Source organism: Xenopus laevis, chromosome 6L (assembly GCF_017654675.1).
Source record: "Xenopus laevis strain J_2021 chromosome 6L, Xenopus_laevis_v10.1, whole genome shotgun sequence".
NCBI lineage: Eukaryota > Metazoa > Chordata > Amphibia > Anura > Pipidae > Xenopus > Xenopus laevis.
Window position 1 is genome coordinate 103,744,484 of NC_054381.1, and position 144,179 is coordinate 103,888,662.

The following is a 144,179-nucleotide window of genomic DNA, read 5'->3' on the forward strand; positions in this document are numbered from 1 at the left end:
TCACCGTTATTTCAGGAATCCATTAGTGCAGTGATCCCAACCTTGTTTATGCATGAGCTACATTTAATTTTGGACAGGCTGGGGAGCCACACAAGTAGCCTTACTACAAATATGTATCTCATTGATGTATATGGTTTACTCATAAGCATATCCATTTATTTAATACCACGCCACTTAATACTGCCACTAATACCACCACTTAGCAGATTTATCAAAGGTCGAAGTGAAAATTCAAATTTAAAATTTTTTTAATTTTGAGCTAATTTTTGTGTACTTTTTTTAAAATTTATCATGTACCGTTTCTTTAAAAATTTGACTTCGACCATTCGCCATCTAAAACCTGCCGAATTGTTGTTTTAGAATATGGGGGACCTCCTAGAACCTAACTGGAGTCAATTGGTGGACTTTAAAAAATCAAAGTTTTTTGGGGGGAAAAACGTTGAATTGTACAATTCGAATGCGGTATTACTTCGATTAGTACAATTCGAATCCGATCGAAAAAAGACCTATTTGGCTAAAAAAAAAACCTTCTGACTTAATTTTGGTTGGTCTATTTGAATATCGAAGTTTTTTAAATTATAAATCTGCCCCTTAATTTTTGTTATAGTGTATATTTATTTTATTTATGGCAATGCTATACCCACTTTTTTATTATTAGTATTATTCTGTAAAAATGTACAGCTCTCTAGATATTTAGATATCTAGTTAGCACTACAAGAAATCATTGGCCTTATTTTATAAACTTCCATCCCTTTCAGCAGCTGATTGTAATCTCGGCCCATTCAAATGTAACTGTTACAATTGATGCTATCAACTTCTTTACATAGAAGAAGGAGAGGAGAGAAAGGAAGTTATGCTAATGATATAATGTAAATCTTAATTATTGCTACAGAAAAAGGAATGCCCTTTCTAAAACCATATTTCAGCCATTTTCTCAGCGTAATATATTATATTTGAGTATTTACATTTTAGAACATTTTTACATTATAAACAGGTACAATTTCAACATTTTAAAGCTGCATGGAGGGCAACTTTAATGTAAGCAGTTCATTTACACTACAATGTTCAGCAGCTTTGCTATATACAACTCTGAACCTAAACAGAGGCTATTTCTTCTTTTGCATTCCAAAGTCAGATAAAGATATCTCGTTCCCAGTATTACAGAAAAGACAATTTAATCCCCAAATGAAGCAATCTAGCCCCTTGTGCTAAACATGTCTCCATTTAGTCATATGAAGAAGAAAAACAAGGCTCTTCCTTTGGTGGAAAATATATGGTTTCAAAAATAAATGACTTACTGAATGGTAATAGGAAAATAGAGATGTACTGAAACAGAAAATAAACATTAGCAAAAACAAACATTTTCTTTATCACAGCAGTATTTCCTTTCCCAGACATTCAGCTTGTCTGAATGCAGTACCATTGTTCTGATAGACTAGGCAGGAGAATCATCCCTTTCTAGCACTGTTTATGATTTGTCTTGGACTTCCTGAAAGCTAAATGAATATGTTTTTTATTTTCAACTGTGAGAAAATAAAATTGTTTCAAAACGTAAAATAAATGCACATAAGTAATTAAAGGGGCTGCATGGTCAATAATGATAATCCCCTTTGCCTTTGGGGAATGAATATAAACAGTTTTTTAAATTGCAAACTATTATTTTTTATGAGATGGTTTTGTGTTGCTCACATCGCAATCAATTCCCCCACATATCTGCTCATTTCAGCAGCGCTCAAAACCTTCAAAGCCCGTGGCCTTCTCCTTGGCTTGGCCCGTCTGCCTCTTCTGATAGTCCCGCCTGCCTACCCAGTGCTATATCTACTCAGTGAGGAAAGACCCCAAGGGTGGTGAGGCCCTTGGTGAAGTTGGGGATACCAGGACCTCGTGAATGGGGGTAGTCAGAACTGGGTAGATTCTGTAAAAGCACTTTCTAGGAAAGCGAGGCAGAAAGAACTAGTTAACAAGAGCAGCCTGTGCTCCAAATTGAATGGATTGCAAGGGGGTAGCTCTCCCCACAGGCAAAACTGGCCTGTAGTTTAGGGATCACTAAGCTGAATAGGGATTTATGTTTAGTGTACTTCCCTGATCCAATGTCATAGAGATACAGGTCATGGTCCTGAGCTGTTTCCACAGGAGTATTTGTGAATACATTATCCCTGTGGCTCTTTAAAGGGCATGTAAAGGCAAAAAAAGAAAATCCCATTTTTACTTTCTTTAATGAAAAAAAACCTATCTCCAAAATACTTTAATTAAAAAATGTGTACGGTTTTTATAAGAAACCTGACTGTATGCAGTGAAATTCTCCCTTCATTTACTGCTGTGGATAGGAATTGTCAGACGGTCCCTAACTGCTGAGCAGGCATACTTATGAACAGCAGGGGGAGCCCCCGCCTTACTTCCCAGCCATGCAGAACTCAAGCTGCTTTGTTTATGACAATCCCTAAGCAGCACAGACCACACTGAGCATGTGCACAGTCTTTGTCTTGCAAAGATGTTTAACAAAGTTACAAGATGGTGACCTCCTGTAGCCAACTTTGAAAGCATAAATTATTTGTTTGATTAGGCTTTTGGTGCAGTAAGTTCATGTTTATATTTAGTATACAAAATACAGCATTTCTAGCCTTATTCTACTTTAGACTTTACATGCCCTTTAAGAGAATAAAGCCTGTTACTATTTAGTCACACAGCATAAGTGAGTTATAGTGCACTCAATCTCCCCTTCACCCTTTAAAGTAGTGAAAGCCCATACTGGGGAGAGAGGGTCAAATGTAACCAGCACTCTGCCTGTTTCCTTGCCTGACAAGGTCTAGCCTAGCCTAGATGGGGTTATATTTTTCAGCTTGGTGTAAAACATAATATAAAAGAGGTCAAAATATGAAGATTTGAAATGCACAGAAATCCTCCTGCAACCGTTTACAGGGTAACTATGAGCTCATACTCCGTTTGCTATATGTGAACATCTCTTTAAACATTAATGGGCGAATGTAATAAAAGTTGCAAAGAGAAAAACAATTTGCACCAATAAGAATAAAAATTTGTATTTTGCAAGGTAATATTCTTCCTTATATTGTTATTGAATTGTTCATTTTAATTGCGCACTCTTAAGAATTACTTGAAAGTGTCATGGCTAGAGTATGACTTGATGTTGTTCCAATCCCCACACCCCAGTAAATACTCACAACTCAACATTTGGGTGAAAAGACCATAGCTTGATTTATTACATTACATTAACTTATGATAAGTTAACCACAAAAAACGTACCAACATTATTATAACACTGAATAGCATGTTGACATCTGCGTAAAACCATTAGCCACTGAAGGCTGCATATAACAACTAACAATAGCTTATAATGACTTAACAATACCCTTCTTAAACAAAACCCGTTCACCAGCCTAAGGCTAAGCCTCTGCCTCCTACTTCCTCACCTACTGTGCCTCCTTCCCCTAAGCCTAGCCCCAGGCATATCCAACACCAACCTCACCTTAACATTACTGCCCCCTTTTAGGGGAGCCCCACTCCCCAGTAGGGGAGCCCCACTATGCCAAAGCTACCACATACCATCTCCCAACTATCCCCACAGGGCGGGAGGGAGGGATCCTGTCTGTTCACCATGCAGTCATCAGGTAACAACAGTTTCCACACTTTTCCTAGCTATTTAAAGGCTAAGCCCTTCCCCCTTTTCTTGCTTTCTCACACTACAATTCCCATAATGCCACCTGTCACCCACCAGCTTTTACCTACTCATCCTCCAATAATGACCCATTTCTGCTCCACCTGTCCCTCGCTACATAGGGCTTCTTAATCTTTTGGCTAAAACATAACTTTTTCAGTAAGAAGTTCTATTACATTCACTGCACATTGATGCAAACTACCTGAGGAAGAGGTTGTCCCCAAAAGCTTCTGCCACATTTCTATTGTAATAAATGTCAGGAGCCGAAGTTTGGTGGTGTGCTTCATTTCCCTTCCCTAAAGAAATTGCTATAGGTAACTGCACTGGTGCAATTTATAACCTGTACTGAACTGGTTTCAGTATCTGTAGAAGTCAGAGCAAGTGGTGGATCATGTATACCAGATTTAGGGGGTTATTTATAAAAGTTCGAATTTATCTCAATATTTTCTGCTACAAACTCTGCTTACTTTGCGGGAAAAAATCAGATTTTCAAGATTTTTTCAGAATTTTCACCCAAAACTCCAAAAACTTTGGGGTATTGCACAAAACCCAGTGCATATAAAAAAAAATCATTGGGACTTCTCCCATTGGGGTATATTTATCAAAAAGTGAAGTTAATAGTGAAGTTCCGCCACTGGAGTGAAATTCCGCCACTTCCCATTCATTTCTATGGGGTTTTTAAAGGCATAATTATCAAAGGGTGAAATTTCACTTTCACCCATTGATAAATACGCCTTTCAAAATCCCATAGAAATGAATGGAGAGCTGCGGAATTTCACTCTAGTGGCGGAACTTCACTCTTTGATAAATGTACCCCAATTATATGCAACCTTGACAGGTCTGAGATGCTGGATTTTCAGATTCGGACTTTTCCATCCTCTGGGTTTAATAAATTCCAAAAAAAAAGTCTGAATATAAAAAAAATCAAGAATTTTCGTTATTTTTGCATTCGGGTTTAGTAAATAACCTGATTAGTGTGTGCTTCACATTTTGTTGGTTGTGCTGCTGACATTTGTGTTTGCTAATGAGTGCATAGCTTAAAGGGTACATTTCTGGAAAGTATCATTTTCCCAGGCTATGTGCCTGATATAGTGATGTCACCTACAGGATTCGCATATTATCTGTACTAATAACCATTATTATCTTTGCCCTTGTCCCTCATTTTTGTGTAACTCTTGTTTTTTTTCCTGTTTAATTGGTTGCCCCTTCCCTGTTCCCTGCTGCACTCAATAAACATATTAAACTTCATATGATGCCCTGCTCTGTAGAAAAAGTAGGGTATTGTAACTACATGGCAAAAAGAAAAACAGTTGTCCATCAAATTCAGAATTTACATGGCTGTTTCTTTACAATATTAACAACTAAAATAGTATGAAATATTCAATGTGATGATTTTGGCTGTAGTACTCTTGTATAAATTCAGCTAATACATCCTGTGAAACTAAGCAAACAGTTAAAAATATATTTATGTATATATGTATTATTTTTAGTGCTTGGCAAATGTGGACTAGTTAAATAAACCAAGTAATAGAACCATGTATGAGTTAAGCCATTACCCATGTACATTTGGCTTAATAAAACAAGCAGGTGCATGTCAGAGGCTTTGTAGCTTGTTCCCTTCTAAAGCAGGTTTCTAAAGATACATTTAGATTTAACTGGTGAGAAAATGTTTATCCTACTCACATGGACAAAAACCAATGAACACATGGTAGGCAGGGAAAAATTATGAAATCTCAATGCCTGTGTCATGGCAACTGAGCAAACAGTTCATGGGAAGAATGTGGATAATAGAAAATGGCAATATTTCTCAATGCATTTTCACACTTGACAGTTTTATCTCCACATCTGCTTGATGGCCAGTGTAAGAGAGGATTGTGTTCACACACAGTCCCCATCTTTCTCATTTGCTGTTTCTCAATTCTTTATCTTTCTCTGTTTACACTTCAAAGAAAACACTAATCACAAGCATCGGTTGAATCTTGGGAGAAAGCAGCAAGCAAGCAAATGTCAGTTAAATTCTCTTTTAATTTCATTTTGAAAAAAGTTGTCAGCTTAATCCATGATTTGGGAACATGAAATCATACTGCTGGGCCTGCTTTTAAACATGCATCATAACAACACCTTAGTAGCACAGATAAAAAATAACAATAAAATATTGCTTCAAAGTGATATTGCTCCCTGCCTTATACTTAGAATTGCCAGGTCTCTGCTCCATTTTGGATCATAGAAACTTGCATTTGTCCTATGAATACAGTGATTCCTGCATTTGGTAGTGCTGCATTTATGATGGACAGGTGATCTTGCACTTGTGTCTGGGATCAAACTAAACAACTCCTTGTATGTTTTCTCCATTTGTTTGATTTATGGACTATGCAATTGTGATGATCTTGCAGAATTATATCATTGAACAGGGTTAGGGACCCTTTACCTAGCACCCCTGTATTTGAAACACTCTGAAAGTAGCAACCTAGTCCCAAATCCAACAAACTCATCTCCAAAGCTGGGGTTGTACTGGATTTAGAAGCAGGTTTTCCCTTCCTACAAGCTTCCTCCTCCCTTATGACCTGGATATAAAACTCCTACTTCTTACTCCTACTCCTACCTAGTTTGTTAGAGCAATTGATAGAGAAATCTACTAAATGAACTCACATGTTTATTATGTCATATATTTAATTTTTAGTTGTCCTTTGCATCACATAGTTTAGGCCCACTTGTACCTTTTGGCATTTTGGCTTGGGCAAGGGGACATTTGCACAGATCTAGAGACAGATATGAACATCACAGAAGCCCATTCTGGGCAGCATAGTATAGTACAGGTAGGGCCTGACATCCCAAGAAGCTGAGAAGTAAGAAAGTAGGGCAGGGACAGCATAGGATAGTGCAGAGAGTATGTGGCAATACTGAAAATTAGGTGACATGCCAACACTTAAAAGCACAGTTAAAAAGCGAATTCAAAAAACAAAGTCAAATTTAAAGGAAAACCTTTAGAAAAAGTTAATTAATGTATAGTTAAAAACCTGCTCAAGAAGCAAAACCTTAGCAATTCTTTCATTTTCAAAATTCTTCCAAAGAGGTTTATAAATAGGAAAAAGGAAGACAACACAGCATAGTTCTCCTATAAAAGTAACTTCCAGGATTGCAATCTAAATTTTATATAGCATGAATGAAGCAGTGAAAGTCAGTTACAAAAAAATCTCCATGGTCCACACTGGTCAAGGGAGTTTGTTTTGAGGACAGACAGATAGATAAAAGTAGATAATGCAAAACACACTTTTTGATGGCAACAACACCTTCAATTTCATAAGTAACAAACATACCCCTACAGTCAAGAGCAGAAAAATCTGAATTCTCCTTAATCTGGATGTTCTGTACAAAGCAATCCCATTTTCTTGTTTATCTAAACAGAAAAAAGCCCCTTGTAGTCTATTATATCTTCTCTGTTATTAAATGGTCAATAATTAATTCAATACTCAGTCCAACTGCCTTCACCCTTATTTACCTTCAAGAAACACAAATTACCAAACCTAAGGGTCAATCTAATTGGACAAGAGGTTTTACTGAACTATACTCCACATGCTCCATTAACCATGTTTCTGTTCATGATGTTAAAAACCGCCCTTGCACTGTTCTACATTCCTCTTGGACCTTTGTCCATGACAATCATTCCCAGTAATTTGTTTCTCTAAAGCCCAACATTTAGACACATATTCAGCCCTTGCGACAACTGAGAATCTTGCTAATTTATCCACTACACTTAATGCCAATGTGCTGGCCACGGAATTGTATGCTAGTTATCTAGTTAAGGCAAACATGAAATAAAACCCATAGGGGCTGATTCACTAAGCTCGAGTGAAGGATTCGAATGAAAAATACTTCGAATTTCGAAGTATTTTTTGGGTACTTCGACCATCGAATTGGTTAAATTCGTTCGTATTCGAACGAAATCGAACGAATCGAACGAAAAATCGTTCGACTATTCGACCATTCGATAGTCGAAGTACTTCCCCTTTAAAAAAAACTTCGACCCCCTACTTCGGCAGCTAAAAGCTACCGAAGTCAATGTTAGCCTATGGGGAAGGTCCCCATAGGCTTGCCTGTGATTTTTTGATCGAAGGATTTTCCTTCGATCGTTGGATTAAAATCCTTCGAATCGTTCGATTCGAAGGATTTAATCGTTCGATCGAACTGAAAATCCTTCGATCGATCGATCGCAGGATTAGCGCTAAATCCTTCGACTTCGATATTCGAAGTCGAAGGATTTCAATCCGAGGGTCGAATTTCGAAGTATTTTTAACTTCGAAATTCGACCCTTAGTGAATCGGCCCCATAAACTTAATTTCCTTTTTCTAATAGAGGTTACGGAGCAATGCTTTCATCTGCATATCATTGAGCAGAAATAATAATTTATGAATCATGAATATATTTTCTCATATAAAGACTTGCTCCTTTAAAGTGTCACTCCTGTTTATCTTCAACCCTGTACTTATATAACTAGAGACCTTTGAGAAAAAAGCTAAGAAAAATTGGAGAACTGAGGTATATGCTTTTTTGATCTAAGGGAGTTAGTAAAAAAGGAACTGACTTAAGTTACATGGATATGAAATTATTATGAATAATCAATTAATTAATTTATGACATCATGGTTACATTAAGGGGCCCATTTATTAACAACATAATTTAGCATTTTTCCATTCAAAATCTCTAAAAATTCAGATTTATGAAGTATAAAAAGTATGAAAACCCCTAATACAAAACTTTGACAGGTAAAAGTTGTCAAGGTCTTATAGAAGTCAGTGGGAGCTGGTCCGATCCTATTGGACTGTTTTAAATCAATTTTGACTTCGAGAGGTTTTCATTTTTTTTTTGCTAGGAAATGTCCAAAAAAAACAACTTTTTCGATGTTTTCGAGGTTTGTAGTTTTCAGCGCATCGTTTAATGTGATTTTCCGTTTGTACTTTTATTATTCAGATTTTTTTTTATGTACAATTTTTCAGTTACAGATTTTTCCTTTTTTAAACAGTTAATGGAAAGAGAGAGGATAAGAAGAGAGGGGGTGGAAGGGGGGGAGAGGCCGAGTGCATGGGAGGATGAGTAAATAGTATCAAGTTAGTGTCCTTTTTTGGTTGGAATCAGCCTAGCTAATTGTTCTTTCATGGCATAGTTGTTGTGCATGTCTCAGTGATAATTGAGAGTACCAAAGATCCTTTCATAGAGCTGGATCCATTCAGTCTCGGCTTGTATCTCTTTTCTGGTTTGTAACATACTCTTTTTCCAGTTCCTGGCTAGGAGAGTTTTGCTTGCGAGGAGTACTTGAAAGAGGGTAATTCTGTGTTGTTTATCTATTTTTTGTGTAAGTAAGTCCAAAAGTGCTAAATTGGGGCCCAGTTGAATACAGTATTTAGGCTGGTAAGGGTCTTAATGACTTGGCATGTTTGTGACCAAAAATTTTTTGCAATGGGGCTTGACCACTATATGTGAATTAGGGAACCAGTGTCTCGTTGGCATCTCCATCATAGGTGGGATGCATTAAGGTATGCTGCATGAATCCTGTCTGGGGTCATAACCCACCTGTACATCAGTTTCTGGGGCTTCTGGGCATTAGAGTTTTTTGGTATTTCTTTAAATAGCTGTTTACATTCATCTCTGCTGATTTCGTAGGGATGATGGTCATCCCTGGATGTTCTTCTGCATTAGGAGGTTGTATGCTATATGCCTTTTCTTTTTGTTAGCAGATATCTTTGTTTAAGGTGCATTGGTTGGTAATAGTGTACATATGGCTAGAGATGGCTATTAGGCAGACTGTACTTTTCTTGCATATTGGAAAAGGTTTTCAGACCGTATCATATAGGTCCCCTATTTTGTGGATCCCCGCCCGGTCCATTGGCCTGTGGTTAAGTCCTCAATTGGTTCTTTGAGTATTGTCAGTGGGCCCACACTACTCGTGGTCTTGTAATAAGCTTGTTTGAATGCACTGATATCCAGACAGTCAGGGTAGTTTAAATGGTTAGAGGTAAAGCCTCCAAGATTGATTGGTTCCACTTGTTGGGGAACCATAAATCCATTATGATTAAATGGTATAACTGGGATTTAAATACCTACTGTTCCATATCCACCCATTGTTTTGTGCCTGGAGCTAGGTGCCAATCAGCCAATTGGTCTAGTATTGTGGCTTTAAAGTAGCTTTGCAGATTGGGGCACGCCAGGCCTACTTCTTTCTTGCTTGTAAACATTGTGTCTTTTGGGAGCCTAGGTTTCTTTGAGCCCCAGATGAAGTTAATCAGTAGTGAAAAATGAATTATATAGTGGTATTGGTAGGACCCTGAATGTGTACAGTATTTTTGGAAGTATCAGCATTTATGTGCCCAATCCAAGATAGGTGGCGCGCCATGATTGTAGATTGTAGTTCTTTTTGAGTATCCAGTAGTATTGATTCATAGTTATGTTGGTACAGTTGCTGAGGGTTTTCTGTTATTTGCACTACTAGGTATTGTATAATTCAGATTTTTAAATAAATCTTGTGACATTTGTAGTTTTAGAGTTTTTGAGTTTAGAAGTGGTTTCAAAAAACTCTAAAACAACTAAAATCCGACCTTTGATAAATAGGTCCCAGAGTCTGTTTTTAGTTGCCTATGTTCTAGAAAATTGCTTTATATACCTGGGACAAACGAGAAAGTTAATCTGCAAATTTATTCATGCCAAATACAAGATAATAAGGTTAATAGAAAAGTTAGGTTTAGTAGTAATTCTTTGATTAGGAAGAGTTCAGCTTATTATAGCAGACATATACAACAGGTTTTGCTAGAATTTTATGAGGTAAGTATTGAGAAATAATTAGTGATGGGCGAATTTATTCGCCAGGCGCGAATTCGCGGCGAATTTGCGCGATTCGCGCGATTCGCCGCCAGCGAATAAATTCGCGAAACTCCCGCGAAAATTCGCGGAAAAAATTCGCTGGCGTCAAAATTTTTTTTCCGAAAAACGGACGCCGGCGTCAAAAACGGGCGCCGGCGTCGGAAAAACGGGCGCCGGCGTCAAAAACGAGACGCCGGCGCCGTTTCGCGAATTTTTCGGCGAAGCGAAACGGCGCAAATTCGCCCATCACTAGAAATAATGTTAATCTGAGTATCAACAACATGTTTGTTATATTTTGCATAAAAATATGTTACTTTACCTTGTCAATGGTATGCATTTTTGCTTCAAAAGCCTACATCAATGCTACCAATTTTATGTGTAAGTTTAGGGGTTTAAGGATGTAAACCCTTTTAACATGTCTCGGGCATTTGTAAGCACTTAATATTTTGATGCTTTAACATCGTATTTTTTAAAACTAGGTTACAAGAAAAGAAAAAACAAACATGTTAATATACACTACAAAAGTTTATCAAACTAAAAGACTAATTAACAAAGAGCATTGATAAAATACTTTGTTACAAATGGCAGAATATAATTGTGGGATAGATAGGATATTATGCAAATATGAATTTTAGTAAAATATTTGGGATACTATAATTCACTTGTATATTTTAATTTTTCTTCCTAGCTTCATTTCAGATTCATAGGGCCTTAATAGCATTGATGTTGACTGGCCACGTTTCTTTTCTATCACTATTAATTGTTTTTCTACACAATATATGCATTAACTGAAATCATATTTACCAAGCAAACAATAGCAGGAAAAGACGCCATACAATAATTCACTTGCATTTCCAATACATGTATGCAATTCTAATACTAACAAACAGAATCCTGATTTGAAACTGCTCATTTGCTATGTATCACTGAAGCTGGATTGAGAGTGAATAAAAGCATCCCAACAGAGGTGTAAGAAACAATTACTGACAAAGTCAAATTATGCAAATGTAGCAATTTGTCTCTTCATATATGAAAGACCCTACAATTAATTACTACATTTAACTGCTAAGGCATTCGTTAAACTGTAGGGGGCAAGAATGCATTTTTAATGTGTAATATTTTGCCAAGGAAAACGTCTCTAGTTCATGCGGATAACTAGAAGCAACTTAACACAAAGCTAAATTGCATATCCATATACAAGGTTAAAGGCAATGTCTTATTATTTTCCTGCAATGTCAGTGTGATGTAACTTGTATCGGGGCATTTTACCTTTTAATTTTAGTAGGAGCATGCTGCTAAAGTGATATACAATTTATAGTTACAGTACCATTGTCTTTCTCTTATTTATAGTACAGGTATGGGACCTGTTATCCAGAATGTTCAGGACCTGGGGTTTTCCAGATAACAGATCTTTCTGTAAATTGGATCTTCATACCTAAAGTCTACTAGAAAATCATGCAAACATTAAATAAACCCAATAGGCTGGTTTTGCTTCCAATAAGGATTCATTATATCTTAGCTTGGATTAGCTACAATATACTGTTGTATTATTACAGAGGAAAAGGAAATAATTCACAAAGATTCGGATTTTACTGAACGTTACCTTTTTCGCCAGACTTGCCTTCACCAGCTCAGACCAGGCGAAGTGCATTGGAGTGCATAGGACTTCCTCAATCTTCTGTTACTTTTTTCAGAGTGATAGCCTGCAAAAGTCTTAAATTTTTTTTTGGGTAACCGGGTTCCCCTATACATTGCCAACCTGACTGTCCCTTCTTAGAGTTTCTAATGCTAATGGACTACTGCTGCACAAATATGGCAGCCCCCTCATAGAGGAACATGGGGGTAAGAAAGGTCATGTAAAAGCATCAGGCAAATACTTTTATGGCAAAATTATAAATAGCATTCAAAGACAATGTTATGATAGATAATACAAAAGGTTATTTTCTGATGTCAGTATCTCTTTAAGGTCTGGATGGCATTGCAGGTTAGGGGTTGCTGCTATCACAGCCTTGTGAGTGCAAGGTTGGAGCTTTGTTAGCTTTGTGGGGAATGTCCATTGTTGATTAAATTATCGTTGAAGCACATTTTTACAGCAAATAAGCATATTTGGAATGTGTTCAAATAACCAATCATGTGAGACCACTACAGTCACCAACTTAGTGTGGATCACCATTTATAAATCTGAAAAATGCAATACTTTAGGCGATGCTCATAAACATTACATAAATTTTATACACAGATATTGAGTAAATTCAGTGGCTTATTTATCAAGATCAATTGTAGCTCTTTGCTTTACACCTATGCTTTAGATGTAACCTATTATAAAGTGTTATTAGTTGTGTGTAATTTACTAGAACAGATTAATTACCGCAATAATGTATTATGTTACACTGTTCTAGACATACTGTAGTCTGCTAAAGTCAAAGGGACAAATTCAGGCAGTCAACGTTTAACTCATTTCATATTATTGGCAGATTTTCTGCAAACAAATACAGTTTTTAACAGAATTTTTCCCTAAAAATGCCTAATTTTACACTATATTATTCACTTGGCTACACACTCATTACACTCTTTGACTTTTCTTTAAAATATGCAAGATTATTCAATACCATATCTCAGAACCAATATAAATTTTGGGGCCGATTCACTAAGGGTCGAATATCGAGGGTTAATTAACCCTCGATATTCGACTTGGAATTAAAATCCTTCGACTTCGAATATCGAAGTCGAAGGATTTTAGCACAAATAGTGCGATCGAAAGATTATTCCTTCGATCGAACGATAAAATCCTTCGAATCGAACGATTCGAAAGATTTTAATCCAACGATCGAAGGAATATCCTTCGATCAAAAAAAGTTAGCCAAGCCTATGGGGACCTTCCCCATAGGCTAACATTGAGTTCGGTAGCTTTTAGATGGCGAACTAGGGGTTCGAAGTTTCTTAAAGAGACAGTACTTCGACTATCGAATGGTCGAATGGTCGAACGATTTTTGGTTCGAATCCTTCGATTCAAAGTCGTAGTTGTAGTCGAAGGTCGTAGTAGCCCATTCGATGGTCGAAGTAGCCCAAACAATACTTCGAAATTCAAAGTTTTTTTACTTCGAATCCTTCACTCGAAGTTAGTGAATCGGCCCCTTTATGTATAGCTGTTGCACAGCTACATTACATACAGTATACATATATATATATATATATATATATATATATATATATATATATATATATATATAGTGAATAAAGTACCCCCTCTTGTAGATTATAAGGATATTATAAGTTACAGAGGAGTTTCATGACCATATAAAAACACGATATTTTGCAACAGGGGGTACTTTATTTGTTATAATACACAAGTTTCAGTGAGTCTTGTGACAGAAATTACATCACTACTCACCGTTTATAACTGATGACATCAGTACTCACCGTTTATAAGGATATAATTTACAGGATATTCATGGCTTTTGTGTATTTTTTTATATATATATATATATATATATATATATATATATATATATATATATATATATATATATATATATATCGCATAAAATACAGTGAGGTACTATAGACAGAAGGAAAGAGGGGAAAATAATTAAATATGTAGGTATTACGTTTTAATATAAAAATGTTGCAGTTTTCTGAGCCACTAAATAAAAGGCAAAATGCATTTTCTAAAAATAAGCACACAGAGTGTGCAGGGACATTTTCTACACTGCTGGAAATTTCACTTACAATTGCTGTAAGTATAAATCCTCAGGAGTAGAAATTTCCTTCACACTGTGTCAATGAGCATTAAATTTGTTATATGCAATCCATCCGTATTTAGTCATACACATATTAAGTACTCTATGTTAAAGAGAAACAACTATTTTAGGTTTAAGTCTTTCCACAACATCTGATTTTTAAATAGAATGTCCTCATACTAGGAAGTTATTATATATTTATTCTGTAAAAATTCATATAGAATTATTATAAGTAGATTTTAATTGAAAAAAAATGAAAGACCATATATAATTTGGAGCACAAATAATTAAAACAAAAAATAATAAACATTTTTGAAAAGTTTCAAAAGGCAAAGTTTACAATTTGATTAAATAAATACTCCCTAAGCTGCTTTCTGTTCATGATAGGCTTGTTCATGGCAGTTTCGGTGGGGAACAGTAGACATATTTAATGTGTCTTTTCAATCAGTGCAAAGTGAGTTATTGTCACAAAGCAGATACAGAGGGAAAAAAGCCATGTGAAAAGAGAATCCAGCCTAATCTCTGTAATAAGGGCTTGTGAGGCTACTAACGTGGTCACCTGAATAATGCATGTCTATTGTGTTCGAATATCATAAATTGATGCATGAATACTCTCCAAATCATTTTCAGTTCATGAACATTTATATACAGAGCTCTTGAGCACTGCAAAGACAATTAGTCATATTTGTATGCCGGAATTAATTGAGAGTGAGATGCAGGAGGTAGAAAGAGAGAACAAAGAATGCTTTTTGTCAGTTCTTCCAACTGACAGGGATAATTAGATATATGAAATTGAAATTCCTCAGCAGGGGGTTTCTGTTGACAATGAATTTTCTTTTGATTCCATTCTGTTATTCTTTTATGCTGTCATCTGTGGCAATTTGTTATTCAGCTTGAAGCTTAAAAAAAGCAAAGCATTCTGCTTTTATGAGTAGATGATGTCAGTTTGTACACTGCTGGGAAATAGATATTAAATGTAAAAAAAAAAGTGCAGTTAAAGAGAAATTGCTAGTTTATAACATCAGTCACAATGCCTGGGAACAGAAGAGCCTACAGGACCAGTTTGGCTTAACTTTTCCTGAGTTGCTCATTTCTCAGCAAACTGAAACCTAATCCTGATTCATAATAAACTCCTCTCTCAAAACACAAATTCAGAAAACAAAAGGTAGGTGCTGTCAGTATGACAGAGGATAACTGGACAACATTAACAGAACAATGTATGGCTTTTACCAACAAAACTCTTATTTACTAAAGAAAAACACAGGTAAAAATATTTGCCCAAAATAAGCACTTAGAAGATTGCATTTTCTTGAAAAATAGTCATTTAAAAGTATTTATAGTTTCAAGACAAATTGTGCTTAAAATCTACATGTCCGAGAAAGTACGCGTGTTCTGTTTTCCTGCATCAGTTGCCAAAGTCAGAAACTAGAACAGAGCTTCATGAAATGTATACTTCTTGGTGTCATACTTGAAGATATTGAAAAAAAATGGATAAATTTGAGTTTTCAATTTGTTTTTTTTTTAGTTTAATTATTAGTAAATTAGCCAAATTCATGAACGGGAGTTTTGACGAGTTTGTTTCTGGTTAAATATGAGAAAAAAATGAGTTTTAGTAAATAAAAGCCTTTTAGTAATTAAATAAACCTTCTTCAGAACTCAAAGCATCACTAATCAAGAGTCAGTAGACCCAGCTAAGCCCATGGTGGTTCTATATATGTCATGCTTGTATATTACATACTGAAGTTTTCTACTGCATTATTGTCAACAAATCGTTTGGAGAATACATGAAGGTAAAAAATGTTACTGCTAGTGATGAGCGAATCTGTCCCATTTCACTTTGCTGAAAAACAGCAAGAAATTTACAAAACTCATTGAAGTCAAAATAATTTGGACACGTGACAATTTTGAGGCAAGTGACCATTTTTATACACTGGGCATCCGAACATTTTTGACATGCGTCAATTTTGAAGCATGGTAATATATTTTGTTGTGCACATTTTTCCACTGCGAATTTCCGTAGCAGTTTCGCGAAAACTTTTGCAGCCGAAGTGTGGAAATTCGCTGAAAATCCATGCCTGGTGAATAAATTCGCCAATCACGATTCACTACCAAAAACATTTTGAATGGTACTGAATAACCAATTAGAATGCATTATTTACTGTAGTTTAGCAGTCTCAAATCTCAATAAATAGTCATTCTTTTGCAATTAAATGTTACAAGTGTAAGGGAAGGTGTTTCTTCTTGGAGTAACAAAATGTTAAAAGTTTTACTCAGTCTAAGGAATACATAATAGAAGATTAAGGGCTGAGACAAGAGAGGAATGTTGTCTTCTCTTTCTTCCTTTGGCCCTTTGCATAGTCAGGTTCCTTGATATATTTTTCTTTAACTTCAATCATTATGTTATTATATAATCAACACACTGTTTACTAAAAAGCCAGATACTATTTGATGCTAAAAATGAAATAAAAGGATACAAAAAAGTAAAAAGGGGAAGTATTCAAGGCACTACGCAAAATTTTACAAGATTCAGTAGTAAAATGATATTTAAAAACTTGAATTCTAATGAAAAGTCATATTGATTTTGCAGCAGCTTTTAGACATTTGTAAATAGCGGAAATCTTACTAGTTCACAAAAAAATATATACAGTATAGCATAATATTGTTAACACTCTATTCAATTTACTCTTTGGTGTATTATTTAATTTTCTTAGTTATCACTACTTTCTTATTCTATGCAAATATCAATATTGCTGTGAATTAATTCACCACACTTCTTGGGCTCACAGTTTTCCACTGTGTGTGCTCTCCTCTGGTGGTGATACACTAAAAAGTGGATTGAATAGAGTGTTTATCAATACTGCACTATGTCTGTAAAACTGGTATCCAGCTCTGAAATATGCGAAGGCCATATTCCATAGTAGACATTTTAATCTAATAATAAAAATGTTTGGAAATTATTTTCTTTTTCTCTGTAATAAGAAAACAGTACCTTGTACTTGCTCCCAACTAAAATGTAATGAATCCATATTAATGACATAATAATCCTATTGAGTTTAATTAATGCTTAAATTATTTTCTAGTGGCAATTCAAATAACAGAATTAGGTTTGGAGATCCAAATTACAGAAAGATCCCTTATCTGGAAAACCCCAGGTCCTGATAATTCTGGTCTGGACTTTGATACCATTTTCAATACTACTTCAATATCTGTCCAAATTTCTATAAAATGTTAAGCTTTTTAAACAAGACATTTCAACATTAGTGATGAGTTTCACCAAAAATTTCCAAAGCTGTGGAAACATTTTTCCAAATGCACGTGAATCAGTGGATGCCTTTCTCGCATTTTTTTTCCTGTGCTCAAAAATATTTTTTTTCCTGTGCTCAAAAATATTTTTTTTCCTGTCGAAACAAAACACGTCAAAAATCTACCACCGATTTACAAACATTTTTGGCACTTGCGCAAACACAAATTTTGCTGTGAATCTGTATCACGTTAAAAATTTTTTGTTTGCATTTCATCCAACATCATCCCCATTATCCCATGGGTTAATGTAGTATATTTCTTCTGTTACTATGATCCAAATATTCTCCACAGAATTCATTAGTGTAGAATTTGTATTTCCTCTATTAAAAAGTGTCTACTTCTAGGAGGACATTTACTAAAACATGAATGAATCTCATATTTTTATGAAAACAAATCTAAACAAACTTCCTTCCACGCTTTTAACTAATTTATCAATAATTTATCAGGTTTGAGATGGTGTATTTTCGAATATGGATTTTTAGCAGCTTTAGGGTATGATAAATCTCTAAAAGAAATGTTTTTCCCCATGAAATATGAGTTTTTCCCCTAAAAACCTCTGCCAGAAAAATAGAAGTTTAATAAATGGTTTTATTAAACCAAGCTCGACCAAAGTCCACACGATTTTATCTTATTTATCAATAAAATAACTCAAAAAATTTAGGTCAGCAAATTTGAGTTTTTGCCCAAGTCACCTAGATCAGAAAATATTGAGGTTTAGTAGATAACCCTCTTAGTGTATTTTCTGGATTTTCCAAAATGTGTCAGTTTTGTCTATTTTGCTAGACCTGTTTACCAATGGCATATGAACATAAGAGCTCACTGAGAAAATTCCTGTATAGAAAGCTAATTTTCTAATAAAATCTACCCTTTGCTTACTCTGTGTCGCAATCAGAAAATCTCTATTGCGTTTTCTACAAGTTCAAATACATCTGAATAAAAAAATTTAGCATGTTCAAGATAGTTGTGTACATTGCTACATTGTGTTATTGAGTTATGTATAACCTATAGTTACTTTTCAAAGTAGTATTTTTGTGTACTCCTGCTGTTCTATGTATAACTTTTCTATATAGCACTACTTATATAAACAACCTAGTACTTTGTCCCGCCAGTGCATATCCAGATTTAAAGCATGTTCACAGTCAATTTGGTACTTTGAGAAAAGCTTAAGGCTAGGCCAAATATATACAATATATATATACAGTATATATATATATATACAGTATATATATATATATATATATATATATATATATATATATATATATATTTACATTCATATAAGTACTGGGTATTAAGAGACAGATACACAAAAGAAAGAATGGTCATGACTAGAGAGCTTGCAATCTGCAGTGTTATTACAGAGCATTTGTTTTTTTAGAAGGGGACAGCGACGCCCATTTCCAAAAAAACCTTTGATTTTTCAAAGTCCACCACTTGACATGAAATAGGTTATAGGAGGTCCCCCATAGGCTAAAACAGCAATTCGGCAGGATTCAGATTGCGAATGGTCGAAATCTAATTTTTTTCAAATTCAAATCAAATTTGGACTATTCCCTAGTCGAAGTACGTAAAAAATAGCTCGAAATTTGAATTTTTTTAAATCAAAAATTCACCTTGACCTTTGATAAATCTGCCCCCTAATGTCAAGGTTAAGTTTCCCCAAAATGGTTTGTTTTTGTTTAATTGTTACAAATGTAATTCATTATACTTGTCAGTAATGTCAAGGCAGAGAAAATCCTTTCTTGTCTTTGAACAGAAGCTATTTAAGATTTTTGATAATTAGCCTGGAAATATATATTGTGGCATAGAGGTAATATACTTTACTTTCAATAGCAAGTTGTGAAAAATCCATAATGCTTATGTTACCAGTTTATTATGATTCAGAAAAGCTACTGGTAGTGTCAGGTCTAGCCACAGGTGAGTGGATGGCAGGCCTATGTACTGTGTAACAAGGGTAATGTGTGAATGGAACATGATAATAGGCAGATGACATGTATATGAAGAAAGAGGATTTATTATTGAAAGCAGAGAACAATATGAGAAATAACTTAAAGGGTTACTGTCATGGGAAAACATGTTTTTTCAAAACAGTTAATAGTGCTACTCCAGCAGAATTCTGCACTGAAATCCATTTCTCAAAAGAGAAAACAGATTTTTTTATATTCAATTTTGAAATCCGACATGGGGCTAGACATATTGTCAATTTCCCAGCTGGTCATGTGACTTTAGGAGAGAAATGCTTTCTGGCAGGCTGCTGTTTTTCCTTCTCAATGTAACTGAATGTGTCTCAGTGGGACATGGGTTTTTACTATTGAGTGTTGTTCTTAGCTCTACCAGGCAGCTATTATCTTTTGTTAGGGAGCTGATATCTGGTTACCTTCCCATTGTTCTTTTGTTTGGCTGCTGGGGGGGAAAAGGGATATCACTCCAACTTGCAGTACAGCAGTAAAGAGTGATTGAAGTTTATCAGAGCACAAGTCACATGACTTGGGGCAGCTGGGAAATTGACAATATGTCTAGCCCCATGTCAGATTTCAAAATTGAATATAAAAAAAATCTGTTTGCTCTTTTGAGAAATGGATTTCAGTGCAGAATTTTACGATTTAAACGATTTATTTTGAAAAAATTTTTTTTCCCATGACAGTATCCCTTTAAGAAAAAACACTCATTGACTTTAATGTATAGTCACCAAGACAAAAAAGTCACCACAAGAAAAAAAACGGCATTGGCTGATGCATTTGGAGTAATTAAAAAAAGTTGCGTGCATTAAAAAGTAGCATGCGTCAAAAAAAAAAATTGTCGCCTAGTGACTTCAATGCGTTCTGTGAATTTTCTGCAGTGTTGCGAATTTCCTGCAGTTTCACAAATTTTTCAGCTAAGCGAAACAGGACGGGTTCTATCATCACTACAAATAATGTATGAATGAGTCTGTACTGTGCAAAGTTAGTAAATGGCCTCCACTGATTTTTCATACTCCATTAGCTCAACATTTCAAGACTATCTCTATCCATATGTGTTTTGCAGATGTGTCTTGCAATTTTATTATGCAGTTGTGCAACGTTTCGTGTCCCCGAAACGTTGAACAACTGCATAATAAAATTGCAAGGGCTTGCCCTGCTACGGCAACTCCTGTGTGCCAGTGAAATTCTTCTTACCCGTATTGTGAGGTGGCCGATTCCTCTATCGCTGGGCACCAGGATAAGAATCTTTGGGTTTGTGTGGTGTGCGGCTTCTCCAAAGCTCTTTTGCAGATGGTCACTGCTGAACTGTATTGTCATATAGTATAAAGCTGAATTCATTCAATAATTAGCTTGGACAAACAAGTGAAGCAAATAACTCTATAATTCATACCTACGGATTTAAAAGTGTTCTTACAGATGTATTGCATCTCAAAATGGCCGTTTGTTTGTGACTAGCATCCTGTGCTGAATTAACACCTTCTTCGAGTGAACTTTCAAAAGGTCTAACTAGTGACGTTTTGTTGGAAAAATGTCAAAAGAATGAAACAAGTACAAATCACTTTTGTTGTAAAGGAAACTCAGAACTGCCCAAAAGAACACGGGTTCAAATATATATATATATATATATATATATATATATATATATATATATATATATATATATATATATATATATATATATATATATATATATATAACAGTCATTTTGTTGGACTGGCACTCACCATTAATTAGTCATATCCCGGGTGCTTCTTCAGAAAAGAGCATATAGAGTAGTTAAGAGCACTCACGGGTATTGTGACAAAAAGCTTTTATTGGAGCATTACAATCTACCCCACATCACATATATATATATATATATATATATATATATATATGAAAAATGGATGAACTAGTGAAAACATTTTTTTTTTAGTTTTTCGGTACTTCTGGTCTACATCCCAAACATACCAGAATGGTATTTGTATGGATATTAATCTCTCTAGGCACTTGGGCCATTTTTCATAATATTTTGAGCACCTTACAATCACTTGACTATATAGATATATATAGTCTTGCAAGGTGCACTCTTAACCAACCACAACAACTGCCTGGGTGCTAGGTCAACACCATAAGTCCTTGGAGTGCAGTTATTTTTTGTAATGTATATACACACACACACACACATATATATATATATATATATTTTTTTTTATTTTTTTTATTTTGTATAGTAAAATGTCTTAATTGGTGTAAAAAAATATTTAGTTGGAAAAGTATAATTAGAATTTTAATTTCAATGAGGATTTTTCATTTAAATTGCTAGTTTTTATTTCTGAATCCTTGAAATCAATAATGTTTTGTTGGAAAAGTGGTTTTTAATTAGAATTCTAATTTCAATGAGGATTTTTCATTCAAATTGCTAGTTTTTATTTCTGAATCCTTAAAATGAATAATGTTTTGTCAAAGGCATTTTGTATTTCCTCCCAGCCACCTTACTTAACTGCAGTTATTTTTGTAAAGCTTTTAAAGTGAGACCCTTTAGCATATATCATTTTACTGGATTTGACAGAGGACAGACTGTGTGGTCAGTGTTTCCAATATCCCCCCTGCAAACCATTACATCATTCTACTCCGTAAGAGGATTTTCAGCAGGCTTGGCTTCGTTATTAAAATCGTAATTAATTTTTTCCTCTTCACAAAACCTGAAGACCTTCAAATGAAGGCCTTAGAGCCAGGGCACATTTCTTTTGAAAGTGGTTTTTCTAGGAGCCCTAATCTGCTCTCCAACTTTACAGTACACATGTTCCTCAGTAAATGTGATTAAAACGCCACACAAAAAAACCCTTGCAGAAAATGAATTCAGTTTCCAGAATAAAAAAAGTTTGATAAAGTTGTGCAATGCTTCGATGACAACGCATAATAGAAGTGCAAAGTTCTATCCCCTTTAAGGATAAATGAACGGCCAAAAAGGTCTGGTAGTTCCCAGAACAAAAACATCTGCTCCAGCTAATTCACTTTAGCTTTTGATTGTAAAATTCATTAGCCATATCAGGCAGCTGTAGCTTCAAACATGTTGCTGGAAAGAACATTTTTAACAGGCTGAAATGCCATTTAATCTCCTAGCAAAGGAACTGCATAAAAGTCATCTAATGAACTGTTATGCTATACAGTAGGTTCTTGATTTATGTTATAAAAATAGTAGACTATGTCTAAACTATAAGTGCCCATGTAATATTCCAAGATTCAAAAGTTTCCCTATGTTAGTAAAAAGTAAAATTTCTACATAAAATGGTCTGTGCTGTATTTCAGTTGCTTTGAGGAAACAATTGCCCTTTATACCCATGACAATATGAATACTTCCTCAGCACTTTCATGGAAGCATCATGATCATTACATGAATAGAAAGTGTGGCTTAATGCTCCCTGCAGATGGGAATGTTATTGATTAATTTTTTGCTCCAGCACTTTAATAAGAAGGCAAATAAATAAATGAAATGACTTTCCAGTCAATTCCTAGGAACGGCAACTCTTTCAAATATTGTTGTATTTAATTATGATTTAATAATGAGTCAGTTATGACACGGTTATAGCGACACAAGCCTATCACACTTTAAACCAATATATTGCCTTCACTGGTGCTCATTACCCTTTAATTCTATGTCATTTGAATGAAACACCTTAAACACCATGTACATTATTATTGCCTGTAGATGTTTTCACTATTAGAGTAATGGTGGCTATTTCACTATTATAATGAGCAGGGACAACAGGCCTCCTAGTAGATTCTGCACAACATTATACATTTAAACAAAATGATTATCAGGATATACCTGCATGAATTTATTCTAAGTGGTTTTGTGTGTGCAATGGGTTTAAAAGTTCAAACTTGTATGAAATACATAATGCATTTTGTTAGAGGGTTTCCATTTCACAGTACAGCAATAATCAGTGTTGTAAACAAAAGATTAAAGGAAAACTAAAAAAAGAATTAGACTGGTATAAAAATGATTGACTTTCAAAAAACTCAATTTCAGCACATTTTTGCTGTGAAAACTCGACTTTTTCTGATTATTAGCCAAAAACCCTGACTTTTCCAGATTATCGAGTGCAGATCATAATGTCAAGAAACAACTTCAGGAACATCTGCCATTGACTTCTATATGCCCTCGACAGGTTTGATATTTTCAGATTTGGATTTTTAGCAGCTCTGGGGTATTTTAAATCTCTAAAATTCAAAGTTTTATTTTTTCACCAAAAATTTTAGTTTTACCCCTGAAAGCCTTGACCAGAAAAAAATCAGGGTTTAATAAATGGGCCTCTAAAGGTGTCCATACTCAGGCTGATAAAAGCTTCTGACAGTCCAAGTCAAGTCAGCAGTTTATTGGCCAATGTGGTGCCCTCCAACGGGCTTCCCCGATCGATATCTGGCAGAAAGTCAGTCAGATGTCGATCAGGCAGGGCCCACGACCGCCCATATTGCCTGCATTATGATCCGATCATTGGGTCCTAGGGCCCACGATCGGATCAGCCGATATCAGCCACCTCAAGGTTGGAATATCGGGGAGAGATCCACTCATTTGGTCAAATCGCCAAATGAGGGGATCGCTACGTGTGTGGTTGCCTTTAGTCTAGCTGAAATCTATGATATATTGGAACTCATCTGCTTAGATGCCCTTAGTAGAGCTAACTAATCCTCAGATATAGCCACCTGTAGAGACTCCATTGTTGATTTTAGCCATTATTGTGTAGTTCTGGCTTTTATGCTTGGGCTTCATCCAACTCTCACCTCTTGCAGATTGCATCAGATTTTAAAAGGAGTTTTTAAAATAACGTATAATTGATATAATTATAAAATTATCATATTAAAAAAAGAACATCCATGTTGGTTACCAGTAACTGAAACGCTATAATTTTTGTTCATTTTAAATAATTTATAGAGTGGCCCTGATAATTTAGTTTAAGGTCCAAGATCAGTCGTGTCCATGAGCAAGTTAAATGTATTGGATTATTAAGCATGATATTTGCTCTATAGGTCATATCAATTATTTAATTAATAACTATACTGTAAGAGGGTTTATTTACTAAACCCTCTTACAGTACAGTACTGTAAGAGGGTTTAGTAAATAAACTAAACTTATCTGGTCGGGCTTTTTGGTGCAAAAACTCACATTTTTTATGGTAAAAATGCCAAGATCATGTATAAGTGAATGGGAGATGTCCCTATCCTAATTAAATTCGGGGGTTTTGGGCAAAAACCTGAAAAAAATAGCAATTCAGGAAAAAAGTCTGGAAAAACAGTACAATTCTTTTTTTTGCTCGAGTTTATAGGGTTGTTTCCTGATCTGATTTATTCGTTATTTTATTAATAAATAAGGCAAAATTGGAGATGGGAGTTTGGTCCAGCTTTTTTAATTTAAATTATCCGATAAATTTGGATTCTAGTAAATAAACCTCAAGTGGCCTATACCCTTAACTAAAACTTTTCACTCAATTTCTAAAAACACTTCTGAAAATCTCATTAAAATGAATAGAGCATGTGTGAGTTTTTCTGTGTTGAGCTCTAATTTCACACTTTGACAAATCTGCCCTCTAAATTTTTGTGAAAATTATGCCCCATAAACTTCAATGGGAGAAAAAAATGTTGTGCAAAAGTCAATTTTTTTTTTGGATGAAAACTCTGAATTTGATTCGAAATTTGCGGTTCTTTCCTATTTGATTGAATATTAGCATTCATGTTTTTTCATAAAAAACCTCCTATTTGAGTACATTTATTAGAGTTAAAAAAATATGCTTGTGGGAAGCAGCCAATGGTAGAGATGATGGCACTGGTTCATTCTTAAGTTGAATTTTATTTAAGCAATTATGACCAACACTTAACTTTGCATAATGGACTTGTAATTAGATATCTGATTGCATGAAAACAAATTCTCTTTTCCATATAGTATTGACTATGTAGTGACTTACTTTCCTGGTTCAAGTGACAACTGTAGCAAAATGATTTTAGAAATAAATCTATAGCATTGTTGTGACACAGTGATTAACTTTTCAAAGTGTATTTAAGAAAGATTTGCTGCACTTCATTTCCTAGTGTCAAAAATATTGATAAAATTTAAGCAAAAAGCATGTGAGAAATGAATAATTTCCCAAGCCAGAAGATGTACTTTTCAGTATTATGAAGGCTCCTCCTTAAACAGGAATTCCCACAAGCTGCACAAACATAGGCATTCTCTTCCTAAGATGCTTCGATAAACCATACTGTGCATGTTTGTGTATAACTCATATCAGAGAAAGAATTGAAAGTATCCAGATAAACAAATTCCACAATGCTAAAAGCTGTTGTGATAAGGTGAAAGCATGGTGGGATTTTAAAACAATAACATACACTGGTTGCATGTAGCTAAGTCCATGACTTTTGCAGTTTTAGGAATGGAAATTATTAACTCATATTAATATGCATTTTAATTAATATGACATTTTGAAATGAAGGTAGCTACAAGATAAAAAAAAAAAATTACAAATAATACAGGAAGTTCAACCTCTCATGCAATTAAGTTAGACTGTTAGGAATCAGGTCCAGTCCACAACCTGATTCTGACTCTTCCCCTTTTTTTTTTGGACAATCCCTTCCTAGGTTGCTGTTTTTGTTGTTAAGTGGGTCAGCAATGCATTTGCCTGGAGTTTCTTTGTGGGTTTTTTTCCAATTCCATGCCTAATTACACGATAACCTTCTGGTACTCACACTGAATTTTAGGATCACTCTTTGTGTATGACTTGGTCTGTTTCTAGTTTTGTTCTACTCTAGGGGGCACATTTACTTAGCTCGAGTGAAGGATTAGAAGGAAAAATACTTTGAATTTCGAAGTATTTTTTTGGCTACTTTGACCATCGAATTGGCTACTTCGAACTTCGACTACGACTTCGACTTCGAAACGAACGATTCGACTTAAAAATCGTTCACTATTTGACCATTTCATAGTCGAAGTATCGAACCTACCGAGCACCAATGTTCGCCTATGGGGAAGGTCCCCATAGGCTTTATAGGCAGTTTATGATCGAAGGAAAATCGTTCAAGGATTTGATTGATCAAATGATTTTTCCTTTGATCGTTCAATCAAACGAATTGCGGTAAATCCTTCGATATTCGAAGTCGAAGGATTTAACTTCGATGGTCGAATATCAAGGGTTAATTGACCCTCGATATTCGACCAATAGTAAATGTGCCCCTTACTGTCCCTTCAAGCTTGCTGATTTCTCCATCCTAAATTAGAAATTCATTTCTAATCTTTTGAATATAATTAAATTCTCCAAACCCATTCTTTGCCTAGATTAAGTCTGATATAGCAATGTGTTTGTCAAATTCATAACAATTTATTTGTTGCCACAGATTTGAAAATTGTCAACTAATAATGACCCACCAGAATTCATATTTTAAAAATTTGCCAAACTAAATGCAAAAGCCTTCAAAAGGTGGCAAAATCAGACTACAGGTATTCATTACAATGTACACGATTTAAATATATTACTTCCTTGTGCTATATACCATTCTAAACTTCTGAAAGAGAGTAATGGGCTGCGAGGTCAGTTTTTATTTCCCAGAGCTCTCTCCCTGGTTCTCCCACATTAAGACCTGGTGGCATCTAGAGAGGGTTCCACCTGAAGCCAAAGGTGGCTGCTATAGGCAGAAGAGTGAACCGTGACCAGAACCTTGGAGTTAGCTCTGGGTTTGGGAGCTTGTGGATTAATCTACCCCAGCTATCTCTATAGTTTTATTTGTAATTGTTTTGTGGAGAAAATAATAAGCAGCACATCAGCATGCTTTCTAACTACTATTTCTAAAATAATTTGGGCTACCTTTGCAGACAGCAGTTTTTTTTTTAAACAGAAGTCGTTTTATAAAAATAAATTAAAGTTTTTAAAAAATAAATTTTTAAGAAATGACCTAAAATGGAATTATGAATATTTAAAATGGCCAACTGGTTTTAAGTATTCTGGGGGATAACCATCATTCCAATCAGACAGCACTTGTTGCCAGTAAATTGATTAGGCGCTCAACAGACAAGCTCAAAAAAGCTGGTTTGCTTGAATCCAGTTATTCAGTTTTGTAAGGTAGTCTGGTCTGATTCACTGCAGCAAATCTTCAATAATCTTGCAGTTATTGTATGAGATGGTTATAATAAATAGTGGAAGTCTCTCATTGTGAGACAAAGATCTTAACAATTTGAGAGATTTAAGAGATTCCAGAATAAGGTAATGTATAGTTCTATTGAATGCAGTAATGTACAGTAAGCTTGGTCTTGTATGATTAGTATATAATGAACACTGGTTTAGTGGCAGGAAACCTGTTATTCAGAAAGCTCTGAATTATGGGATGGCCATCTCCCATAGAGTCCATTTTAAGCAAATCATCAAAATTTTTAAAAATGATAAAACAGTCATTTGTAGTTGATTCTAACTAAGGTCAGTTTATCATTTTAGGTAGCAATACAGTCCTATTGGGTTTATTTAACGTTTAAATGATTTTTAGCCTGCTTAAGGTATGGTGATCCAAAAGTACCTAAAGTACCTAAAGTATTTTAGGTAATAGATCCCATACCTGTATCAATTTCTTGAAAGACATTTTGCTCATCAAAGGTCACATGCCAAAATATAACTATCATCGATTGGTTGAATATACAAATCACTGTTATGGGAAAAATGTGTAAAATAGTTAATACTGTTTCTAATAATTTCATATTTTATGCCATGAAGCAATTGGTGTTACAATATTTAATGTTAAACTTTTGGACCATTTTGTAACCAGTGTATAGTGTGAACTTAAGACAAGTTAATATGATATTGCTATTTTTAAAAACCAAAAAATGTTTTATTATACCATTTTGTGAAATGTAAGAAGTATACATTACTCCAATGTTGTTGCTCAGTAATAGTAAGAGTTTAGTGATAAATAGTGATGGGCGAATTTGCGCCGTTTCGCTTCGCCGTAAAAATTCGTGAATTTCGGCGAAAAATCCACGAAACGACGCCAGCGCCCGTTTTTGACGCCGGCGTCCGTTTTCTCGGAAAAATTTTTTTGACGCCGGCGAATTTTTTCCCCGAATTTTCGCGGGCGTTTCTCGAATTTATTCGCTGGCGGCGAATTGCGCAAATTCGCTGCGAATTCGCGCCTGGCGAATAAATTCGCCCATCACTAGTGATAAAACAGTCAGCAATCAAGCAAAAAAGAGTAATTGGGGATGAGGCATTACTGTATATGCTGGCTGCAAGTAACCAAAACCTACAACCTTACAAAACCATACAAACAGGTGAAATTCAGTAGTTTGGCTCCTGCCAAGCTTCTAATTTATTTGAAAAACCCACTTGGTAAAAAAACAAGATCTGCAGCAAGCTGAGGTAATCGGATACAGAAAGCAAAAGCCGGGAATCAGCCACATATGGCACTAGCCTTAGGGCTGAGGGTTTTTTTTTAATTCAAACCCCTCCTATGAAGTCCAAAATTTGTTCTCACTCCCATCTACTGTGGGCCACCCTGGTGAGCTACAATTCGAACCTGATAATGTCTAAAACACATACTGTAGCTGCTTCAGGTACTTTAATAAAGGAACATAAATATTATTTGTATTTACCTAAGTTACGTCATGAATTCAACATTATTTTCAGTTCCACTTGGATTCTCTGCCTAATGGCACTTTACACAAGGGGCAAACTCAAAGATAGAATACTTTTGAACACTGCTACATGCATCTTTGCTATGCAGAACTTTTCTTTATTAGTGTGCTCAACTAACAGAGCCAGCATTGCACATGTGTGAGGTATTTCAAGCAAATAAAACTCCTGTATTTCTAGCAACGGGTTTAAAGAAAGTGAAGATTTTTTTTTCTTCTTTTGCATTTTATTTGACTCCTCCTGATTTATTTGTTTCACAAAAAAATCATAGAGCTTCTCTTTCGTTGTAACATGGATATTGCAGATACATGATAAAGGAATTCTTTCTCTGCTATTGTGGGTTGCTTAGATGCATACTTCTTAAAAGAGAATTTTATTCTAGCATAACATATTGTCGATTGCCACCAGCACAACACTTTTTTATGAGCATGGCTGGGTGAAAAAAAGAAGTGTCTTAAAAGCAATGTCTCACAGGGTTTATGTGCTGCAGCAACTGCAACAAAAAAATTCTGTTTTTCCAGTGCATAGCGCATGACACCAATAACCCTGAGGACATCTGTGCTAGCATCATTATATTTTCTTGACGCATAGAACAGGGTTACCTATATATGTATTAAAATATATTGGCAAATTATACATATATATGTTGGTCACAAATGCAGGCAAGCGCTACAACCAAAACAATCAATTCTAAACTGCCTAAACGAATCAGTCCACATTTGAAAGTGACCTTTTAAATTGAGTGTGAAATTGAGAGATGGAGCTCCCTTTTCTTTAGAATGTAGAGTACACTGTACACAGAGAAACCATCACATCCTTTTGTAAGTGGGTATGTTAATAATAGTGCTGTTCCTGCAGGTATTATGTGCTAACAAAACCATGTGTGTCTACTTCTGCAGAGGGTTACTGGAGGGAAAAGAATGCCTAGGCCATCTGGCATCCACCACATTGCATATATATTATCCAGATACTAATGCCTAACATACTTGTAAAGCTAAGTTGTCTCTCTTAGGGTTTGATTTTAATTTGACTAATATTCCTGTTAATAATAACATCTAATTAGAACATCCATTAAAAGTTAGTAACATTAATTTAACAGGGAAACATCTAATGGAGTTCTTGGAGCAGCATTGGCATTTTTCCATTAAATTAATGTTACAAACTTTTTTAAAGGATGTCTTAAATAGGAATCATTAGTGGTGGGAATATTAAACAAATTAAACTCAGGCCTTTATTAAGAGGTGGGAGTTTTTTCCTTTTTATTAATCTGAGAAAAGGTGTCTGTTGTTTTTCCAGGCTGTTTAAAATGTTCGGCAGGAAACAAATGTCACTTGAAAGTTTGCTGTGTCTGAATGTTTCTTATAGCACACAAATTGTCTTGTGTTTGAAGGTGTTTGAGTGCATGAGCCCTGAGGGAACTGGGTCTCCGTTACTATTTGTAACTGTTTAATGGACTGTTTATTTGCACAGCAACTCCTACATTTGCAAAAACATAAACTAATTACTTTTTTGTTTTTGCATTAGTCTAAGACAGATACATCTGATTTATTTCTAGTTCCTTACCTGTTTTGATCAATATTAAAACACACACAGGTGGTCATTAATGAAGACGAAGACAAGGTACAAAGTGGAAAAAAATGGCCAATCTTGCTGCAGGTCTTTGAGAGAGAGAGACATTTGCCCCCATGGTTATTGGGGGTCATTTATAAAGTTCGTGCAGTGCATATTTTATTTGCAAATGGTGGTATTGTCCATGTTTTTTAGTCAACACTGAGATTTTGCTCTGCTGTGCCCGGCTTTAGTTTTTTTGTGAATTTGCATTGAGCACAAATATTCGCAAATGGCTCGCATATGAGACAGGCGTTTGCATGAGTGCGATTGCTGTGAGAGGGTGCTGTGCACGAAAATAGACGCAAATGAAATTCACAATTTGCAAAACTTTTTTTGCAAATCTTTTCTCCGCCACGAAAGTCATGGAGTAACTGAAACGCTGAAATATTTGCAATTTGCAAAATTGCAAAAGAAAAATTTGCAAATTCTGTTTGCACATTAAATACACCAGTCTTATCCAGCTTTATAAATATAACCATGAGCTGGGCAAATATTTTCCCTGTGTTAACTATTCTGCACTGCGCAAATTTTATAAATAATGTTGTGTGTAGCACCATGGTCCTAGAGGAACATTGTTTAGTTTTACTGTGTACTGTACAAACGTATATGGATGAAATGACAATAAACTCACTCTTGACTTGACACTTCTTGACTTGACAATGACTTCAAAGTGCTGACAGTTGGGGGCATGAAGGGTCCCCCTCCTGTCCCCTAACTTGCACTTCAGTCAGATGCACAGGTTAAGGAGCGGTGGTGGACGCAGGACACAATGGAAATCCCTGTACTTACAGCCAGACCTGTGGCAAGCGGTAAATTAAATATTTGGTTTAATGATTTCTGAGACATTTTTTGGATTACAGCACATTTATAGTCACCAAAATCAAACTCTGTTTTTATGTGAACTTATAAAATTCCATTAAGCAGATTTACACTTCATACAAATGGAAATTTTGAATTACAGAATGCCAGTTATGCAATATGTTATTTTTCTATATTTTTAAACATTACAATATGAAGTATAAGGGGAATGTCAAACTATAACAGATATGTGAGAAGGGTAACCCTGTATTGTGTTCTTCATTTCATATCATTTGAGTGCACCAAATATCTTGCTCCTGTACTTTGAACCCATGTGCACAATTTGCATAAGAGTTATGCAATTTCCTATAAATTGGCTAAAATTTTTTGAAAGTTGTATAGTATTCCTCATATAGTGTAGAAATGTATAAAGTAGCCACAATAATACCATTTATTTTGGATTCACCCTATGGCATGTTGGCTTAAAATATGTTTGGTATTTTTTACTCATGACACTTTTTTTTACTCTTGACATATTTGCTATCATCTGAAGGGATAAAATGTTAATGTGTACTTGATAGGGATAAACTGCTACAATTTTACAATAAACAAAGTTATACACACAATAAGCATAAGGCATACAATAGATAAGGGGCACATTTACTTAGTAATTAGTAGCGATTCCAACTAAAAATCATTCAAATATTTGACCATTCGATAGTCGAAGTACTGTCTCTTTAAAAAAAACTTCGACCCCCTACTTCACCAGCTAAAACCTACCGAACCTCAATGTTAGCCTATGGGGAAGGTCCCCATAGGCTTTGTAAACTTTTTTTGGTCGAAGAAAAATCGTTTTCATTGATGGATTAAAATCCTTCGAATCGAACGATTTTTCGTTTGATCGAACGAATTGCGGTAAATCCTTCGACTTTGAAATTCGAAGTCAAAGGATTTAACCTCTGCAGTTGAATATCGAGGGTTAATTAACCATCGATATTCGACCCTTTGTAAATCTGCCCCTAAGTGTAGGGCAAGATCCCATATTTTTACTTACAACTCTAATTGCGTTACTATTTAAGATCTGCTTTTACTAAAACATAATATGTAGGAGCAAACAAGTTTCTCCTTAGAGCAGGGGTGTCCAAACTGTGGCCTGAGGGGCACATGCGGCCCAGGATGCATATGAATGCGGCCCAGCTTGAAACAATTGGTTCCCAAGGAAATAGAAGGAGGGGGGACTCTGCTCATTGCCCAGTTAGTAATAATAATATAATAATACGCTATTTAATATCTAGGTGTAACTGGCATTGTAGTTCTTTTCTGTGTATTTCCTTTACTTTTACAAATCAAACGTATTTGTGTATTTCATGTGTGGCCCGGCAAGCCAAAAGTTTGTACACCCATGCCTTAGAGAAAGTAGTTTTATTCAATAACAACTCAGAGGCGCAAGCAGCTCAAACATTTGTTCACCATTTTGTACAAAGAGAACTAAAGCTTAAAAAAAGAAGTAGGCTAGAAATGTGTTTTGGGGTACTGTACCAGCCTAAGGCAACCACAGCCTTTTAGCATTGAATGTGCCTCCAGAAATTACCCCAGTAGCATGCCATATTTTCTTCTCACTCACTGCACAAGTTTTGTGCTACTGTCAGTTACCAAGCTTAGGGGCCGACTTACATTATACTGCATATATATATATATATATATATATGTATGTATGATAACATTGTATAAAAGTCACAGTGCATGGCTGATTACTCAGTGTCATTGACAAGGCAAAGAAAATCCAAGATGGGGAGTTAATTTGACAGCTTTGAAGGCCAGACTCATTACTGTTATAGAAATACTTAACTTTAGGTCTGTGCAGGAAGTTCAATAATTATAATTATAATAATTATGCAAAATTAGTTTTCTTATGGTTTAGCTCTTGTTTAACCTCTAAACACAAGAACCAAGAACCAATCATTAGCAAACCCCATCTAATTGATGCATCTATATCCCATCTTAATATGACTAATCTGTTTACTTAAATGGTATATGTGCCTTTGTTTTATAAAAAAAAAAAGCATTAATACATAGCAAGCAGACATGTATTTTTAATTAATTCAGTTGTTAGTGGCAACCATTTGTTGTACAATAGCAATTACAAAAACAATTGCAAGTAAACAAGTGAATTGCCCCACAACTTACTAGCAATAGTCTGTGGTTCCATATTAGCCAGTATTGTGTAGTAGCCAGTATTCTTACTAAACATTTTCTTCATACACACATACACATTGATGCACACACACAAACACACACACAGATCATCATTTTGCAGAAACACACATGGCACAAAGGGTTTTGTAATCAATGAATTACTTTGGTAGTTGCAATTTAAAGGCTAAAATACCTGCTGTTGAATAATATAACATGACAGGACAGACATCATCTCAGCTGTACCTTAGAGCTCATGATCTAAGAAACATTATACTCAAGTGTGGCAGTGCTTTAGATAGCAGTCCTTAAAGACTTGCTACATATGTGTAGCAAAAAGCCAGACTGGAGTTTAGTAAATAACCCTCTTAAATTCATGTGACTTCAGGTCACATGATTGAGGGGATAGAAATGTATTTTTTACTTTTTTTGCCCTTTACAGATTTGGAGTTCATCCAAATCCTTCCTCAAAAATTCAGGGTTCTCCCAAATCTTGATAATATGCATTTGGTGCATCCGTAAGAACATGAAGGGGGGCTTGTTATTGTTGAATTTCATGTAATGGAACATACATATGGTTCTGCCAGGTTGGCTGCTAGAAGAAGTATGTGTTTTTGTTCTAAGCAAGGCAAACCGGTAGATGACTGTAGGTCATTACTCAGATCTTCATTTAAAAAGTCCTGAAACAGTAGGTTAGGTCTGTGCATCTGAGAATATTGTGTTGTGAATCATTGTAGTCATTCATTTCTCTAGAGAATTCATATGCAGGAGGCAAGTCTCTGTTAATTATGATTGATTTGCTGTGGTCTAATGTTAAGAGGTTATAACATCCCTTAACACAAAACCTTAATGACCTTTCCAAAGCGATACATACAAGGACAGTCATATATAGTTCCAAATGAAAGAAATGACTATATTTTTATTTTTTTCTATTGAATATTTATTGAAATTAATCTAGGAACAAGAAAACATTAGTATTTTTTAGTTGGCATTTGCACACTTTTGGTTGGTCTTACATGGTATTTAACACTTTTATACCATTTCTTGTTCAATATTTAGGTTTCAATAAAGTCCACTTGAAAAAGCTTGTCAAAGGTATGAAAGCATAGTCCAGCCTTATTGAGTACGGCACTGATTTCTAATTTAGAAATCGAAGTACTTACCAGCCATCCATTCCATATTTTATTGTATTTTCTTGCATCTTTTGTTAATATAAGTATGTTTTATGTAGTGTAATTCCTGGTTAACCATTCTGATCCAGTGTAAGGGATTCTGAAGGAGACGGAATTAGTCCAGGAAAGGAGCAGTCGTACAAACAGGTACTGAATTGTGATGGGAGAATCAATTTTACTAAAAAAAATTGTGAAATGAAGAAAATTTGAAAAACGCTTTGAAGTCAATGGACATTTTTACAATACATTGGAGTCCATTTGACATTTTTCATGTGAAAGTTGGCAGAAAATTGTCATCCCTTCACCATTACTGAACAAGAGGTGGCTGAGAGTCTCAGGACAGGAATAGGAACTGACAGAACTGAGGCAAGGTGAGACTGGAGTAGAAAGAAGAATAGGCAAAAAGGACAGGAGTATGAGGAAGGAAGAGCTAGGGACAAGCCACAGTGCTCACATATATATAAGCCAATGCTCAGGCCAAGAAATCAGGTGGAAGAAGGGTCTATATAGGGTGGAGTAAGCTCTAATTGCTGGCCCTATCTGGCCAATAAGGCTGCTAAGGTAATATTGGAACGTCAGGTGAATAAATGAGGTTGAGAATGATTAAGAGCCCAGTTGGAGATCAGTCAAGCAACCGGGAGAATCTTACATCCAGTCTGAGATTGTTGGAGCATTATTTAAAGATTAACTAATTGTAATATGTTTCTGATCATAGTATTATAACTTGCCAACTGCTATTTATGTGTGTTTTTCAAGTTACTGTTCTTTGAATATAGCTAAAAAGAATACTCTTTGTTTTTTTGGGACTGGTAATTCCGGTCGATAAGGGAAGGACAATATTAAAATAAAGAAGGTGGAGCTGTCTAATTGTCCTATTGAGCACTCAGGCTTCCTATTGTGGTGTAGTTGTCTCTCAGGGTTAGGGACGGTTTTGTGAGCTCTGCTCAGAATATAAATTTGTAGGGCCTTTAGGGCATATTCCAATTTTTAGAGGGTTTTGTGGATATAATCAAGTTAGGCAATATAAAAATATTGTCCATCCTAGATGTTATACATTTTGTACTATTTTTAAACAGGAAATCACACCACCTGGCTAAAGTGAGTCTTTTAAAATACAGTAATCATTCAAACTTACAGTTTCAGCTGCACTAAATCATTTGGATCCATCACTGCTTCCTATAGTCTGCTGCTTTTTTTTGTTAGCTAGTTGCACGTACAAAGATTTCTATAGGCAAAAGGATTGTATAAATTAACTAATAAATACAGAAGGGCTGTCACTTCAATTGCTTCTATTGAGGGCTGCTTTGGTCAATGGTAAAGTTGTGCTTCTACTGACCTTTGGATCACTTAGCACATGGTGGGCTGTCACTTATTCCCTATTTTGCAAACAAGCAGCCATCCGTAGAAACTGACTATCCTCCCATAAGTGATCCGAAGCCCAGCAGTAGCACAATTTTTTATAGGGTTAGCTTGTATGTGTAACCAGAGAGAGAAGCAAATGGAGTGACCACCAGAACAGTAGTGATGGGCGAATTTGGGGCGTTTTGCTTCGCTGAAAAATTTGTGAAACTGCGTTTTTGAGGCCGGTGTCCATTTTTTGGACGCTGGCAAAGATTTGCGGGAGAATTTTTGCGGGAATTCACTGCTAATTCGCGCCTGGCAAATAAATTCGCCCATCTCTACAGAACAGCATTATATGTATATTTAAAATATAATTTTTACTTTATGCTATTTATTGTATTTTTACAATGTGCATATTAGCACTGGTGCTACATAGCTGGCAAGGTAGAGGTCATGGGGGAGGTGGCCTGGGGTCACACTTGTGAGGTGGGCAGGGAAGGGAGCTGCTGCAGTGATGTAGCATGTATGATTAACTACACAAAAGATTGACAAGTGCTGAAAAATTTGCTCTGATTTGGTGTGTGTTTTATTCACACAAAAAAACTATTGGAATGAAGAAGGCTAAATGGGGATTTTGATGATAGTTCCCTTTTAATACAAACACTTCAAGATTGATGTTTTGATTTCTAATACGACCACTTTCACAAAATCCTTTCACATTTCACATTCAAGGAATGTAACTATTGTTCTTTTTAAGAAAAAAAACATTTCACCCTTGTGGAATTGAAAGAACTGTAAAACTCTAATTGGGGAATGGAATATGTTTCGCTAGCACAAAAAAACTGCGCAAAGACACCTGTAAATGCTAGCAGCCATGTTCGCATCCTTTTGGACTGATTACAGACCTCAACGACTTCATTGTAAAGTCCAAACCAAATGGCTTGTGCGGACATGCACAGTGTATGTAATAAAATTTCACAGTCGCAAATCGTTTTTCTGCAACAAAATATTTAACGAAACTACAGAGCAGGTGTTAATGCTAAACCTTTGCTTGGCAATAATGTAATATTCACCAGCGAATGATTTACATTGTGAGCAGTGCTAACATTTGCAAAGACCCCATTTTAAATAATACTTCCAACTTTTAATTACATTCCCCCTTAAAACTGGAAAACCCTCAACAGCCTCTTGAGAAGTCCCTTGGAAACCTTTAAAAACACTCTCAGGCATAAATATTTAATCTCATCAATTCCTTGGTATGTGAATATTTTAAGAATTAAAATGTATGTATTTCTCATATGTAATTAATGTTCTCTTGGGAGTACTATTTTCAATAGGGAGTAATTAAAAAAAATTACATAAACAAATATATGCTTATTTAATCTAACATACCTCAATATGGGGTCAATTTATTAAACCGCTAATTTTGTCAGTTCAGGCTTTTTGACACCAACATCCAAAAAAGTAGTGCGACAAAACTGCAATGATTCTGAATCCAAAAAAACTACAGCTAAAACCTGTAGAAATCACGTAGAAGTCAATGGCAATGGTTTTAGAGGTTTTCATGTGTTTTTGATGCTGGCTTTTGTGCAACAATATGTGAAAGTCATAGTTATAGAATAGTTATAGCGTGCCAAGTCAAAAAAAGTTGTGGTTTTTGAGACTTTTCTGCAACTTTTCTGTGACTTTTTCTGTTCATGTTTTTGTAGGATCTATTAATACATTTCATGAAATTCATGGTTTTAGAGAAAGTGAGTTTAGTCATGGTTTCAAAAACCATTAAAATGAGACTGTTAATAAATAGACCTCCACAGATAAAGTCTCGATAGTACACCTATGCATCAGCTTTTTAATAGGACAAAGCTTGTCTGAACATATACTGTACCAAAGAATATTAGTTATAGAGAAACTATGCTTGGTTTGGGAAGACTAGATCATTCTGTTGATTAATGTGCTGAGCTTCAGTGGATCATTGTAATTATTTATTCATTAATACCATGCACGTTGTGTGCTACATTATATCATTGTGTGTACTCACTGTGTTCTGTTACCTTACTCATTTTATTAGTCAGTTGTACTGGCTTTTTCCTGGTCCTCTCCTACTCAGTACTACCTGGGATAGCCCCTCCCACTCCATCAGAAGAACCCTCCCACATAATTTTCGAGTACACAAACAGCTCTCCAGCACTCGCACCCAGCAACTTTTTGGTTCTTCTCATTCCCTCTCGCTCCTTTGGAGCTGGATGTTTTAAAATTTTAATGGTGGAATAGTTTGGGCCTGCCCAAAAGGTGTCCCAGAAGTGGGTTTTTTCCTCCATGCGGACTGCAACTGGTGGGGGTTTGTTACCTAGTCTTTACCTCATTACGATGTTAAGCCATGGCTTTACTTGCTTCTGTAGCCTCATTGGCCTGCTCTAAGAGTCAGTGAATCAGTGGCTTGGCCATTAATCACAGCATATTGAATCAGGATTGTAACTGCCAAAAGGTAACCATGTATCCCAGAACGAGACTTAGAGCAATGCTCAACAGAAGGGAGTTTCTCAAGATAAGCAACTGCCACCATTATAGTGGAAACTAGACATGAATATTTACACTTGGAACCCCACTGACTAACCTCCCCAGTTACCCAATCAATGTGGAGGTGGTGTACCTGTAGCCAGGGTAACCCCAGAATTTACAGAGACGAAGAACCATCAAGAATGTAATAAGATAATTTTTCACAATGCATATTGTTTATACACATGGATAATGCCTTGGATTTTTGGGTTACCAGATATGACCCGAGTGGGCTCTTTCAATTGCTGAAATCCTCATAGGAGGTGTAAGGTTAGTAAGGGGAACATGATACCTTTCTGCGAAGGCAGCATCTACAAAATTCCCCCAGCCCCAGAATCCACCAAGGCCAAAACTTTAACTGAACCCCCAGCCCAGGACAAAACGACAGGTACTACGTTTTTTGAGGTGAATTGGGGAAAGGAAATCTCTCTACCCAAATGGAGTTCCCTTTTTCCAGGCCTCTTGAGACAATTTTTAAGGAAATGACCCTTATCCCCACAATATATGCATAGACCCAGGGATTGCCTTCGGCCCTTTCCACAAGGACAAGCGTGTAGCCCCCAATTGCATGGGCTCCCCCTGTGGACTAGGAAGTGAGGGAGTTGGTGACTTGTCATTATTACATATAATAGGGGAATCTGTACATTCCTCAGCCCATCTTTCTCTTTGCTTCCTATCAATTTGGATGGCTAACTTTATTAGGTCATCCAAAGTGGATGAAGGAGTGTAATTAACCAGGCTGTCTTTGACAGAACTAGAAAGCCCCACCCAGAATTGTCTACCAAGAGTTGTATCATTCCACCCCTTTTCAACTGAACAGGGGCGGAATTCTGTACAGTGCTCCTCAATGACTCTTTTCCCTTGACAGATTTTACGAATCACATGATCCAGGTCATCGTATAGCATGCCCATGGTAGCAAAAAATGCTTCTAGGGAGAGACGGGCAGGGTCAGAGGGGGGGGTATTCTTAGTGCCCAGACTTATGGGTCACCTTGTAGTAAGGTCATAATGAACCTTACTTCATCCTCACCAGTAGGGAAGTTGTGAGGGAAAAAACTGAGGCATAACTTACATGCCTGTTGAAAACCAAAAAATTTACTCCTATCACCACCAAACTTATCAGGGAAGGGGATTTTGTGGTCATGGGAAAAACCTCTATTACCCGGAGTAGATGACGGGGAAGATCCCTCAGGCATTGCAGCAAAGGATTGCTGAACTGGATCAAGCCTTTAAGAGAGAGATCGCAGACCTTGAATAGTATAGTCCTGTTTTCCCTCTTGTTCATTTGGTGCAGGAGGAGGGTCGAGTAAAGCAGCTCAGTGGTTTGCGGAATAGCAGGAGCTTCTTCCATTTTCTTTCGTCTCATGGGCCCGTTGTACTGTCACGTTCGGCACCTAAATCCAGAACCATCGCTAGGCTCCCTGGTCTCGGCTCTTGCTTCTGCCTTTAACAGCCGCCTTTCACCTCGGGAGGAGCCCTTGGCTAATTGGATGCCGCCAGGTCTTATTAAGAGAGGAGCTAAGCCAAAGGTTCTGGACTTGCAAAGGGGCACGATCGTTTACCAAGGATGCTGGAATGGAAGACAAGCAACTTGGAAGACAGGCCAGATAACACAGCATGGAACAGGCAGGCCAGGCCAGCACAAGCAGAGTTGAGAGTTGGAGAGTGTAGAATAATCAGGCAGGCAAGGATCAGATTAGAGAGTTCAGAATAGTCAGCAAACAGACAAGGGTCAGATTGGAGAGTTCAGAGTAGTCAGCAAGCAGGCAAGGGTCAATAACAGGGAAATCAAGCAGGATTCACATAGAATACACACCCAGGAACTAGCTAATAGAACCAAACAACGGGCAATGTGCTAAACGCTGAAATTCCTTTAAATATTGTTTGAATTTCGCATCAAGCACAATGACACCATCACACCGGCACATAAAACCAGGGACGTGCACGCTGCACACGCCATAGGAAACCCAGCATAGGAGGAACAAGGCAGCACGTGGAGGGCGCCCCACTGGAGATGCTGCCGGTGACCCCGCTGCACACTAGACCACTAGGGTGAGTCCTTACAGGTCTATCACATATAAAAGTACCATTAATAAGCCAATGGATAATACTCATTGGCTTACACCCAAATGAGGCAAATAACCTAATAGCCATATACCACTGAGGTGAGGATATGAGTGGTAAAATGTTAAGTGCAAAAAGTGATTTAAAATTAATTCAGCTTGGTATTATTTCTAGCTTGAGTTATTGGCCTGTATTTAAATTCTTTATAGCATATGCTGCCTTATGAAGCTGAAAGTTCTAGCCAAGGTTTCATAGGTCATTCAGAGCTCTGGCCTATAACTTCAATTCTGGTCCTAGCCTAAAGTATCAATGATGGTATTAATGATATTACACCATGAGAATGATAAAGACAAAGAAGGATAAAGCAAAAGGCAAGCCCTATTATATTTGTAAGGCAGGGCAATAATATCGTTTTCTTTTGGCAACCCTTTAGTACATTATTTTCCATCATTCTAAGGTGATAACTAAAAAAAATAATACATGTAAATATATGATTAGTTTTATGATTATTTACTGAATAGAAATACAAAAATGGATGCTACTTTTTAGCAAATTTTTGACCTCATACAGTAGTTTTATGGTTTTGCTCCGCAAGCATTTAATCTAAAATGAAAAGAAAATATCAGAATTGGCTTGGTTAAAAAATAATAATACGGCTGATGAAATCTTACATTGGTAATATATTTCAGATGTATTGCCTGCATTTGTCATAATTTAAAATGTCAGCCTTTTCTCCAGTATAACATAATGGTTTTGCAATCTTTATTAATCCAACTGCATTATTGTAATTTTGGATTTATAGAGTTAGAAAATGAAAATTGAATTCTAGTTAAGTATATGAGAAATAAGGAACATATTTACAGTTTTAGAGAAACTGTCACTTCAGTTATATCCTTATCCCTGTTACTATTTTGTCGAATGCAGTTTCCCACCTGTATGAACAATAATCTCAAAGTCTGATTTGTTTCTTTAGTTTTTAGGAAAAAAGCTTTACTTCTGATATTGTTTCCTGGATTCTTGACACTTTTCCTTAAAATGTTGTATGGTTATGTTATTTTGTGTAAATACCTTTTACAGCTGATATTTCTATCAATATTAAAAAACATTATTACCCCCATTTAATCCTTTTAGTGGCAGCTATGGTTCCTTTGATCCATATAATGTGATGTGCAGTGAAGTGTTTTTTCCATTCAAAAGCACAACAACTGAGAAACATAGATAAACATATATACTGATACCTGAGTATATGATACTAAGGGGCAGATTTATTAAAGGTCGCGGTGAATTTTCGAATGAAAAAAAAATCAAATTTTGAGCTATTTTTTTATGTGCTTTGGCTGGGGAAGTCCAAAATTCGATTTGAATTTGAAAAAAATGCAAAAAATTCGAATATCGAAATTTATCATGTACTGTCTTCGATCATTCACCATCTAAAACCTGCTGAATTGCTGTTTTAGCCTATGGGGGACCTCCTAAAACCTATTTGGAGTCAATTGGTGGGCTTTGAAAAATCTAAGGTTTTTTTGTGAAAAACGTTGAATTGAATTCGAGCAAATGCGATACTCCTTTGATTATGCTGGATATGGACCTATTTGATCGAAAACTGACCTATTCAACCAAAAAAACAACTTTGACTTAATTTCGTTTGGTCTTTTTGAATTCGAATTTCAATGTTTTTTTCAAATTAAAATTCGACCCTTGATAAATATGCCCTTAAGTGTCAGTATCATAGATTCTACCATCTATGACACTTCAATTTGCCATGCCTCTGTTCGGATCTTACTCTAAGGGGCATGTATTAATTTTTTTCCTTTATTGTGTTTTTTCAAAAAATAAAAATAATTTTTTGTTTTTGAAAAAATAAAATAGTGCAAATAAGAAGTATATGTTCCTTTAGGTTTAGAAACAGCTCAGGAGTTTTAATAGGTGGAGTACATAAGCAGTTGCTTGTTTCAGGTTCTTTTGAGCAAGCAGACAAAGAATCCACACCAATCAATTTTTTAAACTCCCATCAACTCGAAATTCGAATAAAAAAGACCAATCTATTAGGTTTTTCACCACAAGTCCACCAGATGACTCCAAATAGGTTTTAGGAGGTTCCCGATAGGCTAAAACAGCAATTCGGGAAGGTTTTAGATGGTGAATGGTTGAAGTCAAGGTTTTTAGTACATGATAAATTTCAATATTCGAATAGACAAATTTTTTTCAAATTCGAGTCAAATTTCGTACTACTTGATAGTCTAAGTACACTAAAAATAGCTCGCCATTCAAATTTAAAATTTCAAATTTTCCATTCGACCCTTGATATATCTGCCCCTTAGACTAAAACAATATTTACTATATTTATAGTCTACATTGCTGTTACCAGGCCCATATTCATCTCTCTCTGAGTAATCGGATGGCTCCTGCTTCCATCTTGCTCCTCATCTATTGCTCTCTCCTCTTCAGCTCCGCTCACTACTGTCCAGGGTTCTTTAATCCTGGTTTGTGACACCTGCTCCCACAGCTCACCTCCAAACTGATAAAATGCCAAGATAATCCTCCCAATTTGCCCACATCCTATTGAGCGATTTATTTGCATACAAAATCAGTTTTATAGCTCCTGTAGAACCAACTACAATTCCTAGGAAACCCTTTGATATGGAAATTTGGGTCAGGTGGGATTTGGAATGTGAGATCCATGGAAGACTAATTTTGCAGACAAGATGTATAACACAAAAATATGCACAAGGCCACAAACAAATTCATAACATAATGACATACCCAAAATGGCTATTTCTTACAGACTGAGGGCCATGGAAATTCCTTGGAATGCAGCATCTGCCATTGGGCCTCCAGTTATACAGCCCTGTTCTAAAAGTTCCCATTTGCAACAGTTGCAAATACTTTGTATGTCATCAAAGTAAACCATTAATATATTCTCTTTATAAGATACACTTTTAAGAATAGTTACAAAAAAAATCAATAGTAACAAGATTGTCTTGGGGAAAGATAGTTAAAAAAATATATAGAGTGGAGTATTGTGCAAAGTGGTTGTTCCTGATTAGAAAACAATGTATAGCTGAAGTATTTAACTGCTGGTGTAAATAATCTGTTACATTATTGTGCAATTAAACACAAAACAATTTGCATCTAAATCTGTTCAATAATGTAAAGATCAATTACATATACATTAAATCAGCATGATGTATGCTTTATGTCACAGTGTCCAAATATGAATTATGCCTTTATGTCATTACATAAAAGTATAATTGAGAAGCATAAATTAAGACTTCTATACATACTATGTAGTCTGGCAATAATTACTGTAATGGTGAGTGAATACATTGCATAGAATCATACCCTATGGTTTCAAAAAACCAAGTAAATCTATTCTGGAAATCAATGGTATAGTTGAAAAACATCATAGACAGTCAAGCAGAAAATATAAATATGTTTGCTAAATATATTGTAGCATACTCTAAAGGAATTATTTATTAAAATTCAAGAATGTATCTACAAAAAATAATATCACGTGGATTCAGTAGGGTCTTGTGTGTTGTGTGATGATGGTGTTGTACCATACAGATTTTTACTTTAGTACCCTGTATTGGGTTTAAATGCACATTTGCTTCATGAAATAAAGGTAGCCCTAGTGGTGTGCATTTCATAGCAAAGCATCGGCAAATAAAAGCCACTTTTGTGGTACAGTATATTTTTTTGTATCTTTATGTACTCCCTACATATTCACATACAACTTTTTGTTTCTCTTGTCTTAATCTAGCCATGAACAAAGTGGATTTCTACAAATTATATTTAAGTAAATATTGAAATGTAAATATTTTTTCTTCAAGCAAGTAAAAACAATTGAATCTATACTCAATGATGATAATATCCAAAGATCCTTTACTACAGTATGTCATACATGAATGCAACCTTTCTCAACCTAACATTTCTCATTTAGTGAGTTGGTGTGGTGGACACAGGCCAGACATAGCAGCGTTGGATGCTGGCCGCAACAACTCATTCATGCTGAGTGTCAGTAGTGGCTGCAAATTGTTGAGTCATGCTGGAATCAGCTTGTTATATAGTGCAGGTGAAATCTGTCAGTGACTCACAGCATCAGCATGTTTTTTGCCAGAAGAAAAACTGTAAGTTACAAACCGACATCTAAGTTGCTAAATATATATATACAACTATGAAACAGATTTATGAAACACGCACTGCAGTTTCGTGGACAGCAATGGTTTTCTTGTTCCTTCCAGATTATTTGAACATGGCCTTTCGTTTTGTTATTATAAAGTAATTATTTATTGGGTGATATCATCCCATTTTGCCAGCATAGAATAACATACTTCTGCTTTAGTGATGGACGAATTTATTCAGCAGGTGCAAATTCGCTGTGAATTCCCGCGATTCGCCGCTCGTGAATACAAATGTTTGAAACTGCCATGAAAATTCGCCGGTGTCCAAAATTCGCTAATTTTTAACGGGACAAATTCGCCCATCACTATTCTGCTTTATAAGTAAAGCCTAGCCATAATATAATAACCATTTTAAAATACATATTGACAATTTTAAGTTTTAATTACAGTTTATTAGAATATAACAATGTTGTAAATTTTAATTTTGTTATCTATATTTTTATTGCTGTTGCTTATTCTTTAGCTAACTGGTATTTTCAGTAAGACAATCATTACAACAGCTATTCAATTAAACAAGTGGCTTGTTTTCTCACTGTCAATACCATGTGCATTGTGCCATATAATGATTGGGTTATATCCTATTATCTATTATTTTAGACTACAAGATGCAGACACAAAGCCTGTAATATTACTTGTGCAGAATATTCCAAGTGCTATTTGTAAAGCAGGAGACCCCTTATATTTTTGTGAGAATGAGGCATGTTCACAGCTGTTGAGAGCACAGTCCTTGTGTGAAATGGGTTTAACACGCAGCTCTGTTAACAGTGGGGTGGCCATGTATGATTCAATCTGCATTCAGAAATAAAAGCTTTCAAAACCACACCAGCTATCACCTCTTTCAAACTCTAAGTACCCTTTTGACTGCTATTGCTTTCTTGAAAAATAACACATTTAGTCATTTGTCATAATTATAAGACTTGCAACGACATGGTATGCAGGACCGCCTTTTAATGCTGCCAAGACTGTTATAATACAATCAGCAGGGGATTGCTGCTGTGAGCAAATCACAACTGCGGTGCCAGTTAAATTCCAACCCAAAGGTCATACATGACCTTTGTAAGCAGTTCATCTCCAATGATTGATCTGTTAGCAACAAAACTAATAATTACACAGCTCTTCATTTCCACTTCGTCTTTGTAACATAACATTTCTCCCAGTGTGGAGGAACCAGGCTACATAGGAGTAAATTGTTGAACCATAAACCTTCTAAAACCCCACAGGTGCATCTCAAGTCTCCACTGCCTATTTTCTGTTCTCTGCAGGTAGTTCACAAAGAAGGCTAAACAATGACACATTAATTTCTATGTTTCATTTTTAATTCACCCCCTGTTAACAGAAGTAATGTATTTTTAATGATCTTTCTCTTCTACGGTGATGTTCTGTAGTGTGTATTTACGAGTCTGTGTTTTATGACTTAACTTCACTTAATCATTTCTTTTAATGAAAGGGAAACTTGTCATTTGATTCTTATGCTCCATAAAACTAGCTTTGAATAGGTATTGCAACCAAATCAATAACAACATTCCTTTCCTTTTAAAACATTTCTTTCATAAAATACAGTAGGTATAGAAATACATTTTAGAAAAGAAAATTGAACTGTTTGTATTTGATCTCACATAAAGGCTTGTTAACATTAATGGCAGGTGGTATTGATAATACTGTATTACATAACTATAATAACAGTGCCGCCACATTGCTGCATTACCAGTTAAACTGATAGATTTTATATATTCTTCCTATTAAGATGTGTTTTGAATTTGCATAAACAAAATCTAAAAAAGTCAGCTAAAAATGTCTATATGTGTGTCTAAATCTATTTACATTATTTTTCCAACTATTCATGCCTTTATCTATAGCAGTTTAAACTTTTTTCATATGCAGCCTTAATACAGCTGTAAGGAAAGTGCTGATATTTTCTGAGGTTATCAATTGCAGGAAAGAGGTTAAACACAGATAACAATCTGTCCATAAGACAAGGTTGTGCCACATGGTGGGACTGTTTGTGCTTCCTGAATGGAAGGCAACAGGGGCCTAAATTATTAGGTCTCCTCGCACCCATCAGCACTGCACTCTGCCTCTTGTCTAAATTTTGAGTCCTATAGCGCTGTAGAACTTGCACCCATGGAAATGATAAATTGCTCTTTTTATTTTTTAAAAAAGAGATAGCAAAGAAAGCCAAAACATGAGAACTGAGGCAATACAAAAAGGTTTGTTGATGATATAAAGAAAAGAAAAGTAGCAGAAGTATTGAAGAAAAATAAAATAGGTAATAAGAAAAATATATAAAGTATAAATGTGCAATGGGGTAATAGAAAGTAAATGGGATAGATTAGTTAAGGATAAGAAATGGGTAAAGGAAAGGAGTGAAAAGAGGGAGAATAAAGGGTTTATTTCGAATTTTAGGTCAAATTTTAGAACTTTGTGAGCTTTTTCAGAGAATGTTAAAATTTTGAATCAGTGTAGTCAGGGTGAAAAACTCAAATACTTGAATTGATCAAGCTTTCAGTAAAAAAAACCCTTAAATCTATCAAATTCATTGAGTGTTTGGGCGAAACCATTTGAAAAAAATTCAAACATCATGAAATGGTTCAAGGAACCTCAGCAATTTACGTGTACATGACCTCGACAGGTTTTATATGGTGTATTTTCGGATTCAAGCTATTTCCAGCTTTGGGGTATAAAACATCTAAAAAAACCCCAAAAAGAATAACAATCCCTACTAATATGGCAAAACAGTTTACCTATCCCTGTGCATATTTCATATTTGGATTTATCTGAAACTGAAGGTAAAAAAATAGTAGCACATTATATACACACTCAATATATCACAAATAACACATTAAATTGAATTCTTCATTCATTCAAACCCCTTAGGGTTTGTGTTTATAATGAACATATCAACTAACTCTAATGTTATAGCAGTTTTTGTTTCAAGTTTTCTTTAGAAATGTTGAAATGGAAGAACACCACATTACAATGTCAATAAATTGCAACTTGTATTTCATCTGCAGAGGTGGCCAGTACCATCCCATATCAATCTAACCAAAGTAAAAAGTTACCAGTACCAGTACTAGCCATGGATTTGTAGTGAATTTCCGCATTTCGCCTTTGCAAAAGGAAGGCAAAAATTTGCTGTGCCAAAAAAGTCACCACAAGAAAAAACACATATTGACTTTAATGCATTTAGAGCGAGAAAAATATTCAAGCGCGTAAAATATTGTTGTGCATAATTTTTTTTTTTTTATAATTAAGTGTCGTGCCACCATATTATCAGTATTTCTGAAGGCTTTCTTATGCTCTTGGAGTACCTTTCAAGGACAGGGTATCCTTCCTCCTCTGTGTCCTGCTCAGAGAGACCTTACTTAATTTCTCCCTACAATTAAATATCTTTTCACAGACAGCCTTCCTGTGGAAAGTGGGTTCTGATGGGTAAGATGAACTAATGGAATTGGGTGTCTGGGTTGTCTGTAACTTCTAGAGCACCTCAGGTTCCAGGATCTGACGACAAAAGAACAGAGAAAAAATTCTTATTAGCTAATAATTTATTAATAATAATTTAGCAACACCTTTCCTGCAATTTGCATCTCCTACTATGGAGAAATTACAGGCAGACCCACCTTTTCTGCAATTCCTTTGATCACTTGCTCACGCCTTGTTCAGTAAAATATGTACAAATACAATGTCCTAGACCATTCTGCAACAAAAGATACACCAATCAAGAAAATGGAGCTTGAATATCTAAGTCTAATGAACCAATATGGCAGACTTACAGTATTTAATATTAGTCTTTTAAGTAAGATCTTTTGCTTGCTCAGACAAACTAGGGGCCATTTACGTCACCAGACAGAAGTACAAGAAAACCTTAGTGTTTCTGCTCCTCTTGCCAATAAACAGTAACATATTAAAAGCTACACTAGACAAAAATATCCATCAGATAAGAGGGGCTTCAGCTTTTCTTTCATTACCTAATAGCATTTGTTTTTTAATGATTTCTGGGGGAGGGGAGAAAAGTAATAATTGGGTGAACAAATAATTCACATATTGACTTCTTGTATAGTTTACACTAAAGGGCATATTCAAAAATCTGTGTAATAAGCTCATCACTAGTGATGGGCGAATTTATTCGCCAGGCGCGAATTCGCGGCGAATTTGCGCGATTCGCCGCCAGCGAATAAATTCGCGAAACGCCCGCGAAAATTCGCGTCAAAAATTCGCCGGCGTCAACATTTTTGTTCCAAAAAAATGGAGGCCGGCGTCAAAAACAGACACCGGCATCAAAAACAGGCGCCGGCATCAAAAAAACGGGCGACGGCGTCAAAAACGAGACATCGCTGTTTCGCAAATTTCGCGCGAAATTCGCGAATTTTTAGCAAATTCGCCCATCACTACCCATCACTGTATAAAAGTCTGTGAAGTCAAAAAATGAAATGTTGGCCGTGAAGAGTAAAAATCTGTGCAAGTTTATGTGAAATTGAGTAAATTATTCAAATTATTCTTCAAATTTACTATCTATATCTTCTTATGGAAGCTTTTGTACACACCACTTTCCTTAAAGATGGCACATTATAAATATGTGATTCATTTTACACCACATCTTTATCACTTTCAAAAATCTTAAATAAGAAGTTCCCATGGTTCAACTATTTAAATAATTTTAATAATAATAATGTTTACTATTGCTTTTAACTTTCATGTAATATATGATCTATAGGTACTGGGTAAAAATCCACATTAACAGAAGTTCTGTTTGGTCAGCCACTTCTTAGTACATCTCACTTCTTATTAAGTTGCTCAGGGTACTATGGACATACTTTTACTACATACTCTCGAGTGACATTTTTGGTACAGAAACTGAAATTAGCAATACCTGAAAAGAATAGAGATCAGACTATAATATAAGATGGATTGCTTGCATTTTCCACCAATCACTGAACAACACATTGGCTAAAGCATTGATTGATGAAGTATTTAAGTCATCAATCACACATCACAAGTCTTTTTACAAATGACTGCTAAAAGGGTCTGGCATGTAGGTAGCACCAATGAAGCTTGGCTTAGCTGCAGAGTATAAGAAAGACCTCTGTCCAGCAATTTGTGTGCTTTTAAAATGCTCAATAACCATGTTTGCTGATCATTTTGCTAGCAAATGTTTCACTTAAAGTGTCAGTATTCTTTATGTGCAAGTGCATTTTAGTTGAAGTGCATATTGTTCTGGCTCTTTTATTTCCAAAAATTAGACTGGGATTCTGAATTTTCTGAAAGTACATAAAAACATGAATTGTTTAGAAATATTTATTATGCATGGACTGATTCAAGAAATAATGGCTGAAGCCCAACTCACCTTAGAGATCAGTAACTTTTTAAAATGCCAAATGAATATTATTAGTGATGGATGAATCTGACCCATTTTCGATTACTATCAAAGGGCAACTGTTGTATGTTTTTAGACATGTGAGCAGCAAAATTGCCATACTTCATTGAAAAATTTACAAAATCTTGTCGAAATTGGAATGCATTGGAATGGCTGGTTTTCCCCATGTTTTTTTATGTGCCAAATGCATTGGAGTCAATGGGTGTTTTTCCTCATGTCGAATGCATTGGAGTCACAGGACTTATGTTTTTCTTACACAAATTCATTGGAGTCATTTGGCATTTGTTGTTTGTCTAGCACCACATTTATTGGATTTTTTCCTCTCAAATTTTTCCAAGAAAAAAATGCTATTTCTTTTTCAGTGAAACAAAACACAAGGCGACATTTTGAGAATGTGTTTTGCTACTCACAAAATATAAATTTCTCTGTGAACCTATTTCAAGTGAAAAAATGCACTCATCCCTAGTGATGGGTGAATTTATACGGTTTGGCTTGGCCGAAAAATTTGCAAATTTCCTGCAAACTTTGCGCAGCGATTTTGACGAGAGCGACTTTTTGGAAGAGTGTCCAAAATTTCTTGACACTGGTGAATTTTCGCAAATTTATTTGCCACCGGCAAAACGAGGAAATTTGCTGCAAATTCGTGCCAGGCGAATTTATTTGCCCATCACTACTCATCCCTAATTAAGACATAGATTATACCACTTTCCCATGGACAGGGAGAAGCTTGAAATACAATCCTATGTTCTTTTACCGCATGCCAGGTTTGCACCTGACCCCAGTGGGGAGGTTAGGGAGTAGGCAATTCTTGGTATATGGAAAGGTCCTTAAAAAGGGACCTTTGGGGGGAGGAGGATGATGTTTTAAAAAGAAATATTTTTTTCAATTACTATATTGCAAAATTATTTAGGTTGAAGCAGTAGTGATGGGCGAATTTGCGACGTTTTTCGCGAAACGGTGAAAAATTAGCGAAACGGCGCCGGCATCTCATTTTTGAAGCCGGCGTCCGTTTTTTTCCGACTCCGGCAAATTTTTGCAGGCGAATTTTCGCAGGCGTTTCGCGAATTTATTCGCTGGCGGCGAATCGCGCAAATTCACTGCGAATTCGCGCATGGTGAATAAATTCGCCCATCACTATGAAGCAGCAATTCCTTTGTGTGATGGAACTTCACACTTCCCAAATATATTGGATCTGCAAAGTATTCTGTGCAATAATCTGCTATATCCTGTTTAACCTGCTCTAATTTCTTCTGCAAGCACTACCTATTTCACTGTGTGACTCTTGCATTTGATATTACATCCAGTGATAAGGTGCTTACAAAATAATTCATAGCAGGAAGAGTCAGGAAAAGAGTAACTGAGGGGAGACAAGAATTGGCCACTGTGGCAATTCCTCTAGTAATTCTATGCAAGGTACCAATACAGACAAAATAATAACAGTTAAGCCCAATATAATAGAAGGCTTCAGCTTTTCCATAATCATGCTTTTCAAATGTTGAAATAGCCAGCCACAGACAATAATGTTTTACCTCATTGCATCAACATCTATTAAATTGTATCTGCAAAATTAAGCACAAATGGAAGGGAAAGAAATGTTTCACAATTCAATTCAAACTAAAAACAGTAAGGGGTTTTACCCGCTACCTAATCTTAAAATATATGGATGGGGTTCCCCTGCAAGCGTAAAGACATTTAGACAAACGGAGGAGCCTGTAAAGCCAGTTTAGATTTAAATGTACCCCATTTTCCTTGACGACGAATGCTATATATTTTACAAGTATCCCTAAGAATCCATGCCCCAAGCAGGGAAGGGTTGCAGGTAACAGACCTGATGTCTTGTGCTAGATGTATATTAATTCCTATGTGAAATATAATCGACCATCAAGTTTAAACTCAGAGCCTGAGCTACAAAAGTGTCACTTTTCCCTCAAACAGAATTATTTGAAAGATAAACTGTAGCAACAGATATGTTTCATGCACTAAAAATACTTCTTTTCAAACAAAAGTTCCTTTCAGAGGACACATTTCTGAAAATACTGTATCTGTGTACGTTATAAAAATCTTAATGTTTTTTTTCCCCCCTTTTCCTCTAGGGCTGTTTTCATTTCTAAAAACAAATTGCTTAGCTTTTCTTGAATACTCAGGGTCACAGACATACAACTGATGTTCAAAAATAATGTTCTTGGTTCATGTGTATATGGCTGCTCGCTGTTCTTTGTAGAAAGATTTATATTTTTAGCCATGCAAAGTGAAATAACCGCATTGTGGAAAAGAAGTGAAATGTTTGCTTGTTCAAGCAGAGCACTTGTTCATCTCACAGCTGACCAAATTCATAAAAGTAAACATAGAATGTCTCCTCCAGCCCAGCAGTGACTGCATATTGCCCTCTGATAAATACTGCTATATTTTAGTGCAACTCATTGGATATTGACAGGCTATGAAAACTTGATGAAACAATGCTATAACTCACAGCAGTTGCAGGCTTAGCTTTGCCAAATGCTGAAAAAAGAAAAAGGGATTAAATTGTCAACTCTTATTTAACCCTGTTGAATTTCATTTTTCCTTATCATGATTCAGAAATCCTTAAAAGTAATTTTTCATATGTGAAGAACTATTAAGTAGCAGCACTTTTCTCCAGCTGAGCCTAAGCACATTCTTCCAAATGAATCACGCTTCCATGGACACCCACAGCAACTCTTTTATCTGAAAAATGCAAACACTTTTCAATATGAGATCATTGAGCCAGACATGAGCAGGGTGATCTTTGAAGCACATGGCAGAATTTATTCTGGAAGCTTTTTTCCCCCAACTTGTAAAATAAAATGAATAAAATAAAACATACATGAATGAAACAGGAAAGGTGTTTACAGGCCTTCTGCATTATTAAATACATTACCAGGTTCTAAATTCAAATAATCAGAAAGAATTAGAAGTTTTTTTTAAAATCCAGATTCTTGGTTAGCAACTTGGCAATGTACAGGCTAACAGGTTTGTTTATAAAAACAGTAAGGGGCCCATTTCTTAAAGGGATACTGTCATGGGAAAAAAATTTTTTTTCAAAATGAATCAATTAATAGTGCTTCTCCAGCAGAATTCTGCACTGAAATCCATTTCTCAAAAGAGCAATCAGATTTTTTTATATTCAATTTTGAAATCTGACATGGAGCTAGACATTTTGTCAATTTCCCAGCTGCCCCAAGGCATGTGACTTGTGCTCTGATAAACTTCAATCACTCTTTACTGCTGTACTGCAAGTTGGAGTGATATCACCCCCCTTCCTTTTCCCCCCCAGCAGCCAAACAAAAGAACAATGGGAAGGTAACCAGATAACAGTTCCCTAACGCAAGATAACAGCTGCCTGGTAGATCTAAGAACAACACTCAATAGTAAAAACCCATGTCCCACTGAGACACATTCAGTTACATTGAGAAGGAAAAACAGCAGCCTGCCAGAAAGCATTTCTCTCCTAAAGTGCAGGCACAAGTCCCATGACCAGGGGCAGCTGGGAAATTGACAAAATGTCTAGCCCTAAGTCAGATTTCAAAATGGAATATAAAAAAATCTGTTTGCTCTGTTGAGAAATGGATTTCAGTGCAGAATTTTGCTGGAGCATCACTATTAACTGATTCATTTTGAAATTTTTTTTCCCATGACAGTATCCCTTTAAACCTCATATTTTTCTGGTTTTTAGAAGGGAAACCTCACATTTTTCAAGGAAAAAAAGATTTATTATACCCCAAAGCTGCTAAAATACTCCATCTCAAACCTGTTGATGTCATGTAGAAGTCAATAGCAGATGTCCCTGAAGTTGTTTTTGGACATCATGATCTGTGCTGCATAATCTGATAAAGTCAAGGTTTTCGTCAGATAAAGTCAAGTTTTTGCAGTGACAATTCAATAATGTCAAGTTTTCGGAGTGTCAATTGAACTATTCAAATTGATGCTCAGTTTTGTCGCAACATTTTTTTGCTCCAACTTTTTTCAGAAGATGCTTCTGAGGAAGTGGCGAGTCGCCACGAAACGTGTCAAGTGTTGGGGGTAATGTTATACCCATGTCACATGTTTTGATTTTAATGGATTTCCAATAAAACCTTTCAAGTTTTAATTTGTCCGGCCACCGTGTGCTCCATACCATTGTTGTACAATTGCATGAAGCCTGTCTGGAGTCGGGGACGTGATATACGTTGATGCACCTGTGTTTGCTGGACCCACGGGTCAGGAGCGCGTGAGTGCTGGCGTTGTTATGTCTCTACTATTGAAGCCTGCCTTTAAATGGACTCCAGGGTTCTTTCATAAATACAGCACATTGAAGGGGACTCAAAACAAAGTTGTGGGTTATATTAATTATTCAAAAAAAATTGTAAATTATAAAAAAACAAAACAAAAAACTAACAGGAAATGTTGCCATCTAATAGGTGGCAAGGTATAAGTCAATGGGAGTTGTACTTTTTCAATTGAAAAAATCTTTCTTTGCTTCATGATTTTAGAAGTTTTCAGGGTTTTCTGCAATTTTATTTTTTATAAAAAAACACAAAAAAACACAACTAAAATCAGAATCTTGATAAATGGTCCCCTTAATATCTGTCAGTTACCAAAAAGATACAGATAAACCTCTAGGAGCAATTGTTTGCAAAGTGCCTTTTCAAAAGAATTCTCATGATCCCTCTCCATTTAAGTGGAGAGATGTGATAAATAATCATAGTTCAGATATCACAAATCTCATGTTTTTTCCTTCCCCATATGCAATACATGAGAATTCTCATCCTCCATACATTTATTTTGTTGAAATCTTTTAGTTGTGGCCTTAATGCATGACTTGAACATATGACTTGAACATATAACTACTTTTAAATTCATGATTAGTCTTGCTATTATAATTATTAAGTATTAATTAAGTAAAAAGTGTGATTTATTAAGTTTCAGGATTTTTTGAGATAACATGATATGAGTTTTTTTTAACGTCTAAAGAAAATTGAAACTAAAGAAAAATAAAAATCTCATACAAAGAAAAATACGCCTCTAAAACATTAACATTTAGCTTAAGCAATATCATAAAAATAAATAAAAATTTATAAAAGAAATGGGGATGGACAAACACTTCACATAGAGAATCATGAGTTTCCTGAAAATGCCAGTTTGATTAGGCCATCAGCCAAATTGTATTTTCAACAGTAAGATAAAATAAAACAAATTCAACTTTTTAAAACTTTATAGACCCACAACATTGGTAGGACTTTGCAAAAGCAGCCAATCCCCTCTAAATATTGGAAAAACACATGGAAATTAAGCCCCATATTTTCATTCACTACTGTCCTCTACAGCTAGTCAAATTTATATACTGTAGGTATTAACTGGCTACATTTTTGGTATGAGGTATTTCAACACTTTGTTTGTAGCACCCAAACCTGAGTTATGTTCTTATGTTCCTACTGTAACTGTTTTTCTCTACTTTGATAATGAGTAAAACTGGACAGATGCCAAAAGTGTCATTATTATAATAGAACTTTTTCTGTCTTAGAAAGCAGGCAATAATTATTAACTGAAATAAAGTATACAATTCTACAAAGCTGATACATCATTTAAATACTTTCTCATACTGTCATTGACATATTGTGATATTGGTATTTCAATTTACAAAATGAAAAGTCTCAAAAAATGATAAAGTTATAGTAGGGAAAGATGTATGTATGTATCCATAATTTTATGGTTATAGCACTACTTGGGTATGCAGTATACATATAGAGTGTACAAAAGTAAAAGTAACTAAATATGAAATAAAAAATATAAGCAATTACATAAAATACTAAATGGCGAGTGTTAAACGGTACTAGAGAAGGGAGGTTCCATCTCCAAAGAGCTAGTGGTCAAATGTGATATCTTATAGACACAAATGGGAGGGATGTAAGTACACTTTGCAGCATGTAGGCCATAAAGGCATCAAGAGCAGCTGTAGCAGCAAGCGTTTAAGAAAATAAATCATATAATTTATTTAAGTAAGTGTTACCCCCACTGGTGAAGGGTAGACTGTATGGGGCCCATTTATTAAACCTGAAATTTTCTGGTTGATGATAATTGTATCTATTTTAACAATCTATCATAAAAACAAACATTAATATGAAATAGATATTTATTGTAAATAGTCTTTTTTTCCCTTAAAGTTATGTGTATATATATTTATATATATATATATATATATATATATATATATATATATATATATATATATATATATATATATATATATATATATACAGGGGCGCTCCGCCAATGAGGCGAGTTGAGGCACTCGCCTCAGGCGGCAGCGCCCCCCTGGTTACCGCTCCTGGTAACTAAGAGCCGAATTTCCGGTTTTCAACCCGGAAATTCGGCTCTTCTAGTGCAGAGTGCACAATTGCGCGCTCTGCATTAGCGACGTGGACCCTCCCCTACCCAGTCCCAGTCAGGAAAAGTTGAGTACCATGGGGAAGGGGGGGGCGGCAAAACGAAGCCCGCCTCAGGCGGCGAAATGCGCAGGATCGGCCCTGTATATATATATATATATATATATATATATATATATATATATATATATATATAAAATCAGCAAAGAAACTGCACTGCAAGGACTTGTATAGTGGTCAAAACAGGTGAGAATAAAGTATCACCTGTTTTGACCACTATACAAGTCCTTGGAGTGTGGTTTGTTTGCAGATTGTATACTGATGGTTTGACCAGCACCCAGGCGCTTGCGAGTTGTTTTGTGTGCACCAGTCCGGTTGGACTTGCACCAGTATTATTAATAAGCATTCCTGTGAGTAAGCTCACAAGATCATAATTTAAAAATTCATCCTAATCGGAAACAGGCAAAAAGCTTTCTTTGCCTATATCTCAGGACTCCAACTTTCCTTTATAAAACTGAACCAAAAATAACGGCCAAATGGAAAAATTAAAAAAAAAAAACTGAATAGGCATATACATACCAAAATCTACCCTAGACAATTTATTTTATTTTCACACCTTTATAAATAAGCACTATAGGATATGTTGATAATTGTTAATTTGCTTTCGAAGCAATTCATATGACACATTACATTGCCTTCTCCAACTATTTCAAAAACTTCTGAAAAGTTGAAAAGGCCTGTTTAACAGAGAAACAACCAATAATGGTGGCAAAAGAGTTGTTACAATTAAAAAAAAACAAATAGCCCCCCACAGTTAATGTTATGTTTTTAATTGTAGCAACTATAAATAAAGAAGACATATGATTGCTGCATATCCTTGTCCATAGGCAAATGCAAGGGACAATTAACAGCATATTAGTTCCTTGTTCTTGTTGTCACAGGAGGATGATCACTGACCTCCTTGTTTCATCCTCATTAGAGTCTCAGGTTAACAGAAACATTGCTCTTTAATCATCACACTTCATCCCTTGTGTCTGCTTGGCAGCAGATGATGTGTTCCCTGAAAAGTCAGAGGTTGAACATTTTTTATCTATGAATCTTCAGTGTATTTGTATGATAATAGACAGCTACTTTTGGCTGAAACAATAAAAAGATGTTCACGAGTGCTATAGTACTTTGTGTAACTACCATGCAATTTGCTGTGGATAACCTCTGAAGACTGACAAGTCTCAAGCCTGCCAGTGAAAGTGTAAATTAGTCCCATTCATTTCCTGTCATTGGCATATGGCATGTCATTGTCCATGGTCACAGAGGCAGAAGTGATGCAATTTGTTGGCATGTACTATCACAGCACAAACAATCTGTCCCACTGAGTCCTTGGAAAACAACAGAGCCAAAAAGGGCAGTCAAAAACTTTACATCTTTATCTCAAGAACACACATATGCAATGACCTAAAACATTGTTATTTGTAAGGCATGGAAGATAAATTCTATTAAATTTATACGTTGTACCACAGGACCTTTATTTACGTAAAAAAAAGTATTAGAATATCATAAATTTCTCAATGTGTACAAAATAAAAAAAGTGTAATAGCAGAGTATGAATTCCTTTTACTAATAGAAGACAGTATAACATATTGGCAAAATAGTCACACAAACAAACAAAAGAATATGCTTTTAAAGAGCTCAAAAGAACAGACATATTGAGCTCAGGGCATATAATATAATTCTTTTGTTCTAGAACACCATATATTAGAATAAACTAAAAAAAAGTTAACTTTTTCTATGTTATAGAATGGCCAGTTGTAAGCAACTTCAGATTATACTTTCATTTTTATTTTGCAAGTCTTATATTTATTAGGCTTCCTACTCTGCTTCATTCCAGCCTGCAACTGCAAATGCTATGTGGTTGTCAGGGTTGCTGACGACACCAACCAAAGACTGATTCAGGGTTAGTTCACACGAGGAGATTTGGGGAGATTTCTCATCGCCTCGTCTTCTGATCGACAATCTCCCCGAACTGCCTCAGCGTGTTTTCCCATAGGCTATAATGAAAAGTCGCCTGCGCTAATGCACACGCAGCAATGGGTTTTCCATAGTCGCCTGAAGTTGCCTCCGTTGAGGAAAACGCATCACTGCGTGTGCATTAGCGCAGGCGACTTTTCATTATAGCCTATGGGAAAACACACTGAGGCATAAGAAAACTTATTTGTATAAAATATCTTTTGACGTAAACTAAAGAGTGATGGGCGAATCTGACCTGTTTCATGTCGCAGAAAATTAGAAAACGCAGAAAATTCGCTGAAATGCATTGAAGTCTATGGGTGACACTTTTTTTTTTGAAGCACAACAATTTTTACCCCATTGGAGTCTATGGGTATCATGTTTGTGGTGAAACTTGGAGAAAATTTTGCAGATTGTAGTGTGAAAACCGACACTTTCATGTTTTGTTGCTGAAATATACTCTATGGGGCCGATTCACTAACTTCGAGTGATGGATTCGAAGTAAAAAAACTTTGAATTTCGAAGGTTTTTTTGGGCTACTTCGACCATCGAATGGGCTACTTCGGCCTTCGACTACGACTAAGACTTCGAATCGAAGGATTCGAAGTAAAAATTGTTCGACTATTCGACCATTCGATAGTCGAAGTACTGTCTCTTTAAAAAAAACTTCGACCCCCTAGTTCGGCATATAAAAGCTACCGAAGTCAATGTTAGCCTATGGGGAAGGTCCCCATAGGCTTGGCTAACTTTTTTTGATTGCAGGATATTCCTTCGATCGTTGGATTTAAATCCTTCGAATCGTTCGATTCGAAGGATTTAATCGTTCGATCAAAAGAATTATCCTTTGATCGTTCGATCGAACTATCTGCGCTAAATCCTTCGACTTCGATATTTGAAGTCGAAGGATTTTAGTTCCTAGTCGAATATCGAGGGTTAATTAACCCTCGATATTCGACCCTTAGTGAATCGGCCCCTATGTGTCTGCACACAGGCCAACACCATGTCTGTCAGTATAAATACATAAAGAAACAGATAGGATCACATCATCTTTTCTCCACCTGCTGAGAAAATGTAGTAGAAGAAAAGCTAAGGTACAGCCCATGTGTTCTTAGCCCAGGCTTATGGGACACAGGACACTGGTGGAAAGTACCTGAATCTTGCCAAGGACTCTGCCAGTCACATCAGGCTCCAGCAGAAACATGCAGATGAATATTTTGTCCCATGTGCCATGAGCCTTAGACTTTTAGTTGCTGCAATAGTCTGGCAAAAAACTGCAAAAACAAATTCACTGGAATTTTTTTTATTCCCATTATCAGATTTAGAGACAGAGGGAAGAGATTGTACCAACATCTTTTAATTGCAATATCACACCATTGATGTAGAGGAGAAATGCTTTAAATTGCCCAAAAGGCACTATTTTTGAAAACTATTGTACATATTAAAGCTTAATTGGGGTTGTCAAATCCACGTGTTCAAACCTGCAAAGATATTTCCTAATAATGATACTAAAATAATGTTCTTCTCAATCAAGAAAACCAGGTGGAGAGACCAACATAAAGTCTTTGCCCTCCTCCAAAATGGATTTAACCAATTGATCACCAACAAATTCTAATTTACTGTATATTGCTGACAATATTTGTGATTCTATGTGATTTAGATTATAATCTGACATCCGACAGTTCTTTCCTGGCCCATCTGGCCCCCAAAAGGTCACATCTCCACCCCTGTAAAGTCACAACTTTGCCTCCAAAATGTCATGACTTCAAATCCTCTAATCTCAGCTGCCACTTAATGACTGTAAGGAAGGGATTAACACTATATCATCCATATACTGGATACAGCCCATAAACTGTACCTTAAGTCTACATATTTTTGTACAATTCTAAGCTGCCCTTCCACAGTAAGTTTATATCATGCAAATAATGCATTAGATAACAGATCCACAGTTACTGATTTCTGTTCAAACGAGAGTGTGATGATAGAAACCACAGCAAAATCAGTGGTCACCTCCTTGTCAGGCACATCATTTAGATTTATATGTACTGAATGCTCATCTAGAGGTCAATTTGTCATGCTGTGTAAAGCAGTGGAGAAAAACATCAACACTGATGTTGGCTACAGCAACCAATCAGATCTTTGCTTTTGTTTTCTAACTTGTAGGTGACTGTTGAAATTTAATTGCTTATTGGTTGCTATTAGCTACGTCAACAATTATGTTTTTTCCCAATGTTTTACACAGCATGATAAATAGACCCCCCCAGCGTTGCCTCCACTTAACATTACCATCCACAGCTATTTAACCACAAGGTACCTTTGGTAAGAGGCCATATGGATGGAAGTTGCAAGTATTTTAAAGGACTTTTGTGCACACCACAGAATTTTTGCCATGATAACACATAGGGGGTTATTTGCTAAAATCTGAATTTATCTCATTGTCCCAATTAAAAAAAGCTTGACCAAACTCCCATGCCCGATTTTGCCTTATTTATTAATAAATTAAATCAATTTAATTGGATTGGTAAAAAAATCGAGCAAAACCCAGAATCATCATTTTTTGGAGCTTTTCTACTGAAAAGCTCAAGTTTTTCAAGTTTTTGTTTGAAAACCCCTGAAAAAGTTGGACAGACCATGATAACTTAAATTTGGGATAGGTGCCTCTCCCATTGATTTATACAGGACCTCAACAGGTCTGAGATCGCAAATTTTTGGATTCGGCCAGCATCGGAATATTGCAGCATCATGCTATAATAAATCTCAAAAAAAAAATCCACAAACAATTTGTTTTTGCCCGAAAAAGCTCCATCAGAAAAAATCGAGGTTTTGTAAATAAACCCCCATTAACTGATATACAGTGACCATCTTACCATGGTTACATGGCACACTATTTCCTTAGTACATGCAGACTCTTACTGCTCCATATAAATCTGTGAATAACAACCCAACAGTCCTTCCACAGATTTTCTTTTAATGATATTTGTGAATTTCAAGACTGTTTCCAAAGTCCATTAATTTATCAAATACCCTATACCATCTTGAATTGTATATACGCGTAGTTCTTTATAAGGTGATAATTTATAAAAGAAAACATGTTTGAATGTTCTTTATTCTTTAAACTATAGTTAACCATTTGTGGTTCATTATTTTAATGTATTCTGGACCTTATATTATGACTATTTGCAGATGTTTAAATCATAACTATACAGGCCACATTGAGGATGATTTTGTGGTTCAGCATGTATATTGAATCACCTGTTCTGGAATTAATATCTTGTTATTTCTTATCCATATTTCATACATGAATAACTATTGCACATAGATATGATAACAATTGTCAGTATGTTGTATAGCAGCTGTGTGTGTCTGCTTAGAACTATAAACAGCAGAAAATAAATATTTTATCAATACATATTGGGAACCAGTTTTTTATATTTTCTGTACCACCTGATCTTCCTGGGAAAGACAGCGTGGCAGAATTCTAATTATATATTTCTTTAGTTTTTAAAAAGTCATTTATACGTGTGCTGCAGATTGCTGACTTATTATGGAATTACTCAGTTAGACTAAGGGGGTTCTTTATCAAAGGTCGAATTTCAGAGTAATGTGAATTTTTTTAAATGCTAATAAATCTGATTCTATTCACAATGCAAATTATATGTTATTAATGAAAAATGTCTAAAATTCAATACAATACTCTCGACCCAAAAACTGTAATCAAATTCAAATCAAATTTCTAAAAAACCATCAATCGACTTCTGTGCGTCAATTTTTTTTTTTTGACAACTCACAACATTTTTTTTCTCCCATTGGAGTCTATGGGGTGTCATTTTCACAGCGAAACATGGCAAAACTATGGCTCATCACTACCATTAACATCTTCAAATAGTTCAAGGGACCTCTGCTATTGACTTCCACATAAACTCGGCAGGTTTTAGGTGGAGAATAGTCAAATTTGAATTTGAATCTCACATTAAGGGGCAGATGTATTAAGGGTCGAATATCGAGGGTTAATTAATCCTCGATATTCGACTGGCGAATTAAAATCCTTTGAATATCGAATTTTGCGCAATTCGTTCGATCGAACGAACGATCGAAGGAATAATCGTTCGATCGAAGGATTTTAATCCATCGATCGAAGGATTATCCTTCGATCAGAAAAAACTTGGAAAGCCTATGGGGACCTTCCCCATAGGCTAACATTGACTTCGGTAGCTTTTAGGTGGCGAACTAGGGGGTCAAAGTTTTTTCTTAAAAGAACAGTACTTCGACTATCGAATGGTCAAATAGTCGAACGTTTGAAATCGTTTGATTCGAAGTCGTAGTCAAAGGTCGAAGTAGCCCATTTGATGGTCGAAGTAGCCAAAAAAACACTTCAAAATTTGACATTTTTTTCCTCTATTCCTTCAGTCGAACTTTGAGTTTGAATTCGAGCTGGAGAATTTATAACTCTGTAAAATATCAACAATTCAAACGTTCAAGCCCCCAGGTGTAATCTATCAACAACTCACAGCATCTATGTTTTGGATGCAACCAGGAACAAAATGTTAGGTTGAGGAAATCATTTGATATACAGGTATAGGATGCCTTATCCGGAAACCCGATATCCAGAAAGCTCCGAATTATGGAATGGCTGTCTCCCATAGACTCCATTTTATTCGAATAATCCAAATTTTTAAAAAGGATTTTCTTTTCCTCTGTAATAATAAAACAGTAGCTTATACTTGATCCCAACTAAGATATAATTAATCCTTATTGGAAGCAAAACCAGCCTATTAGGTTTATTTAATGTTTAAATGAATTTCTAGTAGACTTAAGGCATGAAATTACGGAAAGATTATCCGGCAAACCCCAGGTCCCGAGCATTCTGGATAACAGTTCCAATACCTGTACTAAACAATTTCTGGAACAAACATCAACTACAGTTTTGTGGATATTTTTAATAGCAAAAGATCCCCTTTGATTTGACTATTTTCAACCTTGCATTGGACTGTCAGTGTGTCTGTTAACATGAAGTAAGCTCAATTAGAATATCTGCAGACTATGAAAAGGACAAGGAAACCCCCCAAGTAAACTTTTTAAAAGTCAAAGCGCATATGTATGTATTTCAGTGCTGTGATTACTATTGGAGTGGGCATCAGTGGTGTACAAGACTCCCATGTGACCCACATATCATCTCAGAGGAATAAAATAGTTTCTGGTAGGCAAGCACTGGAAAGCGAAGGGCATTGAACAGCCTAGGGCCTAGGATTGGACCTTCTTATTATCATGCAATGATGTAACATTGCCCATTTAAATGAAGAAGTCTGGTTCCCTGTAACTTATGTTCAGAACTGGAATTCATTTAAATAAGAATAGAAAAACATTTCCCATGACTCATTTTTATACAAAGGGGTTGCTTGTCCTTTAAAAGTATCAAAGGAAGCAAGACACTGATGTGCACTTTGATGATCTAAACTTTGTTAGTCATTTCTCAATTGGCAATAAAGAAATTGCTGCTTGAAGGTGGATCCTTAAGGAAAAATAGAGTTATGGTAATTGCCTTTTTCCTTTTTAATTTTCATTTATAGCAACAGATTTATTTTTGTTTCCCTTAGCTAAAACATATTTGTTTTATCCTCAATTAAATACATGCTATTTTGCTTTCTTCGTGATTTACATTTTTTCTCTAAAAAAAGTACGCTGTTGACATTTATCAACTAGTACTAGTACTAAAAGAACCATTCAGAAAAGACGATACTTGTGACTTAGAGAGCAACTTATATATAATTAAATACATTGTACACAGATTTGATATTTGATATAATAATATAATAATAATAAAAAAAATGTTGAAATCAGTTTCCTGGCCTTTTACCCTGATTAGTAAAAGTGGCATCTCACCTACCATCTTGATAAATTATCTCCCACAATTGTCAGTGGCAATGATTTACCTTAAAATGCAGATAACTTTCTTAAAAAGTAATCCATTAGTATATACATTTTACATTCCTTTAGCCAAGTACTTCTCCCCTTATTGTAATAACTCTGCTGTTTTAAATATTCTGTTTGTGTTCTTACAAAATCACCGCTCCTCTTTTTTTTTTTTTTTTTCTTCGAAGTCAGTAAACTATGATGTATGTGTCTCGCCTTGAATAACGTTATTATATGATGCTGCTGGAGCGCTGAATAGCTTGGCTGTGGACTGCTGAACCCTTTTGAATGTAATTGTTTTAACACCATGAAATGAAGTAATGCATAAAATTGATAATAAACGGATATCTCTCTGCCTCTGCATGTAAATGAGCACTTAGCACCAGGGCACAGATGCCACCATTGTTTCCCCACTGGAACTGACAAAGTAAGTGAAAATATCTACCAAGAGCTTGCAAAGTACGGTAGCTGCATTTTCATTATTTTAGATTTTTCACAGAGTTGCAAACAGGCCTGTCTAGCCAGATTTTTGAAAAAAAAAGTCTAATGCCAATCTGTCATGTACTGAGGGACATTCTTTTACTGTCAAAGTTCACAAAATAATTATCTTCTTTTCTTTTTCTTTATTTGCTCTATTCATTGTGCATTCAGTATATATCAGAGGTTCCCAAACTTCGCTGAGCGTGGGTATGAGATGTCCCGTATACTCCCTGGCTTAATTCAGAGTATCGGTTACAGCATTTTTAATCCTGCACATTTAACAGTGCAGGAAATGCATATAGTCTACTCATATTCAGTTATAGTGAAATATTTTGATAGACTGGATTTTTTTGTGGATTGAAGCTATAAAATATTAACAGTTTTCTGAAATGGTTTGCTTAAAGCAATTGCAAAAATGCGAACTAGAGAACTGATGAAACAAATCGCCATATTCATGAGATCTGTTTCGCTTTTTTTTTTTCAAACTATGCTAGTTTGTCAAAATTAATCTGACAGTTTCCAACATTATTTTGTGTTGGGTGTTAATATTAATGCATACATTTTTGTACACCTGAATTTACTGTGCTTAACAGTGTAACTGCTAACAGAACAGTAAATATGACCCTTTTTGTGGCCAAATAAGAAGTGTTGACCATTATTGGACAGGGAAAAAGAGGGCTTGAACTTTGGCTGGTAGGTTGAGGTCTTGCACTCCTCCAATGAGCAGAGAGTTGAGGCAAACTCTAGGATGCCTTTCCACTGGTGGAATTTCACAAACCTAATTAAGATGCAGCACTCGACTATACATGCATTACTTTTATAGTGCAGATGGTAGATGGTCTACTAGACCATATGAGAAAGCTCTTGTTAATCGGTGGCTCATGCCCCACCATGCTATATTCAGTATACATTAACTAAATAACACATAGCTCCATAGTAGGGGAGTATGGGGGGAAGTTGTCGATTGGTTATCCACTAGTGATCAAAATCTCAAAGTTAATGGGCAGATGTATCAAGGGTCGAATATCGAGGGTTAATTAACCCTTGATATTTGACTGGCGAATTAAAATCCTTTGACTTCGAATTTGCGCAATTCCTTCGATCGAACGATCGAAGGAATAATCATTCAAATCCTTCAAATCGAACGATTCGAAGGATTTTAATCCATCAATCGAAGGATTATCCTTCGATCAGAAAAACCTTGGAAAGCCTATGGGGACCTTCCCCATAGGCTAACATTGGCCTTGGTAGGTTTTAGGTGGCGAACTAGGGGGTCGAAGAGATTTTTAAAGAGACAGTACTTCGATTATCGAATGGTCAAATATTCAAACGATTTTTAGTCCGAATCGTTCGATTCGAAGGTCGTAGTCGAAGGCCGAATTAGCCAATTCGATGGTCGAAGTAGCCAAAAAAAACATTAGAAAATCAAACTATTTTTGCTCTATTCCTTCACTAGAATTTAGTGAATGGGCCCCTAAGGGTTGGTTCCCCTTTAAGTGTACTTTTAGTATGTTACTAAATTGCCAATTCTAAGCAAAATTTTGATTGGTCTTCATTATTTATTATTTATAGTTATGAATTATTTTGCATTTTCTTCTGACTCTTACCAACTTTCGAATGGGGGCAGACGGGCCCATTTTCAAACAAATGCTCTATAAAACTACAAATTTATTGTTATTGCCACTTTTTATTGCTCTTATTTCTATTCAGGCCCTCTCCTATTCATATTCTATTCCAGTCTCTTATTCACATTAATGCATGGTTATTGGGGTAATTTGAACCCTAGCAATCGGATTGCTGAAATTGCAAACTGGAGAGCTGCTGAATAAAAAGCTAAAACACAAATAATTAAAAATGAAAACCAATTGCAAGTTGTCTCAGAATATCACTCTCTACATCATACTAAAAGTTACTCAACGATGAACAACCCCTTTAAAATGTGTCCATGATTTTTTGCAGGACACTTTGCTTGTGTATCTTTGTGTTTGTCTTTGTCTAATTCATTATGTTTCATCTGTTACCGTGTATGGCACTGTGTTTGTGTCAGTTATGCTATATGTATACCACTACACTGAAATGCTTTACAGTATACAGGATTGGCTATTTATGTGTTGCTGTATCAATTGAATTTTCTGAATATACTTGCAACTCTTTGTGTTTCTGTTGTGTGTTTCTTGTGCGTCACTATATGTAAGTCTATAACATTTATTTAACACCAGAGCCGAACGTGTGATAACACAAAAATGGATGCAGTCATTGCACATCTTGACACTATTTAGTAAAGGGACTTGTTTCCAGAGATGATACTTGTACTTTTCTATAGAGAAGAGCATTGTTACATACATCACACCTCTTGTTCTTAATTGTTTGCAAGTGTGTCTAATGATGCAGGGGAAGCCTTGAATTATCACTACCTTCAAGCTAGTGGTAATGCCAGTGTTCCCTCTGTAGGTTGCATCAGTACACTCTGCAGACTTGCTCCTAAAGAATTAGTCACAGACATCATTTAAGCCGAAAGTGCCGAAAATGATGTCATCCTGACTTGCAACCCCAAATTTTCAGCACCAGAGCCAAGGGAAAGTTCAGGGAGCAGCAGTGCCTCTGCAGTGAAATCTTAATTGCTGTGCCTAGTGAGTATGACCAGGTGCGATCCTGCCCCACTCTGCCGTCCTAAAGTGGCTTTTCTGCTGCCGCCCGCCTTCCCCCCGCACTCACCTTTTTCGGTCCTTGTAGGTAGCACAGAGAATGTAATTGCCAGTTACCAGGAGTGACTTTTTGCCAACAGTGACATTGCCACTGAGTATGATTGGGGTACGGTGAGTGGCCTGAAAACAAAATATGTACCTCAAACAGGGATGCCCAGGGCCCACCCCCACTTAACCCCTTTGCTCATTAATACCTGTCCCACTTTGGCTGCAAATACCCCTTCAACACCCTTCATATTATAACCAAATGAATCCTGACAATAGGCAGTTGCAACTCCTCATTTAGTCCTTAGAAAACACTGAATCCATCATTGCTGCTTCATATGAGAAAAATGTTTTTCCTAGATAAAAGTGTTATAGTATCAGTCCCTGGGTCACATTGAACTAAATGTTATGTATTTTCACACTTGATAAAATGTTCTCTCAAACCTGTGGAGTTTATGTTTATCCCCAAATCAAAAATCCTACTGGTAGATTAATTGCTCTTGCCAATATTAGCCCTAGAGACTACTTCACTTTAAGATCCATGGGGCAACAACTGATGCAAATGTTTAAAGGTCCAAAGTGGAACACTGAATAAAACGTTTAAAAGATAGTCAATTATAATAGGTAGTCAAGTGAAAAATCTTTGGATAAGATTTCTTATAAATAATCTTAATGCAATCCATGTCTGATTTTCGATATTTATGAAGTTCTAGCTGAGACACACACCACCTGGCAATTATTTGCAGTCATGCAATCAGCAAATCAGTGTCAGTCAAATTCTAGTAAAGCAATTATACCCAAAACGGATAATGCATGGGATTTAGCCAATTGACCCTTAATCATAAACTATACCATTGTCAATTGGTGAATATCTTCATATTGAAACATGCATAGGATTAGAATGCATTTCATACAAGCGCATAACTAAAATGCAGGGATTCTATATTCCTACCATATGCTGATAGAGCAGAATTGAGTGGCCTACACTGATGATAAAATGAGATTTTCTCTGTTCTGCTCTATCCCAGCTCTATGATGCACTGAATGAATTAATAGCGTCTAACTGCCATCATTTGTCATTCATTCAGTGGAGGAGGCAAAGCTAATTCACAATGCAGATCATTCAGCACTGCTGATCTTATGCAAATTAGAGACGGACATTTGCAGGTTTTCTTGTAGAACAATTTTTTGGGATATCGGTATACTTTATGGTAAAAATAGGAATCAAGCCTAGAAATAAAATGCTCCTTGTGGTAACTTGCTATGAATTTTAAAGTCCATATACATCAGACTGGAAAATTCCATGTAGCATGTCGTTCGTCCATTGTGAAAATAGTCCTTTTAGGAAAAGCTTGTGAGCTGAGCTAATTTTACTAATATTCATTTTTTAATATCAAAGAATGCCAGGGTACTTGTGGATTCATAGTACATGGTGATTGAAACCCTTCTATTGTCAGCCTTACAATTGCAGGAAAAGATTATTTTTTATGTAATGTAGTTTGTCAGCCAATACTCTATTACCCACAATGCCTTGCATACTTCTGTGATTCTCCTTCTTTACAATTTCTGTTACTCACAGGACATGTAAGGTATTGTAGGAACAGGGATCTTGGTAAAGAAGAGCTGACTGGGAATGAGAACAATTTTTTGCCAAGCATAAATTTGTGGCTGAAAAGCACCCATTGACTTCAATGCATTTTCTAATTTTCACAGTTTTGCAAATATTTCTAGGACATGAAGCAGGATTGATTCGCTCATCGATAGAGCTGATTACTGCTACATTGTTTTACTGGTACATGAAGGGATAGCGACAGTTAAGGAAATAGCAAAGGACAGACAGATAATACTGTCTTTAGAAATCACAAAATATTGTAAATCAAATCTAAACCAATACAGTATATTGTAGTCAGAATAATATTTTCTTCAATTATGCAAACTGTTGAGGGGTTTGTTTTCCATCCCCTACCCTTAAGGTGACAGAAACACCAGCCTGTCTGACCAATATCTGGCTGGGGTCTGACAGAAATCTGTTAGTCAGATATGAAAATCCCTTTCGGTGACAAACACTGGTCCACCCCCAGCTGGACTGCACAGAGGCCAAAGGATCAGATCAGTTCCATCTGACCTACCAGCTGTTGACTGAATCTATCAAAGATTTGCTAGTTTGGACCCTGCCAAAATGATTGAATCTTGACATGGGGACTCCTCAATTGACCCTTCAACTTCAGCTATCTGAACCCCATTGTTACATAACGTAATGAAACACCAGCAGCCAGAAATGGTGAAAATGGCCACAGCATTTATTCATATTTTATCAAATAAATAGGACCTTACCAGCCTCAACCCAAGGCAATATTCAAACATTCCCTGGATCAAGCATTTGACATTCATTAAACAAACTCTCTCATGGTTATACTGTATAACTGTACCAAAACCACAATATAACAATACATGCAGGCATACATTCACATTTGCTTATTAAAAGATAATATGGGAACATAAATGGAAACTCCTGACATTTCACACAATATGCGAAAAAGGGGAGGGTGGCTGGGATGTTTCTACCTGCTCAAAAGATAAGGAAGTGAATTGTTTCTTCCCCTGACATCACATCCCTGTCTTTCTCCACCCCCAGCCTGGCATCTCCTTGCCTTAACTCATTCCTTCTCACCCACTCACAGCGACCTCTGATTTTGCCAGTCTTTAAATATAAACCAGTGTAATTTGGCTGCTGGTCATTCGGATCCCTTGTCATGCAGCCCCTGCGTTTATAGCTCCAGGGCTTTCCTTTCTGTGTAAAAGAGTAGAATTGCTATTCCTATTGTTTCTGATCCAATTTCTAAACATTACCAATATTTAATTTTGGCATAGGATTTTATGTGCTTAGAGTACACTAATATATTTGAAGGATAACTAAACCCACCCCCAATAAGAAAATCCCCTACCTACTACCTTAGATAGTCCCTCCCACCCTGCATCCCACTCGCATAGTTCATTACTCATGAAACTGTCCCGAATACATTGCTTGCGTATCAGTGCAGACTAAGTGCAGCAGAGCTCATGGGCACCATCTTCCGAATCTTTGGTCTTCTTTGGGTCCTCTTCCTTCCCTTTAGCAATTCACAGCACATGTGCAGTTACTACGATCTTGAAGACTGCTTCAATTGCGCATTTGTATTTGCGAATGCATTCCATTACAGATGAAGGCTGAAGATCTGGAAGATGACACCAATGCGCTCCGCTGCGATTACTCTGCACTGAACTCTTTCAGTTGATTACAATGAGGGGTATGCTATATCTTTGGGATAACTCTAAATAAAATTATTCCAGATGAAATGCTGGTGCTAGGACCTGGTCAAATCCCTCTTTTGCCCATCTCTTAAAATTGCCCTTTTGCTGGTATTCTATAAAAGTGAGAGCATAACATATTATTTTTATTATAAGATATCCTGGTTGTTCTCAGTCCCAAAGGCAGTTACATACATTTTATTTTTGACAAACACACACATCTTCGTCAGCTTTTGTCAAAAACATGTAATCTTATGAAAGGGATCTATAACTATTCCCAGTGTTGTTTCCAAGTGTTTCTACACAGCTACATAATACTGTCAATCAAAATGTGTTCTTAAGTGAGGTTAGGGTACATAGACCTATAGTGGTGAAGCAGTTTAAATGCTTTCAGCCAATCTCATTCTTTGATCTGCCACTTAAGGCCAGGCCTTAACTGTCTTGGATCATTCCGCATTACATTACAGCACCTTGATATATTCATTGTTGAGAAAAAACACACTTTAAAAAAGAAGAATATAACAATATTATTATAAACTCTTTAATTGAGGGATCCTTTAATACTGTGTGAATGCAGATGCAGAGAACTTTGCAAAATTACAGTGTTTTGTATGTTAGAAACAGTTTTGCTTAATTCATTAGATTTTTATGGTATTTTATAACAATGTATTATGTTTATTGAAATGAATTATGGGCTGTTATTTTTAATAAAGATAACTTCATTTGTTTGCTTAAGGAAAAATAATTCCAAAGTAATAAAAATGAACAATAATAGCATAGTGTATAGAAATCATAGACAATATCAAAAACACTACTCTATCCTACAGTATGTAATAGAGCTGGGAATGCTTAGGAGATGTGCACATGCAAACCCACTGATACTAGTTATGACAGCTTAGAGAGGCATGTTGTTGAAAGATAACATTTAATACACAATGGTGTTTGGGTTTTTTTTATTTTGTTCTGGCCAAAACTTTTGGGAACATTCCAGGGAGAGCAGCTTAGTTGCTGATAATGACCCAGTTATTAGACTGACAAAAAGAGCTATCAGTGACACAAAAACATGAATCTGTTTCTAAGCTTAAGCTTCTGTTCTTTTGTGTATTTTTTTAAAATATAAAGTATACTGAAATGTGCAGAGGAAAATGATTGTAGTGGTGGACAGGGCCGCTATCAGGAGGTAACAGAGGGGACAGTCATCCCAGGCCCAGTAGATTTAATTTAAAGGGGGGCCCTCGGTGCTGCACTGTCCAGATTAGACTGCCCCCCTTGAGTGAGTGCAGGACTGTACTGAAGCCACCAAAGAGCCGAAGAGCCAAAGCCGCCAAAGAACCACAAAAGTAGTTGAAGCTGTGTAAGGAGCTGTCATTGAGGAGAATTAAGAAGATTGCACACAAACTTAAAGAAAATTCCACTAAACACTATTTTTTTAATTAAACCCCTGGCCATTATTGACTTCTAAGGTTCTGTACTAATTCCTATTCACTGCAAAAGATGGGGTGACCCAGGTAAAGACGTTATCTAAACTTTCTTCCTATCCCACTTCAAGTTGAGTGCAGAATCAGAAGATGAATTCCACTAACTGAAAAGTGTTATCCTGATATCCTGTGTGGTGAAGCAACGCTGTCCATCTAAAAGTAATCTCAAAAAGTAAAGTGATCACTAAAATCATGTTTTGAAAGAGAGGTGGCTAGGTAATGATTATAGTCATTTAATACTAATTTAACATCTCCAAATGTATTTCCAAATAGTAATAGGATTTCCTGAAACTCTAGTGGTAAATAAGCTTTCATCCTAGTACAGGTATGGTACCTATTATCCAAAATGCTCGGGAACGGGGTTTTCTGGATAATGGATCTTTCTGTAATTTTCATCTTCATACATTAAGTCTACTAGAAAATCATATAAACATTAAATAATCCCAATAGGCTGGTTTGCTTCCAATAAAAAATAATTACGTCTTCATTTGGATCAAGTATAAGGTACTGTTTTATTATTACAGAGAAAAAGAAAATCATTTTTAAAAGTTTGGATAAAACGGAGTCTACGGGAGACAGTCTTTCCGTAATTTGGAGCTTTTTTGGTAATGGGTTGTCGAATAACGGATCCCATACCTGTACACTGCTTTCTGCATCTCCATAAAGGTGTTCATTCACCCAGGTCATGATATACATTACATTACTATGAACAATACACCTGCTTGTATCAAAGTTAGGCCACCACTACTGAAAATCAGTGGCAAGCACACTGCCTGGTAAATATTACACTTGCTAAGGTTCTAACCCTCATATATGTAATAAAAAGAGCTAAGTTCGCCTAGGTGCTATAACCCATAACAACCAATGGGATGTTTACTTTTAAAAAGGTGACAAATAAATTCAACCCGCTGAATGGTTGCTATGGGGTTCTGCTCCTAGGCAAATACAATGTTTTTATAACACAACCCATGAACATTTTGTTCTGTAACATATTGTAGTTTATATAACCATCATCAAAGCACAATGTTGGGTTCTGGTTTTTTTTCTTATTTTATGAGATAAAGAACGTGCAAGGGACTTTATTTTCACTACATAAATCTTGTCTGGTGTAACACTACTTTTCACTGCACATCTGTAGGAATATGCAAAACTATTTTGTGACATGACCTACCTGAGTCTTGAAAACGATCATGCTATTGGTTACAGACATCATGATATGTATAAAGTCAAAATTATTTTTTAATACTGATATCTGGCAGTCCTAATTATAGTGCAATAAACTATACTGGGCTATTTTATTTGAACCCCATGCTCAGTTTTAACCATACTGGAAACAAAAACGTTATAAAACAATGAAAGCATAATCAAACCAAAATGTATATTCAAAGGATATAAAGCTCTAACTTTATCCCATAAACATTAATTAGTGCCTACTGTTGGGGTATACTTCTGAATAGATCATACTATTGTTGCTCCGTATTGAAATACAATAGTAGATTTAGCAAAACAGCTTGAATGGATAAATAAATCTTACATTGTATATATTATTCATTTTTTAATTTCAGTAAAATTAAAACACATGGCCTTTGGATATAGTTTTATGTGCTTATATAAAAATAGCGTCTTTCTTTTATAACAGACTTGTCAGAAAGTGTCTAATTTCCAAATAAAACATAAAGAGCAAAATTACACAGAAAATTTGGTGCATTTTCATTTCCATTTTTAATGGCACATTGAACACCATAGTATTTAAATTTAAATGTACTTCTTGACGCCTTTTATCCCAACCACTGGATATATACATTAGGCTTTATAGCAGATCAATCTTGCACAATCATGTTTTAGATTTGTTTCTTTAATACAGCTGAGATATTTTGAATCTCATGAGAAGATGTCTAACCTTTCACCTCATCAATCATATAGTGCTGGACATATGAAAAAAGATTGTGACATAAGGTGAGACAACATGGGTCACTCAGCAAGTGAAGACTCTTATTCATATGCATAGAACACAATCTGGTTTAAAATCAAGAAAATGTCATTCAACAGGGACATCAACAACAATACATCAAATATAATAGTTTATATTATTGTTTAAATATAGTATGGAAAGTAGATTTCAAGTTATAATTAAGAAATATGGGATTGCTGTTTCAACGCTTTTATAAGTAATTTCATAAATAACAATCAGTATTCTAATGTTATCACTTAATATAGAGAGATCACTAAAGGGCAAGTTTATCTAGAAAAACTGGAATGTGTACAGATTCTGGAGTGAAAGGACTGCTCAAGGATGTTTCATTCATTTATGTGGGTAATGCATATTCCAATAACTAAATGTCCCCTGAATTGTTCTATTTTCAACTTGTTAAATAAGGTGTTTTATCATCGTAGATTACCCATACAGTACGTCACATTGACTCCACTGTCCACTGGCTGAAAATTAAAGTAATAGAATACAGTGAGCTGTTGCAGTTCATTTCCAATTCTAATAAATGGTAATATCCATAAGTATAATACACAGGTTCTGTTATCACCTGCAAATGTTGGTTATTTGTATATATATATATATATATATATATATATATATATATATATATATATTATATATTTGTTCTATAATGAGACATGGGTTTGTTACCACTAGGGATGATTTTTTCACAAGGAAAAAATGGCCATAGACTATAATGGATACTAAAAAAATTGCACGGTTTGAAAATTTGTCACGCGAAAAAAAAAGGCAATGGACTTCAATGCATTTGGTGACTTTTTTGCTATTTCGCAAAAGTTTGGCAAAGCAAAGTGTATCAGCTTAACCCTGAAAAGTGGTGAAGATCAAAATTCATCCTCATTATTATATATTTATAACATTCATTTATCTAACCAGATTTCTTTTGAAACCACCACATTTGGATAAAAAATTAGCACGGCATGCACTTGGCTCTTGCCTTACCCCCTGTGTCTTTTTAGAGCATCATGTTGGGGTACCAGGAAGTCCTGCATAGCAGATGGTATGTAAAGTACTGAGACTCAGGCTCATGCTAACACCTGTGAATTGATAGAATCTAAGGGGGTTCAAGTTCAATGGGGTGTCCACGTGTTGGTACACTGTGGACACTATGCTTCTAATTTTGCTCTTATCTAAATGAGACAATAAGGCAATAAGGCACCAGGAACCAGTATCAGTGGTTAGAGACAAGCTTTGGTTTATATAGGGTATTGATTACTAAATTGTCTGCACTTGACCTGGAGGCAAATGTACAGCATTTAGAATCTCTTCTTCATCAGAATCTAAATCTTCCCAGTCCTCAGCATTACAAAAATCAAAATAGTCATCCACATCAGACTCATTCTGCTTCTTGAAAATCATAATAAGTTGGAACAGCAGGCTGGCGTTAACTTAGCTCTATTGTATGTGCTTGACAAGTACAGAATACCTTGGGACTGAGGGTGTAAGTTGAAAAGACTTAACAGGTGCAGGAACTGTAGAACTTGTTGAGAGGAAAAGTTCAGATGTAACTGGGCATAGATCCCCTCTAAAGGTTGCTTTCAAATAGCATAAAAAGGCACAAGGATCTTTTAAAAAGTGAACTTTTTCATGAATGCACCATTCTGCCCATTCAAGAGTGTCACCCTCTATACAGGGGTCCTCAACCCTTTTCCCCTGTGAGCCACATTTAAATGTAAAAAGAGTTGGGAAGCAGCACAAGCATTAAACAATTCCTGGCGGTGCAAAATATGTTCTGTGATTGGCTATTTGGTAACCCCTATGTGGACTGACAGCCTACTGGAGATTCTGTTTGGCAGTACACCTGGGTTTTATGCAGCCAAAACTTGCTTCCAAGCCAAGAATTCACAAATAAGCACATGCTTTGAGGTCACTGGGAACAACATCTAAAGTGTTGGTGAACAACATGGTGCTCGCGAGCCACTTGTTGGGGATCACTGCTATAAAAGATAATTAATAATAACTCTGCTTTTCAAAGAATCAGATGCTTGTTTGAAAAAATGGAGCTATGGCAAGGTCTTTACAAGTTGGCAGGAATTCAGAAAATGAATCTTTCTCATCTTTATTTGTCTTGAGAGAAGAAAACCACTGAGCAGTTGAAAGTTGTAGTTCATCCACTTTGCTTAATATGGAGGAGTTACCAGCAGGTTCCTTGAAGTATGAGGTCAAAACAGGAGGGCAATCAGGAACCAGGATCCAGGCAATCAGAAACCAGGATCCAGGCAATCAGAAACCAGGATCAAGGCAATCAGGAACTAGGATCCAGGCAATCAAGAACCAGGCACCAGGATCCAAGCAGACAGGAACTAGGATCAGTAGCTAGAACACATAAGAGTCAATGATCCAGCAATATCTAGCAAAACAGGCATTGGTTTAAATAGGGACTTGATTATTAAATCATCTGCACCTGGCCTTAACAAGATTAGAAGTGGAGACTGAAGGCAATGAAGAGAAGATATGGTCAAGACGAGTATTGGCTGCAGTCAATTCCAAAAGCCCCTGGTGGCTCAATGGGAAGGTGCACTAACCAGACTACTCACAGACAAGGGTTTGAAACATGCCATTACCTGGCTCTTGGTTCTGTTTTAATAACACCCAGTTATTTCTAGCAAAACAGCCACAGAGCAGTAATGATTTGGACCATACCACTGGAGCCAAGAGAGCTGAACACAGTCGTAACCAATTGAGGATATGACAATATACTAAAAACATTGAACAAAGCTATAAACAAAAGCTACAGCCAGCGGAAAGTGTGGATATGCAATCGATACAGAATGTGTCACTCAGTGGTGGGCCAATCCAGCCGGTCACCCTAGGCAACCTGGCAACAACAGCACAGTGGAGGACTATGTTAAGTGAGGAGCAGGCAGTGGTGGACAAGGGTTCAAACTAGGGTTAGACAGATAGGGTTAGACAGATAGGAGAGGTACTTGCCTAGTGCCCACCCACCATTGCACCATAGGCATGTGACTACTCATAGTTCCTTGGTGTTACACTTGTGCGCCCATATTTAGACTCAAATGTGTAAACATCAAACATACTTATCTACTAATATTTAGACATTTTCTTTATTCTTTGCTATTATTCACATATCCTGGCTAAGAGATTGCAATTTGGGGAGAAAAGTGAAATATAAAAAAAAAGACTTGGGTTTTGATTTCACTTCTGAGTGTAGCTTACACCTCATTTTATTAACTCCCCCCAATATCTTCAAACCCTGTTTCAGTAATTTAATGTTATCCTTCATTTATTCTGCTTCACGATGTGAATAAAGCTCTCCTACTGTTATTAATATTCCCGTTTTGACCAACTTAAAACATACTGGTCGAACAGGTGACAGCATAAACTGGCAAGTAAAAATCATTTGTGATTATATTGTTAATAATACTGAGCCATGTCTAGAGATAAACTGTACATATGGCATTGCCAGATGGAAGTTAAATAGTTATAATATGAATAAGTACACAATTTCAAGAGTCTCAGTTTCCACTATTAGTTTCAATACTGTGCAGGATATATCATTAGGTGAACGACAAACGATAAAAAAAAAGAAAAATCACATTGTTTTATTTAAATCTATGGGCTAGAATCATGGAAAAGATAATGGAATATAGACTTCTATTAATTACCAAGTCTATTGACAGCTAGCATGCAGTATTTTAGGTTTCCATTCTCAGTCAACTTTTTCTAATCAACAAAAGGTGAAAAGTATAATTTATTTTAATTTTCATAAAATATCCATAAATTCTAATAGTGGTCTGGTTCTCTAAAATAATTTGTTTTACTGTAAAGCCTGCTTGAGATATGTCCCCTAAAATCCAAGCTCAACACCCCTAATTGAAGCTAAAATGTTAATGAAGAAATGATTTAAATTATTGTTTTGTGGCTTATTCGACCCTTCTGTCAGATATATTACCTATTGCTCCCACACACATTCTGTTGTTGAGAATAGACTAGTTTCTGAATGATAAGCAAGGGCTACAATTTATTCACGCTATACCATAAGGGCATTCTCTTCATGCACCCATCAGTTGTCTGTTAGACAAGCAGAATATGATATACAGCTCTTTAATCGGAGGCTTAATGAAATGAGTCTTGAATCATACATTCAGCTCTTAAATGTTTTTTCTGTTCATTGCAATCCCCCCTACAAGTATTTTGTGCCTATTGTACAGTAAAAGGGTAATTTATTTAACTTGCTGATTGCATAAAAGTAAATCCCTAGTCAACAGGGATGGGCCTTGTCTCGCCGCGGAAATGATGCCCATAGACTTTTAAGGCGTCGCGCATCAAAAAAACAAATCTGCAAAATTTTTGACATCCACAGACTTTAATGTGCACCTGCTACATTTCGCAGGCTGCGAATTTTTGTCAAAACCAAACAGGTAAAATTCGCCCAAGCCTACCAGTCAACAATGGTACAACACCACACATGACAAGCCCTATGAAAAGCAGTACTGACCAACAACTTTTCTAAGACATTGCTGATATAATTGTTAAATATTACTCAATATGCTACATTTTTAATACATTTTTTCCATCCCATGAGGACATAATATTACATTTTAAACTTTCATTTCTTTATCTCCCCTTTTACCACATCGAATGAACCTAATTAATTCTTAAATAGTCCTAATAGATCCTACATCCTTCCTGCATTTAATTATTCCTTCTTTTCATTGATATTGCCTTTTTGACTTTGACCAGAGACTGGGTTGGCCAGGATTATTCTGAGAGCTTGCTGAAGGAAGGACATTTCAAGGGAGTCTATTCTTGATTGGAGACTTCTGCCAGTGGAGCACTAATTACCAACCCTGTAGGTGATGCTTTCTCTGAGTTGCTGGTGAGATACCAGGCTATTGGTGGGTAAGCACATCTGTCATGTGCCTGTTCTAGAAACTTGTGTGATAACTCGCCTCCTTAGAACCATCCAAAGTACAATCTGGACTCTTAGATTCAGTCACTTATTAAAAAGCAACTTTCTTTGTATGCACCTATAGTTTTCTACCCTCACCAAGTCAGTGTGAACAGCCCCTTTGGAAAAAAAAAACATTCTAGCCAATAAGCAACAGAGGTAACTTGTTCCTGAATCATTGCAGGATTTTATCTATAGCTGCTGTAGATCCTGTGACAACAGGCTGAATGTATTTGTATGTGATTTGCAATTATGCCTTTGTTGTATATATAATGTAACTCCAGTGTGTATAAATGTGCTATTGTGTGCAAAATGAAATTATGTCTGTGCTAATGAATAAAACATTTTAATTTGCATTCAGTGGCCAAGGGTTGACAAAAAATATTAAATTAGTCAACCAAAAGCTGCAGTTCCTGTACCACTACATATGGTGCTGTCATGCAAAAGGTGTTCTAGCTGATCCCATGTTGTCATTGCTTGTGAGTTTTTTTTAGCCCACTCGGTGGGCTATCCGGGTCATAGCCCAGTCCCATTAAAGGCTTTTTAAAAGGATGTATCTGGAGTGCTGTCTGTTGGAGATGCTTCTGAAAGTGTTTGTTGTGGAATAGTGGTGGGTATAAGACTGTGCGTGTGTGTGTATGAAAGTCATTGAAAGTGTGAAAATATGAAGCAATGAGTGAATTGAATTGGTTGCGAATGGCCATGGGTTAAAATAAGTGACATCGTCATTTAAAAATGTTTGGTGAGCTTAATCTGTATTCCTTAATCCTGATTTTAATATAAAAAATGTTGTAATCTCATTTTAACATGTGTTCTACTTTTAACATGTGTTCTGCAGTTAACTCCAAGCATACAAACCTGAGGTATAGAGAGCATCTTTTCTTAGGGCCTTATTTATCAAGATTCAAATTTTTATATTTTTCTACTTCAAATTAACTAAAATTCATATGTTAACTTTTTATTTTTAAAATCAAAATTTAAAGAATGTGATTGACTAAAACTGTGAAAAACATCTCAAAACATTTAATTGTTTTTCTATTCATCATGTTCAATGGGTCTACAAACTTTCAAAAAATTTGAAAACTCGGAAAACTCAAATGAAATAAACCGCATAAATTTTCCCATTGGTTACTTTCTATATGACCTCACAAACTTTTAGATGCCAAACTTTTAAAGTTTTTCATGCTTTTTACACTAACATCATTTTTGGTGCAAATAAATTCAAATTGCAGTCAAAATTAAAATTCGGCCATTGATTTTCAGAGTTTATTTAGTAGGATGTCTTTCACTGAATAAAACAATAATGAATTGGTCAAATCACCTGGACTTGCTGTGTTTTTTCCTTGAAGACATTTCACCAGTCATCCAACTGGCTTTCTCAATTCAGAATAACTTGTAAATAGGATATTTTTTCGTGAATATATCCACTGGAATGTTGCTCCAGTCAGCATAATCTATTTATCATCATCCGCAAGGATTTCACAAAGTTAGGTGTTGTTGTATTAGCAAGATTGGAGTTTTGATGTGTTATTAAACCTTCCAGGGAGAGGTACCATAACAGCACTGTATGTGGCAGAAGATTCACAAGGAAGGGGCCCCTCTCAGACCTATTGTCAGCAGCATTAACTCTGTGACCTACATTGTGGCAAAATTTCTAGCCAACATCCTAGCCTCTTTGGTTGGAGATACAGAGCATCACATCTAGAACTCCCAGGATTTTACTAAAAAAAATCCAAGGGTTGGTACTAGGCAAACACAGCAAGTCCAGTTCATTTGACTTATTTCTACATATATACCATGACCAGGACAAATGAGACTCTTCACAAACAATAATGAATTGGCATAGTTTCTAGACTAAGGCAATCATGTTGCAGTCTTGCCATTGGGTTACTACCTTTTCTGGAAAACAATTTTTGTGGAAACAATACAGTACCTGATTTCCTATCTCCATAATCTTGATTTTAAATTAATAAAATCAAGTATCATTTCAGGCATCTGGGCAAGCAAAATACTAGTTCAATGACTATAAATTAAATTACCCAGTTGATGGTAATTTCAACAGTGGACACCAAAAGTGATTCAGAAAGCAAGTCGGAATTTTTGGTATGGTTCCTGTAGTTAATATAGCCTAGTGTGTATATTATATATATATATATATATATATATATATATATATATATATATATATATAGTCTTATGAAGGATCAGCACACACTGTTCTGTAGTGAAGTAATAGTGTTTATTTTCAAACAATTAGAGTAATAGAGTAGATAGGGATTGTTTAAAAAAAAGTAAATTTTTTTTCTAAGTCCCAAAAAACGCTGGCGTGTTTTCTACATGATGGGTGATAGGCTGAAAAAGATCGAAAATTTTTTGGGGCTCCCCTTCCTCCCCCCTACATTTCCTGACTCATGGCAACTTACCTAGACAGTGGGCACATGTGTAGGGCAAAATAAAATTTTTATTCGCTGATTTGAAGGTTTTCTAGGCATTTGTAGTGCAGATACGTGTTCCTCCATTGAAATCTGAATTTCGCGCCGTATGCAAATTAGCCTTCGCTAGCGCAACTTCGCTTTATATAGCGAATCAACGCTAGTGCAACTTCGCAACCTTACGCTACCCCTGTGCGCAACTTCGGATTTTAGTGAATTTGCGGAGCCCTGGCGAAACTACGCCTGCTGACGTGTTGCGAAGTGCGGCGAAGTGCGGCGAAGTTGCGCCTGGCGCAACTTCGCATCTTAGTGAATTTGCCCCATAGGGAGAAAACCAGCTCATGGGTTTTATCCGAGTTGTTTTGAATCTCTGGTCTGGGTCCTGGAGTCCGGAGGCTTTGTAGAGCATTGGGTGGGATGAAGCTTCCATTCCTAGGTCCATTACGGATTTTGTGCCAGGAGCATGTTCAGCTGACTGAATGGTAAAAGGAGTGTTACAATTCAGAACAGTGAGAAGGGGGAAGCACTGAGAGGAGAGATCAGGCTCCCTAAAACCAAGCCAGCCACACTCATTGGGAGAGGTACTAGGGCTTGTAAGGAGGCATTGAAAGTTCCTGACTGTTTGGATTTATGCCATGCTGAAGTAAGCTGTTTTCATTTTACACTTGAACTGTGTTATTTTGCTGAATAAACGAGCAGGCCCAGTCCTGTTTACAAACTCCACTTGCTGATCCCTTCATGTTATGCAAGCACTGCAGCCACCAATTGAGCAAATCCCCACAATATATATATATATATATATTTATTTGAACATTTATTAACGTATCATATATTGTATGGTTTGTCAAAGCTCCTTAAATCTTTTGTTGGTAACACAAGCTGACTTTTGAAGCTTAGTATTTTGCTACATAGGAGCTGGCTCACTCCTAAGCCACTCATGTGTTGCAAATCTTTGTTCATATATCTTTTTAATTGTTAAAAGTCTTTAACTATGGGATGGGATTCATTATCCATTGTGTTTGCCAAAATGCTATTTAATAAGTTGCTTGTTTTATTAACCCTGACAGAAAAGAAACCAGACTTCTTTATCTCCAGCTGTTAGAAACAGATACTGGTTTTGTCTGAGCAGTTTCTCAAAACACATTGCAAAACAAGTGTATGTAATAGGTACTGTGTAACTTTCCAATAGTCTGTTCAACAAATCTTTTTATTTTCCCCTGTCTCCCTCTTGTTACACTACTTACCTCGGCAGCCTGCACGGATCTTAAAGATCTTGTCTGGTGGATCATAAAATCCCAAGCTTTAACGTCAACTACATTGAAGTTGGACAATGAGTGTTGAGCATAGATTAAAAAGATGCATTTTTATTTTAATTGATGGCCATAGAGACTGCTGTCACTAGAGACCCTTTTTGATATTAAAGCAGCCATTTTCTTCCTTCATGTCTTGATATTACATTTCAATTCAATTTCCTTGGAGTTAAAGAAAGCTTTTTATTTATATAGTATTTATATAGTATTTAATCATTTCTGCGTTATTATCATTTTTTCATTCCGTTTTTTTATGCCAGGGCTGTTTTTAAAAACCTTAACCGTTAATTCTCCATAATTAGTGTAAAAACATTAAATAAAATATTACACTTAGGATATATATTTTTTTTTTTTTTTTTTTAAAAAAAATCCCCATTCTTTATTACACAATCATTTTATGAATTTCAGTTATGAGTTACATAAATAAATTATTAATTAAAAGCGTGTGGCTACCCAAACTGGGCCTTTGTCATAACAGCAGCAACCAAGCCCAACAGGAACGCCAAAATAAATAACCGCCCGTAGACTCATAGTAGGCGAAACATAGTCATCACATATGTAGCTGGAGTGTTGGAGAAACCCAGGAGGATTTTCAACAAACACCACGTCCCTGTGTTTTTCAAACCTAGCAACGCACTGAGAGAAAAACTGGTACACCCAAAGGATCCAACCCCTAAAGAAAAACAAAGCAATATGGTATACACAGTCCAGAGTAGCGAGGAGTGCACTCATCTATACATTGGGGAGACAAAACAACTGCTCACTAAGCAAATGGATCAGCATAGGAGGGTGAACTCTACAGAGCAAGACTCGGCTGTCTTTCTACACCTTAAAGACAAGGGACACTCCTTTGAAAATAGCAATGTCCAAATCTTGGATAAAGAAGACCGCTGGTTTGAAAGAGGTGTGAAAGAGGCGATTTATGTCAAGGTGGAGAAACCATCCCTGAACAGAGGCGGGGGCCTTCGACACCACCTGTCTGCTACATACAATGCTGTTCTAACATCTGTACCCCTGCGATTTCAGAACACTTCACACTCCCATTCATGCAACTCTCACAAGTAATACCTGTTTCTAGGAGTTGCAAAACACATTGGTAATCCTATCACAGTAACTACACAGAATCAACACCTCAGTGAATTTCAGATGTCACCTCTCTGAAGAGTTACAATCTGCCATTGTGATTGGATTGGTTGAAGAGTTTATATGCCGAGAACTTCCCACACCAATCAGTTGAACTGGAGAAGCTGCTCGGATGAGCAGTGAAATATCTTCAATAATTACTCAGCAAGTCCAATTGTTTTTTGAATTACTTGTACTAGATATACCATGATCTGGATGAATGAAAATCTTCAGTCATACTCCACTTTTAACAGTGGCTGATATCTGCAACCCCTAGCCTCTGACACAAGAAACTTCTGCCATCACTCCTGTTCCTTAGCTTACTGCTGTTATGGCAACCCCAATTAGCTGTGACTGCTGATATGCCACACTCCCCACCATCAATCAAGGGAGTGCAAAGGTGCAATTGTACCTGAATCCTTCTGTTCTGCCCACTTAACTTCAGTCCACCACCCCCTGTCCAAACACCTATTGAACTGCATCTGCCACAATCCCTTGCAACCTATTCCTCTGATCCATTTCCCAGACCTGTCATGGGCCATCTCTTCACTTTGCTATCAGTGCTTATTGCCCGCTGGTACGGTAATAATTCTTATATATTAGCTCTTATTTTGGCTGCAACCTTTTCCGGTGGAGAGCCACTTCTTATCTTATATTACATGAAAGTGTATGTAATGTTAAAGAAGTCAATTACTCTGCAGAACCAGTTTGGAATATAAGCCCTGTGGCCTTTAGGAATTACTGATCACGTGTAATGGGTTTATAATAACTAAATAGGAAAATGGGATTGTGAAGGTTAAAAAAAACATAAGTGAAAGAAAGCATCCCTTCACAATAACTCCTGTTATACAGGGCTTACAAATGCCTTTATTATTTGTTTGTAAAACTGAGAGTGCATAGTTTATTCAATAATTAAAGTAGCTAATGTGCCTTTGATACCACCTCATTCTCATTAACTCTTTTTTATCTTTTTACTTTTTTACATTTTTGATATCAAACCTAATCCATTAAAATAAATTAAAAATGTAAATTGACAGTCAATTCTATTGTACCACAAAACTCACCCCATCTTTTTCCCATCCACTTGACTTCTTATTTTAAAAAGCAGAAATAAATCCTGGCAGCACAATTAAAACACTTGCAAAATATTACTTTGTTGGGCTTAACGATAGATTACAATGTGTGCATAATGACCCAGTTCTAGTAATATCATCTGATTTAGTAAGGAAATCAGAGTCTGCCATATGTTCACCAATAAGGCCTAAGAAATTCCTTCTCTTTTCGATGCCTTCATCAACTAATAGTAAGCATGTTGTTTTGTGCTTAAACCTTATTGTTTTTCATTTGTCTTTCAATGCTAAGCATTTTCGTGCTTTTATTTTACACAACGGCAATATCTTTCAGCAGTAGAAAAGTCGCAAATTTAAAGATTACAATTAAACAGACCATTTTTTCAAGCCTTAATGTTTCCCATCTAACCTTTCTTTCTTTCTTTCTTTCTTTCTTTCTTTCTTTCTTTCTTTCTTTCTTTCTTTCTTTCTTTCTTTCTTTCTTTCTTTCTTTCTTTCTTTCTTTCTTTCTTTCTTTCTTTCTTTCTTTCTTTCTTTCTTTCTTTCTTTCTTTCTCTATATAAAGAGCAATTGCAGTCCAACTTATTTGTTACCCTAAGTTGCTCTGGTAAGGTTCTTCTGAAGAAAGATCACTATATCAAATTCATTCATATTTCTTCAGATAAACTAGCATCGAACCTAATCAAACAGCCAAAAGCAAAGCAAGATGCTAATCTATCAAGTTCTTCTCAAAATCCTCATTAACCAGTAGTGATGAGTGAAATATTTTGCCAAGTTTTGCTGTAAAAATGACGCCAAGTTTTGCTGTAAACTTTTTTGGCGCCCATAGACTTCAATGCATTTTGGCAGATTTTTTTGGCAAAGCGAAATGGATCAGATTCACCCATGACTACTGACCAGTCCAACACCCATGTGGAAAGTAGGGATTTGCTTTTGTCATTGTACCACTGTTTCTGAAAATACAATATTCTTGGTAACATACTAATTGGAAATGTAAAGAAGTACAAAGCTTGCTACTTGTCTAATAACGCATAGCAAACCAACCAGCAATAATCTAATAGATTAGTATTTATTACTATACATGGGAAAACTTTCCACCTTTTAAAAACCTGTAAACAAAATAAGTTTTGCCTTTAAGATACACGTATTTGATCTATATACACTGGGAATCTCAAACATCTGTTCTAATGTTTTTACAATTACAGTTTTATATTGTCAGAGACAATCTACAACATATATTACATTACACTTGAGTTTAAAGTATGGCTGGTGAGGACCTACAAGCTAGATGGAAATGAGTGGTGACTGCTTTACGACTACTACTACTTACAATACATATTCATGTTTTTACTTATGGATGACATTGTCAGGGCAAAAAAAAAAAACAGATTGCTATTAACAGACAGGAGAGAGAATTGTATGGTAATCACTCACAGTGCATTATGTATTTGAGGTGCCAAAGTCCACTGCCTTTCACTTTATATAATGTAGTTTATGGTGCCAGGCCCCACTGGCTCCCACAGTATATTTTGGAAGTAGTGGTGAAGAATTCAGTTCCATTTTTGTGGTATGGTTCACAAAGTTAATTTTTCTGACTCACAAGGTGACATTGGTAGTGACATTACATTATCAGGAGCAATGAGTTTTAATCTATGATATGTCATTGTCTGTGCAGAGTATTCCTGGTGCGAACAATATAACATATGCCTCCCAACCCAGAGAAAGAGTCAGGTAGAGTAGGGCATGTTTTGTTCTAGATTGTTATCAAAGGCTAATACATCTATTAATCTTTTATCATTTCTAATGATAATGATATTATCTATCAATATGTCTCATAATTGTTACTTTTACTACAGCCAATAGCCTCAAGTAATATAGATGAATACAAAACTATAGGGGTAGTTTACAAACCATGGGGCAGGAGTCCTAAGGGTGAAAGAGCACAACCCTTTGTGCTAATTTAAACAGGACTTGTGCCTTGAGGGTTGGTGCTCTTTGCATGGATCTCCTGGCCTTACTGCCTGCCTTTGGGTCAGGGCCCCAACCCAACAAGGACAGGGTCCCAATGCAGGAACAGGGCCCCAATGCTGGCTGTGCGTCCTGCCACTCCTACCTTGTGCCTCAGAATGAGTCGTAAAGTAGATGCAGGTAGGGAGCAGGAGGGCAGGATGCCTATGTGCCCCCTTAGCACGGCCTAACCCAGGCTGCACTAGATTCAGAGTGCAGTTTGCAGGCGCGCAGAGGCCAGAAGCTATTTGCACAAGGAGTGGGCCATTGCTGCATTTTTGTGTATTATGCCCACTGCATGGGGAATTATGATTCAGTTATAAAACCTTACAATTAACATTTTCCAGGTAATTTAATTGGCGATGCCAAAACATGTCTGAAGTCCCCTTTCTGGGCAAAAAAAATAGCAAAAAGTGGTATAAAGTGGTGGTATAGAGGTGAAACCTTTATTGGCTAAATAAGATAATCACAGCAAGCTTTCAGAACATTTTAGTTCATCTTTTAAGCTGAATACTGTATAATGAAGCTGTAGTGTTCTCTGATATATATACATTTTTTCATTCCATCTATAAACTGTTTTTATTTACATTTTATTTCCCAACATACTGGGTGGTTTATCCAGTGGATTGTGGTGGAGTTATGCTTCTGTGTTTATGCAAGCATATTGTACAGCATAGTGGAGTATTCCATGTGTATTTCACCTTATTCTGAGGTGCAAGGTCATATGGAAAAGGATGATAAGGTTAATAGGAGTATTCAAACATTAATGAATTGTGGACACATACATTTCTTCTTTATGCTTCTTTGGCCACATATATATCCTGAACTACTGATTTAATACAGTAGCTCAGATACAGACTAAATTTTAAGCCATAAATCCAAACTTGCAGACAGCTGTTTCAATCTTGTCAGTGCAAGAAATTGGAACACGACTTCTGATTAGTAGGATTTAAAATGTAAACAAATAGGAGATTAAGGAGGGCGGGGGGAAGGAGATGAAAAGCCCACCATAAACTTTAAATCTGGCAAAAGCCTTCTCAAACTATAAAGGTATTCACATGCCTCATGCCTGGCCAGAACTGCACACCCTACCCATGCATAGGAAATTGCCATCTTCCATAGGGCTTATGGAAGATATAAAGAACAGCATAGGTGCACTGAAAAAAAGGGTTTAATATACTTGCTACTTAAGTATTCCCCACAGTTCAGAGGGGCTGTTTTGTTAAAAGGGGACTGCATTTAAAAGCTTAATGCACAAAATATCTGAATGAGTGCAAAGTGTAAGGATTGCTTACCCTGGTGTCCTAGTGGCTGGTGGGGACGCCCACCATATGGTTCTTGTCTCCTCCATTGCTGGTTCTCCTATGACTTGCGCTTCACACACTTCCTGGTTTTACATGCCGTCGCGATGATGTCATCGCGATTTGGCAAGGAATTCAAAAGTATTTAAAAGGATTTCGGATTTGAAGTACTTGCCTGTTGTTAGGTCTAACTTGTTTAGTTCTACGTGAATCCTACTGTGAATCTTGGTATTGACCCTTGCCTGCCTGACTATTCTGCACTCTCCAATCCTGATCCTAGCCTGTCTGACTATCGTGTTCCGACCCGGCCTGTCTGACCATGCTTGAACACTGCCTGTACTGATCCAGCCTGTCTGACCACGCTATTCCATTGGATCCTCCTGAGTTGTGTTGCCTTCCATCCTAAATCCTTGGTAAAACAATTGCTCGTCCAGAACTCTTGCTTGGCTCCTCTCTTAATAAGACCTGGCGGTATCTGAGTAGCTGATGGATCCTGCCGAGGCCAAAGTCGGCTGCTACAGACGGAAGCATAGCCGTGACCAGGGAGCCTAGCACTTCTGGATTTAGGGTGCTGATCGTGACACAAAGGAATTCTCATATTGGGCTGTATGTTTTTTGATATAAGACCAATGATGTTGCATGATACTGATGTTTTAGCATTGGTTCAAAGTATTATCTAAATTCTATTTGTCCTTTGGTGCACTTTTCAGAAAGATGGTACCATCTCACCATCGGTAACCAATAAAAATAAAACAGAGAAAAAAACCCTGCAGAATCTTCTCTGCAGTATTAGTCTGTTTTTTTCTACATTTTATTTATAAAAGTTTAAGCATTGATCGTGGCTTATTAGAACTATACCAATAATGGCTTATTAGAACTATAACACTTAATTCCGCTACAACTGTAGTCTTATATAGTGCTCCTCCCACCAAATCTAATATCCAAAGACCAATATCCTCAACAGATAAAGCAAGAGGGCACACAGAATTCTTGGTGGGCTATTGCCCTACAATTTGTATTGCAAAGAAAAAGCTAAGGGCATACCTCGTATAAGTGTCGAGTATGAAGCCCAGCTACTCTTGCAGATACAAGCGGCTTCACAGTTGGGTCAAGCTGTTGCTATGGGTGACTTCAATTATCCAGACATTGACAAGGGAAATGGGGTTGCCAAGACATAAAAAGTTAGTAGGTTTGTAAATATGTTGAATGACAACTTTTTATTCCAGCTCGTTCAAGAACCTACTAGGAATAACTCACTTTTGGACCTTGTAATAACTAATAATACTGAACTCATCTCTAACATTTGTGTGGGTGAGCAGTTAGGGAATAGTGATCACAACATGGTCTCCTTTGAAATTCTGTTGCAGAAGCAATGCTACAAGGGAGTAACTAAAACACTAAATTTCAGAAGTGCAAACTTTGACAGTATAAGGGCAAATCTGCAACATATTAAGTGCGATATGCTTTTCACAGGGTTAAACATAGAATAACAATGGGAAGTCTTTAAAATGCTGCTTAATAAATATGCCTGTCAGTATATTCCACTTGTAAGCAAGGAACGCTGTTGCAAAAAAAAACCTTTTTGGTTCAATAGAAGTGTTGATGTTGAGGTGGGTAAGAAAAGACATGCTTTTAAGGCTTTCAAGTTAGCTGGGACAGCCGAATCATTTATAAGGTACAAAGAAGCCAATAAATCATGCAAAGAAGCTATAAGGCAAGCTAAAATTGCAGTAAAAAAATCCAAAATTATTTTTCAAATATGTGAATAGTAAAAAAATGAAGCAGGAAGGGGTGGGACCCTTACTATCAGAGGGGGGTCAGCCGGTTGATGAAAACAAAATAAAAGCGCAGATTCTGAACTCCTATTTTTAGTCTGTCTACACAAAGGAGGAACCAGTTAATGAAGATTTCCTTTTTAATAGTCCCAATGGTTCACACATAAGGAAATTCAAAAGAGACTAGAACATGTTAAGATTAACAAAGGTCCGGGGCCAGATAGTATTCATCCCAGGGTACTCCCGAGCTTAGCTCTGTGATTGCCAAACCTCTTTACTTAGTTTTTCAGGTCTGGCATAGTGCCGAGAGACTGGCGAATTGCTAATGTGGTGCCTCTATTCAAAAAAAGGATCCTGTTGTCAGCCTCACAACTATCGGCCAGTTAGTCTGACTTCCATGGTAGGAAAGCTTTTCGAAGGGTTAATAAAGGATAAGGTACTGGACTTTATAGCAAATCATAATACTATGAGTTTGTGCCAGCATGGTTTTATGCGTAATAGATCTTGCCAGACTAACTTAATTTCTTTTTATGAGAAGGTAAGCAGGGACCTCGATTCTGGGATGGCAGTGGATGTGATTTACTTAGACTTTGCTAAAGCATTTTATACAGTGCCACAAAAAAGGTTACTGGTTAAATTAAGGAATGTTGGCCTGGAACATAGTATTTGTACCTGGATAGAGAACTGGCTAGAAGATAGACAAAGAGTGGTGGTCAATAGAACATTTTCTAATTGCACCAGTGTTGTTAGTGGAGTACCGCAGGGCTCGGTCCCTTGCTTTTCAACTAGTTTATTACTGTTTCTATTTTTGCAGATGATACTAAATTGTGCAGAACTATAGGTTCCATGCAGGATGCTGCCACTTTGCAGAGTGATCTGTCTAAGTTGGGAAACTGGGCAGCAAACTGGAAAATGAGGTTCAATGTTAATAAATGCACTTTGCACTTTGGCAAAAATAATATAAATGCAAGTCATACACTAAATGGCAGTGTGTTGGGAGTTTTCATAAATGAGAATGATCTAGTGGTTTTGCAGATAACAAGTTGTCTAATTCTGGGCAGTGTCATACTATGGCTAATAAAGCAAATAAAGTTCTGTCTTGCATAAAAAGGGCATTAACTCAAGGGATGAAAACATAATTATGACTCTTTATAGGTCCCTGGTGAGGCCTCATCTGGAGTATGCAGTGCAGTTTTGGACTCCAGTCCTTAAGAGGGATATAAATGAGCTGAAGAGAGTGCAGAAACGTGCAACTATACTGGTTAGAAGGATGGAAGACTTAAATCAGGAGGGTAGACTGTCAAGGTTGGGGTTGTTTTCTCTGAAAAAAAATTTGCTTGCGAGGGGACATGATTAAATTTTACAAGTACATTAGAGGACATTATAGACAAATAGCAGGGGACCTTTTTGCCCATAACGTGGATAACCGTACCAGAGGCCACTAGAAGAAAATAACTTTCATTTGAAGCAACGTAGGGGGTTCTTCACAGTCATGACAGGGAGGTTGTGGAATGCACTGCCGGGTGATGTTGTGATGGCTGATTCAGTTAATGCCTTTAAGAATGGCTTGGATGATTTTTTGGACAGACATAATATCAAAGGCTATTGTGATATAAAACTCTTTAGTTAGTATAGGTATGAGTATATAGAATTTATGTGAAAGTAGGGAGGGGTGTGTGTATGGATGCTGAGTTTCATTTGGAGGGATTGAACTTGATGGACTTTGTCTTTTTTCAACCCGATTTAACTATGTAACTATGTAACATGCTTTTGCAGGCAATGCTTATCCTAAGGTGCAACGATTATGGACCAGGGAAAATTGTTTGTCCCCAAAAGGTTGTGCCTTTAGTTTGTACCTTGCTAGAAACATTGTGAGGCGATAGCCCACCAAACATTCTGTGTGCCTTCCTGCTTTATTTGTGCTGTGTATTGACCTAGAGTAGGTTGGGTTTGAGGAACACCAGTCCTGGATAATTATTAGCATTGGAAAGCAGCTAACAGATGATGGTGGGACATAGACATTTAAGGATACGTGCAAAATTGGACTGATTTTTATCATGAGAAGTTTTGGAAACATTAATATGTTTTGTAAGTGCTGTAGACCTTACATAAATGTGTAAAACGCAGCATAGGTGGATATACTGCAGACAAAAGATTATCCACTTGTTTGCTTAAAACTGGAGTCATTTAAAAATTGTTTACTTTGTAGCTAAAGTCCCTGTCCTGGATTGCAGATCAGCTTCAGCTGAAGTTTATAATCACTTTAGTTAAATAGCAACAAAGGGGGAAAAAGCTTACTCTAATCTATTGCAAGCTAGTTTGTTGCTTTCAAAAGCATACTGTATGATTATCACAGATACACTATATTGTTTTCTGCAATCCTGACTGCACAGTTTTTCCTGAAAGTATTTAAAGACTGCAGACCAGCATTCCACCGCAGAATCATTTTTAGAATGAATTCTGTATTTCACAGACTTTCTTCAAATAAAACAGAAAAGGAAGTTTTACAAGACTGTTTTTGACAAATTACAGCATTACCCTGGTTTATATGCACTCAGTCCTAATTATTTTTAAATAGACAGTAATTGTAGAAGTAGTAGCCAATTAGTATCATGTTAATGGGCCTTCAGGATTGTGTCTGCAAACACTACACTACAATATGCTGAATTTATTCTTAAAGCAAAAAGATTTAGTCACTGGGAGGTCTCTTTCCCTATAAATCCTGGGTAATCTCTTATTTCTATTCTGACCTATAATATAAAAATGATTTATCAAAATAGCTGCTTCGGTTGTAGAATTTGAACCCCTTTTTTAATCTTTTGCCACTATTTCCCCCCTGTAATGGGCCAGGATCAAATAAGAGCAATCAGTCCGCTGTGTTTTATTTTACAACTGTACCAGTGTGGCAAGTGCCCTAATAATATTTATGTTGCACACATGGGTCAAACTGTGGGACTCAGTTGATCAGTTGAATATTAACCACATTCACAGATTGTGAATCAAACCACATAATTCAAAAGCATCAAATCAACAATTAACAACAATAAAATGTTTTGATAAATTACAGTTCCCAGTGTCCTCCAACAATTGTCCATTGGTGTGATGAGCAAATGCTTCGCACTTGGTGTCACTTTTTGTGCTTTGAGTTAATAACACAATTAGCAACCGATTCACTTGGTACAAGTCACTTACGGCTATTGATGCAAACCTGCTAAGGTAACCCTCAAATTACTGTCACATACATGGAATGGTAAGCAGTACCGAATACCAAAATAAATACACAACACCATTGATCTTTATTGATCTAACAAAATTCCTTGTTTTAGTCTTTTACATCTATACAAATCCTTGAACATTAAGTCCCCACCAGCCAGCCTGTTACCTTGTACCCAGGTCACCTTAACAATTATGTAAAGCTTTCACCCTGTCACCAGCCAGAAGCAGTTTACAAAATCATACATAAATCTCTTTCTCAACAGACTTCCTCAGGCTGCGACAATAATTTTTTTTAAATAAATTTAGGGGGGGGGGGGGTTGGGTTGGTACCTCACAGCCGCCATTGTCATCCTACAGGTTCTTTAGGGACATCTCAGGACCAGATTCCCTCTGTTAAGTATTCCTATCTAGGGACCTGCTTATATAGAGGCTCCTTGTTGCCACCTGACCTATTCTTTCCCAGTTTTGTCCAATCATATATTACCTGTTTCATTTCTCCGACCTGCTAATAATCCCCCGGACACCTGTGCTACCTTAAGCTAATTACCACTATGGCACCTGTGTATTAACTCCTTGACTGACACCCTCTCATGTATAGCTATGAGCCTATTTGACTCATAGCTGTCAGGCTGGTTCCATGCTCCATGTTAGCATGCTGCTTTGCAATAACTTTCTAACTCCATCCTTCTTCTATGGACCAATTAAAGTTTTTATTACGACCGCAAGTGCAGTGGTCTAAGTACAATTTCTTGTTTACTTCCCCTAGTACAGTTTTTCCACCAGTGTAATTGTGGTCTCCAGGAAGAAATGTGCTGCATGTCACTGCAGCCGATGCACCAAAATTTACACAGTTGTTCTGCAGACGTGATTGGACAAAATTGGTGTCCAGGCTTACCCTTAGTCAATAGGCTCAACTGTAAGAAATTTTGAGCAGGAGGCAGGGGGAAGACAGCAGCACTGAGTGCATCTATATGGAAGTTAAAGAATACATGTTGATGCAAGTACATTCAATAAATGGAATTTAGCACTCAACTGACTGTAGTCAATATCGCAGCCCCAACAAGTGAAAACTATGGGAACTATATGCATCAAAGATATAAATGCTGAATTGAAGAGTCATACTCTGTGGTGCAATATCTGATACAGTCACTTGAATAATCTCTTACATCATTGTTGTACCTTATTACATTGTTATCTTTTTTTTTGGAAATCAAGGTCAATAAAACGTTAAATTACAAAAAAAAAAGATATAAATGCTGAGTGCCCTTCTCAGTACTTTTGCATTTACAATATTTTTTTTCTTTTAGTTATCATGATATTAGCAGTTTTATACTGATAATATCACAAATTTGCAACAGGAATGTCAATTGCCATCACATATTTAGCCAGCTAACCAGCTGCAAGGTTAAGTTATGTCCTTAGTGATTAGTGATATGTAGGTTGACCCAAAACCTGCGGTGACCCATGGGTTAACCATTGGTTGCATGTTAGGGTTGGTTGCTAGACAGACTGAGGAAGTACACTTTACTTCTCACACATTTTGCTGATTAGGGTCAGAAGTGGGTCAAGGTTTTGCGAGTTAGGGTGGGGGTGTGTTGAGTTTTTCCTGACCTGCACATCACTAGTCCTCATGTTACTCATGTCCTGATGCCTTGCAGTTTGGTTCTAAAGCTTCATTCATATTGGCAGCAGGCTTTCAGTGTTCTGCCTCCAGCATACCCAGTTATGCCCCTATACTGGCTTGCTACTCCATAAACCCCTCTTCCATTACAACCAGTTTCCCATACCCCCTAGGACCCATCCCTGTCCTTTATCTTATCACACCGCCCCTTAATGTCACTGCCCGGTATTATTATTTTGTAAAAGTAGCAACCCTACCTGTACTTGAAAGGCTCATATGAACCTCTAATTTGACAGAAACTCATTCAGCAATGTTTATTGTTGAACTAAGAGCAGAAATACAGTTATAAAAGGGCCAGACCACAAAGCAGTAGACAGATTGCTGATGTATTGAATGTATATCTCATCCAAACAATGAATTCTAATACTTCCCTGTTATGACTCTAAGGGGCAGATTTTTAAGGTTCGAATGGTAAATTCAAACTAGAATTTTCAAATTTTAGTTGTGTGTCAAAACTCACAAATTCAAATTTAAAAGCACCAACTTTAATGTAAATTTGAATGTGAGATTTATCATACATTGGCCATGGAAACAGTTCTAATTTGAATATTCCCCACCTAAAACCTGCCAAATGTACCTACCTAATTTACAAGTCTGTTGATCTATTTGAAGATGTTAATAGACTTCCTGACATTCAAGTTTTTTGTTACAAAAAAAATCAAATCGAGTTTCATTTGGATTTGATTCAGATTCAAGTTTTCAGCTCAGTAACATTCATTCGAATTTAGAGGTTGACGTTTTTTCTTGAATAAGATAACATTCGAGTTGTGAATACATTGAAATTTATTAGAGTAAAAGAAAATTCACATAAATTCGAAATTCAACCTTGGATACATTTGCACCTAAGGGTCTGGACATGGAGATGATTTGCAAAGAGAATAAAAGGTTAAACGGGTAAACGTTTTTTATCATTCTCATTTTGGATTTGCTGTCATTTAAATGTCCAAGTGCATCCCCCTGAATATGACTGAGCAGCTCGAATGGAAATGAATCAGTTTGATTTGGTAAGCAGTAAACACTGTTCACGCATCATGGTAATTTGCAGTTATCCACTCCACTACAAATCTAATTGAATATGGCCCAATATAGCAGATCCAGTTGAGGGATGAGAAGCCAAATTTATTTAAAGATGACCGGTTGCTATTAAAAAAATATGCAGTGTGTATTTGACAGATTCTTTTTTTAAAATTCTTTTTTTTTTGTGTTTATTTAATGAGTTTCAAATTTTTAAGAGTAAAGACTTTTTATGGTGGGGAAAAGGCTCATTGATATTTTATTTTATTTTTAACAGTACATTGTAGTGGTTTCACTTTGGTGTAACAGCTCTCCGATTCTTCCTGCTAGTTATTCTTATATGGGATGGTAAATGCATAATTCACATCACTGTCTGCTGATTAGCAAATCAAGTCAAGTAGTAGCTAAGTGACTGAATTCCTTTCAAGGAGGAGAAATTTGCAAATTTCTAAAACTCTGCTGCAGCCTACAGGGTAAAATCAGGTTAGAACAGTGACTTCCATTTCAACAGATGAGAGGAAAAGCATCTGTTCATGCTGGTTTCTATTAGTAGCATAGAATTGTTATCATATGAGAACACCATGAACAAAAAAATGAAAATATCACAAATGAAATTAAAGGGGTCCTTTGGCCAAAAACTGTTTTTTTTTTTGCCTAAGGAAAGAAGTGTAATTCTAAGCAACTTTCCAATAAATATTCATTAGATTTTTTCAGTAATCTTAAAATTATGTGTAAATGCAATTGCAATTGTTATCAAAATTGGACTGTTCTCTGCACTCCTGGCTGAAGCCAAATAATTAAGAGCTTGTGGATTCAGACCTAGAGAACAAAAGGTAAAATAACATTTTCATTCATTATTTTAAAATAGTTTTTGGGTGAAGGGCCCATGTAATAATTTATATGGTGGCATAACATTTTAAAATTGGAGAATATCTATTTCTTCTCCTAGGTAATCCTAGAAGCTGAGCTGAACCGAAAAGGTTCTTTAGAGTGATACATATTTATGTCAGAGGGCTAATTTATTAACTAATGTGCTAATTTTGTACCTGTGCAGTTACCAATAGCATTCAGTCAGCAAACAGCATAAATAAATATCTGATTGGTACAAGGTATATTTATTAACGAGCTCCCATGACATCAAGGGGCACATTTACTTAGCTCGAGAGAAGGATTAGAATGAAAACTACTTTGAATTTCAAAGGTTTTTTTGGCTACTTCGACCTTCGACTACGACTTCGAATCGAACGATTCGAACTAAAAATCGTCCAACTATTCGACCATTCGATAGTCGAAGTACTGTCTCTTTAAAAAAAACTTTGACCAGCTACTTCGCCACCTAAAACCTACCGAGCACCAATGTTAGCCTATGGGGAAGGTCCCCATAAGCTTTCCTAGCAATTTATGATAGAAGAAAAATCGATGGATTAAAATCCTTCGAATCGTTCGATTCGAAGGATTTAATCGTTTAATTTTTCCTTCGATCATTAGATCGAACGAATTGCGATAAATCCTTCGACTTCGATATTCGAAGTCGAAGGATTTAACGTGGATGGTCAAATATCGAGGGTTAATTAACCCTCGATATTCGCCCCATAGTAAATGTGCCCCATAGTGTTAAGGGTAGAGCACTTTTTTCAGGTTTCCGATTGCCACTCATTATATTCCTATATATCTTAGTATTCATCATAAGTTAAAAAATTTCCCTGCACTTCTCAACTTATAGAAGTGTAGAAAGTGCACTAATTATGCTTCTGTTGCAATAGGAACACTGTGATTCTTACATAAAGGAGCCATTGGCACATATTTACAAAATGACAATTCACTGAGACATCACCAATTTACTTAAAGGCAAATAACACAATTCACTAGTGAAAAAGCTCAGCGCTAGAGGAATTTTGCACCGTTTCGCCAGGCGAACAATCGTTTATCGCTAAGTGTGAAAGTTTCTATCCAATATTCATTTCGCTAAAGTCTATTTTGCCAGGTTCTGAAGATGACGCTACATCCTCAACATTATTATGTCAGTGACATCATATTCTGTATTCCAAAAAGTCATAAAAAAAGACAAAATGCTGGCATTTTTTCTTCTTTTAATGTGGGATTATCAAGTTGAAACTGTTAAATATGTGTTATTTAAAATGTTTTAACCATTTGAAGCTCATGACACAATTGTTTTAGGGTGGGCTCATGTCTAGGACATTAGAGGATCTCTTTTGTCTTTATTTTGCTTCCTTGGACATTTTTAATAATAAGTAGCCACTTCCAGCAATTTCACCTAATAAATACATACATATGACCTTTATATACTTGCCATTTTTAAATTGACGTAACTGCAAATATGTCAACTAGTGATGTACGAATCTGTCCTTTTTTGCTTAGCCGAAAAATTTGCAAAACTCCAAAAAAAAATTACGAAAATTGGTGAAAATTATGTGAAATGTATTAAAGTCAATGAGCGTCAAAATATTTTTGACGTGCAACAAATTTTACACGCATAACAAATTTCACACGCACGGCTCTTTTGTCCAAATTCATTAAAGTCAATGGGCAGCAAAATTATTTTAATGTGCATCACTTTTTATGCACTCAACTTTTTTGTCACAGTGAATTTTTTCAGCGGCAAATTTTTGCAGCAGTTTTGCGAAAACATTTGCAGGTGGCAAAATGCTGCGAGTCCGTTCGCCCATCACTAATGTTAATGAAATTTGTATAGGAAGAAAGTGACGCTAGAGAAAATTCACTAAGAAACTTTCGCACTGACGAATTATCACTGCCAAAAGTATGCCAGTGTTCTCTTGCCGACACGAAATTTCGTATTTTGATAAATAACGCATTCATCAAAAAATAACGCCTGACTTAGTTTCTCAAAGTATGGAGAAGTTTCCAGAAGCATATTTTCACATTTCACAAGTAAATATGCCCCATTGTACCAATTAAATATTTTTATTATACAGTTACTTTTGACTTGTGCTTTTTTCACAATAGTTATCAGGATTAGAGTATCCACTGTACATTAAACTAGTGAGGTGATGCTATTAGCAGTCCCATTAATTCCATAGTCTGGAATGTGTATCATTTGTATTTGTTAAGGACTTGTGCACTCCACTTAACGGCTTATCTCTGCTATATTTATTTCAGGTGTAACTGCTACATTTTTGATGTTAAAAAAAAGTAGCCAACACTTTTGCTAAATACAAATTAATTTTTCAAAGACAGTTGTTACAGCTTTACAGTCCAGGCGGTCATTTTTAATTATAATTCTAGAATCATAAAAAAAGAAATTTTTAGTGAACACGCAAAATCAGACCTCGCAAACTGTTAATAATGACCAGCAGCATAAGGCGAAGAGCGAAAATACAACACAATGTTCAATCTCTATTTCTGTTGGTGAACGAAAAGCAGAACCGACAAGAGTATACTGGCAAATGGCACAAGAAGGAAGTGTTTTTGCTCTTAAAATCTAAAGAAAGAATCTGCCTAATTCTGTGCAATTTAACCCCCCCACCTAGCTCTACTGTCTCTATGTCTATTGCAGGAGGTTTTGATTTGCATTTTTTTCATGACTAATACATATAGTTTGTGTGACATTCCATATTGATATGTTTTTTCCAACTCCTGCTTTCACAAGTGGAACCTGCCAGATTGCTATCACATATCACATATTTACAGATATTTGCTGTCAATTTTACTAAATACAGTAAAGCTCTTTATGGATTTTTACTTATAATTTAATAATCTATATGTCATCATCATCAATCTTCAACTGTGGTCCTCCACTTTTCGTTTTTTTTTTATAAAGTCCTCAAATGCTTGACCAAGCTAACTCCCAGTTATCACATACCCAGCACTGGGGTTATAGTTATGTTTACAGATAACCATAACAAAAAAATGGTACAACCAGAGCAACAGTTATACAGTATTCATCATAAATATAAATCAAAAATTCTTTGAGATTCACCATTTCAGTCAGGAGCCATTTGAGTGCAGATGATGGCAAAATTAACTGTATGGGACCTATTGATTAAAATTGGAAATCACATTTGTAATTGTCTATCTATCTATCTATCTATCTATCTATCTATCTACAGTGCTACGCAATATGTTGGCGCTATATAAATACATGTTAATAATATCTATCTATCATCTCTCTCTCTCTCTCCCTCTCTCTCTCTCCCTCTCTCTCTCTCTCTCTCTCTCTCTCTCTCTCTCTCTCTCTCTCTATCTATCTATCTATCTATCTATCTATCATATCTAAAGAACTCACAGAAGGACCAGTAGGTTTTATACATAAATATCAAAATAACAAAGTGTTTAGGGGCAGTTTGGAATGGCTTTTAGGTAGAGCTCTTTATTTATGCAATTAAAAGCAACATGCAATTTCTAATAATTAGTAGATAATAGTTTTCTGCTAAGTACGCTACAAAATCGCCTTCTTTGCTACATTCATTCTGCAGGGAACCTGTATAAATTAGGCCATAAAATGCCTGGAAATGCACCCTTGACATGATTTCTTTTATTTGCGTCTGGTTTAAAATAGCAGAACAAACGGATTGTAACAAAATAGATATATTAAGGCTGTTTTTACAGTCAGGCATAACCCTATTTCTTAAAATCCTTACTATAAAAATAATAAATGCTATTGGTCATACGCTGCTTTTGCTTGGAATAGTGTTCTAGGCAAGCATTTTACCCAAAGTTCCGGTTTTGAGCAAACTGTTATTCAGTGAAGCAGAGGCCCAACATGTATGTATTTACAGGGTTAAAAAACGGTATGGCATGGCAAAGCACTAGCAAAGATGCACTAAGGTGGAAGTCAATTTGGCATAAGTTCAGTATTGCAGGGTAAACTGAACACTTAGAAGCCTTTTTATTCTACTGGTTAAAACAGATATTGTCAAAAAAAAACAAAAAACACTGTCAAAGGCTGAGTAAAATAAATGACAAAATGTGCCTGTGTTTCACTGAATGCAAGATTTGACACTGTTATTTTAAAGGACATGTAAAGCCTACATTTTCCAACCATGTACAGTATACAAGTTGGGCATATCTTCCCCACCCAAGTCACATAATTTGTACTGTATATACCCCCTCCATTTGTCAGCTCGAATTCGATGCCGGTGAATTTTTGCGGCAAGTTCACTAATTTATTTATTGAACTCTGTTTACACCGCACAATAACTAGGTCCCTTAGTACAATTATCTGTACTCAGCACAAAGTGGTTGCAATTATATTTTTGAATTTCAAATTTCTTTTTTCTGGACAGACATCTCCTGTTGATCTTATGTCTTTCTCTATAAATAGACAATGCATTGCAAGCTCTGTTTTAGGGCAATATGGTGTCAAATATGAAGACTAAGAAATTCTCTCTTATGCTTTATACTTTTACACACTTAGGGGCCGATTCACCAAGGGTCGAATATCGAGGGTTAATTAACCCTCGATATTCGACTGGGAATTAAAATCCTTCGACTTCGAATATCGAAGGATTTAGCGCAGATAGTACGATCGAACGATCGCAGGATTATTCCTTCGATCGAACGATTAAATCCTTCGAAACGTTCGATTCGAAGGATTTTAATCCACCGATCGAAGGAATATCCTTCGATCAAAAAAACTTAGGAAAGTCTATGGGGACCTTCCCCATAGGCTAACATTGAGTTTGGTAGGTTTTAGATGGCGAACTAGGGGGTCGAAGTTTTTTTATTAAGTACTTTGATTATCGAATGGTCGAATAGTCGAACGATTTTTACTTCGAATCCTTCGATTCAAAGTCGAAGGTCGAAGTAGCCCATTCGATGGTCGAAGTAGCCCAAAAATTACTTTGAAATTCGAAGTTTTTTTACTTCGAATCCTTCACTCGAAGTTAGTGAATCGGCCCCTTAGAAAACAGAAATTGGGTTTTGTAAATTACAAGATATTTGGGGCGTTTACATCTGGAGACATTTAGGGGCTGATTCATTAAGGGTCGAATATCGAGGGTTTATTAACCCTCGATATTCGACTAGGAATTGAAATCCTTCGACTTCGAATATCGAAGTTGAAGGATTTAGCGCAAATTCTGCGATCTTACGATCTAAGGATTATTGCTTAGATCGAACGATTAAATCCTTCGAATCGAAGGATTTTAATCCAACGATCGAAGGAATATCCTTCGATCAAAAAAACTTAGGAAAGCCTATGGGGACCTTCCCCATAGGCTAACATTGACTTTGGTAGCTTTTAGCTGCTGAACTAGGGGGTCGAAGTTTTTTTTAAAGAGACAGTACTTCGATTATCGAATGGTCGAATAGTCGAGCGATTTTTAGTTCGAATCCTTCGATTCCAAGTCGTAGTCGAAGGTCGAAGTAGCCCATTCGATGGTCGAAGTAGCCCAAAAAATACTTTGAAATTCGAAGTTTTTTTACTTCGAATCCTTCACTCAAATTTAGTGAATCAGCCCCTTAGTTTTTTTTTACTAAAATCCGAATTAAAATAAAAAAACTAGACCAAATTACCATCCCTGATTTCATCTTATTTATTAATAAAATAACTCTAATAAATCGGACCAGGAGAAAATCAGATAAAATCGAGCGAAAACCCAAATTGTAACTTTTTTTTGGACTTTTTTCCTGCATCACCTGATTTTTTAGTGTTTTTGTCCAAAATCCCAGAATTTTTGGGATTCTCAGGCCAAAGCCAGCACAGACCAAGATATCTTCCAATTGTGATAGGGACATCTCCCACTGACTAGTGATGGGCGAATCTGTCCCATTTTGCTTTGCCGAATAATTTGCAAAATGGCGGAAAAAATAGCAAAACTGCAAAAATATAAAAAATGCATTGAAGTAAATTGGTGTCAAAATAATTTTGACATTTGACATTTTTTAACGCGAGCGACAATTTCTATACACGTGACTATTTTGTCCAAATGCATTAAAGTCAATGGGTGTCCAAATAGTTTTAGTGCGCGCCAATTTTTATGCGCACACCAATTCTGACACAAACAATTCTGAAACCGAATTGTGGAAATTTACCGCGAATCCTTGCCTGGCGAATTTATTCACCCATCACTACCATTGAATTATACATGACCTCGACAGGTCTGATGTGGCGGATTTTTGGATTAGGGCTTTTTGCAGTATCAGGGTGTAATAAATCTCGAAAACAAAATATTTTTTTTTTTACCCCAATAAGCCTGAGCAGATAAATCGTGTTTACTTGCATGTTCAGGGCCAACTAGGAGTTAAAAGAACAGTAATGCCAAAAAATTTACGTTTTTAATGTAAAGAAAATATCACGTACTGTTGCCCTACATTGGTGAAACTGATCTGTTTGCTTCAGAAACACTACTATAGTTCACATAAACGCGCTGCTGTGTAGCAATCTATGAGCCTGGTTGAACTGAATCTAAGCTCTATAAAACTGTGCGCTAACTGTAAAAGAGTGCGCTAACTTCTATGGCACAGATGAAGAGTTTGGATTCAGTTCAGTATTTGGACAGATCCATTGCGCTAGATTTGGGGAATTTGGCCAAACCCTGAAAAGCAGGGTTCAGTGCATTCCTAATATTTATATTATAAATAGCAAATGAAACTAAGCATGCCAGGAAGCAACTAGTGATATAATAGGGTTTATATTACAGTCTTTCCCCTAGCTCTCTTTAAGTTATGCATTCCATCATTGTCTTAAACTACATAACTTGGTCCACTAATCTGATTTCAACTTAAGTTCATTGTCATATTCCTTTACACTGCTATTATATGAACATGCCCTAATTCTCTGTAGGAATTTTCTTTTTACAAAGCATGTTAAATGCTATCTACAATCATCCAAGCAATCACTTCATAATTGTATTTTAAAGATAGTGTTTGATAGATCTGATTGCTTAGACAGACACATATAAGTGAAGCAGAGTCTTAAGGAGTCAGATGTATTACAATAAATTTGTTTCCTCTCTGCTAGAGAACTGAAAACCTCTAAGATGTTGAATAAGGAAACTGATACCACTGCTTATCTGTCTGAAAGCTGGCGGTGCTAGGAAACCTGGTAATTGAAAAATGGATAGCATTTGTATTTGAAGCTTTTTATATAACCTTTGAAGTGTAAGCCTTTTGGGGAATAAATTGCTTTTTGTAACAAGAACAATGTCAGATTTCACATTTGGAAAGCATGCACTTAATTCATTTTTAGGCTCAGAAACTCATGTTGTCTTGTTGGGAAAAAAAACATTACAAAACGGATTAAGCTTCACCCTGGAGAGATGATAACCTAATATAAATAACTACAGGCTGATCTTTATTAGTTACTGAGCAAATATAGCCAGCTACGACAGGCAACCTTCAGTGATGATTGATCAACAATATTGTCTCCAGAGAGTAACTTTGGGGTATACTCGATATTAAAGCCTGTGCCGTTCAAGGTAGAACTTTAGAACCTTTGGCTAAAAGTAAATATATCTCAGTTAGTGGCAGAATACAAAGATAATGCAATAGAGGAATAATGATACATGCTTTGGAGTTTTTTATTGCTTAGTATTAATGTGTTTCATCAAACCATTATGTCACACTACTAACTGATTCATTTGATGGCTGGTTTTACAAAGCTCAAAGAAGAAATGTAACTGATATTTCTTACTGGCAAACATAAAGCATACATTATATTATAAGAATTTTTTTCTAATTCTAGTTTTGTTCCAGCTAAATCACAGCTACATTTTCCCTTGGGCGTGCATGCAAAATTTCCCTCCATACACTGGATGTCTGTGCAATAAAGTCTTTTACATCAACAATAATCAGTATCCTCTCACCAACTGACTAGCTGCAGATTAACCCTAATTAGGGTTTCCACCTTTTATAAAAAAATTTACCGGCTGCTGGGGGGGCTGGGCCTCAAAGGGGTGGGGCATGACATCAAAAGGGGCGGGTGTGACGTCAAAAGGGCGTGGCCACGCGACGGAGACCCACGGACGCTAGAAGAGGCAAAAAAAAAAAAGGTAAGTTGCAGGGGATTGGGGGCAGGCCGAGGGCTCCTTTTGATCGTATTACAAATTTACCGGCAGCTACATTGCCGGTAAATTTGTAATACCGGCCCTGGCCTTGGCAGGTATTTTACCGGCTAGGCCGGTAAAATACCGGCCGGATGGCAACCCTAACCCTAATCCAAGAATATCTTTAGGTGAAGTTATTTCCTCTGCTCCACTTGGTAATTCTAAGCAGGACTCCTTTATGTGAAGAAAATGCAATTAAAAGTCCATCTGGATTTTAGCCATAAACTTCTAGGGCCTTGTGTTTGCTAAGGTGGGATCTAAGTTTGAGCACTTGTCTCACTAGCCACTTGTCCACTATGTCATCTCAACAGTGACATCTAAGGCATGCAGCCATTCACTCTGCTACAACAAGTCCAAGCAACCCTTCTCAATGTGAAATGAATGTAATTATAAAAGTCCAACTGGCATTTAGCCATAAACATCTAGGGTTTTGTGTTTGCTGAGGTGGGATCTAAGTTTAGCACTAGCTTCACCAGGCACTTGTCCACTATATCATTCCAACCTCTAAGCCAGGGGTACCCAACATTTGGTTTTATGCAAGCAAAATTTACCAACAAGCCAGGAATTCAAAAATAACACATTTGAGGCTTCTGGGACCAACAGCCAAGGGGTTGGTGAACAACATGTTGCTTATGACCCACTGGTTGGGGATCACTGCTTTGAGGCATGCAGTCCTTCACTCTGCACCATTTGGAAACTCCAAGACGTTCTCCTGTATATTAAGTGTAATTAAAAGTCCCTCTGGCTTTAAGATGTTAATTTATGAGACCTTGTATTTGCCAAGGTGGCATTGGTATCCTATCTAAGATTGAGCGCTAGCATACTGGGCACTTGTCCACTATATTATCCCTATAGCCCCTTTCTAGGAAAAGATCAATTTTGTGCAGTCTTTCCATCGTTATGGATGAGGGGGTGTCCTAATTCATAGAACTGGACCAAATAACATGAAAGTTCTAAAATGTTCAAATTGACAGTGACTACCCACAATTCAGCTTTTTACCTCATATAAAAAAGAGTGCCCAAAATATATATGTACAGTGGGAACAACCACACAGCTTTGTCTACATTTAACAAATTCATTAAAATGGTATTCGTTAGCTCTGTGTGTGTGTTATATTGCTTTATAATACACAAAAGCCATGAATATCCTGTAAATTATATTCTTATAAACGGTGAGTTCTGATGTCATCAGTTATAAACGGTGAGTAGTTTATTGTAAATTTGTGTATTATAATAAATAAAGTACCCCCAGTTGCAAAATATGAGGATATTAGAAGTTACCTCGGAGTTCCATGACCTGTATAAAAACACTCGGCCTTCGGCCTCGTGTTTTTATATGGTCATGAAACTCCTCTGTAACTTATAATATCCTTATATTTTACAAGAGGGGGTACTTTATTCACTATATATGCCCCCTCACAGGTACAGATTTCTTGAACTCAACAAACTACTTTATTTTCTGCCATGTAAGATAATCAGTCGTGGTTTAGGTTTTTACATACACACAGTTTACCAACAATTAACTCTAAACTAGTTTCAGAGCCTAAAATCTTTAATTAATACTGTTCATATAGAGACTTTTCTACTATATCTTTAGCTTGTATGTCTCATAGAACTTTACATTTGTACATCTTAATGTGTAATCTGGTTATACAAATTTTTATTGCTTATTTTAATTTTTACAATGCATTATATCCATCCATCTTAACTTTAAACACCAGTCCCACTTAATTTCTTTCTTGAATTTATAGCTATTATTCATTTTCACTAGCATCGGCTATTACACAATCTAAGGCAACAGGGTTCATTTGTAACCACAACAGCAGCTGGGTCAAGCAAAATGGATGCAGTCATTACTCAACTGTAACTTTACCTTTATCTTCAAGCTTATGGTAATTCACCAGTTCCCTCTATGAGCTGCCTCAGTACAACAGACTTGTGAATAAAGATTAATAGACAGGCATTGGTCTGAAGCAGAGCTGTGACAATGACACAATCCTGACTGCAACAATTCTATCTATCTATCTATCTATCTATCTATCTATCTATCTATCTATCTATCATCTATCTATCTATCTATCTTTCTTTCTTTCTTTCTTTCTTTCTTTCTTTCTTTCTTTCTTTCTTTCTTTCTTTCTTTCTTTCTTTCTTTCTTTCTTTCTTTCTTTCTTTCTATCTATCTATCTACAATGATAGGCAAATTAGTGAATTTCCCATGAATTAGTGCATTTCCTGCGACATTCGCAAAACGGCGAAAAATTCCCAAAACGCGAGTTTTGATGCCCAGTTCAATTCGTGACAATTTTGACATCCGCATTAAAGTCAATGGGCGTCCGAATAATGTGGATACGTGACAGTTTTGATGCAAGCAACTTTTCGGACACGTCCAAATTTTTTTGACACTGGAGAATTTTTGCAGCAGTTTCGCAAATTTACTCGCCGGTGACGAAACGAGTAAGTTCCAGAACTGAATCACCTATCACTATCTATCTATCTATCTATCTATCTATCTATCATCTATCTATCTATCTATCTATCTATCTATCATCTATCTATCTATCTATCTATCTACAGTAAATGTCCTTATTCTCATGAATAAACTTACTCATTTGTTCACTGCAAAGTACTTAAAATTAATGTAAAGAATTTACCTAGCCTCCTCTCACTTAAAGGGATACTGTCATGGGAAAACTTGTTTTTTTCAAAATTCATCAGTTAATAGTGCTGCTCCAGGAGACTTCTGCGCTGAAATCTGTTTATCAAAATAGCAAACAGATATTTTTATATTTAATTTTGAAACCTGACATGGGGCTACAGATATTGTCAGTTTCCCACGTGCCCCCAATCATGTAACTTGTGCTCTGATAAACTTCAGTCACTCTTTACTGCTGCACTGCAAGTTGGAGTGATCACCCTCCTCCCTTTCCCCCTCCCCCCCCCTCAGCAGCCCATCAACAAAATAATTGGAAGGTAACCAAATAACAGCTTCCTGATAGATATAAGAACAGCACTCAATAGTAAAAGTCCAAGTCCCATTTGGGATTGAATTATTTGCAGTGTGAACAGTGTAATTTGGAAATTAAAAATGACACCATAAAAATCATGATAGAATCCCTTTAAGCCATACTGATGACCTACTGTAAGCGTAAAGGAAATACCTATGCCTTAAAGACCCCAGAAAAATATATCACTACATTTAGAAGTTTTTCTCTTATAACAATACTGTTGTTGCTAGGGATGGGTGAATTTTTTTTGCTTGTTTTGCCACGAAAAGGACGCCCATAGACTTGTATGGCAGCGCATGTCAAAAAAAACCAATGCGCGCCAAAAAAAATTTCTCCGCACTACAAAAAAATTTAGATGCCCATAGACTGTAATGGGCATCCGTGACATTTCGCTAGCGGGGAATTTTTGCCGAAGCGAAACGGGACAAATTCGCCCAACCCTAATTGTTGTTGCCATACTCAAACTTACCAACTTAATTAATTTTCTTTCTCCCCTTACTCGAACGCAATCCAGATGTCAGCTTTTTGTAACCATGTGTGTACAATGAAGCATGACAAAATCTCTTCTGTTTGAGACAAAGACACACCACACAAAAAACAGGAAAATACATAATTTCTAAAACAGTTATTTTTTTTATAATAAAAACTAATTACAAATTGCCTTGGAATACCAACATACTAAACATTCATGTTAAGATGAACTGCCCCTAGAACATGCCAAATTGCCTCCATAACAACTTGCATACAATTTGCCAAACACATCCATATTAGTGAATTGTGTGCAGGTCAACTTGTCACACACCTGAAAATAAAATCGAGAAATAAAAAAACTGCATTATAGGTAAAAATATGGTAATTGCATATGAACTTTGCACTATGCGCCAAGGTTATAAATGAGGCTTCTTATCTCTTCTTCAATTGTTTACTTAGTATTGCGGTTTAACCAGTTCCTAATGTAAAAAAAAATAGATTACTGGTCCTTACCGGATCGATTATCCGGAATACTCGGGACCTGGACTTCCAGAAAAAGGGGATCTTTCCAAAATATTGACCACCAGACCTTTAGCAGCAATTTAATAAAAGTTGGTAATGGAAATATATTCACAATGCAAAAATGTATGGCTTTGTGTGAAAAAAATGTCCTTTTGAGAACCCAGAAAGATTGTGAATTTTATAGTTTACACTAGTACACAGTCGGGGGGAATGTAATAAAAGTTGGTAACGGAAAAACTATTTGTAATGTTAAACGTTATGCCTTTGCGTGAACAAATTTTCCGTTGTGCGAAATTAACATAGCTTTCGGCGAACCTGGACATTGTTTAACGACCACTTCCGACAGTGGAAGACCTTTTGCGAATTTTATAGTTTGCGCCAATGCGCAGTAAATGTAATAAGACTTCTTACTGAAAAAGTCATTATGTTTGCTCCAAAAGATTACGACACCTTCAGGCACTTCTTAAGAGTGCGAAATTCAAATTCGCAATGCGCAATTCAAATTCACAATGCAATAACAGTTTAAGGAACAATAATACACTGCGAGATGTGGATTTTTATTCTTATTGGTGCGAATTTTCTCAAACCGACTTTAATTACATTCCCCCCAATGTATGTAATAAAACTTCTTACGCCACCTTCAAGCATTGCCTTTGCAATGCAATAACAGCCTAATGAAGAATATTTCATTGCACAATGCAATTTTTTTGTAAAGTAATTGTCACTTAAAAATGCACGTGTTTGGTAAGGTTTACTCAAGGAGGATAACGGTCCCAATGTGGACTGAAACGTTGGACATTATGATTTTTTTAAAATCTTATACAAGGTGCAATCTAAATAAAAAAACTAGGGATGCACCAAATCCACTATTTTGGATTCGGCGGAGCCCCTGAATCCTTGGAGAAAGATTCGGCCAAATACCAAACCAATTCTAAATCCTAAATACAAATTAGGGGTGGGAAAGGGAAAACACTTTTTATCTTCCTTGTTTTGTGACAAAAAGTCATGCAATTTCCCACTCCGACCCTAATTTGCATATGCAAATTAGGATTCAAATTCGGTTCGAATCCAAATCCTGCTGAAAAAGGCCGAATCCCGAACCAAATCCTGGACTCAGTGCATCCCTAAATTAAATATGTAAATAGCAGTGCAAATGAAAGCAATTTCCATATACTGCACATATTACTTTAAACAATTGTTTCTTACAACAAAAGGTCCAGTCAAAAATGTAAATATTTAAAGAGAAAAATAAGGGATAGATCTGCTCAGTATTCCGGGGTAATTATCAGTGTATATTCATAACAATAAGAGAAAATGTGCCAAATGTTGTAAAATTAGTTTAAGTATGAAACCGTCCTAAACCCCTCATTTTCCCCAGGGTTCAGTTAAACTTTTCTTATCAACTGTTTTTTTTCTTTTCCTTTTTTCATTTATGGTGCCCTAGACGGCATCCACGCATAGCCTGCAGTTCTGGAATGCCAACCTGGCACTCTAGCACAGAGTAAAGCCAGCAGTGGTATAATCTACTAATGGCTTCTTTTCATTTCAGCCCTCCCTGAGAGACTCAGTGGCAGATTGTAGACTCAATTACTCTCATGTCAGGTGATTATCCTAAGTCTTAATGTAATCTTCCATTCACACATACCATATTTCAATTACGGCAGCTATGAAACAAGCTGTGTATTCAAATCACCAATCACCTTATCACTGCTGAACAATGTCAACTGTAAAAAACGCCAGCTGAAGGCAATTACACATGTGTTCAGAACCGATTATGATTACTCTCTGTGGTATTTGTGATGAGCTGGGGAATGTTCTGAAAATTTAATTTAATGACAATATGCTTGCTGTACAATCCATAATACCTTCTGAATCCAGCATGGGCCTATTAAAACTGATAGGAGCATATTATCACCAAACTAAAAAGCAGGACTGGGATGGTTGCTGGATGTCTCTACAGGGAATGGAAGGTAATTTCTCCACATATTTCTAACAGCAGAGGCAGACAGCTTCCAGATCCAGCTGTACTATGAAGGTGCTTCCTCTCTGTCTTTTTCCTGTGAGTTAAGCTAAGGTGTTTTACTGTATCTGCTTCAATGCAGAGAATTGGAAATGGTATTATTCACTACAAAGGCAATCAGGATTGTTTTATGATCTCGGCTATTACAACCTCATTTGGCAATGATTCTGTTAATTGGCCATACTTGTCTTTAATAGATCCATTTCCCTGAAAGAACAGGCACGATTTTTATATAACAGTGTATGACAGGCATGCGACATGACATATACAGTACATAGCCATCAGAGGTTGCCTAGAGGACTTTTCTAATGTTTTGCAGTGGTTGCTGCACCTATGGCTTCACAGTTATACTGAGGCTGCTTCACTAACCGCATCTGTTCTCTTCTGACCAACAATTAACTATGCAGCTTTTTTAGAAGCTTGTAAAGAGATTCTAAATTAACATTTGCTGAAATCGAACCATCTATGATAACTGTGGTTTATTGCATTTTATATTGATGTCTCTTCTATTTCTATATTAAACTGTATCCACTATGGAATCCACTATTTTTAATGGGCGAATAAATTCAGCAAATTTCCGAATTCTCCGCCAGCAAATAAATTTGCGAATACTGCCATGAAAATTCGCCGGCATTCGATGCACAACGGAAAAGTCGCTGGCATCAAATCCATCATGCGTCTACATTATTTGGACACCCATTGACTTTAACGCCAGCGTCAAAATTTACGCGGGCATCAAAATTCGTTTTCCGTGATTTTTTCATCATTTTGCAAATTTAGTGGGAAATTCGCTCATTTTTTGGCGAAGCAAAACAGGACAAATTCGCCCATCGCTATCCACTATGGCTCTTATAACTATTTTTGTTTTGTAACTTACATTTTCTATTAAGTTTGTCACAGTTACATTTAGTTATTATTAGCATATTATCAGCAATCAAAAAGTAATAAAATAAAAATAATAAAAGCAATTAAATGGTCACAATTAGTGCAGTGTGCGAACACTAAACACACAGAGAAGTTTAATCATTTTAAAACAGTAGAAACAAAAAAACAGTTTTTTAGCATTGAGTGCAATTACACAACTCGCTTAATAACTAAACAGTTTTAATAAAAAGAAGCTTTATTCAGTAGGCGGTTGTGTACTCCAAAATATAAATAGATTACCTTCATATAAATAGAGACTGCTGCCCTTCTGGGGATCCCCAGGCTTATATACTTTTTAGATATGCTATAAATTGTAAGCTTTTGCCAATAATTCGTATGGGGTCCTATTTTGAATACAGTAGAACCCCCATTTTACATTTTTCAGGGGACCAGAAAAAAAAGATGTGATATCCAGGAAAATGTAAAATCAAGGAAATGTAATTTTCATAATATATAGGTGGGACCACAAAACAACATTGTAAAATGAGGGGAAACTTAAAATCAGGTGATGTAAAGTCGGGGTTTTACTGTATGTGCAATAGTGCTTTCCAAGGACATATTTTTAATACGCCATCTATGAACCTCCATTATAGAAGGTGTTGCTGCTGACTTCCATTTTGTAGCTATTGTGATACGTTCCATCCATAGTTAAAATGTGATTGAACAATTTTTGTGCAAAGCTGGAAATCTCTTCTATAGGTTTTCATAATAACAAGGAAATTGGTTCTTTAACTATATCTTTACAGGTGACTTTTGCAATCATATTATGGATAATAGCTGGACACGTCCAAAGAAGGTGATAAAGAGAGATTGGGTTAGAGCACCCTCTTCAGCATAAATTAGTGGGTGATGGATATATTTTGCTCAACCTAATAGGGTTCATATACCATACTTTGCACACATTTTCTTTCTGTTTTACACATGTAACCCCTTTCTTGCCATTAAGTTAGATGGATTCCCAATCCTCCAGATAAAGAGTTTCTCCTAAATCCTGCTCCCACTGTAACATATATTTGTGCTTTGGAAAATCTACAGATGGTAGAGATATTAAGATCTTATAGATGTTTGATAGTAAAGCCTTTTGAGGTCAACCACTTTCATTATATTCTCAAACGGCGAAAGGATTGTTCTAATCTAAATGAGTATAATACTTCATTTGTAGGTGCTCATAAAATTGTATAGGAATCTCGGGAGCTTTGGCTTCAAGCCCCCAAATTGGTGCAATTGAAGGGTGTCATAAGTTATCACATCATAAATCTTGAAAAGGCCCTTAGCTCCCCAGTTTCGATAAAAAGAAGCCTGAGTCCCTGGCCTAAAAAGGGGGTTCTTAAGGTTTGGAGTCAGCAATGAAAAGGGTAAGCTTAAGTTTAAATTTTCCTTCAATCTGTACCATATTGTAAGGATACGACCATATCTCAGTTCAGAATCAACTAAAACACTGATTCAGTCTCTCATCATCTCCCGCCTTGATTACTGCAACCTACTCCTCGCAGGTATTCCAACAAGTTGCCTTTCACAACTCCAATCTGTGCTAAATGCGACTGCTAGACTCATTCATCTATCTCACCACTCAACATCAGCTGCTCCCATATGCATGTCCCTTCACTGGCTCCCAATTTCCTCTAGAATCAAATTCAAATTACTAACACTCACATTCAAGGCCCTTAATAATGAAGCCCCTCCCTATATTTTATCTCTGATCTCCAAATACACTCCTTCACGCAACCTTCTCTCTGCTTCTGATCTTTGCCTCACTTCTCCTCTCATCACTTCTATACAGTGTCGGACTGGCCCGGCGGGACACCGGGAAAATACCCGGTGGGCCCCGACCCTCATGGGCCCCCGCCGGGCCAGAACCCCTCTCTAAATATTTATATTTTTTTTAAAAAAAAAAAAATTATCGGCGCTGAGCAGCGCCGCCTGCGCATGCGCGCCAAGCGGCGCTGTTGCGCATGCGCACCGAGCGGCTTCCTTGCTCGTCCCCGGCGCATCACAGTGGGGGGACGAGTGGCCGGAGGGGGGCCCTCGGCAACAGTCCCGGTGGGCCCCGGTCCCCCCAGTCCGACCCTGCTTCTATACATGGTATTGTAGGAGGCATTTCAATACTATACCAGAAATAAACAGACCAACACAAGAATACGGTGGAAAGGTTGCTGTTGTTTATTGAGGGTTTTTTTCATAACATTAACATTTAACCATTAATTCACTGTACTGAACCGTTATATCATAACCACGTACCATTTCTCCTTGCCATAAAGTCTAGGAGCTACCGTTACAATCACCATTATCCACCCTGATTGAGTGACATTTACCACCTAAATAGCAGCAACAATACAAAATACATTTTTATATAACACTATAATATTGAGGAGGGGGGAGGGGGAACGTGTTCCAGACGTTGCAGGTCCCAAGAGAATGTGCACCTGCTGGACACTGGTATTTATAACCTTACCCCCACACCTGCAGTAATCATCTAGCCAAACCACCTGGTCGCTAATTAATAAACCCCTTTTCTTTGCCTCCAAAATCCCATGAGGCCTTTCGCCTATTCTGCTCGGTCCTTACCATTCTCGTCTACAAGACTTCTCTCAGGCTTCTGCTTTTCTCTGGAACTCTCTGCCTCGAGCCGTCAGACTTTCTCCTTCTTTCCAAACTTTTAAACGCTCCTTACAGACCCACCTGTTTAAAGAAGCGTATTCAATATACATTAGTTAATCAATCATTGCTGTATCATAAATCACAAAATTGTTTCTAAAATCCTAATGTCTCAATTGTACCCAAACCTTTAGTTTGTAAACTCTAATTTGTAGTGCCCTCTAATCCTATTATACTCTGTAACCCTTGTTTGTTATCCACCGTTTTTTCCCTGTTTGTTATAACTAAGGTAAAGCACTGCGCCATATAAATAAATGATGATGATGATATCTTTAGTGAATTCCAATATCGTTTTTGGGGGTGTTAAACATGTGCCAGGATTCCAAAGTAAAGCTCCTATATAAATTGGAGCTTTAAAGAAATGGTATTCTGAGTCAGTTTGCAATTGGTTTTTATTTTTTATTGTTTGTGGTTTTTGAGTTATTTTGCTTGTTACTAAGCAGCTCTACAGTTTGCAATGTCAACAATCTGGTTGTCAGGGCCCAAATTACCCTAGCAACCATGTAATGATTTGAATAAGAGATTGGAATATCAACAGGAGAGGCCTGAATAGAAAGATGAGTAATAAAAAGTAGCAGTAACAATAATTGTAGCTTTACAGAGCATTTGTTTTTAGATGCGGTCAGTGACCCCCAATTTGAAAGCTTGGAAGAGTCAGAAGATGACGGCAAATAATTAAAAAAACTATAAAAAATAAATAATGAAGACCAATCGAAAAGTTTCTTAGAAGTGAACATTCTATAACATTTAAATTTTAATTGAGCTATCCCTCAAGGCAGTATTATCATCTTCTGTTAAAGCCAGGTCATCTGTGATCATTTCTATTCGATTTGTATGCTCCCCTAGACCATCTATATTGGCCCACAAGGTCTGAATAGCAGAGGCTATTATCTTAGTAATTGAGTCACCTAAAGTTTTTCCTAGGCTATTTAGCAGTTCAAACGGTATTTGTGCTGTGACTGCCATGTTTTGTGTGTCAACAGGATCTGGGGAGAGTGTAGGCACTACTTGCATCTGACCTGGAGAGGGTGTAGGATTGTAGCCACTGAGTGATGAAGGTGGAGAAGGAGAGGTACATTCCGGGTCTGCCTCTGCGCCATCTTGGATAGATGTGGTCTGCGCTGAATGCACCCATTTATGCAAGAAAGGTGACATTGTGCCAGTCTAGTCTATTTTTTATGCATATCTATCTATCTATCTAGCTATCATCTACAGTGTATCTATCTATCTATCTATCATCTATGCATTCAGTGACACCATATATTTACCCTAATTTTAATTACAGAATTAATTAGTGGTCCTCTTTTAGTACAAAATGACATGTATTTTGATGGAAATTAAACAGTTTGCCACTGTTTGTACTGTCAAACATGAAAAGACCAGCAGAAATCAGAGGAAATTGTTGAAAATTCCGTAGCTGGCTGTATATCAGGCTTACAGTGAAAAAAAGGGAAAGAAAAGCATAAAAGAAGGGCAAAAGGCGAAATGGTGTGTGTCCATTTAAGAAAAAATCAATAATAGCATAAAATTGATTTACTGCTTGTCATAAAACATAAGTAAGTGCTGGAAAATAGAGAAAATTGAGTCTCAATTTAATCTGCTCAAAAGCCACACTGTACTGATGAAGTGATCTTAGGAGAATAGCTACATAAAATGTAAAGACAGATACTTAATTGTCATATTAAAGACTCTCTTCTTCTGCCTGCTAGAGTCGAGGGGCAAGATCTATTAATCATGTGGATAAGGGGCATTGAAATCAAATCTCAATTAAAATCTGTTCAATAATGTCTCTAATATGTTTTTGAAGCATTAATTTTTTTTCCATCGATTCTACACCTCATAAATCAGGTATGTTGCAGTGCATGTAATAGTTTATGGAGGAGAGGATTATGGTTTTATGAAGTTAATGCAGCAGAACCATTTAATTTACACAGGCTAAAGTTTTATGGCGGTTTCTTATTTCTATTATTTTACTGGAAGAAAAATAAAACTAGCTTAAAATGGTGAAACTGCATGTACATGCAGAGTCATTTCTGTATATTTTCATCCCTATTGAGCTACAGTATATGGTTAAATACTTTAAAATGCATTCCCTGTCTCTTCTGGATTTTTAAGTCAATTGGGTACATTATTTTTCTTGAAGGGTGCCAATTCACATGATATCTAGAAGGAAAAGGAAAATAAAAGCCTAATAGAGCTTTGGGAAAGGTACATAAATCTCACAAAAATCAAACATTTGAAGCTAACTATAGCATACAGTACAGAGATAAATGCTCCTTTAAAACATCATTGTAATGTATGGAATCTCAAACCCAGAACCAACTCCAAGGTTCCAGTCTAAGCCCGCTTTTCTGCCTGTAGCAGCCGCCTTTGGCTTCGGGTGGAGCCCTCCACTACTCAGATGCTGCCCGATGCGGGAGAATAAGGTAGAAAGTTCTGGGCGAGCAAGGGAACCGTACATGCAAACAAGAATGGAGGATAGAAGCATAGTCAAGGACAGGCCAGGTCGATACCATTACAAGATGTACAAGTACAGACTCAAAAGGCAAAAAAAAGGCAGCCCCCCCCCTCGCTAGACCACCAGGGACAGGTGTATTTATTACAATCATGCAGCATTTGATAAATTAGCACAAAATAAGCACACCAATTTGCCTTAACAACTAACATGAGTGAAGCCTTTATGGAACTTAGTGGACAGTTTCCAGTAATCCACTCATTTTACCATTGCAATGAAGGACCAATTTTCGACCATGAACATCTGAATACAAAAGAGTTGTCTCCATAAGGGTGCAAAAAACATTTTCCAAGAAAGATTTATGAAGATAGATAGGCATTGGGCATTTTGTTTTACAATGTTAAATTAACATTTTTGTTGATGACCAAAAGAGGGCACAATGTATATTAATCTAGACTGAGGAGCATGCTACAAGTTCTGCTTAAAATTAAAGTAAGCCATAGGTAGAAAGTAGTTGACACGCAGAAAGCAGTCAGACATTGATGCTTGTGTCCTTGTTAGAACCCTAAATTAAAGTTTTCCCAAAGTTTTCAGAGTGCCCTAAAATGATTTTCCTGTGGGACCCTGTAATTTTTAGTTTAACCACTGCATGTGACCCAAAATATAGTTCTTGAGGACACACCACTTTGTTTCTAAATGTCACAACAGCAAGTTAAAGACTGCTACACAGACAGGAATGTGTGCTGATGTGCAACAATGAAAGTGTCAAGAATGAATAAGGAAGTATAAGGAAAAAAAAAATTCCAACTGCAAAAGCAACAATAGACTTACAGAGCAAAAGGTGTGTACTCATTTTACATAATAACAGTCTAAAAGAAAATTCATTGCTACTGGCATTCTTTACTAAACTCTGTTCTGTCCTATTGAATTAATGTAATTTAGCAGATTTCCTTTAAGTTTTTTGATCCAAGCAACACAAATGAAGGTATTTATTCTGATCTTAATTATTTTTCCATACAATCATGTACACTTTTTCTGATTCTTCTTTGTGCTCATTGCTCAACTTTGTTAATATACTTCTAATGGACAACAATCGAATAACAGCAGTAAACTCTTTAAGTGCTGCCAGTAATTTGTATAAATGAACCATTGGCATAAAATTATGCCTCTTTATAGGTCCCTGGTATGGCCACAACTGGCGTACGCAGTGCAGTTTTGGACTCCAGTCCTTAAGAGGGCTATAAATGAGCTGGAGAGAGTGCAGAGACGTGCAACTAAATTGGTTAGAGGGATGGAAGACTTAAATTATGAGGGTAGACTATCAAGGTTGGAGTTGTTTTTTCTGGAAAAAAAGGTGCTTGCGTGGGGACATGATTACACTTTACAAGTACATTAGAGGACATTATAGACAAATAGCAGGGGACCTTTTTATCCATGAAGAGGATCACCATACCAGAGGCCATCCCTTTAGACTAGAAGAAAAGAACTTTCAGCATAGGTGGTTCTTCACAGTGAGGACAGTGAGGTTGGTGAATGCACTGCTGGGTGATGTTGTTATGGCTGATTTTGTTAATGCTTTGGACAGACATAATATCAAAGGCTATTGTGATACTAAACTCTATAGTTATTATAGATATGGGAATATATAATTTATGTGAAGGTATGGTGAGGTGTGTGTGTATAGATGGTGGGTTTTCAATTGGAGGTGTTAAACTTGATGGACTTTGTCTTTTTTTCAACCCGATTTAACTATGTAACTATGTAACTATGTAATACTTCACTACCTGTCCTGACACGTCATTTGTAGTGATGGGCAAATTCACAGCGAGTTTCCGCGTTCCAGCGCCGGCAAATAAATTTTCGAAATCGCAGTGAAAATTTGCTGGCATCAAATTTTTTGATGCCTGCAACAAAATAGACTCCCATTGACTTTATTGTGTGTCGGAATTGTAGCTTGTGTCAGAATTGCAGCCGACAGATGCCTCTATCAAAATATGTGTTTCACAAATTTTTCGCCATTTCGCAAATTTCATTGGAAATGAGCAAATTTTCTGAAACGGGAGAATGTTGCCCATCACTAGTCATTTGTCACCCTTTTTTTTGCATTTGTGGATGCTCAAAGAATCTTATGCTGAGTAGCTAAATAAAATAAAAGACCAAAGGTTCTGGGTATCCCATTCACAACAAACTCTACACCATCAGCAGCAGTGGAATCTAATATGCCAGGCAATAGCCAAGCAATAAGTCAGTGATAGTTCCCTAGCAGTGAAAGTGTTTGCTGGCAAAATGGAAAACACTTTTTACAAACATATCTTATTTTTAGAAATTATGTGTAGGGGTTGTAGGATTATTATCTGAAAATCCCACATGGGTCAAAATCCCTTGATATGGCCAGCTAAGTGTTGGACCTAAATTGGATATGGGAGGTGAGTGAGTCCTTTGTGCCCAATGCAGTATGCCCTGGCAGATTCCAGATTTAACCAGAAGATGTTGCAATTTATTTAAAAAGCTGAGCTGCCATGTGCTCAGTCTCTTTCCATTTTTACTCCAGTCTAGAGTTCATGGGTTGGAGCAAGATGAAACTGCCAAGGGATGGTGAGGCCCTTGAAATGGCTTGGGGTACAGGGCCCCAAGCATTGTGGAGCTCAACTATGGAGGGTCTAGAGCTCAAGGCAATGGAGCTGCCTGTTGATGGATTCCTGTAAAAGATGGCTTTGATATGCTTGCACTTGCAATGTGTTCGGAGCTTGCCCTGAGGATTGAGAGAAGCTTTGTGTGCTCATTTTGGAGAGCTTTGGAGCCCATCTTAAGGATTGAGACACTGTGGATGCTTATACTAGCTCTATGTGAGCCCTGGTGAGTTCTGCCTGAGGGGGAGAGTATTTAAAGATTCTACCGTGTGTCCCCTGTGTGAGGACAGGTGTTCTCTGTATAACTGCTATGTGGGAGCAACTACCTCTGGAATACAGGAGAGGTATGCCTGCTATGTGGGAGCAGCAACCTCTGGAATATAGACAAGGTATTTGGGGCAGCTAGCACTACCTGGGGAAAGTTTAAGAGCTCTTGGGGGAAAGGACTGATCTGTGATTGTCTTTGTCCATCCAGGAACAAAGTGTGGGACCGTGCCTGGTAAAGACTGTGCCAGGGTTGGACTTGCCACACAGGTTTTCCAGGGCAGAGGGTTACTGTAATTGCATCTTTGCCTATTCTCAATTCTCTTCTTTATTTCTACATAAGGTTCTATTTGTTGCTGCACTTGTGTGTTTGATTATTGTTCCTACTGGGATCACCCATAGATGCCATTCCCACATCTGTGGTCGAGGCACTGTGCATTAAATGTTTCCAATATCTTTCACATAGCAAAGGAGATCAAGGCCCTGTGTTGGGAAGGAAAATTAAATTTATCAAGGGTCTAATATTCAATTCGAATTAGAATTTTCAAATTTAAATATTCACACATTCAAATTTTAATCCCCCTGTTTGAATGTAAATTTAAATATGAAATTTATCACACCTTGACTATGGAAACAGTCCTAATTTGAATATTTGCCGCCTAAAACCTGCTGAGTTCATGTACAAGTCAAAGGCAGAGGACCAGTGTTCCATTTGGAGATGTTAATAGCCTTCCTGAAATTAGAGTTTTTTTGGGAGAAAAATTGTACAAATTGATCAAATATTGTTCGAATTTTCAGGTCAGAACAATTTGATCGAATATTATTCATTTCATTTTTTCTTAAATAACCTCCCAGTCGTATTGTGAGTATATTCGAATTTAAAAAAATTCACATGAATTTGAAATTTGACATTTGATAAATGGGCCTCTAAGAGTGTACATCCTCCAATACATGAGGTGTCACAATAGGGTTACATACTGCATGTATAATATACTGTTACAGAAGTAGAACTGCACACTATTACATACAGTATACATATGTATAATATATTGTGATGGGCGAATTTATTCGGCAAGAATGGATTTGCAGAAAATTTTCACCTTTCTCCACTAGCGAATGTTTTTGCAAAACTTTAGCAAAAATTTGTGGCAACAAAAAAATTTGTTGTGCGTCAAGATTCGTGCGCGCATAATAATTGACGCGCATCAACATTATTCAGACGCTCATTGACTTTAATGCATTTAGACAAAATTGTCGTGGGTATAAAAATTGTTGCTTGTATAAAAATTGTTGCACATTACTATTCAAGAGGTGTAGGAAATATATGGTCTATGTCTATTACATCTCCAATTTTGCAAAAACGCATTATTTTTAAACAGGTACTGTATGTGCATGATAAGAGATTTAAAAATCAGGTGTTATTTCTAAAACACACCAGACTTAATTGTTGACTTTTTTTGCCAGTGCCTTTTTTACATTTTTTGAATTGGTTTAAAATTTTCATTGGAAGAACCATATTGTACCCTCCATTTCTATTTCTAGTATCATCAAATATTCATGAATTAATTAGTAATAAGAAGCGTTTTTTAAGGTCAGAAGGAACAAACTTTCACAGCAAGTAATACTAAACATACAGATTTTAAATTTATGTGTGCATAGTTTTTATCAAATCTTTGTGTAAACTAACCAAGGAGTATCTTTTGAATAATAACAGTTCTTTTACATCCTAGCATGCACACAAAAATATCTATTTAGTAAAAGTCTTATGCAGCATACAAATTATGCTATTGGAAGTGTACAAGACATATAATAAAACACAAACCACCATGTTAAAGAATTGTATTTTCCTCTTTTAATATTACAGGCAACATTTCATGTGTAAAGTCTCTGTCATCACTCATTTTCAATGTGCAAGGGGGAGCTATTGCCGGGCATGAAATCATCATCAAGTAAACCAACCTTGACACCAGTTAAAATGAGAGATGAATGGTCAGTTGGATTTTACAGAAAATATTCCCTTGTTCCCTTGATACTAGGCCGGAGCATTTTTATTTTATTGGTACAACTGTCTTTCTTTTTATGTTCAGCATCAATGGTTACATTTTTAAAGGATTTCATACACATATTATGCAAGTTGTCTTTTCTCTCAAAATGAAAAATCTACTACTAATAATAAGTATTATAAACAATATTAAATATATATACAGGATAAGGAAAAAATAGGCAACATATAGACATTGTATTGTATTTTTAAGTGTAAGATTTGCAAGTATATTGTACATAGAATATTGTATATAGAAATGATTATACATGTATGACCTAACACGATACATTGCACTTCTGGCAAAAGTTTTTCCTTTTTTTTCTATAAATACAATAATGTATGCAAAATATGTATGCTTAGAAAGGTATAAAAAGTGGTATAAAATAAATATGTTTCTCTCTTTAAGTGCATTGTGATCACAGAAATGATACAAACCTGCAAGTTTTAAAGGAATTGTTCAGTGTAAAAATAAAAACTGGGTAAATAGATAGGCTGTGCAATATAAAAAATGTTTCTAATATAGTTAGTTAGCCAAAAATGTAATGTATAAAGGCTGGAGTGATTTCATGTATAACATGTCAGTCAGATCACTACTTCCTGCTCTTCAGCTCTCTTGGTTTACACTGACTGGTTACCCTGGCTACCAGGCAGTAACCAATCAGAGACTTAAGGGGGGGCCACATGGGTCATTTCTGTTGCTTTTGAATCTGAGCTGAATGCTGAGGGTCAATTACAAACTCACTGAACAGAAATGTACCATGTGGCCCCCCTTCAAGTCGCTGACTAGCTCAGAGTTATAGAGCTGAAAAGCAGGAAGTAGTATTCTGGCTGTTTTATTAGACATCCAGTCACTCCAGCCTTTATATATTACACTTTTGGCTAACTTACTATATTAGAAACATTTTTTATTTTGCACAGCCTATCTATTTACACAGTTTTTATTTTCACACTGAACTATTCCTTTAAAGGTCTTTTTTTAAGCCAGACTAACAATGAAAATTCAGTTATTTTATAGGGTATATGTTTTGATATATTCCTTCTGAAACTGTTCTTCTCTATATGTAATAATGAATTATTGCATAGACTGACCAGGTCATTTTTTTTTTAAACCCAATGCATGTTGAAATGCTAATAACTGCATTCAGATTTATATTACATGCTTCCCTGGTTTACCTACAACTCAGCAGCATGCAGATTGTATAAGGCTTATTTAAGAACTCAGAGCTCAATATTTGTCACAATTTTGCATGCACTAAAATGTCATTCATTAAGGTTCTTGAAACTATTTTTGACTCCTTACAACCTGCACTGATTCAACCTGTTCAATCAATGTTATGCAATTGTGCACAAGGTGAAAACTAAGGAAGCCCTGCCACCTGAATTGAGGAGATGAGGAGGTGCTACCTCCAGGGCTCCCTTAGTGCAGTTGTTCCCAAAATATGGACTGGCACCCCTGCAGGGGATTGGATAAGTGGCAGATAGGGGCTCAGCCTAAATGCCAGTTAGGATCTGAATTGGTGAAAATGATCATTGACTTTATTATACAAGGAAATCACAAATATTAGGATGTTAGTTTGCAACTGCATTGGTAAACTGTCCTCAGCATGTTGTTTTGCAGAGAACACTATTTTGGTATGGAATTCTGGGATAAGCATTGCATCGAAAATATGGTAATTTGTATATTGCATTTGCATTCATAAATGTCTTTGCATTAACTTCTGCAGGACTTTCTTATACTGGGCAAATGAGATGTTAGCTTGATCAATCAGCTAAAGTGGAACAATGAAACCATATACTTAAATTGGTTGCTATGTATTACAGTATATTTCTCCAGTGTTAACAAGTTATCTTGCTTGGACAATGGGGATCATACATTATTTTTAGATGAAATACATATATCTATAGCCAAAATGATGTTCTCATAAAAACATGAGGGGGAAGTATAATCAACTAGGGCAGTTATGGATTAAAGAAAAAAAGAGATTAACTTTTTAGATGCTGTATGCATTGCATATGGTGGATACTAAGCCTAGCTGAGCTTGGATGTTCAGAACAAACTCTTAGGGGGTTATTTATCAAGGTCCAAATTTATCTCAGTATTTCTATTATCAAACATCGAGAATTCCCGAATGGACCTTATTTATGAAGAAAAAAGCCCCAAAAATAGGGTCTGGCAAACTCCAGAGCTTTCCCCAAAAACTCTGAATTGTTGGAGTTTTCTGAGTTTTTTGCGCCGAAACCCCAAAATCAGCAGATATCGGCACGGACATCAGCAAAGACACTGGGACCTTCCCCATTGGCTTTTACATGCTGGGGTTTCGGATTCTGAGCTTTTAGACCATCAGACTTTAATAAATCTCGAAAAATTCTTCTTCTTTTTTTTTTTTGCTCTGAAAACTATGAATTATTCAAGGTTCAGATATTTGGACCTTGATAAATAACCCCCTTAGATTGCAAAGGGTCTTACAATGACAGAAATTAGAGTTAACACAACACAAAGCAAAATGTTGAAACCTAAAGCAACCAACCACATATTTGTTTTCAAACAGCTAACCAGTAATTGCCACCTTCTGATTGCTTGCTATTGGTATCAAAATTTAGACCATTTATTACATTACTTCCTAAAACATTTCAACAAGCAGCTAGAAATGTAGAAAATGTATATTCTTAGCCTTTGTCTAAATCTAAAGAACTGGGGATTACAAGGTGGTTGAGAGTTGAGAACTAGAATTCCATCTTTCTGATATTTGCGGGAAGACTCTTGTACTGGAGCAAGATGATCATTTTCGATTAAATAAACAATATAATCTTTTGAGAGATAAGTCCTGCAATCGTACGATAAACATTCAAATGGACTAAATATTTATATATTTTCCTGCACGATGTAACATAATTCTGAATATATATGCACTGCACATTATATAGAGGAAGCACAATGTTGTTTAAACTACTATGTCGTTGTTTCGAAGTAAGTAAATTGTAGTCTTTTCAGATACACTGTTAAGAATAAAGGTGTAGCAAAGGAAGATGCAGTCTTAAATAGTTCAATACCTAGGGTACACTCTTACAAAACAAACTAAACTATTGACAACTAGAATTATCTAGAGTACAATATTTCTTGGTCTAAACATTGAAATAGTCTTTAGTATTGGAAAAATGCCTGAAATGGAAAACAAGGAAGTGTTGAAACTAAATGATGACAAATGTCTTGCTAAAATGCTTAAAGTTACTCCCTAGGGATTGCCAGTCTTCAGCTTGCCCTTTTTCCATTCACTCTATGGTAACTTGACAACCTTAATTCACTTGTCATCTTCAAAATTTGTCTCGGGCATCTTCTAGCACAATGTTCCTTATTTCCTACAGCAGTAGATTTCAGCATTTTTAATTTAATGATATTTGTTTTTTACTGATTAGAAATAATGTTATTACAACTCCTTGCAGTTCACTATTATGACTGATGGAAAAAAAAACTTAAATTTGTTGCTAAATTTCAAGTGGAATTTTTATTAGGTGGATAGGTGAAACTGACCCTATCTAGCATTAGCTTGAAAGCAAAAATGTTTGCAACATCCTAGTTTTGATGAAGAATCAACAAAGTAAATGTTAGGTGAATGTCTGAAAACTTGTTATAACCTGCATAATATCTATGGCAAAAATCCTACAAATAAGTCCCAACACTGACTTCACTTGCAAAATAAATAGTGATGGGTGAATTTGTTCGCCAGACGCCAATTTGCAGCGAATTTGCCCGTTTCTCGGGAAATTCGAGAGATTCGTGGCGAAGCAAAACAGGACAAAGGCACCCATCACTAAAAATAAGCACACTGAATGGTTTGAAACATACACCTACAGATATAATGTACACAGTCCCAAGGGAACAATATGAAACACAAGTTCCTAAAATGTAAGGCTCAGCCTGAAGCCACTTATGATGAGATTTTGGGTAAATATTTATTTTGCTGCTTTAATTATTCTTGGAAAATACTACACTGGGGTTGAATATGGAATGAACATCTATTTGCTGTCCCAGATATTAAAAGCATAGCAGGACGATAAGGACATTTTCTTGTAACTTTTTTTTTTTTAAAGGGTAACTTCATTAAGGGGGTTATTTATTATAATCCAAATGTCACTAGACATTCACTAGAAAACTCGAATTTTTAGAGGAAAAAATTTTAATTTTCTGACCTTTTTTATACCCCGATGCTGCAAAAAGCCAGAATCAGAAAATCTGCCATCTTGGATATGTCGAGGTCCTGTGTTTAGCCCGAAAATCCAAATTTTTCAGGGTTTTTTTTGCTTGATTTTATCTAGTTTTTCCACGATCCGATTAAATTGCGTTTTTTTAATAATACAAGCTAAAATTGGGCATGGGAGTTTGGGTGTGAATGTTGGGTCTACAACTCAAAATGTATCAAAATCACTAATATTAAATAGGGAAATAAACACTATTAAACGAAAATAAATTGTCACCCTGTTGATTTAACACACCATAACATATTTAATTATTGATTGCTGATTAGTTGCTGTGGGATTCTTAACATTGTACATGTATGAGATCCTTTATCCAGAAGTGTGTATTATCCAGGAATTTCTGAATTACAGGAAGGCCATCTAACATAAGCCAATATTTAAATTTTTTTAAACCTTTCTTTAATGTAATATTATATAATAGTACAATGTACTTTATGTTAACTAAGCTGCATGGATCCATATCGGTGGCAAAACAATCTGGGTGAATCCAAATATTTGTGAAACAACAAAAAATGCATAAAATGCATTGAAGTCACTGAAATTCTTTTCACATTTTTTTCACATTTTTTTTCATCTGTAGCCCAGGTCCTAAGCATTCCAGATAATATATTTTATACCTGTAGTTGACCATTGTTGTACTGATATTTTCTCAATGACAGTGTGCAAATATATTTGATTACATTTTACCCAAAACAATTTACATTCAATATATTTAAGTGTAGCCAACAAATTTAAAAAAATGTAATCCCTGTGGCAAACCACTGAGTGAGATGGGGCCCTTCTTAAATTACTGCCTTTACATGAACTTCTGCTCTGTATTTTGTGGGCTAATTAATAAATACACCTGAGTAAACAGGAAAGTGTGGATTTCTACTCCATTTATTTCTTTACCTTTTGCATATATTCCTATTATGTCGAATGTTAGATCTTATGTTAGAATGTGTGTGTGTGTGTGTGCAACTGGGACCTTGTCGGGGCAGTGAATGATGTATAATCTGTGTGTGGCAATACACAATATGTTACATAAAGGCATATTTAACTAAAGAAGGGGGGGATAAAAAGGATTCTTGCACAGACTTGCTTTTCTGAAACTGCACAGTTCCTGGGAAATCTGGAAGGGGTCCTGCTATTGGAAGAACTAGATCTTGCAAGTTGCAAAGAGTGCTGGTGAACTACAGTGCAAGTCAGGAATGCTTATATTCATTTTAAGAAATTCATAGTTTAAAAACACACAGGGCAAGGTTTCTAAATTAGGCACCCCTAGCCAAGCTCAACCACACAACATGCCACCCACCCTGCAACCCGGCATATGAGCACCCACCTTCTACTTTGTTCATTCTTCCAGCCACTAGGACACATCCAGTGCACCAGAAGCAGATGCGGCTGGGTGGCATGCCACCCCTACTTTTGTGGCCTTCCCACAAATATGCACCTGCATACTTTTTAAGTAGTACAATTACAGTACACTGTAGCTCTGAAAATTATGTTATTTGCCTACACTGTTTTGTAAATGAACCCTTCTGTAACTTAGTAGTGGTGCTTCGGCTTTTTATCAGTTATCTGAATATGAATACCATTTTTATTGGAATTCAAATAATTTCTTCACTTTTTAGCATTGTTTTAAGTGTTATGACACACCAAGCCATTTTTAATATTATCTACATTTCTGCCTCACTAGCATAGGGAGCAGTTGTGGGATTTTATTCTTTTCCTCATTTCTCACACAGCAGTTTTCACGTTATGACATCATCCTAATAAATTCTCATGACAGTCATGAAATTCTCCAATAATCAGTGACATAAGATGATTTTCTATTCCTGACAAGCTCTCGTATTGAGTATGATAACAGTTACTTTGTCTTCATCCACTGCTGGAGTATAATATCAATCCGTTTGATGATCCAGCAAACGAAGCCCAACACTTCTGTATCAATCTTCATAGAGCACTGCCTGTTGTCTTACAAAAAGCCTGAAATGAGATCATTCAATCACTTTGCCATCTAAGCTTTTGCTACTACTGAAGTGGTTTTAACTCGCTGTCAGTATTCTTTTCTCTCTTCTGCACAATGAAACTAGTCATTCTAATTGCACTAGAAACTCATTTAACCCCTTTATTTTGTATTTCTCTGTTTTGCCCAAGTACATGGAAGCAGCATGAGTAATTTGTAGAGCTAGAGGATTTATCCTTGTTTGTTCGAAATACAAAATACACATTTGAACACAGCATTGGAAAGTGCTGCAGGTGAAGATAAACTAGTTGCTTTCCTCTAGCAAGACTCACACAATTTTCCTGTAATAGGAATCAAAATGTTAACGTTTATTTCCTTTATGTATCCTGTAGGATTAAATTGCAAGAAATTACACTTTTCACTCTAAAACTATTTAATTATGATGGAGTGTTGAGGATATGGGATCTTATTTACCTAGGGTCCTCAGAGATCAATAGTTGCTCTAATAAACATCCATAGGTGGCATTATCCCATTTTTAAATTGTCAGTGCACTGTATTGGCCCAGGCAATAGTTAATGTTATTAACATGTAATATGGATTCAAAAAAATATTACTTAATTCAGTTACCAGTAAGTAAGGCAGTCATTTCGATAAGCCTAGTTAGGATAAGCCACAGCTTTCACCCTACACCAATTTAGGGTTCCCCTAAGTCCCCCCAAGTTCAAATTTATTGCTGCTTTCTTCAATGGCAGTAGTGCAGTTTTGCACTGGAACTTACCAAACCCACTACTAATTTTGATCCCCTGTGTCATGGGACTGGGGGTGAATGATCACAAGGAGGTAATTCCAGGTCTTATTAGGAAAGTTGGGAAAGTAAATGTTGCTTTTTTTGTTTGATATTAATTATTGTAAAACTCCTGTGTTCTGCAGTAAATCATGGTTCAGTGTTTCCCTGTAGTGTTAAGTTGGTTTGTGCTTTTACTTTTCATAAAGGGACTCTGAAAACCACCCCCACATTTGCAATTGAAGGCACAGCTCTTTGCACTACTTGAATGGAACACAATTGGGTTTTATTTATAAACTTTGGGCATATTAGCACCAAGGCAATAAGCCATGATAGCCAATTAATGTTTGCTTTCATTGGATTTCTAATCACTGATTGGTTGCTATAGGTTACTGCCCAGGTGCAAATGTGCCCAGTGTTTATAAATGAGCCCAATCAAGCTGCACCTTCCTAGATGGTGTCATTGAGATACGTAAGCTAGAGATCCCCAGTGCGCGTTAGACACAGGAAAGTCCTGTACTTACTGATTGCCAATGGCAGCCATCAAATAAAGTATTAAGAATTTCACTGGCACTCAGGTCAAATCCAAGCAGGGACAAGCCCTTGCTACGTTTATATGCCAAGGTGCAACGTTTCGGGGTAAACCCTTTTGTCAAGCAAAATGTTGCACCTTTGCAAATAAACGTAGCAAGGGCTTCTCCCTGCTTAGATTTGACCTGAGTGCCAGTGAAATTCTTTATACTTACGAATTTGGAGGTTATGGAAGCCTTCTTCACTGAGCACTGGGCATTTGCTTCATGGAAAGCCAGGATGTGCAAGTGTGGTGATATTTAATTAGCCATCAAATAAAGGTCTGCCTTGCCCACAGTACCATGTTGTCCACCTTGAACTAAAAGTGAAGTCTGAACTGAAATTCCAGGTTCCAGGTCTACAGGTTCTCTGTAGACAAGGTTGTTTGGACTTGAAATCTGCCCCATACGTGCAGTGGAAAAAACTCTTGAAAGGACAAGGCACAGTGGCCAAACACAATTTGCAATGTTTCTTACCCAAAATGCCTATTCTAGTTCACAGAATTCCAGTGAAGTTACACTTGCTGCAATTATGCACGATGTGTTAAAATAAATGCAACTACATGTGCACTAGTTTTGTTTATCAGGAGCCAGTAGAAGCTTGTTGGGATTGCACCAATTCTGAAACACACTTTGAAAATGGTGTTAGTATGCTGGGAACAAATGTGGTGCACCTATTGACAGACAGAAACCATTGTGGGAAGCCTACAACTACCATCATGTCCAGGGTGGTATTAGCTCCAGGGGAGAATTTACATCAGGATTCCTCATGATATGTCAGGCGTAGCAGTATAAAAGTTTACTTAAATTAATTATATATTACTACTTGCTATAACAACTTAACTGCTCCAGCAATAAAAGATTTGGGGATATTACAGTTTTAATAGCCATCTGTCTAGAAAACAACTGCAGAATTGTATACAAGGTAAAATAGAAATAGATAACTGTGGCTTATAACGGGCAGAAGTGTTTGGAACATGAAAACAAGACAGGCATATTGATATGTCATTTGTACTACTTAATTTATTAAGTCTTATTGAGTACTTAATGAACCCATTACAGAAAGAATATTCAGGTATAGGAAATATTATCCAGAATGCTCAGGGCATGGACTTTTTTCCATTAGCTGAATCTCTATATCTATACATGTGTGGGATTCATTATAAGGAAATCCTTTATCCAGAAAGCTCTGAATTACGAAAAGGTTGTCTCCCATAAACTCCATTTTATTCAAATAATACAAATTTTTAAAAATTATTTACCTTTTCTGTGTAATAATAAAACAGTAACTTGTACTTGATCCAAACTAAGATAAAAATTAATCCTTATTGGAAGCAAAACCAGCCTATTAGGGTTATTAAACGTTTACACAGAGCCGGGCTAAGCCGCTAGGCGCCCTAGGCAGCTGCGCTGGCTTGTTGCGCGCTTCTGCACATGTGTGAAAAGATGCTTCTGCGCATAAAGACGCTTCTGCGCATGCGCAAATCGACGCATGCGTTCTCGTGTACTCGCACAGATGGAAAAAAGTGGGCGTTTGGCAGAGAAGGGACCGACTAGGGGTAGGAGTAAGTATGTACCCTCGCCCTTCCACCTTTGCGCCCTAGGCACGTGCCTACTCAGCCTTCCCTTAGTTCCGGCCCTGCGTTTACATGATTTTCTAGTAGACTTACGGTATGAAAATCCAAACAATGGAAAGATCCCTTATCCAGAAAACCCCAGCATTCTAGATAACAGGTCCCATACCTGTACTTGTATTTGTTCCCAACTGAGATATAATTATTCCTTATTAGAGGCAAAACCAACCTATTGGGTTTATTTAATGTTTACATGATTTTCTTGTAGATTTAAGGTAAGAAAATCAAAATAATAGAAAGATCCATTATCCAGAAAATCCCAGGTCCCAAGCATTCTGGATAAAAGGTCCCATACCTGTACTATAAATTATTTAATACATCCAACAGGAATGCTTTGCCACCAGTGTGGATTCAAGTACAAGGAATTGTTTTATTATAGCAGAATAAAAAGAAATAAATAAAATACAATTCACTGAGCATAAAGTGTGGTTATAATGATAAACATACAGTAAGTAACTGTATAAATAAGAAGAGAATACTGGGAGAAATTACATTGTGCAGGAGGAAAAAATCATCCGTATAGAGAGATCGTGCACTACTGAAAGTAAAGTCTGACAGTGACATGATACCTCATTCAGAGAGTTTCAGTCACTAATTCCAATTGAGCTCTGGGGCAAAAGCCATGAAAGTCAAGCACAGAGGGCTTAGCAGAGGACAGGGTGCACTGCAATATTTCATGCTACATCTGCAAAGCAAACATGTCCATTTCTCCCATGTTAATTTAGATTCTCTTGTTTGAGAACACCATATTTTCCTATGAAATGTCAGCTTAATCAATATAAAAGTGTATTTAGATTAATGATAGCTTACCAATTAGCTATAACTACATAACTGTTCCAGCAATGGAAGCTTTTGGGATATTACAGTTTTATTAGCCATCTGCCTATAAAATGACTGTAGAATTGTAGATCAGGAAAAAAAAATAACTGTAAGAAATAAAATATTAAAGGAGTATTGTATACTGCACATGGGATATCATTATGAAAACCTATTCAAGTCAGAGAGAAAGAAGGAATATCAATCAAATAAACATATAGCTAATTATTTCTGATAATGAAAATATGGCTGCATATTTATGTTTACATAATAAGTCTCATGAAAGGCAAGAAAACAGTTCAAAACATCTATATGTTTTTCAGAGCTATCAGAATTAGAAAAGCTGAAACAGGCGACTTTCTTGCGTTGCTCCTGAAAATCTAACATCCAGTTTTTTTCCAATGTCACCAATTTTCTTCAATCACCCAAATACCACCAATTCAATTAAGCTCATAAACTTCCTACCCATAGTTCTCCAGGATAAGCAGCTCCATTTAAAAGTGAATGCGGACGAGCTTGTGCTGTCCATGTGAAATATTGTTCAATCAACAGCCAAAGTTTTACTTGTCAGTTTTGATATATCCGATAATAGCTGTAGGTTGTTTTGCAATGTCCAATGTTCTGTGAAGATGGGCTTTTCATATTCTTTATTGTTTTTTTCTGACAAAATGTTGCCTGGATTTTTGCAGTTTTGTGAAATGAAACAACAGTAAAAACAATATATAATTTAACCCTCATAGACCTCACTGGACAATGGATAAGTATCTTTCAAAGGCTTGCAGTTCCTTTTGGCCAGAAGACATCTATTGATTTTGTATGTATTGCCTTTATCTTAGAAGCTTGACTTATTCAAATGCTGCACATCATTAGACACAGGTAAAATCTATGCAGACTCCCATAAATTTCTACTTACATATTTTTTTCTCTCATGGGATAATGGTATATACAATGTAAAGACGGCAGGATGGACAATTTGTTCATCTGTTATGTGATTACACTGGAATGATTTTTGGGTTCTGCGTGGTTTAATTTGTAGACAGTCATCATGTTTGATACAAACAGCATATTTATAAAAAAAGTGCTTAATTTATTTTTTATTTCAACTACCGCCAACTGCCCATCATTTTATCTGATGGGTTTTCTTGTTTACCTTGCCTGTTCTTTAATACTTGAATGTTTAAATATATTTTCGCAGATTTAAAATGCACAATGTAACAAAAAAGGGCTCAAGTGGATACAAATTACCTTTTTTTACCCAAAATGCAGATGATATCTTGTAATTCCAACCATGAGGGGGGAGATAAAACTGACACAATTGCAGCTGATTTATAAAACACTTATGGGTGTATTTATCAAAGAGTGATGTTAGCGATCCCACAGTCCACTAGAGTAAAAATCTGCCTCTCTTCATTCATTTCTATGGGATTTTGAAAGGCATATTTATCAAAGGATGAACTTTCTTTTAACAATCCCATAAAAATGAATGGAGAGTGGCTGAATAGCACTCTAGAGGATGGTGGCAATTAAATTCGCCTGGCATGGATTTGCAGCGAATTACCACATTTTGCCGCCGCTGAATGTTTTCGCAAAACTGCAAAACAATTAGTCACGCATCAAAATTGTTGCGCGCATAAAAATGATCATGCTTCAAAATTATTCAGATGTCCATTGACTTTAATGCATTTGGACAAAATAGTTACGCGTATAAGAATTGACGCTCACATCAAAATGCCTGTCAAAATTATTTTGTCGCCCATTGACTTTTCTTGAATTTTTCACAGTTTTGCACATTTTTTGGCGAGGTGAAACGCGACAGATTCACCCATTACTAGTGGCGATCACTCTTTGATAAATATACCCCTTAGGAGGTTAATTATCAAAATTTTTCTGAATTTTTAAGTAAAAAAAGTCATTACAAACTAAAATCTACAATTTGACCTTAATTATTATTAAAAAAGCTTTAATTAATCCGTTTGGGTAAAAACTCAATAAAACCGACCAAAAACTCGAATCGTATGATTTGTTCAGAGTTTTCTCCCGAATCTATCGACTTTATCTCTCAATTGTTTTTTTTTTTTTAGATTTACCTATACTAGATATACTAAATTGTTTAACTTTTTCCCGAAAAGCCAGAATTTTTGGATTTCTGCCCAAAAAAAACAGAAAAGGTTGGATTTTCTGGCTAATTCCAGAGTAGGCAACAGAAACTTCAAAATAGGATAGGGACCTCTGCCATTGACTTATACACAACCTCGGAAGGTTTGAGATGGCGGATTTTAGGGATCTGGCTTTATGCTGCATCAGGCTTTTTAAATCTCATTTTTGACTCTTTAAAAAAGCCCAAAAAGCCCAAGCGGAGTTAAGTAAAAGTAATTTTTTTTTGATTTTTGACATAATAATTTGTTTAACCGCCAGCCTCTCCCAGATCATAAGATTTATCTATGGTTAAAAGGCTCTAATAATTTCCTCTAACCCAGGCAAGCAGCAGAGCAGGGGAACATGTGACCCCTGGTGCACAATCATTTCAGGAATCCAGGAAAAGGGCATACATGAAATCACATCTGCTTTTGTCCTCACTTCCTGGATCTTCCCATTCAGTACTCGCAGCCAATCAGTGTCTTCTGCCAGGATCACACACACACTTTTAAACTAACACACACTTTTTGGGGGGGGTGGCAGACACACTCACAGGAAATGTTACACATTTATTTTAACTGTTTTCATTATTTTATGTCTTAAGAAATATTTTATTGCCTATAGTGATTAATGTAAGATTGCCATATGTGGTTCCAGGACCTCCTACAACTGCCAAGTCACAGCCCTGATCCGCTGCAGCCTTCCCAATCTCCTCCCCAATCTGTCCACCTCTTTTGCAGATAACCTCATCTATTTCACAGCAGGGTCCCTGACACTAGTCCTGCCTGACCAACCCCCCTCCCCCCACGCATGCTAGCGGCCTAGTATTATTGCTAATCACATTAAAGAATTACTTTTTATTTTAATTCAGTGATTCTGTTGCATCCTTATACATCCTACTGCATTTTCACTGATTTGATTGCATTTTATTGATACTTTTTCATACTGGTGATTGATGAGTCTCTGTGACTATTGCTTTTGTTTTATTTAATTTTTGTGATTTTATTACTCCCTCCACTGTTCTTGGTTCCTTGTTTTTGCCCAAAAAACTATTTGTGTGCTATAATGTACTTTTGGGATCTTTGCAGATTGCATAGATGTAGATCATATTCATACTGAATATCAGAAGAAGAGTGGCATTTTTATTTAGGTATGTTTGTATGTGACAGATAAGTACCAGCTTTGAGGGTTTTCACAAAACCTCTAAAAATCTTTGCAGTTTGGTTGTTGGGAGTAGACAGGCATATTTACCTATTTTGAATTAAGCAGAATGTAAAATTTCCATAGATTGAAAATACATGGTATTTCTGAGGTAAACTTACTTTTAGTGGCATTTTTGTCTTACCATATAAACTTTTAATACATTCGTACATTTATAAAAATAGGTAATGTTTTCATTTTTAGGTATTTAGATATCTAGTTGCAGAAGTGGAATTTCACTTCTTTTTTATGCATATTTGGAAGAAAGATGTTCTAAGAAAAAGGATGAACCATACTTTACAAACTGTGGGACAAAGCACACAGTGGAAAACAACTGGCACAAACCACCATGTTTTTGCACTTTATGCTTATCATCAATAGGAGCAGCTTTTTAAGCTCCAGAATTTAGAGACATAAAATGCTTCAATAAAGAGATCATTGCCTACATTCACCAGCATTGTACTCATGAGGGACATCTGGGGCAGTACAGGGGAATCCATTAAGAAACTCAAGATATGGTCTGCTAACTAACTGTGGCAAGCCTTAAGTACAGGAATGTGTTGCACCAGCAGTGCTGCACCTTTGTATTGGATTCAGCACCTTGACTGTTTAGTGTACAAAGCATCAGCGTCAGCTGTCCCTATTAAATAGACAATTTTTCATTCTTATTATTTTAAAATTAGAAAAAAAACCATTTTGACTAATATGGGTTTATCATTCTTTATCTTCCATCTGATTACGGCATAGTTTATATTCACCAGTTCCACCCCCCAAACACATACATTTTAAAAGCCTGTCCCTTCTGTAACCTCCCTCGTTTCTCTATGAGTGAGATGTTTCTTTTTCCAGTTTGAGCTAGAATCTATAGGTCCATAAGCCTGCATGATAATTAAGTTCTTTCAATTTACAATTTGCTTCACTAACTGAATAAAAGATTGGGAACAAGACCAACATAACAGCATTTGGTGCCTTTTGTGCTATTCTGGCTTTGAGCATTGATAACCGTAACTATTTTAGTTAAATTGTTTAACTGCACACTGCACTTGAGAAACTGCAAGAAATGTGTTAAAAAAGGAAGCAAAGTATTTATGCGGAAAAAGAAAATCTAGTCTGGCATTCCTATATCAGATATGTAGTAGCTGTGTCTAGAGTAAGTCCTTTGTAGAATAATAAGAAAATTAGAAGAAACCATGATAAACATAATGTTAGATTAATATTGATATGACAATTTACACCCCAAGGATAATAAAAGCACTTTTATTGGAAAGCATGATCTATGAATACATTTATTCATGGAGCATTCCAAATAATTACATTTTAATGAATATCTCATTTAGTGGATGTTGATTTTTTCAGTTGAATAATCCCTTCAAATAACATTATGAACAGAAGCATCAATTTATTTTATACATTCTCGTTAGTTACTGGGAAATAATATGACATGGTGTGATGAGAGAAGTCAAAGTAAGTGGCAAATATGCTGCTAAATTATCCGTGGTATTGGGTACATCAAGAGTGTTGTCTATTCAAATTCAATTGTAATAGTAAGATGTAGTTCTAATAATTAATACAGTTTAATAGCATTTAGTGATTCACATTATTCAGTTTATTTTTGCTTGAGGTATTAGGCACTTAACATAAAAAAACATTTACTATACTATTTTTCTTTTTACAACAAATAATGCAGAAAAATCAAAACAATAAGAACAGTAAAAATGCAATAATAATAATTATAGTTTATGATACCTGGGTATGGACTGAATTGCTCATTTAGTTCACTAAGGAGAAAGTCCAATTTTTACTTACATTTCTTCTTCAGGAGGTCCCCCATAGGCTAAAACACCAATTCGGCAGGTTTTACATGGCGAATAGTTGAATTTGACATTCTTAAAGGGACAGTACATGATAAATTTCGAAATTCGAATTTCAAATTTGGACTATTCCCTAGTGAAATTAAACTTAAAAATTGAATTTAAAAATTCAAATTTCAATTCGATTCTTGATAAATCTGCCTCTAAGTAAGTAAGTGCAACAAAACTTTACAACAAATTCTTTAGAATATATGTTTATATTGATTGTATTTATTTTCTATCTTGCCTTCCTCCTCAGGTTTAGGAGTAGAACAAGAAAATAAAAAAAACACTAATCTGAAAAACCTATTTTTCATTGGAAATTCAGCTTTTAACGTTATGTCTAACAGTTAACACATATATGCCCCATCTCAATCCTTGGTTATGAATATAGAGCAAGAAAGGATTTGGAAGCCCTGAATCAGACAGATTTTTTTTGTCTTTTTTTAACAAAACAAACCTTTTAATATACAGTATTTGCATTTTTCTTTGCTTGACTTATACAGTATAAAAGAAATGTATATTTCATATTATGACCCTGAATTCTACCTATACAGTATGAACTTTGTTAGCATTTTAAAATGAGTATCAATTTTCTTTTTCTAAGTCCATAAAGCAAATTAAATGTGCAATGCTTTTATGTACTAAGAAAAAGCAGTGTATGCTCACTGATTAGTTAATAAAAATATAAATGAGCAGGTATTTCTCAGGACTCATTTCTAATTTGGGGAGAATGATGATTATTCAATTACAAAGGACCACAAAATAAATGTAACTCAAAAGTTACCTGGAACACCTACGTCTTAACCATGGGATAAGGAACAATAACCTTGTTCATGGGGTCTGTAGGTACAAAGTAAAATTGTATCCATATCCATTCCCATAGCATAACTGTTGGGTGCATTCTCCTTTCCTATTATTCAGATGCAAGACCATTTTTTTTTATGGAGGCAATCACCAATCCCCATGATCAATTCCAAATGTCAACTGGAGTGGTGTAAATTTCTTTATGGGTCTTCTGGTATCAAACAACAATGAGCTAAACTACTCCATTTTGCTTCAGCAAAAATTTGCAAAACCACTGGAAAATGTGCAAGATGGCAAGAGCATAAACATCTCAGAGGAGCTTTGAAAGTGTGTGGCTGGGCCTTTGTCAAACAGCAGCAACCAAGCCCAACAGGAACACCAAAAGAAATAACCGCCCGGAGACACATATTAGGGGAAACATAGTCATCCCATATGTAGCTGGAGTGTCTGATTTTCAACAAACACCACGTCCCTGTGTGTTTTTCAAATTTAGCAACACACTGAAACAAAAACTGGTATACCTAAAGGATCCAACGCCTAAAGAAAAACAAAGTAATGTGGTATATGCAGTCCATTGTAGCGAGGAGTGCACTGCTCTATACATTGGGGAGACAAAAGAACTAGGCTTGGGCGAATTTGACCCGTTTCATTTCGGCAAAAATTTGACGCCGGCAAAATGTCGTCCAGGCCAATTAAAGTCTATGGTCGTCAAAAATATTTGGACACGCGGCAAATTTTTTTTTGACACACATACTGTAATTTTTTTTTTTTACGCTCAAGCCATACAAGACTATGGGCGTCATTTCCAATGCAAAAGAAGGCAAAAAAATTAACCCATCCCTAAAAACAACTGCTCACCAAGCGAATGGATCAGCATAGGAGGGCGAACGCTACAGGGCAAGACTCGGCTGTCTTTCTACACCTAAAAGACAAGGGGCACTCCTTTGAAGATAGCAATGTCCAAATCTTGGATAAAGAAGACCGCTGGTTTGAAAGAGGTGCTAATGAGGAGATTCATGTTAAGGTGGAGAAACCATCCCTAAACAGAGGCGGGGGCCTTGACACTACCTGTCTGCTACATACAATGCTGTTCTAAAACTACACCCCGGCGGGTTTCAGAACACTTCACACATCCATACATGCAACTCTCACAAGTAACACCTGTTTCTGGGAGTTGCATAGAACTAACACAGTAACTACACAGAATCAACATCTCTGTGAATTTCAGATGTCACTTCTCTGAAGAGTTTCAGTGTGCTGAGAACTTCCCACGCCAGTCAGTTGAACTGAAGAATCTGCTCGGATGAGCAGTGAAACGCCTTCAATAATTACTCAGTAAGTCCAGTTGTTTTTTTTAATTACTTTTATTAGATATACTATGACCTGGATGAATGAAAATCTTCATAGTCACTGAACTGTAAAGTTTGGTGGCAGAGAAATCATAGTCTCAACTCTTTTTGCGATTGAATCTCAAGTACATAATCTTAGATTTAATCTTTAAATATAAGCTTTGTCCATAACCTTCTGCAAGGGTAGTGCATCCTGTATGTATTCAATAGTTTTGCATAGTTTGTAAAATAGTTATTGACAAGAGAACTAAAGACTAGTCAACAATAATATACATATTACTAGTCACAATAATATACATATATGGAGTCAGATTGATTTGTGAGGTACTTGCATAAACGGAAAAATCAGGAATTGTAAAACTCTCTTAAGTCTTTTGGTTAATTTAGCTTATACCACCTTCAACCATAGGAGACATCTAACAACAACCACTACTCAGTACCCTCTCCTTTCCTATCACACCACCCTGGATAAAAGAAGATAGGTTGGTGAAGATGAAGAAAACAATAGGGCTCATTTGTGATGAGTAGAGGTGCACTGCTGGAACACTAAGGAGTGCAAAGCTGCGTCTGTTCTTTTTAAACTTTGTCCTTCCCATGTTTGTCTCTACAGCTTACTTTGCCCTAATTTGGCAGAGATAACAATCATGTCATTCAGACCCACCAATTATCATGTATGAGTAATTAATATGAGACACTTTCAGACACACTGGCCAATATAATTTGCCGGTACTATTTCATGCAGTGGTTTCAGCAACCATAAATAAATATATTAATAAATACACTTCCTGTATTTTAATATAATGTCCTATGACCTCCTCTATTTTATAGCCCCTTGCATACTTCTCTATGTGATTGTGAATTTATTTTAATATTTATTATGACACCAAGGCCATTAATATTACTATAACTTCCTGCACTTTATAATCATGTAATGCACATGAGCCATGAATATGTGTAAAATAAACTGTGCTTATTGATGTTATGAGTAGTGCTTAGTGATGTAATCGGTGTCACATAACAACCTGAAATTTGTGTATTATTAAAAAAAAAATCCCTGATCCACATAGTAAAATTTAAAAATATTAGTCACCTCTATGACCTGTATAAAATCACGTGGACTTGGTTACATGGACCTTCTTCATGGACTTTTAATATCCTTTTATTTTATAATAGAGGCTTAGAGGGTACAGTATTAACTGTTACGTCTGTTCAGTTATAGTTGGTTATTGATATCTTTCTTAAACTCAGTTTAATATTTGAATGTGCCATTGCCCACCTTACAGTTCTTTAGTCTTGAACACAGTTGACTCTTTTCAGCTCTTCCATTTCAGTGAATGTTTTGCAGTGCACATCGGTTTCGTTGCCTTTTTGCACTTGCAGATGAAAACAACACTAATAAAAGCTACCTGCTTCTTCTGTGCTCATGCGTGGGAATCTTTCAGTACATTATGTTATTTATACTAATCAAAATTAATTTGTAAGATTAATAATGGAATACAAAATTTGGGGGGCTATTTATCATATTGTGTAAAAAGTGGAGTAAAACATCACTGGTGATGTTGTTTCTAACAACCAATCACAACTTTGCATTTGTTTTCTAACTGTTGATCTGGGCAACATCACCGGTAATGCTTCACTCCACTTTTTACACGGCATGATAAATAGGCCCCTTTGAGTCATGTACTGGAACTAACAAGACAATCTGGATTTTAAAATAACTTTGGCCCTTACCACATATATTGCACATGGGCCCATTTATCAACATTCTTATTTTAGTGATTTAAGAGGTTTTTGAAACCACAAATTAATTCATATTCTCTAAAACCACAAATGGCATGTAATTTATTAAAATATTCATATCTATCTATCTATCTATCTATCTATCTATCTATCTATCTATCTATATATATATATATATATATATATATAAACAAATGAACAAAAACCAGCACCAAGGGTCTTCCAGTGATGAAAATATTGTATTGTTACATAGTATGCAAAACCGACGTTTCGGTCCCCATCGGGACCTTTATCAAGGTGAATAATACATACAAAAATCTTGTTTAAATAGCCTCCACCCACAAGGCAAGGAGGTGCTCGTGACATCATGTGCATAAATTATTTTAACCCTTTGTATGGCTGTATAGCAATAAAATCTTCTAAAATGACCAACTTGTGTTAAAATATATGATGATAAATATATTAAATATACTATAAAAAGTGTTGCAACAACATAGTGCATAAAGTGCTACTATTTAAAAAAGTGCTAATCATTTTAAAACCAATTTAGCTTCCTCATGGAGTAACAAATTACCCATAATCCTAGTCCAACTGACTTATTTACTTAAACATATATTTTGCGCATCAAGTCAAAAACTATTGACATATACTGCATTCCCAAATATTATTATGTTTCTCTAATGCCAAATGTATATTACATGGGACTATGGCACTACTGTCGGGTGAACCGCATATATCTTCAATGAATAGTTGCAGTACTGGGGGGTTCTTATCTGTTCGTTAGAAAACAGTTCAGTTGAAGTGAAGTATTGAGACCTTTCGGGGCCACACATCCCAATTCATACGTCCAAAACGCTTCTTTGCGGCGTAACATTTGGTCCATGTCCCCACCTCTCCGTGGGGTTTTTACACAGTCAATGGGCATACATTTAAATGCAGAAATAGGGTGCCTCGCATTGAACCAATGCTGTGCAATGGGTTGTTTTGATATATCTTGTTTGACTTTTCTTTTATCATAATTTATATCCAATGCCGCCCGTATCGTGGAACGGTGCATACTTATTCGTTCCCTTAATTCACGGGTGGTCTTGCCACAGTATAGTAGCCCACAGGGGCATTTGATCAAGTACACTACATACTGTGAGCGGCATGTAAGTCTATGTTTAATGCAGTATGTTTTTCCAGTATGGGGATGGTAGAATTTGTCACCCAGTATCAAAGTGTTGCACATAACACAATTGTTACATTTAAATACTCCACTTTTTAACATACCCCCTCCAGTAGTTTGGACATATTTGCTTGCCGGATCCGCTGGTGTGAGAAACTCCCTCACATTTCTATTCCGCTTGTATCCAAATTTCATTTTCTTCTGTATCAATTTGGACATTTCTGGATCCGTGCTCAGTAAAGGCCAATACTGCAAAAGAGACTTTTTTATTAAAGGAGTACAAGGTCCATATGTGTTAATGTAAAACAAATCATCCTGATTTTTTGGTCTAACATCTCGATTTTTACCAAATAATGTTGTCCTATCCAAATTTAGGGCCCATTCTTTGGCTTCATTAATAATGTGTGTAGGGTAACACCTTTCACTGAATCTGGCCGACATAGCCTCAAGGCTTTTCATTCGTTCCTCAGGTGCACTCGTGATCCTAACCACACGAAGCATTTGGGATCTAGGTAATGAATTTAGGAGATGTTTCGGGTGACTGCTCCTGTAGTGTAATAATGTGTTTCTATCTGTTGCCTTCTGAAACAACTTAGTTTGTAGTGTATTGTTGGCTTTATCTTTATAGACTGTGACATCCAGATAGTTGATAGCCTCTGAGTCATAATGCATTGTTAATTTGACTGGCAGGGGCAATGCATTCAACTCTTCTGTAAATTTTGTCAGATCTTCCAGTCCACCAAACCAAATAAAAAACAGGTCATCAATGTAGCGCCTATAGTATCCCCCAAATTGACGAAACAGGGGGTGGTTCAGTATATGCTCATACTCATAGTTATACATATATGTGTTGGCATAAGTAGGCGCTACATTTGACCCCATTGCTGTTCCTGATACCTGTATGTAAAATTGATCCTCAAATTTGAAATAGTTATTATGCAGGATGAACTCAAGGAGGGATATTATAAATTCTGTTGGGGGACCATTGTATTGTTCGCAATTGGTCAGGAGTTCTCTCACTGCCTCAAGTCCTTGGGTATGTGGGATACAGGTATACAAACTTTGTAAATCCATGGTCACAAAGTAAAAATCCCAATTGCTAAAACGCATGCTGTTGACCACCTGTAAAAAATCATTGGTATCTCTTAAGTATGTACTTAAGCCCCGCACCATAGGTTGTAATATTGCATCCACATATTTAGCTAAATGTTCTCCCAACGATCCCCTTGCCGAAATTATTGGCCTCCCAGGTGGCTGCGTAAGGTTTTTGTGTACCTTCGGTAATGTATACAAAACTGGCCTTACCGGTTGTGCCACATATAGATAATCTCTGACTTCCTCCGAAATCCAGCGATGAGTCACTGCT